This window comes from Protopterus annectens, chromosome 2.part1 (genome assembly GCF_019279795.1).
Source record: "Protopterus annectens isolate FY-2018-M chromosome 2.part1, PAN1.0, whole genome shotgun sequence".
Lineage (NCBI taxonomy): Eukaryota > Metazoa > Chordata > Ceratodontiformes > Protopteridae > Protopterus > Protopterus annectens.
The window spans coordinates 413,469,443-413,613,621 of record NC_056729.1 but is presented as its reverse complement, the minus strand read 5'-3'; positions in this window follow the sequence as shown (position 1 = coordinate 413,613,621).

Below are 144,179 nucleotides of genomic sequence, written 5' to 3'. Positions count from 1 at the left end.
ATCTATAGTCATTACTACTTTGCAGTTCTGGTTTATGTTTTATTAGAGGTGCCTGTGCATTAGAAATAAGCTTTAATGAATGTACTGCCTCTGCCTCTCACTTCATGTTTCTGTAACTGCTCTGTTAAGTTTTTGCATTATGGGCTTTTATTTGAGGTCCTGTTCAGTTACTCAAGTTTAGGTGTTCTGCCCAGCTGGACCAACCTGGTTATCAAAGTACAATTGAGTTTAAAATGCTAAGCACCATTTTTATCAAAAGTCCATGCTGGGATTCTGATATGAGAAGCTTATTTGGTGTAAAGTTTAATCGCAAAAAATAGTAATTTTGTCATTTACTCCTGGAGGCATATATAAATATATATATGTTGTTGTCTTTCAGCTTTTCCCAGTTAGGGGTCGCCACAGTGGAACTCCGGTCCGCTAATGATTGGCAGTAGATTTTCATGGTGCCGAGTTGGCAGCTCGACACCCAGCCTTCAACAAAGGCACGCCCATTCACGCATGTCTTTCGGAACGCCACTCAATCCGCTGGGAGGACATGCAGACTCCACACAGAAGGCACTCCCTGCACACTAGCTGAGAATCGAACAGGAGAACCTCTTGCTGTGAGGCAACAATGCTACCGCTGCACCACCGCGGAATTGCATATATATATATATATATATATATATATATATATATATATATATATATATATATAAAACACACACACACATATATAATATAATATATATATATATATATATATATATGAATGAAATACTCAGTAAAAATAACTTTTGCACAATCAGAAAACAGATTTATAGCATGAGTACATGAAGAATATAGTAAAATAGGATACATACAGTAAGACTGTTTTTTTCAAAATGTCAGAGGGACAGTGTGGTCCCAAAATGTCTGAAATGATCATAGTATGTGTGAAGGCTCAAAGATAGATAATCTTTTTAGTTTAAAAATCTGATATCTGTATGGATATCCAACAGATGAAGTAAAAAAAAGTCAGAGAATATATCACAGTCCATTCATTCAGTTAACTTGGCAGCAGTCCATGTAAATTGCTTGAATGATGAGGGGAATGAAAGTGCGAGGGGTATTTTGTCAGGTTCAAGTGAAAGGTGGGTACCATACACTAAGAACATGGCAGATATTAGAGAAGATAAGGACTAAAGGTAGAGGGATTAAGTTCATGATGCTGAGATGAGATGCAAATAATCCAGACTAAAACATCAAATAGTACTTATATATACCAACTCTGAGGTCACACTAGTGGCAAAAAAATCTTCCCTACTATATTAGCAATCTTGAACCAGTACAGCAATCATCTGTCAAAGTTTTGAGTTTTCCATGTTTTTGTAAGTATTTTGTGAGCCAACCTTGTAAGAGTTAGATCAATTTTAGTGGTGATACATGCATATATATATATATATATATATGTGTGTGTGTGTGTGTGTGTGTGTGTGTGTGTGTGTGTGTGTGTGTGTGTGTGTGTGTGTGTGTGTGTGTGTGTGTGAGTATGTGTGTATGTGTGCATGATGTATGCATAAGTGTGTGTATATATCTATCTATATAGATAGATAGATAACAAATCTGTGGTGGCATAAAGTCAATAGAAAAAGGGAAAAGGCCTAGCTAGCCTAGTTTTTCCAGAGCAGTGTCTAGTTAAGTGACATGCTCAGAGTCATATAGTAGATAAACTGAGGCTTTAAGCTTTAAATCTTGGACTATATGAAACAGCTCCCTAATGAAATCTCAAGACTGATGCTACCAAGTCCCAAGAGAGACCAAAAATGATTGAAAATACAAAAGAGTGACTTTCATTTAAACTTCTTTTTCTTATAGGGAGGCAAGCCCTCCTGCACCCACTGATGTGGAGGACAATGCCCCCAGAAATTATATATATACCAATTCTAAGATCACCATACATAGGAGAAAGGGAAATATTCTGAGAAATGTCAGTCTTGTGTAAATCCAGATTTTTGATCATTCTGTCTCTACATTTTGAGACTCAGCAATGCGAGTCCAAAGATTTTAAATGACTACCCAGGAAACAGCTTGTAAGCAATTCATGGCCTTACGTCTCTTTGTTAACTACCTTACAAGCTTCTTATGTAACTCATATGATCCAAACACAAAACACTGCATCAGCAAGACAGCAAGGTCTGACATCCTAAAAAATCAACAGGAGAAAGAAGCAATATTTCATTATGATATACATGTGTTATAACATGCCACATGAGCGACTGTTGTGTTACTAAGTATGAGATGTTGATGGTCTTGTGTTTTTTGTAATTATTTAAGGAAATGAGCCTTAAAGTCCAAGTCCAGTAGATTTTGTGTTCTGTGTGAACATCTGCTACTTCTAGGGTCTTCTCCTCAGTAACTGGGTCTACTGAATCTGACAAGTCTCTTCCATATTTCTCTGACACATGTTTGGGGCCAATGAGGTGACTGAGACACCCTTGGCCAGGGTCACATTGTTGACGAAGAGGATTTTTTATTACACCTTAAGTTTCCTGCCATTATGCACAGTCATAGTGTCTCGGGATGAATGTGCAGTGGGAGTTTTGGTGTACTGCCCTGCCTCCACAGTTACCTATCTAATGCCTGTCTCTTTGAAGATGAAATCTCCCCTGAGTATCCCTGACTTTGGCCTGAGATCAACCCCAAGGTGCATCTGTGTGCATGCCTGCCCCAAGAATAGACACACCTATGCTGCATTTGCTAGTGTATTTGATGCCTGAACTGCTAATCGAACCCTGGTTCCCTATGCTGTAGTTAGGGCTTTATCCCTGTATGCCACAAAGATGGCATATCTCTTGTGTTTAGTACTGTATCAACAGTATCAAAATGCTGTAAATTTATTTTATACTGTACATTTCATGGGCATTTGAAATAGCATATTGGAATTTTAAGATAAGAACTGTCAGGCATATTTTGGAAAAGAGTGTTAGTTGTAGCTTGGTGGACAATAATGTTTAGTGCTATGAAATGAACCAACCCTCAATAAGACCTAAAGTGAGATCATTTCTACACATGCAAAAGTGGAAACATTGTTTTTTATACTAGATGTCAGACAGGACATAGACTCAAACATTGGCAACTATTGAGCAAAAATGAACCACTTCTTAATGAAAACATGAAATTAGAGTCTCATTTCTCTTGCAGTGTAATTTATAGGAAAACATGTAGCATAAGAAGTCTACATTCCTCTAGGGACTTATACAAAATATGGCAATGAAGAGTTTTAGAGTTCTGTGCGTGCTCGTTGCTGCAAGATATTTAGTATCATTCATTATGATGAATATTAGTAATTTTCATTTATAAAACATTAAATAATTTGCACTCCTGTATAGCATATGTGAAGACATTTCACCTACAGAATAAATACATAAACTGTATGCTATCAGTCATATGACAGAAATTGTAAAAACTCTAGTATTAAGATAATGTTATAACAGGGTTGGCTGAATGTGAATCACTGGGAGTGAAAAGCACGCAAGCACAGAAATCATGACCTGGACTTTCTGTGTTAGGTAAAATTATATACTATTTTCCAAATTACGTGAATAATTCAAAAAGCAATTAATTTTCACTGTCTGTGAATGTGGAAACCATGTGACCTACAGTAGGCTACAAACCTTTTAACATTCCCCAGCCATTTAAATGGACAGGATTCATAGGCAAGACAATACCACCATCACAGGTATAGCCTGTGTAAAAACATACAGCCAATGAAATAAACACATAATTAAAATGCAAATGTAAGTTAAGTACTAGGAAGCATCCGGAACATCCTGAGAATAACAAAAATGTTTAGTCCCATGAGCCACAGGATGAGAGACTCGGCACATTCTCTGCTGTCTAACTTAGGTCATGCTTGGCCACAAATTAAGAGCTGTCTGACTAAGCAACTGCTTAGTCTGAATACAAGAACACTGCTCGTATAATGTTTTCATGTGGCCAGCGCTGCCAGGAAACATTTCAGAAATAATAATAAAGCACAGATTATGATACCACAGATGGGTCAGCGAATACAGCAGGAGATTCTGAAAGATGCATAATGCTAACAGCCATGTTATTTCTTTCTCATCAGATCTGAATATTGATGCCAGATAATTTGCTGTGAAGAGTTACTTCAAACAATGGGCACCAGTAAAAGCATCTGTGATATCCCTTTTATCTGTGAGAGCTTGTGACAACATGTGGTGTCATTGCAACTTCTATTACAGTACATATTTTATCACTTATGTTACTCGTATCAAGCTTCCTGCACTCTGTGGACTGGAATGTTTCACTGTTGGATCTCTACTTAGTTCCCTATAGTTACCAGTTATGGAGAGTATTGTTAAAATGTTTATTTTCATTTGCAACATATTTACCCACAATAGAACAATAATAATGTTTCTTTGGTATGGTTCTTCTTTGTACTTGCATAGATGATCACAGGGATTATTGGTATGTTACCTTTTCCTAGTTACATATGAAAAATCCACACATGGCATTAGCAGGAATTAAACCTGTAGATTGTCAGCTCCCAAGCTGGAGCATAAACCCCCATATTTCACAGCTATACAATGTACTGCTAAAACATAATTTGCCATTACAAAACAACAGCTTGTACCAAGCTCATAATATTGGTAGATAGGGTCCAGGTAAGACTAGTGCATGAAGACAATAAAGGGTGATGGCCAGGGGATTAGCCAAGATGTCTGGAATTAAACAACAGCTTCCAGACTGTAGCCTCCTACCAATAAGTTTAGACTCCCTTAGCTAACACCAGAAATTGAAGGATAAAGGAAAAATCCCATTTCAGTATCCAGGCATTCAGAAAAAAACACTAGTTTAACAAAATACATAACTATAACTCATGATAATATTCCATTGATTCAAATTATGTGACATGGCACAGAATTGCACAAAAAAAATATTTTTAAAAAGTGCACTCCATGGTATGCATGGTATGAGCCAGGCTACACCCATAGTGATGGCGCATTAATGAGAAACATATCTTTGATAATCCGATTAGCTGTAAGTTGGTACTTGATGACATACAGATGTGTATTAAAAAAGAAAAGCACTGTACAAAACGCTTTTTAACATGATTGTTTTTTAAACTCTTCTATATCCACAGAATATTTTATGCTTATATACCCATGAATTAAATTGTTTTGCACTTTAAGTGGAACATTATGTAGTGGGGTGATTTACCAAAACATCTAAGGAGGTCTATCAAATAATCGAATGGACAAATTGAAAAATGTCATATGATCGAACCCATATCATCAACAATTCAGTCCATTGAACCATTCTGACTAAGATCACATTACAGTAGGGACCAGGAAATTTGCCTTTTCCCCACGGTAGTGTGATCTTGGAGTTAGTATATATAATTAGCAGGGGTGTGGGGGTGCAGGGGGCTTGTCCCCCCTGCAAAAGCAGTTTTTGTATTGTCTGCAGGTGTTGGCTTTGTCTTGAGTTTGTTTCAACGGAGTGAATTGTCAATTATATGGTTTCGACCATATGACGTTCGGCAATTTGTCCATTAGATTATATGATAGGTATCTTACATCCAAATACTGTACACAGCATCTTACACAGAGTTATTCACTTTTGAGTACCCCCAAGTGATACTCCATTTTCCTGCATATATAACTGAGTTGACCAACAAAGCTAGAAAGCAGAAATGAATGGCTCATTTGGCAGATTATACTATAAAGAGATTTAGTTTAGTAGTCAATCTCATGGGAAGAAGGGATACTTGTTTGGCAGTACAGGAGTACATTTTATAAAACATGACTTTTAACAGTTAAAAAATGAGTTTTCACATCCAAAATGACAAACTACATTCAGGCTATAAAATGTAATAAAGTAAAATACAATATATCACGCAAAATATTCATTTTTTAAAATTGTCTATCAGGTTCTGTCCCTGCAGTTCCACTGCATTATACTGGATACCAGAATGGCCTCCAAGTACAAATCCATCTGCAGCAACTCTTTTACTGCCAGACCCAGAATAAATTATTTCACTGTTCAACACTGAAGTGGACAGAACAGGTGTGGATTAACATTTAGAGATTGTGAAAGCATAAAACCATAAAGACTAAAACATTTGTCAGTGCTAATTGTTAACTCTGTTTGCATTAGAGTGCAGCAATATAAAAAGAGGGACAGAAAAACAGAGAAAGAAAGACTAAAACAACATCCTGCTACAACAGGGACCTGTACCTTTGCTGCATGTTGGTTCACTACCTCATGAAGAACCTAAACTGACCATTACAATACTGAACTTCATACCCTCTTTAACTTACCTTCTTCCTCTCTTCTCTCCTCTTCTTCTCTCACAACTCTTGAATTTCTCTCCCACATCCTCGTTTTCATAACTTCTCTCTATTTACTAATCAGACAACTTTAAATATAACTGATAAATATAAATGATACATATCATTGTATATCTTTATACCTTTTTAGACTGTATGTTGAACCAGCTAAAGTCTGAGTAAGGCTTCCCAATATATCCAAGCACTGCATACTTTCAAGCTATTTCATTCTTCCTGTTTTTGTATATTACATCTTTATCTTTTATATAACAATGTTTATGTAACTTGTCCATTATATTATTTACACTTCCAATTGTTTCTTTATGAGCCAGCTTTTCTCTCTGGGACTTCACTAAAACATGATTAATAGACCAATTGGATTATCCCAGTTAAAGAGAAAAAAATAGATAGACAGATAAATAAATAAATACATTTGAGGTAGCACATAGCATACATGCTGTGATGTAAAAATTAATTTTATGGGGGTAATAGTGCTTTCAAGTCATGCTGCTATGCTGTATACATACGCGTGAAACCGTCTTCGACCAGATTTAAATATCTGTCTGTCTATCTATATGTCTATCTATCTATCTATATACATTTATTTATGAGTGTCTCATCAAACTGTGAATGCTCATAAGAGTGAACACAGAAAAAAAACAATCATTTTACATCAAATGCAAAAATGATCAAATGGGGGGGAACAAATGGGAGCAAGCCCCCTGCACCACCTATACCCTTTGATAATTATAATTACCAACTCTAAGATCACACAACAGCAGGGCACAGGCAAATTTCCTTACCCCACTGCACTGCAATCTTATTAAAAAGGCTGCCGACAAAAGCTCCATAGAGAAGAACATTTGCTGACATGAATATTTGATCTTCTTTACAGTTCAGAAAAGTGTTAGCTCACATGAATGTTTGCTATTCTGACCTGTATCCAGATATATATCCTTTGACATCACTTTCTACTCCTAAAAGTATTTAAGAAGTAGATGGAAATACTAAATTAAATCAGCTTGTGTGCACCAATAAGATATATTGCTCTTTTGGTTGCTCTTTTTATTATTTGTTTGTTTGTTTGTTTGTTTGTAGGCAGCTGAAAAAGAACAATTAGTCCCTTTTCCAGCCATGACCTTTATACAACAGAAACACAAGACACATTGATTTTACAAAAACAGTGTTAGCCTTGATTGACAGGTAACATATACAGACATAATACTGCCAAAAATCAAGTACACAGCCACAGTACTATTGATAAGGACACAGACACAGTACTGTCGATAAGTACACAGAAACAGTACTATCAAAAAAAAGTATACAGATCCAGTGCTGTCAGTAAGCAGGTACACAGACACAGTGCTGTTTATAAGCAAGAACACAGACACAGTACTGTAGATAAGCAAATACACAGATACAGTACTGTCAATAAAAAGTACACAGACACAGTATTGTCAATAAGCAAGCACACAGACACAGTACTATCAATAAACAAGTACACGGACAGTACTATCGATAAGTAAGTACACAGACATGGTACTGTTGATAAGTATAAAGATACATACTGTCGATAATCAAGTACACAGACACAGTACTATCAATAAACAAGTACACAGACAGTACTATCGATAAGTAAGTACACAGACACGGTACTGTTGATAAGTATACAGATACATACTGTCGATAATCAAGTACACAGACACAGTACTGTTGATAACGAGGTACACAAACACAGTACTGTTGTGATAACCAGGTACTCAGACACAGTACTGAAAATAAACAAGTACACAGACACAGTACTATCAGTAAACGAGAACAAAGACACAGTACTGTTGATAAATAAGTACACAGACACAGTGCTGTCGATAAGTACACAGACAGTGCTGTCGATAAGTACATGGACAAGTACTATCAATAAAAACGTATACAGACACAGTGCTGTCAATAAGCAAGCTTAAGCTGAAGGGAGAAGGCAGTAAGAGTTAGATGTAGTCTGACACTGGTATGAAGTTAGTCCCGCAGTGATGGACCTTTGTCCAAGAATATATTGGTACTAAGTGAGATAGAACCATGTAGAACTGTGGGAGAGAGCCAGGAAATCTCTTATACTCAATGTACATGTACACTTTTTCACTAAAGGCAGATGGTCAGTGTGCTGTTGTATCTTAAATGGATTCATTTATAGATTAAGATTCAGAACAGTAGGCTAGCATTGTAGAAAATGGGTAGCCAATCAGTCTGATTTATAGCTTCACAGTGATGTGGTCTCCAGTCTGCCCTATTAATAAATCTGCAGATTTTGTTCTGCAAGGTCTGTAGTTGTCATTGGTGATACTTGGTAATAGTCCTGATGACTGGCAGGGCATATTTGAGTGTGTGAAGCAATCAGCCCATCCTAGCAGAATGTTTATCTTGCTTTGCCAGCATACCGCTTACACTGTAGCAGGAGTACAACATGTCAGTGACTTTTTGTATGTGTGACGTGAAGGTGAAAGACAAATTAAGCCACATACCCAGGCACTTCAGGTACTTATATTTCTGAATGTTTCCCAGGTACTTACACAACATAGCCTCAAATGTATCATTCCTCATCATGCAAACTGAGACATGTTTGAGCTGCAAACAGCATAGTTTTTGTTTTTATGAGGTTTACTGTAAGATGTAGCTGATCCCTGGAGTGAAACCTACAGTGTTCAATCAACTTATTACTGAAAGACAGCAGGGAATAAAAATTAGCCTCCTGAATGGTAAAACTGTGCCAAAAATCAAGAAAATCAAGCAATAGGGAAAAAGTCAGGCAGTGTACCACGGCTATTCACAAACTCAAATGGCAAGTGTAAAAGAAAACACTATAAATTATTACTGAGATATTTGGCAATTAGAGTTGGAGAAACTTCTGAAGTCCAAATGACTGTTATTGGCATAGAGAAGCACATTCATAATCCCAAGAGAGACACTGCATGCATTAATGCAGAGCAAAAATAGCAGCAGTGCGAGCACTGAGTCATGAGGACCTCCGTATATTAATGAAATGGAGTTCACTTTTGTTCAGCAACTTCTCAAACGTGTCTGTTATGGAGATAGTCCTTAAATCACTGCAGTACAGAGTAACTGAGACAACAGTTCACTAAAGACCTTTGATAGACCAACAAACACTGCCCCTTTTAGCTGTCCTGTATCCATGCCAAGGTATAAACTATTACTATTAACAATCGCTAGGAGGGCATTGATGGTGCCGTGCTCTTTCATGTTGTTGGCTGAAATTATGCCGTATGATTCAACTTGACTCCTTGTCTGTAAAGTTACAGTTTTAGCTTTCCGCAAAATCTTGGCCAAAGATGTGAAGAGGATGACTGGTTTGTAGGATGCTAGTTGGTCAGAGGGACCAAAGTTGTATTTTGAGATAATAGTTCAATGACTTAAAGGCTACATTAGTAGATATCAGTAAAATGAGAGCAAATGATAATGTCTTTGAGAAGATAGATGATAAATCATGGTGTTGCATGCCATTAAGAATTTAGGGTACAGTCCATCTGATCCTGAGCTGCCATAGCTGTATATTTCACATAGCTATCTGTCTATTTTGAACAATACTATGTCTGAAAAATTTAAGCTGATGGGAAAGTCAAAGATGTTCTCTGAATTTCATTAAATGTGTCCAGAAGGTTTGCTGATGAAGTGGGTTATGATGTATTATGAAAATATTTCATCTGTTTGGAATCAGTAACTGAGCCATCAACTTTGAGAAAGTAATTATGGGAACATATTCCTTTTCCATTCCATCTGTTTTTCTCTGTAACCATTTGAAATGTCCAGACCCACTACAGCGAGTCCTGGAATATGGAGACTGAATGACCAAAAGATTGGACTTAGATATATTACATCCAAGATGCCATTTCTTGGAATATTCCATTTTTTCTGAGGTGTGGCAATCTCAGAGTTGGTATATATAAGTTCAGGGGATGCAGGGGAGGCTTGGTCCCCTATAAAAGAAGTTTAAAGGAGAAGAGTGATTTTCAAAATCCGCACTTCTCCTGTGTTTTCAGTACTATAGTTTCACCTTGTTGGCACTTAGCATTTCGAGTGTCAGTGTTTATAGATTCATAGATTCATAAATTGTTACTAGGCTAATATCCTGGGGGTCCTTACTAAGCCTAGCCAAGTTTTCCAGAAAGAATAATAATGACCTGTATCAAAATAGGACATTGACGGCCAGGCATTTGTAAGCTACCTCTGTTGATAAGAAACATGGGCACCATGCCCAGAGTAAATTTCCTATTCCACATCCACTGGTATAGGTTGCAGTTACATTGGGCAATAGACAAACTCAGCTTTACTTGGATGTGAAGTCTGTTCCATAGGAGGGCCAGTCTCTGGGACCCATACTGTCTCTTCAGCATGTTCTGCTTAAGTCACAGACAAAATTCCGGTCCTTAGAACTTGTATTTCTGGCACTGTTTGAAGAATATGCAGGAAATTCATAAGTGTGGAGTTTGTGGGTGCCTTGTAAGTCAGGCATAGATCTCCCCTTAGCAATCTATAGGAGAGTGAGTAGAGGCAAAGAGCTTTAAGGTACTCTGTGTAAGGCAAGGTTTGTTACTCCTTTTATTCTTTTTGTAAGAGACCTCTGAGGTCATTCTAGTTGTTGCATATGCCTGGAACAGTACATACTGAAGGGACAAAGTCTTCGACACTGTTCCTCACTTGGGCATAATAGATAAACTCTCTCAACTAGGCATCAATCCGTATGTTACCATATGGGTAGCTAACTGGCTCACTGACAGAACTCACCTAGTAAAATAGGGGAAGCCACCTCAAGCAGTAGATCTGTATCGAGTAGCATACCCATGGTTCGGTCTTGGGGCCTCTGTTATTTGGGATGTACTTTTCTGAGGTGCAGGCCAAAACCGTTGGGCTATGGCTGACCAAGTTTGCAGATGACTGCAAGCTGGGAGCTGTTATCAATTCCCCTAGTGACATGGACATCCTCTAAGAGGCTCTCACCCAAAAAAATGACTGGTGCCAGAAACATGGCCTCAAGCTGAATGCAAAAAAAATGCATCATCATCCCCTTTGGGGAGAGTGATGTCCCTACAAATTATCACATTAATAGCAATGGCCTAAGCATGCAGTCAGTCATGAAGGATTTGGGCACCCAAATTGATAGCAACCTGACTTTTGACCACCATGTTGCTTCCATTGTACGAAATGCTTTCTACATGGCCCACCTCATAATTAAGGGTATCACATCCAGGGACAAGGAGGTCATAACATCCCTGTATTCTTCCTTTATAAGCCCCATTATTGAGTACAATGCCCCATTCAGCATGTACCTCATAAAGCACATGCAGCAGCTGGAGAGACCACAGAGGTTCCTCACCAGGAGAATCCAGGGCCTCAAAAATCTACCATACACAAATAGGCTAAAAGCCCTATCCCTCTACTCTGTTTCATACAGATTCCTCAGAGGTGACCTCTGTGTGGCATACAAGGCGATCTCAGACCCTGCCTTGATGGAACTGCTTCATATCTGCAAGTCAAGCTCCATTCGAGTAATCCGCACACATGGCCTCAACCTGGTCTGTGACATCAATAGGACTTGGCGAGACAGATTTGTGTCTCAGAGACTCCCCCCATCTATGTAACAGACTCCCTCTCCACATCAAGTAAGTATCTTTTTACCCCTTTTTAAGCACAACCTGGATAACTGGATGGGAAATAGAAAATACATCAGTGGGATTCCATCCATGTCCCTGCTGGACAGGAGCATCGGGTGCTGATTTGTCTATGCATCGACTAAATTCTTGGCTAGGCATATAAGGGCCTCAGGACCAATAGCCTAATAACTTCCTGTGATCCTGTGATCCTACGATCATACTCTATGCTAATCTGATAAGGGCAGTGCACAGTTGAATAATGACCTATTTAGACCTAGATGCCTTGCCCTTGCTTATAAGTTGTGCAACATAAAAGGATTTCCTCACCACTGTGGCTACATGGTGTTCGAAGGTAAGGCTACTGGCTACAAGCATACCCAAATCCTTAACCACTGTGTCAACTCTTAGAGGCATATTATCAACATGATAATTAGTTGAGATGGTTGACTTCCCAAAGGGTACAATTATGCATTTTTTAGCTTTGAGTTTAAGACCATGGCTTTAGCAACATTTATTAGTCAGAAATAGGCCTTCTTGAAGAATGCTAGTGTGTGGAGGGGAGTTGAAGATAAAACCCAGCTTGCAATCATTTGCAAACTTATTCAGCCATAAACCTTCAGTGCTTGGTTCTCCGGTACTGAGCTTTGGGGACACTGCTAGTGGCTGGCCTCTTGTTGGAGGTGGCCTCACCTATTTTGACTTCTTGGGTCTTATCAGTGAGCCAGTTGGCTATCCAGTGGGTGATGAAAGGGTTTATACCTACTTTAGTGAGCTTGTTTATAATGCCTGAGTGGGCTATTGTAGCAAAAGCCTTGGCCAGGTTGAAGTAAGTTGTGTGCACAGTCTGTCCTCATCCATTGCTTTGGTGACCCTCTCAAAGAAGTCCACCAGAAGTAATAGGCATGACCTTCCTTTAACAAAGCTGAACTGTGATGTGTCCAGCATTAGCAGCTTACCCATGTCCTCATTTAAAATGTCCATGATGATTCTTTCCATGGCCTTACATATAAGGCTGGTCAGACCTATGGGCCTGCAGTTACCCGGATTGGTGGTTGGATCTCCTTTGTGCCAGAGGAATAACTGTAGCCATTTTCCACTCCTTGGACACAAAACCTGATTATAGGCTCCAGGCGAAAAATGGTTCAAGTGGACCAGAGAGGTCATGTTTCATGCTATTCAGTAAGCATCCCAGGATATTATCGGGGCCCATCCATGCAGTGATTTTGGCCTTGGAAAGTGCATTTAAGACCTGTACCCTATTAATGGTTGGGGGGTTGTGGTATGCAGTATTTCCTTTGGACTTTCATGGGGGAGTGGGGGAAGAAATTTTAGCTAAGCCTGTCAACCAAAATGTGGCAATGGCCTCCTGTTCAGTGTGGGTGATGCCATTTACAATAAGTTCTGCTCATTGCTGCATATTTCTGTTGAGGTTACAGACTCTGAAGACTCCTTTTCAATTATAAAGGAATTCCCAATACTATTCTAGCATGTCCAAAGGTCAATTGTCAATCACCTCTCCGGCCCAGCAGGTGAATCTGGGAATCTTGAGGCAATGTTACAACTGCCTCATGTACACAGACAACCCTCTCCTCCTCCCAACAAATTCCAACACATGTGAGAGATGCAACCATATAGCCAAACTGGAGGCTAAGCTCTCTCAACTCAGTACTGGCGTAACCAGTCAGGAGGAGAAGGAAACCACACTCACTACAATTCCAGTCTCACATAGACCTACCACGACAACAAACCAAACACATAAACACACAAAAACATACTCGGAGGCTCTAAATAAAAATCTGCCTAAGCAGCAGAGACCTCCAAAGCAGACACCCAAGCAACCGCTACCCCAAAACAAAACACGTGCAACACATAACTCACAAAGCCAGTGTGCGAATAGTCACAGCCCTTAAGGCTAAACAACACACCTGATACACTTGTAATAGGTGACTCTATCGTCAGGCACACTGACGTCCCGCTCACCAGGCTGAACAAGGAGAGGGTCACGGTGAGCTGCCTGTCGGGCGCTAGGATCCGCCACATAACACAAGCACTCAGGTCACTCCAAGGCAAGTACAAATATGACTCAGTCATTGTCCATGCTGGTGTGAATGACCTGAGACGTACCTCCCTGGACTACATGAAAAGAGACATAGAGGAGCTCTCTGAGCATGTAGCCCAGGCCGGTATGACCCTGACCTTGAGTAGCATCTTACCCTCACCAAGAATGATGCCACAATATGAAGACAAGATGATCAATTTCAACAATTGGCTTAAGTGTTGGTGTCATTCAAAGGGGATCCAATGCCTGTCAGCCTGGGATGACATGCTCAACAAGCCACGATGCTTCGCTAGGGACGGCTTGCACCTGTCACCCCTGGGCTTTCGGATATTGGCAAAGGCTCTTGCTACCCCCATAGTGCCTTTTGTTAGGCAAGGCTCAAAAGACAAACCCACCTCCATAGGTATCACAAGGGATAAGAAACTAAGAGTAATGCTACTCAACGCCAGAAGTCTAAACCTCAAGATGCATGCACTCGAAACTCTCCTTAGCATGGAGAACATCGATATCTGTGCAGTAACAGAAACCTGGTTCAAGGTTCCCGAGAGCACCCCAGCACTACCAGGTTATACCTCATACCATACTTTTCGGCCCCAAAACTTGGACCGAACCACAAAAGGAGGGGGAGTATCAATATTCGTCAAAGATACCCACACCTCCAGGTTGGTGGCACAGCACGAAGCACCAGAGACTATCTATGTGCAACTAACTGTGGGTAAAACTGCCTTCCAGTTTATAGCCTGCTACAGACCACCCTCACAAACACAGGAACCCCACTTGGCCTTCCTGAGAATACTGGAAAATATGAAGGTCTCTCCAAACACCATTATATTGGGCGACTTCAACTACCCAAACATAGACTGGGAGCATTACTCTAGCTCCAACACCCTAGCCCAAAGGTTCCTAGAATTTATAAACTCAAATGCTATGGAACAACTTGTTACCACTCCCACAAGAGGGGAAAACATACTGGACCTGATCATCACCAACATGGGGACACTATGCTCCAGACCAGAAGTGTATCCCTCACTGGTAAGATCAGACCATAAACTAATCTCACTGGATATTCACATCCCGACCCCACCCCTGCCCAGAAAACCACAGTGAAAAACTTCTCTAAAGCAAATTTCACACGCCTCAAAACCGAGGCGAAATCCTTCAAAGCCCCCGGGCCTGTGGAAAATACGGCCCAGACCGCAGAATCCTTTATAAAAGCATTCTATGAACACCTTCAGGAATGCATGGATCATGCAATCCCAAATAAAACCAAGACCCAATCCTCCAAAGGCAGACGTCCTGTCTGGTGGACCCCAGCCATAAACAAACTATACAATAGAAGGAGGAAGCTACTACATGATAGAGGAAAATCCCAAAAAGGGAAGGCATCTCTGATCAGTATTAGCAAAAAACTATGGGCACTCATAAAATCGTCTAAGGCCAGCTTCGAGAGAAAAATTGCACAGGACACTAAGGATAATCACAAGGCTTTCTTTAGTTATGTTAGGAACCTGGGTGGGAATTCCCAGATATGCTCAGAATTAGTCCAAAATGACAAAAAATACACCGAGCCCACAGACATTGCCAACATCCTAGCTGACAGGTTCAGTGCAAACTTCTCCCCCCTCTCCCCACCAAAAGGGCAAATATCTATCCCAACAGAGTGCTGCGCCCCTGACATCTCAGATGCTCAGGTAAGAGCCGCCCTCTCCAAAGCAAAAAACACAGCATCAATGGGACCAGATGGTGTCCCAGGCTGCGTCCTACATGAACTCCAAGAAGAGCTAAACCTAAACATAAAACTACTGTTCAATCTTAGCCTTACTACAGGATATGTACCCAAAGAGTGGCGTACAGCAACAGTGGTCCCTCTCCACAAAGGTGGTGCCTCAACAGATCCTGGAAACTATCGCCCCATAAGCCTGACTAGCTTGGTCTGCAAAGCTATGGAAAGGATCATCATGGACCTCATAAATAAAGATATTGGGGACCTACAGGCACTGGATCCTACCCAGTTTGGCTTTGTTAAGGGCAGATCCTGCCTCTTAAACCTGGTTGATTTCTTTGAAACAGTCACCAAGGCCATTGACGAGGGAAGGTGGTCCACACAGCCTACCTGGACCTCGCAAAGCCTTCGATACAATACCCCACTCGGGCATTATAGATAAGCTCACCAGCTTAAATATAAACCCCTATGTCACTAGATGGGTTGCAAACTGGCTCAAGGACAGAACCCACATGGTTAGAATTGCTGGAGCCATGTCAGACTCCAAACCAGTTACAAGTGGCGTCCCACAAGGCTCAGTCCTGGGACCTCTCTTGTTCGGTATATATTTCTCGGCGGTACAGGCCAACACAGAAGAACTGTGGCTGACCAAGTTCGCAGATGACTGCAAACTGGGTGCCATAATCAACTCTCCAGCCGACACAAGCATCCTCCAAAAGGGCCTCATAGAAACAGACAACTGGTGCCAGAGCCATGGCCTCAAGCTAAACGCCAAAAAGTGTATAGTCATCCCCTTTGGCAAAAACAAAGTGCCCACAAATTACCACATAGGTGGAAATCCTTTAAGTACAGAAGAAGTCATTAGGGACCTGGGGACCCAAGTTGATAGCAATCTCTCATTTGACAACCACGTGGCCAAAGTGGTTAGAAAAACATTTTATATAGCCCACCTAATCATGAAGGGATTCACATCTAGATCAGGGGAGGTCATCGTACCTCTTTACTCATCCCTCATCAGGCCCATAATTGAGTACAATGCCCCTTTTGGGATGTACCTTACCAGACACCTGCAGCAACTGGAAAGACCCCAAAAGTACCTCAACAAGAGGATCAAAGGGCTCAAACAGATGCCATATGCTGCCCGGTTAAAGAAACTCCAGCTCTACTCAGTGGCATACCGCCTGCTCAGAGGCGATCTGTGCCTGACGTATAAAGCCATGTCCAACCCAAAATTAATGGACATGCTGCACCTCAGAAAATCCAAATCCCATCGAGCTACGCGCTCAAGAGACTTGAACCTCAGCACTGAAATAAATAGGACATGCTGGAGGGACAGATTCATAACCCAGAGGCTCCCTTCACTCTGGAATAAAATCCCAGTCCAGGTTAGGCAGAGTCCCACAATGACTCTCTTCAAGAGGAATCTTGATGAGTGGATGGGAGATCGTAGGTTTACCCCGGCTATCACTTCTGTGTCACTGTTAGACAGAGGCACAGTATACTAACCTCAAAAAACGCATAGCAAAATTAATTTAAAATGGGTGGCGAAAGCCAAACACACTCTGGCTAGGCTTATAAATGCCCTAGGGCAGATAGCCTAGTATGAACCTATGAACCTATGAACCTATGAACATAGCTGTAGAAAGCTGTTTGGTTGTCTTTTGTCTGAGAAGCTATTTTTTCTTCAGATTTAGCCTTTGAAGTATTAATTAACCTTCTTAGCTGCCTATTTAGGTTGGAAAGAGATTTTATAGTATGTTGGGCTTTGTTCCTCCTACGACTGGCCAAGATTGTTTTCTTTTGTCGTATAACCAATTGATATTGTAATTCCGCCAGGGTGGCTTGTCTTTTGAGCTTGTCTTATTCTTAGTATGAGTGGGCACAGCTCACTCTATACAGGTATCAATATACTGTAGCTGTTCAGAGATTTGTAAAAAGCTCAGCATATGCTATGGTGTTTATTGGGTTTGGGGGTGCTTGGAAATTTCCCAAGGTGTCATTTAGTGGAGAGAGGTTAGCTTTGAACAGTTCCAAAATGTTTTTGGTTTTGCTGAGTGCTCAGATTTAATTTTTATTTCAAGCAATACTGCTTTATGTCAGATCTGACAAGCAAGGGCATTACATTGGGTGGGGAACATTTTCCCCCCATGTTTGTGAGTACAAGGTCAAGGATGTTTGCACCCCTGGTAGGAGAATGGACCAACTGTTCCAGGATGTTGGTATTAACAAAGTTTAGGAATCACTAGGCTTGTGCATTAGAAGTGGTGTAGGATTCTCAGTTTATAGAAGGGTATTCGAGATCCTGTATGAAGATCGTATTGAGTTAAATGGTGAGGGATTCTAGTACATTGAGATAAGGAATATGGGTTTCCTGGGACATGGAGGGGGGGTATAGAGGTTACAAGGATATGGTACAAGACCCTCTTTATGGTGAGTTGCACATGTATTAGTTCCAGTGGGTCGTACACATTAACTAGTCTGGATGTGAGATTGTTTTTACTATAGACTGAGACTCCTCCACCTTTAGTTCCGTCCTATGCAATAGCTGGTCTAAAGGTATGAAAGGCATTATAACCTTGCACTGATGGGGTACTCTGCATGACTTTAAACCATGTCTCTGTTGCTACACAGATGTCTACATTCCCCAGGGAGAAGAAGGCTTGCAGGGAGTGGAATTTCTTGTTAAGACTTTTAGCATTGAGTAGTACCACCTTCAGATATTCCTTCATAGGTTCAGTTAAGTCAGTAGGTTCATCAGTTTGACATTGCCTAAAAAACGCACTATGGGGGTGGAAAATGTCTTTGCCAATATCCAAAAGTCTAGAGGGGTTAAGTGCAAACCATTCCTGGCAAAGCAGAGTGGTCCATCAACCATGTCTTCCCAGGCCAACAAATACTGTACCCCCTTGCTCCCTTGAACTGGCATCAGAAGCTAAGCCAGTTGTTAAACTGACATTTCAATAGGGAGTCATTTTTCTGTCGCTAGAACCCTTTTGGTTTCTGAAGCAGTAATAGATGGCGTTTCCTTATTATTTATTTACTTATTTAAATTTGTTTGCCAGGGTACTGGACAAGTTTCAGGCATAGTCCAGGTGACTGCAATCACATATTTTTTTTACGTAATAGTAAAAGCAACAAACAATTTAGCAGAAAGCAATGTTGACATACCTTCTCCTAAAAAGAAGAACACTAAATTATATAGTCTTCACCTAGCAAAAACACCAGTGAATTATATAGTATTCACATAATAGCTATAAACAAGAGTTGAAGCTAGTAGGTCTTACACTCAGCTCATAAAGCGAAAGGAATTAGACTACATATAAACAGTACTTGCAAGCAACAATATAAGCCAATGGATTTGACAATCCTCAGAGGAGGAGGAGGTGGATAAACTGTTAAAGTAAAATATTAGAATGGTAAGACTGGTTAGGTTATGTGGTCAGCCCATTCATAGAACTGTGCTTTTGCTGTCTTTGTGAGTTTTGTTATGCCATTTATATGTTAAACAAAACTGTTTTTTATTGGATTAATTCTAACTTGTGTGTGAAAAACCTCACTGCTAATACAAGTTTGTTTGTCATCAACTGTCTTCCTTTTGAAAGGGAAATGCCTGAACTGTAAGAGATGTAGGATATTAAGGAAATATTCTAGTGCTGTGTTATAATCCCAGTAAGATGTAACATATAACCAGTGTTTGCTGGTTCTTACCAGAGCTGATACTTTAGTCTGACACAAGGCTCTGTAGCCCACAGCTTTACCTTACAAGCGTTCCTCTTTGACTGAATAAGTGGATGTAGCATTGCAGTAGCCACTAAATAAAGATGGTTGACATCTGGAATGATACTTAATATAGACCCAGAAAAGGATAGAGTGTTTCCCAGATGTTTGGTTTGGCCTGGCAAGTTCTGTGAGTTATTGCTAGAAGCTATGCCCAGACAGTGTGAAATATGGGAGGAATGTATGTTTCTCTTTGCAATATAGGGTGAATTACCAATAATAGTGGATGCTTCTATCTTGTAGCTCATTTAGAATAACACTGGTAACTTTATTCAATGAAGTCTGAAAATTTAGAGGTAACATGAACATTAGTGCTTCAAAGACTGGGCTAGATGACATTCATATACTGGCAAATGTTTTCTTGGTCAAACAAGTTAGCAATAGTTTAAATAAGTGTGATATTGGTCTTCTGTTTTTTTTTTACTAGTGGCAGCACCCTCCTACCTGCTCTTTTTCCTAACATTTGACTTTGAAACAGGTTACACTGTCTTCGAATAGTCTGCAGAATGATATCAGAGGGCGTAGGTCAGGATTCTGTGATGTCAAGTATGTCTGGGCAATGTTGTTAAAGCTATGCTTCAAAGAGGATGTATTTGCTTCTAATACTGCACAGATTAGCACTTGCTATTTTATGCCCTCCCTTCTTACTGTGTACATCACCAAGATGTGAAGCAAACAGTACAAATGTATACAATATGATATCAAAATATAGGTGTAAATAATGATTGAGGCTTACCCCTTTGGAATAGGTTACTTTTAAGCATCATTAAGGCAGTGCAGATTTTGTAGCTCTGACTTTGTTATAAGGGTGCCTGTTGTTGTTATTGGTGGGAGGAATCTAAAAGCATCCCACAGGAGCTGACAATACAATAATGCCTATAAAGGTGAAGAAGTCCTAGGGGTGAGTGTGAGGGAAGTGGGCAGATCTGATGACCCCCCCACCCAACTCATAAAGAATCAAGAGTGGCGTAGCACAGACCGGGAAATGTTACTCAGTGACTATACTAATGCAATAGTCCTAGCCTCACTCACTGCCTTCAAAAGTCTTACCTTGCTACTGCATAGGCAGGGTCTGTAACCAATACTGCTGTGTCAATCCACTGAGTCCTGATGGCCTTGAAAAGAAGAATGCCTGTAGCGAAACAATGCTGTCAAATTACTAAGTCCTAAACCCTGGCATGATGTTGCAAATGTCAAAGTAGCTCCTTATCATACAGTGTGATTAATAGATTGATCCTGACTCGTATTTTTAAACTGGGACACAATGCAGCAGATAGTCCCTTTTAATCAAAGTTCACCTGTAAAGTTTCTTATCAAAATGTCACCAATAGTAAACAGCAAGTTTAACTGCTGAAGATGAACAGTTTGCAGATTAAAGCAGTTAGTTTAGCGAATCAAAAGAGTTAAGAAGTACTTAAAAGGTCCACGGATAAAATATCAGCAGTGAGTTTAATAAATCACACAGCAAAGTCAGGCACATACAATGTCCCTTTATAAAATCTCAGTAATAGGTTCATAGATTCATAGGTGATTACTGATTAAAACCAAAAAAAGTGTAGCGAACTGGTGAAAATAAGAAACTAAAAACCAATAAGTTCACCAGCAGGACTAGTAGACACAAAATTTATTTCTAGTTTAAGCATTTTCATCAAAGTAAAATTGACTTCATCAGAACAATATACAAACAGTCATGTGGATTTAAATATGTTATAGTAACACAGGATAGGTTAAAATCCCACAAACTAAACCAAAATCCCTTGAATAAATTAATACCCTAAAAGGCATACATAAAAACTAAACAATCCAATAAAAACATTTCTATGAGAAAGTCACATTTTAAAATTAAACCCTTTCTGCTCTTTCCTTTAAAGCAGGCAAGATAGATATAAAATCATTTAATCCTGGACACAGATTAGCTGCCAAACGAAGCTGCCACATCAATTCCCTTTTGTTTGAAGTGTTTTTCCAATTACCACCCCTGGGGTTTATTTCTATTATGTCCAATATCCCAAACTTGATTCCAGAAAAATTTACACATATTTTACTATGCCTGAATAAGGCATTAGTTTCTTTTGAATTCTTAATATCATATAAATGTTCATATAACCTGGACCTGAGAGCCCTCTCAGTTTTCCCAACATAAAACTCCAGGCAGGAATTACACTTGGCCAAATATACTATTTTACTAGTGTGACAATTAACCTTTTTAAAAAACACTGTGTCCTGGTCTATATTGTCAAGTTTCAAACTAACTACTGACAATATAAATCTACACTGTGTACAACAACCACAGGCTTTAGTAAATTCATTTGGTTTTGCACTGCTGTTGCTCGTATTACCCTCCAAGGTAAGTTTCAAGTTGCGACCCACTTTAGTACAGAAAATAGGTTTTTCACCCACTGCTTGTAAAATATTGAGGTCACCCTTAAAAATATTCCAGTTCTTGCAGAGGATGTTCCTTATGTCATTATAATGTGAACTGTATTGCACCACACATGCTTGGGAGAAATCGCAGGAAGAACTCTTTTTTTTCGTAATTTTTTGTTTTAGGAAGACCTCTACCTAACAAAGGTTGATATTTTGAACCCCACTCTCTCAAAATCTCTTGTAAAATACCCTCCACAAATTCCAGTGGATAATCTCTCTCCAAAAACATATTCTTAAGGTCACTGAATTCTTTAATGATGACCTCAAAATGAGAAGTCATTCTAGAAATTCTAATCGCCTGTCCCTTAACAATACTTTTTTTCTGGTGTAGTGGGTGGTGACTTTGAAAATGGAGATGAGAATTACAAAAAGTTTTCTTTCTATACACTTTAGATCTGAAACAACATGCATCCTTAATGATAGTGGTATCCAAATAATGGATTTCTTTCTCATTACGTTCATAAGTAAATTTCAAATATTGAGTGGTGCTGTTTAAGTATTCAATAAAACCAGCAATACTTTCTTTGGTACCCTTCCATAAAATAAAAATATCAACCAGGTACCTGCTGTAAAACAAAATATCCAAGTAAAATCTGCTTTCAAAAATAAATTCCTTCTCCCACCCTAATAAAACAATATTTGCATATACGGGGGCACAGGCTGCCCCCATAGCAACTCCCTTTATTTGTTGGAGATATTGCCCTTCGAAAAACTATAATTATTATCTAAAATCAAGGCCATAATTTCACAAACAAGCTGCACATGCTCTGAAGATAATCTAGAATGATCAAACAACATTTTTTCAAAATAATCTAAACCTTCCTCCCTAGGAATACAGGAGAATAAATCTTGCACATCTATTGTCAAAAAAAATCAGATCAGGATTTCATAAATCCTGCTTAATCTGTCCCAAAAAATGCCAAGAATCTTTTACAAGATGTGGCATACCCTCAACTACATGCTTGACCATCTGGTCCATAAACACTGCCAAATTGTGTGTTTTAGACCCGACGGCTGCCACAATAGGCCTGAATGGGGGTGACAAAACATCTTTGTGGATTTTAGAGATGCCAAACATGCTAGGTACCTTGGGAAAATTGTTTAATAAAAAGGAATGGACTTCCTGACTAATCCTTTGTTCTAATAAGTATTCTTCCAAAAACCCATCAATACGCTGATAGGAAATATTGATCTGATTCTAACACTTTAAACAAAAGGGAACTGATGTGGCAGCTTCGTTTGGCAGCTAATCTGTGTCCAGGATTAAATGATTTTATATCTATCTTGCCTGCTTTAAAAGAAAGAGCAGAAAGGATTTAATTTTAAAATGTGACTTTCTCATAGAAATGTTTTTATTGGATTGTTTAGTTTTTACAGTATATGCCTTTTAGGGTATTAATTTATTCAAGGGATTTTGGTTTGGTTGGTGGGATTTTAACCTATCCTGTGTTACTGTAACATATTAAAATCCATATGACTGTTTGTATATTGTTCTGATGAAGTCAATTTTACTTTGATGAAAGCGCTTAACCTAGAAATAAATTTTGTGTCTACTAGTCCTGCTGGTGAACTTATTGGTTTTTTGATTACTGATTAAAGACCCCCATGGGGCTTTTTAACCCTAGTCATGCTTCTCAAATGTATCTGACAAGTTTTGATACCCTAGGGTTATTTTAAGGGGTATGTAATCATAGGTATGCGTGATCAAGTATTAACAAGCTGCCTCTGTCTGCTGGAGACACAGGTGCCAAATCAGGTGTACATTTCCTATTCCCTATCCACTGGTCCAAATTACACTCAAATTGGGTTAAAGAAGAACTCTGCTTCACATGGATAGGAAGCCTATTCCAGAAAAAGAGTAGTTTCTGCAACATGTATCCATCTGTCCAGCATGTCCTGTTTATTTTGCAGATGAGGTTTAATATGTGAAGAATACATGTTTTCAATTGAATGTTGTCCTGGGTGCTGCATGCTTAATATAGCTAAGGCATATTTGTTCAGGTGACTGTAGCAGGTTTAGTTGCAATTAATGGTTCAGCACCAAGAATCCAAATGCTCAAGGTTATAGCAGAATGCCAACAAAGTTCATAAGTTGTAATTACTCCCACAGAGCATGGGTTATAACCTTATTAGTGTATTAAAGTACTTAAATACTTAAACTCTAGACATTTTACAGATAAAGTAACAAAAACCTAACTACTAATACAAATAGCAAAATAATAAGCATTGCTCTAGACTGAAATACATAAATAAGTAATTTTAAAAATGTAAAACATTTTCTCAGGGTATAGAGCACCAGTATCTTCATAACATAAACAGGACTCAGGCTGTAAAGACTATGGTAGGTAAGTGTCAGAATTTTAACGTCATAAGTTGTAGTAACTGGTAGCCAGTTCAGACTGGACATAACAATCACTATGTGAGTGTAACACCTATAAGATATCTCAGAGAATAACCTGCTTGTCATGATCTGCACCCCTTGCAGTTGAGTTTGACCCCCGTCAGTAAGCCTGAGGTAGAAGGCATTGCATTAGTCCAAGCAAGTTGATAGTGAATAAACCATTGTAGCCAAGTCTGAAGAAGGAATGAAGTGCCTCTTCTGAGCTGTGCTCTGAAGACAAACTTATGATGTCTTGGCAATAACTGAAACCTGGTCTTTCAGCATCAGACTATCATTAAGCAACACCCTCTGATCATAAACATAGGACCCAAATTCCAGTCAAAGCCCCTGTGAAATCTAGTGAGAAAAGGTGTGGAAGAAGAGGTAGATAGCTGATGGAGATGGTGGCATATACTAGCATCTCCTCAATCTTGGCTAAGCTGAGCTTCAGCTGCCTACGAGCCATCCACTGAAAAATACAATTCAAGCAGTCTTCCAGAGCTGTAAAATTTGGCACACGCTGCTCAGTGAAGGAGGGGTAAACATGAATAACAAATACCTCTTTCCTTGCTGATCTCTGTAAGCAATAACATATACACCAAGGACTAAAGTGGGGTTAAGACTGAGCCCTGCAGCTCCCTACTGTCCAAAGGAAAACACTCCAGAGACCACCTGCTGGAAGTGCCTCATGAGACAAGAGACAAACCCAGTCCTATAATTAGGGTGGACTCAAGGAAGCAACTGCTCCAAGCACAGATTGTCAGGGGGCATGATCAGCAGTGCTGAATATGTAATGGGTCATAAGGAAAGTGCCAATATTTATTTCAGCAGCTGTAGCTGATACTGCAACTGCTGAAATGAAAGCACATAGTAACTGAACTGTGACACAGAGTTTATACCTTTAATTGTATTTGTTGAGTCAATCCCGATTAATTTCAGCTTGAGCATAGATCAGACAAATGATTGCTGCCACAACCATGGCCTAAGACTAAATGCACAAAAAATGCATTATCATACCCTCTGGGAAGTCAAATACCCCTGCAAATTACAACATCAATAGCACACCCCTTAGAGTAGACTTAGAGGTGAGAAATTTAGGTACACAGATACATAGTAGCCTGAACTTTGACAGCCATGTGTCCACAGTGGTGAGGAAATCCTTTTATGTGGCACAACGTATAAGTAAAGATATCGCATCCAGATCCAAATAAATTATAGACCTGCTGTACTCAGCCCTTATTACACCATTAAGCAAGTACAGTGCACCATTTGGCATGTATTTGACTAGGCACTTACAGCAGCTGAAGTGACCTCAAAATTTCCTCACAAAGAAAATGCAGGGTGTAAACAACATAACCTATGCGGATGGACTAAAAGCCCTATCCCTTTACTCTGTCACCTCCCGACTATTAAGGGGTGACCTATGCCTGACCTTCAAGGCACTCACACATCCAGCCCTCATGGAGCTGCTACACATCTGCAAGTAAAATAGCACAAGGGTCACCCGATCTAGGGATCTAAACTTAGTCAACAACTCAAACAAAACATGTTGTAGACACAGATATGTGTCTGAGAGATTGTCCCTTGTTTGAAACAGGCTTCCTATTCACATTAAGCAGAGCCTTTTCCTGGCTTTCTTCAAATGCAGTTTGGATCAATGGATGGGGAATTGCAAAGTCACACCTGGAGTAGTGCCTATGTCCCTTATGGATAGAGGCAATCTGTTAGATACTCAACGCACAGGCTCAAGTCTATGCCATCCTCTTGCCCCCAGGGACCATATACTGGGCAAAATGTGGTTATATTGGCTAGGTTTTTAAGGGCCCTTAAGCTGTTAGCCTAGTAATCTCCTATGAGCCTATGAACCTATGAGCAATATGTATGTTGTATCATATCAAGTGTTGATATGGCATATTGCAGTATTGCAGTGCTTGATAAATATAAGGTCAGTTGATTAAATGGAACACTTTTATTGTGTCAGATTTAAGTATACTGTGATATTTCTGAGATTGCTTCATAGTATTACCTGAAACATAAATTGAAAACTGTAGATATTTATTACAATAGCCAACTGAAACTCACCAAAGTTACTATCAAGAGTATAAGAAAGTTTTTTTTTTCTGTTTCCCCTGGAAACATTTCTGCTATATACCAATATTCTACTATGAAGAGAGCATTCAGTCGTGCTATATAAAAGGCACCATACAACAGCATGCTAGGTATACTAATTGACAAGTTTGACAAATGAAAATTTTAAAATGGAAAAAAACTGCCCTTTTTCTGGATGTCTAAAATTAACACCCTGTTAATATATTGCTAATTCATACATTGTCCCCACTTGAAAGTTCCACATTTGTCACTTTTATATATCAATTTGTTTATTTGCCTGTCCTTTTCTACATATAAACTTGGGCCTAAAACCAAAAGAATCTCTAATTTGTGATTTCTGAGGTAAGTACAGACAAATTATACTTATATCAGAGCAGCATCCAGCAATGAAAGCTGTACCCCATCTTTTTGTATATTATTCCCCACCCAGTTGGAAGTGACAGACCTCACGTTTGGTGGAATACCTCCCACACAGTACTGTCAGAACATCCTATATCCAAGAATCTTTTCAGTATCTCTCATGCACAGGCACAAAATATCATTTGAAGTATTTCTACTGATTTTTAAAATTGTCCTGTTGGGATCCCTTTTTATATTATAAAGAATAGCATTCGTAAAATGCTGGGTAAGACACCAGAGTTGTTAATCCCTTCATTGCTTCATTAATTACATCAAATATTAATGTAGAATCATTCTAAAGAACCTACAGTATTGCTGGAAATTCAAAATAAGACCAAACATTCTTCTCCCATGGGTGCTTCTTCAATGGAAAAAGGATCCAAATGGAGAGATGAAAAGTCAGCAAGCAAAGGAAAGTAGTAGTTCTGAAACTGAATTCATCCTCAAGGTTTGGTAAGTACCTTCACAAGGTGGACCCTGTTTTTCACAAAATCTCACCAAGGCAGCACTGATATATAGACTGTATTTGTATAGCACATATCATGGACAGAAGTAGGTCAAAAACTAAAAAAAGATAGCTGGGTTCACAAGACCCAGGATAAAAAAGTGCCCAATCCTGGTAGGCGCACTGGCCCCAGGAAATGAAAAAATGACAGCGTAGAATCCTCAACATATGGAAACATTCCTACAATGGGGCCAGGCCCAGGGGGAGGATGGCCGCCCCCTTTTGTAGAAGGTAGTAGCAGTCCACAGAAATCACAAAAACTGATAGGCCAAAGAAGAGCCATAAAGATGATATAGTGGATTATTGAGGATAAGAAAGAAATTATGTATTGTTACTATTATGCAAAAGCCCAGAATTTCCAGACACAATATAAACAAAAAAATTAAGAGATGAATTAGAGGAAAGAAAAATACTTCCACAAGAAAAACTGTCAGAAGCTTCAAATAAAAATTTGCATTCATTAATATAGCAAATTTTTGAAAAACAGTATATAGACCAAGAAACTTTGATCTGTCTGGAAAAAGAAGCATCTGAGGAAGTGTGAAAATGTAAACATCAAAACCTAGATATTTTTGAAAAGCATAAAAAAGAAATATGGACACGTAAAAGAAAGAGATTTGATATGGTGCAATATTTATGCAAAGGCGAAAGCAAAATTAATCAACATAAAGAAGGCAGCCCAAAAGATATTCTAACATAAATTCAGGGAAAGGCATCCAGATATGGAAAATTTCACAATAAATAAAAATAATATCACACAGAGGGAATGTAGAAAAGAAGATTAGTAAAGTAGAAGTTAAAATAATAGAAGTTGAAGTTATGGAGTGCCTGCAAAGTGAAGGATTTGGTGTAGAAGGTCTAACACAGGTTACGTCACAGCATGATGGAATGAGTCACCAGAGTAAGGAGAAACAGGGTGATCAGGAGACATCTGAAGAATAAATATGGACATGGGAAAGAAAAAGAGATTTAATATGGTGTAATATCTATGCAAAGGAGAAAGCAAAACTAATTAATGCAAAAAGAGCAGCACCAAATATATCTGAAGAGAACTGCAGGCAAAGGAATCCAGACATGGAAAACTTTACAATACAAGAAATAAGAAGACAAAGTGGAAAAGTAGAAAAGGAGATCAGTAATGGAAACGTTAAAGAAATAGAAACTGAGGTCATGAAGTACTTCCAAAGTGAAGGATTCAGTGTATAAAATCGAATTCAGAAAGCACCGCAACAGGACAGAGCAATGAAACTACAAATTATGGGGAAATCAGTAGAATGGGAAGCAATTGGTCAGGTGCCATATGAAGATATGCTGGAGCCTTCCACAGAAAACCAGTATAAACATTCACTTGAAGCTGGACAGCAAGGGAAGGAACAAGAAACTGTGGAAACTCTAAAGCAGTTAATGTTGAGGAGTGATAGGCCAGTGAGTTTTCATATGACAGAGCAATGGATGGCACAGGATGAAATTGAAGAGAATGTGCCACAGGAAGATGTAATATAACTTTTATAGAATGCCCGCCGGAAATGGAAAACAAAAAATGCGCCCTCACTTTAGAAGAAACTGAGCTAAGAGAAGAGTTGCTTGACTTAATAGAGATAGATAGATATATTAAGATGAATGAAAGAAATATTTATTTTTTATTTATTTATATTTGTTAACCAGGTAGTGTCCGACTGGGCAAGAAGCCCATTTTCAGCAGAGACCCGGGGAGAAACTCTCCAGAACAGTGCAATCAGTTAACATTTACAAAAAAATTAACTAAAACAGATGATAAAAAAAATTACATATGGGAGAAATAGTCATTAAGACACATATTAACACCAAAATAGAAATGTACAAGCTCCAGCAGAGAAAGAGCTGTGTCCATCAGGAAAAAGGAAAACAGCAGGGGTTTAAAGCATTAGTTGCTTAAAAGAAAAAAATGGTATAAGAGAAAGAAGGATGTGAAATAATAGGAAAGAGCCAACTAGCCAGGAGCATAACAGGGGCAGAGCCATTTGCTATTGAGATAAACTCTTAGGCTTTTTTTAAATGAGGATAAGTTGAGGTTGTTTTGGATGTGCTGAGGAAGAGCATTCCAGACCTTAGCTATTTTATGGGAGGAGAGGGAGTCACCATGATAGTTATGAGATTGGGTAACTTTAAGCATTAATTTGCCAGAAGATCTAAGAGATCTACAGTTAAAGTCTGGTTGAACCAGGGATGAGAGTGCAGGGCAATTGCTGAGGTAATGTATTATTTTGTGGGCAAAAGTAAGTTGGTTTAGTTTTAATAGGTTTGGTAATTCCAACCAGTTAAGTAGTTGAAGAATGGAACAATGATGAGTTTTATGGAGTTGATTGGTGGCAAACTTAGCAATTTTATTATAGCAGGACTCTAGATGATTAATGTCAGTCTTATGTAGATTGGTGAAGATTTGTGAGCAGTAGAGTAGTGTAGAAAGTAAATGAGATCTAGCTGTGGCTAGTCTGGCTTGATTTGTGAGGTATGGTTTGGCCTATATAGAGCTCCAAGTTTTGTGTGAACTTTCTTGATTGACAGAGATGTGTTTGTCAAATTTTAGTTTATTATCTATAATAACTCCTTGGAACTTGATCTCATTTGTAGGTTCAGTCTTGGTGCCATTAGAGGAGAGAATATAGAGAGGTAGAGAGCTGTGTTTTTATGATTTGTGAAAATCATTAATTTTGTTCTGTTTGGATTTAAAATGAGTTGATGGTTGTAGAGATAATTTTCAATGTCAAGGAAAGCTTTTTGCATTTTTTGTTGCAGATCTTGCATGGAAAAGGCTGAGCTGTTAAGATAGGAGTCATCAGCATATTAAATAAATAGACTGCAGAAGGTCAATAAAACCCAAAAAGTCAGAAGTTTGATAAAGCAAATGAACATCGTACTTAAGACTGTCCATAGAGATTCATGCGATATAATAGAAGTAAACAGGATATATTACTGTGCATCTAAATTAATAACTGAGAAAGTTCTACCACAAGAACACAGAGTAGTGAAACAGAGAAAGGGGAGAAATCGAATACCATCATGGAAGTATCAAATAGAGAAAACCATAAAGCAACTAAGACAAGAAGTGTCACTATTAGATGAGTATAGAAGAGGGAACAGATAAACAAAAATACTTAGAAAGATAGATGTGATAAAAGCAATGCACAATATTAGAACAGATTAGGATCTATCATGCACTATCGCAAATAATAAACTAAAAATCTCAGCACAGGTGAAAAAACTTAGAAGATACATAGACAAATATAAAGGAAAAGTACAACATAAGCAATTTATTGCTGACCCAAAAAAGTTCTATAGAGAATTGGGAAATAAGGTAAAAGGAATTGAAAGACCACCAACAAAAGATGAAAGAGATACATTTTGGAGAAGTATCTATGAAGATCCTGTGAAACATAACAAAGATGCTAATTGGATAGAAGACGTAAAAGAAAGAATAAGAAGTTTAAAGGTACAGGATATGAAATGGGATGAAGTAACAACCAGAGAGATTGAAACAAAGTTAAGGAAAGTCTGTAATTGGACAACCCTAGGCCCAGATGCAGTACCTAACTTCTGAGTAAAAGTATTAACATCTTTGCATGAAGATTTAGCCATGAGTAAGGATTATTTATATGCACACCCCGACCAGACACCAACCTGGCTAACAACAGGAAAAACAATGCTCCTGCTTAAGAATGAACCTGCAAGCAGCCATAAAAATTATAGACCAATAACTTGCCTTCTGACGACATATAAATTATACACTGGATTTGATGCTGACAGAGTTTATAGTCATTTAGAAAAAAACTCAATTATGGCAACAGAACAAAAGGGCAATAAAAGAAAGTCATACGGAACAAAGGATCATTTGTTGTTAAATAAAGTCATAGTGAACAACTGTAAAAAGGGGAAGAATTTAAGTATGGCCTGGCTTGACTACAAAAAAGCATTTGATAGTATCCCACATTCAGGGATAAAAGAGTGCTTAAAAATGTATAAGATACACTCACAAGATCCAAACATAGTAAAAGTTTTGAAACATGAGGAGAATAAATCTAAGATGACTTCCCTGCTTAGGTTAGCAGACGCATACAGTATCAGCGTCAAGCAGGAACGGATATCAAACCACAAGTAGATAAAAAACAGGCAGCAACTGAATGTGCCAAAAAACAAAACAAGGAATATAAGGTGGAGGATCAGATAAGAAGGCAATAAATGTGGAAAAAAGCATAAATAGAGTTGCAAGTATAGAGAACTTCTGGAAGAACCTCATGTTGATCAGGGCCAAACACAGGAATGGTTAAGGAGAGGTGAATTTAAACCAAGAGATGAAAGGTTAATATTGGTGGCCCAAGACAGTGGGCTACATACACGTCAGTTTACAAAGTCCATTGAACACGTAGGAGAAACAGACAAATGTAGATTTTGAAAAACAGAATTGGAAACAGTTGCATACCTCATTGCTGGTTGCGACATACTAATGGCAGAAGGACTGTATACTGAAAGGCATAATAATGTGCCGAGACTGTTGCACTGGGGATTGTGCAAACATTATGGTATTGAAGTGGCTGAAAAACACTGGAAATATGAGCCACAAAGCATCATAGAAAATGATGAAGTCCACATCACATGGGATCACCCATTGCTAACAGTTCAAAAGACAGATGCTAGAAAACCAGATATAGTGGCCCAGGAAAAGAAGGCAAAAGTAACACTGATCATTGAAATCGCCACACCCAGTGACTACCATATTCTGAACACAGAGAGACACAAATTCATAAAATATCGGGATTTTCAGGCAGAAATGAGAGCAATGTGGAAGAAAGATACCCAGATAGTTCCAATAATAGTAGGAGCAACAGGCCTTATAAAACGAGTCTACAGTCCTATTTAAATACACTACCAATACATGTAATTCTGTACGAATTACAGAAGGAGTCATTACTGGGCACATTGCAGGTACAACGAAGAGCACTTTTGGTTGACATCAAAGAGAGAAGCAATACTAATTTCATGAACTTTAATCGTAGTTTGACTTAGGAATGGGGTCCATTCCTGCCATGGTGTTAGAAACAGAAAAGATTTGGAGAAATTAAAAAAAAAAAGAAAAAGAAGTGGTATATTTTCCTTAGAACAGCAGAAAAAAATTCAACTCTATTCATTTTTGAAGTTCTCATTTTGACAAAATCTGGTTTTGTTTAACAGATTTAAAAAAAAAACACTGTTATTGAACATACTGCTGAACTGGGCCCACCATGTGGACCTGTCATGTGAAATCTGCCTAATTGTATAATTTGCCTCACCACTTTCAACTGTTACTTTCTTAAAATGGGCTAGTACTTTATAGGCAGCATCCTTAAGACCGTGCACTGAATCCCATATCTCTGAAACCACCGATATACAAATATTTTTTTATGCTTGATCTAAGCTCAAAATTTTGGAGTTTAGCAGTTTAGCAGTAGATAACTTCTGAGGATTATGTACTTTAGCTGTTTGTTGGAGCTTGAACTGTTGAATTTCTGGCTGATTATTTCATAAATTTTGTTCCTGTTTTTTTCCTAACTCATAAATATTTTCACTTAAATTGGAATATTTTGTACATACATTTCTAGGGATTTGACTTTCTTACAAATAAAATGGATTTTTTTTAAGCTCCAATGCCGCCTGGTCATTTATAGTACACCAGCATAATTTTCTCAATACTGATTACTGCTTCAGAAAGGGATACTTCATTAGTGTCTGATATAGCTGCCATTTTGCTTATGTTGCTCTTGATAACCTCATTCTTCCGGAGACTATTGGGACATCATTTCGTTCTGGTTGTAAAATATGTATTTTACATCCTTTTTGGTTAACTACTGTACATGGCTCTCAGCCAATATGCCTTTGCTTCCACTGGTGTGGAGACTGCTTAGAAAATGGTTTCAGCATTCCAAATGGCTCTTCCACTACAGTACTCACAGTGCTTGCCAGAGCATGGGCTGAACTAAATATGAAGTAGAGCCATAACAAGAGAAACTGCCAAATCATGTACTGAAATAAATATGAACTAGAACTATCATAACAAGTTAAGCACACAAAGCAGTTATTACTACTAAGGGTATTTTTGCACTTGTTTGTACATTCAGATTTAAAATGCAAGCTTTTTAAAAGAATCACTGAAGTATCACATGCCAGGTAACCATAACCCCTATCCCCTAGTTGCCCAAACATGCCATGTCATATGCTCATTCTAGTTGCAATTGCCCATTGCTAAGTTTTTCTTAATACTTCATACAGACAACAGCTTCTGGCAAGTAGACTAGATGAACAAAGCTTCAAATTACATACATGTAATGTGCCATTCAGAGGGTACAGATTTTTTAGACTGCTATTTAGTTTTTCATCATCACCAGAGATATTTTAATACTTGTTGCCAAGATAGCTAAAGGCTTGGAAGATGTTACTTCATCTAATCTTCTGCAGAAGAAAATAGAGTTGCAGCGTTTCAGTATCTCACCCAGCAACTCCCACGAATTTCAGCAGATGAAGTGCATGGAGTGAATATCAAGATGGAAGCATATGTGGAAGCAGCATCTCCTTTGTGCACCAACAATGTGCCATTATAAGAGGAGGGGAAAGCATCAACACCGGGAAAAGCTTCTCACATGAAGACTGCATAGTGGAAAGCCAGCCACAGTACCTTACTTGTAGTTATCCAGGCTTATTCATGCAACCTTCTGTCCTTGACACTAGCAGGATATGTGACGTAGCTTATTACTGGTGACACAGACAGGCACTGGACTTTGTAAGAACTTGTTAGAAACTCTCAAAGGTTCATAGGTTCATTGGTAAGTACTAGGTTATTTGGCCTTGCAGGCCATTTCAGGCCTAGCCAATTTCTCTTTTTGTGCTTGGGATAACCTATCCAATTTGGTTATAGATTGGTCTTACCTATCCCATGATTGATAATTACATATTACCCTTAATAAGAATAACTGGGATCAACAGTAACTGCTTATGCTTTACCATATAACAAGAATTGACAGGGCTATATGTGTATAAGTACAAAGACTTGTTAGAATTGTATTATCATCTTTCCTTTTGTAGCATCTTCTTCTTCTTTTGGCTTTTCCCAGTTAGGGGTCGCCACAGCGGATCGCCTGTCTGCTCATGATTGGCAGTGGAGTTTTACGGTGTCGAGTTGCCAGCCCAGCACCCAACCTTCCACAGAAGGCACACACATGCACACACTCACACCTAGGGCCAATTTAGAGTGTCCAATCCACCTACTGCATGTATTTGGGATGTGGGAGGAAACTGGAGCACCCGGAGGAAACCCACGTGACCACAGGGAGGACATGCAGACTCTGCACAGAAGGCACCCCAGCCAAGAATCGAACTGGAGAACCTCTTGCTGTGAGGCGGCAATGCTAGCCGCTGCACCACCATGGCTGCCCTTTCCTTTTGTAGCATGTCAGTCACAATATATGTTACTCCGTGTAATTCATTTTCTTTCACAGTAGTTAAGAAATTAAATTGTCACCTCCATAGATAGCCATTATATTCATAGCACAACACCTGCATAGGATTATCACAGAAGTCCCCTTAATGGTATTCTTGCAGTGAATCAAGCTGATAATTGTTAACTCTGGCATTGCACTATCTTTCTTTGAATCACTGTTAATATAAGATACATTAACACTTCTCAGAAAAGGTATTCAATGTGTAAATGCCCCCCAAAACTGGAAGCAGATCTAGTCATTAGACAAGAGATCAAGGTAGCCTAGGGGTCATTCACAATGTCTATACTGGGAATGGGTAGGACACACATTCTGCACTTTGACTCTCATCCAAAAGGGAATAGATGTTTTGACAGTTCACATAGGCTTGGGGTGCTATCTCATAGAAAAGAGAAGTGATACAGACAGCAGATGTTTGCTGTATCAGATGTTTCCCATGATAGAGTAGATTTTAAGTAGCCTATTTTTTCTAAGAGGAATCTCAATGAGTACCACAGTTTATAAAGTTTTTTGCATTTCCAGAAGATATGTAGAATATCAGCTTCTTTATTAAGACAAAAAAACAATAAGATGACTTAGATGGATTAAATTTGTTAAGATGGACAGGTGTATGGTATGCATTAGGACAATAAGATGACTTAGATGGATTAAATTTGTTAAGATGGACAGGTGTATGGTATGCATTAGGACAATAGGGTGACTTAGATGGATTAAATGTGTTAAGATGGACAGGTGTATGGTATGCATTAGGACAATAAGATGACTTGGATGGATTAAATTTGTTAATATGGACAGGTGTATGGTATGCATTAGGACAATAGGGTGACTTAGATGGATTAAATTTGTTAAGATGGGCAGGTGTATGGTATGCATTAGGACAATTGGGTGACCTAGATGGATTAAATTTGTTAAGATGGACATGTGTATGGTATGCATTATTGAAGAGTGTATATGTTTCTTAAATGGCGTCAGTTTTATGGTGTTTTCAATGGCTAATTCCTTCTGATTTTCTGTCAAGTTACTGGATTTTTCTTCCCAATACTTTGAAAATAGGATTGTATTTTGATATTTAATTTTAGTTATTAATTTATATGTGTTTGAGAGCATTTTCTTTTTGTATAAAAACAACTTTTGAATTTGTTGTGCTACCTTGATATCTTGCCCATTTACAATAACATCATTAGTTATTTTGTTAACTAAGTATAAGATTTGTTTTATTATCACATTATATTTATTACTTGCTTTAAGAATGTTCTTGATGTTTTCCATTGATATGTTTTGTAACTGGTAAAAGTCCCATACTGTATGACTTTTTATTAATGGATATTTATCCAAGTTTAACATAGACTTTGCTAGTTTTATATCAGGATTGTTGTGTATTGGTTGTAGAAGAGTAATCTTATCTTTTAGTTTTAATGATATTAGTAGTTTCTTGAAAATTTCACACATTGATTAAAACTGGGTGAAGTTTTGATGTCTTAAGGGTTTCTTGATTTAGAAAGGGAATCGCTTTCGGGTTAATTTTAGATGGAATAATATTTTGGTGAAATAATTTAATCCGTAATGTGTACCACTCATTACCCAATGGATCGTAGTTAGCTATTTGAATAATACCGCTAGCATTAATTATTTCATGGTAGAGTTGGAAGTCTGAAAGGCTTAGACCTCCTTTTTCTTTTGGGAGTATTAGTTTGTTGTAACTAATTCTTATACTCTTCGGGTACCATATGAATTTTGCTAATCAAACTTTTATTTTATTAAAGAAGGTAGCTGGAATTTTCGTGAAAGTGGCATTCATTTGGTATAAAATTTTGGGGAGTATGTTCATTTTGACAACTGAGGCCTTTGCTAAAGTAGAGAATTTAAGCTTTTCCCATTTGCTAATGTTGCAGACTATATTAGTCCAAGTTTTAAATATGTTGTTATTAAGCATATCTGATTGTGTATGACTAAAGATTATACCTAAATATTTCAAAGTATATTCCACTTTTATATTAGTCTCTGGAAAATAAAATTCCTTATGGCCCAGGGGGTTTAGTGGATACATAATTGACTTATTAGGATTAATAGCATAGTTTGATACTTGGGAAAAATTGTCTATGGAAACTAAGATTTTACCAAGATCAGTATTAGGGTATTGAAAGCAAATATTTAGGTAATCTGCAAAGGCTGTGTATTTTATTTGGGTTTTTGATACTGAAACAGCCTCACATCAAGAGGTTCTCCGGTTCGATCCTCGGCTGGGGTGCCTTCTGTGTGGAGTCAGCATGCCCTCCCTGCAGTCGCGTGGGTTTTTTCCGGGTGCTCCGGTTTCCTCCCATATCCCAAAGACATGCTGTAGGTGGATTGGATACTCTAAATTGGCCCTAGGTGTGAGTGCGTGTGTGTGTGTGCCTTCTGTGGAAGGTTGGGTGCAGGGCTGACAACTTGACACCGTAAAACTCCACTGCCAATCATGAGCAGACAGGTGATCCACTGTGGCGACCCCTAACCGGGAAAAGCTGAAAGAAGAAGAAGAAGAAGATACTGAAACAAGGTGACGGTATGTTCTTTGACTAATTAATAGAAGTAGTACTTCTATATAGAAATTGAACAGGTTTGGAGAGAGTGGGCATCCCTGTCTGGTTAGATGTTTTCTTATTAATATAAAGTGTTGTAGTTGCCTTACTATATAGTGTTTTGATCATTGTTCTGTATTCTTGTGGGAATCCAAATTGACAGAGTATAAAAAGGAGGAATTTTTGATCGACTCTGTCAATGGCTTTTATTGCATCCACTGATAAAGCATATTCAGGGGATTTGTCCTTAGCGCATAGGTGGGTTAGTGCATCAGTGGTTAGCGTATTATCCCATACTTGTCTCTGACTCATAAAGCCTAGTTTCTCAGGTGAAACTATAAATGGAGTGACTTTCTATGTTCTGTATGCTAGAATTGTTGAAAGTTCCTTCAAATCTATATTTATCAGAGCAATGGGTCTGTAGTTGTTCTGATTTTTGGAGTCAGTGTTTGGTTTTGGGATAAATATGGTCTTGGAATTATTACTATATAGGTCTGATATCCCAAATTGTATTATATGGTTGTATAATTTTAAAAGTACTGGTGCTAATTGTTGTTGGAAGTGTTTATAGAACTCTGCCACATACCCATCAGGACCAGGAGTTTCCCTAATTTTAGCTTTTCAATAGCCTTTTTTACTTTCTCTACTGTTAATAGACCTTTTAGGTTGGTAGATTAAGCATCATTAATCTGAGGGAATTCTAGGTTGTCTGCAAAATTTTGGAAAAGGCCGTCATGAATATGATCTTGTGGATCATAGATGTTCTGAAATATTTCTTCAAAAGCCTGTATTATTTCACTGTCTGAGTTAAGGGTTTTATCTTTATATTTTATTTCTTGTATTTTACAAGTGGGGTTTTTGACATTAATAAGTCTTGCTAGCATTTTGGAGGGGGTCTGTGCCCATTCTGCATATTTGTATAGCATTCTTAGTTCTATGAATGTATATTGTTGCATTAGAATCTCATTTAGTTGTTTTTGTAGGCTTGCCATTTGTTTCTCAAGGGTAAGTGAGTAATTTTTTTGTAGTTCTAGTTCGATTAGTTTTGGTTTACCCTTTATGTTACTTATTTTTTCTCTATTTAGTTTTTTTATAGAGTGATACTTTTTGAATTAGGATACCCCTTGCCATGGCTTTAAAGGCTGCCCACTGAATATCTAAAGGAGTATTATTGTTTGTAAGGTTTTCATTTAATTGAGTAAGAGAGTCAATAATTTCTTGCTCCATTTCTTTGATTTTCAACAGGTTTGAGTTTAGGGTCCAGTTTGAAGTATTATAGCTACTAAACCTAGATTTATTTTGTGTTATTATTATATTAATTTTTTGAGTGGTCAGATATTGATCTAGGTTCTGAGTTATAATGAACTTCGTTAACAGCTGTGCTTTGAAAGATTAAGAATATGTCAGTTCTTGACCATGTCTTATGGGAGGGTGAGAAATGTGTGTATTTGGTTCTTAAACTATCTGTGTTGTTTAGTTCGAAGGGATCTACTAGGTTAAAGTCTTCAAATAATTCTGATAGAAAGGTTGTGGCTTGTGGTGATTGATTATTATTTTTATTCGATCTATCTTTAGATGGATTTATTGTTATGTTCCAGTCTCCACCAATTATAATCAAATGGTCTGGGTACTTTAGTAACAAGTTATAGATTTCAATTAGAAAGTCAAGCTGATAGCTGCAAGGACCATAGACATTACAAAATAGTGAGGGGTTTTTGTAAGCTGGATGCCCTTTGTGTCACTGTCATGTTTGATAATGCTCCCTTTAAATGACTTTTTAATTATTATAACTGTCCCTCTTGATGCAGTACTGTCCCCGGGTGCTATTATTTGTTGAATCCACTTAATATTTTTATCTATATCATTGTCTCATTGTTCCTTAGTCATGTGAGTTTCTTGTAAAAAGGTTACTTCTGAGTTTGATTGATACATGAGGTGCAAAATTAGCTTTTTCTTTTTAATGTCTTGCAAGCCGTTTATATTCCACGAGGCTACACTAATCATCTTAGATAATAATTAGATTTAATAACCATGTTACTGAAGTAACTGTGAATGCTATGAGGGGGGTGTTTGGCAACACATGCTGAGTAGTATGCGATATGCGTTGAAAGAAAAAATAAAGAAAAGGTGACATTTTGCTCTTTCAGAAACTCCCTAGTGCCTGACCACTTAACACTATCCTCTGAAAGACAAAGGTTGAACTAGTAAACAAATATTATTCATAATACTAGAATTTAAGCTTCTAAAAACACCAACAATTCTAATTATCTTACACTGATTGTTTCGTATTCCAAGGAACATCACAATTCTGCCAGGATATTCGCCACTCAGACAGCAGCTTTAAGTTGTGGTTAACATAAGCATTGCTAACCCAATCAGGAGTTAAGGGTAACTGCTATCCTGTAACTTCCATATTTTAGCTTAATACAAGACCTTGAGACTAATCATAAGTGCCGATAGGTGCTATGTTCATAGGTTCATACTAGGCTATCTGCCCTAGGGCATTTATAAGCCTAGCCAGAGTGTGTTTGGCTTTCGCCACCCATTTTAAATTAATTTTGCTATGCCCTTTTTCGAGGTTAGTATACTGTGCCTCTGTCTAACAGTGACACAGAAGTGATACCCAGGGTAAACCTATGATCTCCCATCCACTCATCAAGATTCCTCTTGAAGAGAGTCAATGAGGGACTCTGCCTAACCTGGACTGGGATTTTATTCCAGAGTGAAGGGAGCCTCTGGGTTATGAATCTGTCCCTCCAGCATGTCCTATTTATTTCAGTGCTGAGGTTCAAGTCTCTCGAGTGCGTAGCTCGATGGGATTTGGATTTTCTGAGGTGCAGCATGTCCCTTAATTCTGGGTTGGACATGGCTTTATACGTCAGGCACAGATCGCCACTAAGCAGGCGGTATGCCATTGAGTAGAGCTGGGGTTTCTTTAACCGGGCAGCATATGGCATCTGTTTGAGCCCTTTGATCCTCTTGGTGAGGTACTTTTGGGGTCTTTTCAGTTGCTGCAGGTGTCTGGTAAGGTACATCCCAAAAGGGGCATTGTACTCAATTATGGGCCTGATAAGGGATGAGTAAAGAGGCACGATGACCTCCCCTGATCTAGATGTGAATCCCTTCATGATTAGGTGGGCTATATAAAATATTTTTCTAACCACTTTGGCCACGTGATTGTCAAATGAGAGATTGCTATCAACTTGGGTCCCCAGGTCCCTAATTACTTCTTCTGTACTTAATGGATTACCACCTATGTGGTAATTTGTGGGCACTTTGTTTTTGCCATAGGGGATGACTATACACTTTTTGGCGTTTAGCTTGAGGCCATGGCTCTGGCACCAATTGTCTGTTTCTATGAGGCCCTTTTGCAGGATGCTTGTGTCGGCTGGAGAGTTGATTATGGTGCCCAGTTTGCAGTCATCTGCGAACTTGGTCAGCCGCAGTCCTTCTGTGTTGGCCTGTACCTCCGGGAAATATATACCGAACAAGTGAGGTCCCATGACTGAGCCTTGTGGGATGCCACTTGTAACTGGTTTGGAGTCTGACATGGCTCCAGCAATTCTAACCATGTGGGTTCTGTCCTTGAGCCAGTTTGCAACCCATCTAGTGATATAGGGGTTTATATTTAAGCTGGTGAGCTTATCTATAATGCCCGAGTGGGGTATTGTATCAAAGGTTTTTGCGAGGTCCAGGTAGGCTGTGTGGACCACCTTCCCCTCGTCAATGGCCTTGGTGACTGTTTCAAAGAAATCGACCAGGTTTAAGAGGCAGGATCTGCCCTTAACAAAGCCGAACTGGGTAGGATCCAGTGTCTGTAGGTCCCCAATATCTTTATTTATGAGGTCCATGATGATCCTTTCCATAGCTTTGCAGACCAAGCTAGTCAGGCTTATGGGGCGATAGTTTCCAGGATCCGTTGAGGCACCACCTTTGTGGAGAGGGACCACTGTTGCTGTAAGGCTGAGATTGAACAGTAGTTTTATGTTTGGGTTTAGCTCTTCTTGGAGTTCATGTAGGACACAGCCCGGGACACTGTCTGGTCCCATTGATGCTGTGTTTTTTGCTTTGGAGAGGGCGACTCTTACCAGAGCATCTGAGATGTCAGGGGGGCAGCACTCTGCTGGGATAGATATTTGCCCTTTTGGTGGGGGGGGGGGAGTTTGCGCTGAACCTGTCAGCTAGGATGTTGGCAATGTCTGTGGGTTCGGTGTATTTTTTGTCATTTTGGACTAATTCTGAGCATATCTGGGAATTCCCACCCATGCTCCTAACATAACTAAAGAAAGCCTTGTGATTATCCTTAGTGTCCTGTGCAATTTTTCTCTCGAAGCTGGCCTTAGACGATTTTATGAGTGCCCGTAGTTTTTTGCTAATACTGATCAGAGATGCCTTCCCTTTTTGGGATTTTGCTCTATCATGTAGTAGCTTCCTCCTTCTATTGTATAGTTTGTTTATGGCTGGGGTCCACCAGACAGGATGTCTGCCTTTGGAGGATTGGGTCTTGGTTTTATTTGGGATTGCATGATCCATGCATTCCTGAAGGTGTTCATAGAATGCATTTATAAAGGATTCTGCAGTCTGGGCCGTATTTTCCACAGGCCCGGGGGCTTTGAAGGAGTCCACCTCAGTTTTGAGGAGTGTGAAATTTGCTTTAGAGAAGTTTTTCACTGTGGTTTTCTGGGAAGGGGGTGGGGTCGGGATGTGAATATCCAGTGAGATTAGTTTATGGTCTGATCTTACCAGTGAGGGATACACTTCTGGTCTGGAGCATAGAGTCCCCATGTTGGTGATGATCAGGTCCAGTATGTTTTCCCCTCTTGTGGGAGTGGAAACAAGTTGTTCCATAGCATTTGAGTTTATAAATTCTAGGAACCTTTGGGCTAGGGTGTTGGAGCTAGAGTAATGCTCCCAGTCTATGTTTGGGTAGTTGAAGTCGCCCAATATAGTGGTGTTTGGAGAGACCTTCATATTTTCCAGTGTTCTCAGGAAGGCCGAGTGGGGTTCCTGGGTTTGGGAGGGTGGTCTGTAGCAGGCTATAAACTGGAAGGCAGTTTTACCCACTGTTAGTTGCACATGGATAGTTTCTGATGCTTCGTGCTGTGCCACCAACCTGGAGGTGTGGGTATCTTTGACGAATATTGATACTCCCCCCTTTTGTGGTTCGGTCCAAGTTTTGGGGCCGAAAAGCATGGTATGAGGTATAACCTGGTAGTGCTGGGGTGCTCTCGGGAGCCTTGAACCAGGTTTCTGTTACTGCACAGATATCGATGTTCTCCATGCTAAGGAGAGTTTTGAGTGTGTGCATCTTGAGGTTTAGACTTCTGGCATTGAGTAGCATTACTCTTAGTTTCTTAACCCTTGTGATACCTATGGAGGTGGGTTTGTCTTTTGAGCCTTGCCTAAAAAAGGCACTATGGGGGTAGCAAGAGCCTTTGCCAATATCCGAAAGCCCAGGGGTGACAGATGCAAGCCGTCCCTAGCGAAGCATTGTGGCTTGTCGAGCATGTCATCCCAGGCTGACAGGCATTGGATCCCCTTTGAATGACACCAATACTTAAGCCAATTGTTGAAATTGATCATTTTGTCTTCATATTGTGGCATCATTCTTGGTGAAGGTAAGATGCTACTCAAGGTCAGGGTCATACCAGCCTGGGCTACATGCTCAGAGAGCTCCTCTATGTCTCTTTTCATGTAGTCTAGGGAGGAACGTCTCAGGTCATTCACACCAGCATGGACAATGACTGAGTCATATTTGTACTTGCCTTGGAGTGACCTGAGTGCTTCTGTTATGTGGCGAATCCTAGCTCCCGACAGGCAGCTCACCATGACCTTCTCCTTGTTCAGCCTAGTGAGCGGGACGTCAATGTGCCTAACGATAGAGTCACCTATTACAAGTGTATCAAGTGTGTTGTTTAGCCTTAAGGGCTGTGACTGTTTGGCACACTGGCTTTGTGAGCTATGTGTTGCATGTGTTTTGTTTTGGGGTAGCGGTTGCTTGGGTGTCTGCTTTGGAGGTCTCTGCTGCTTAGGCAGATTTTTATTTAGAGCCTCCGAGTATGTTTTTGTGTGTTTATGTGTTTGGTTTGCTATCGTGGTAGGTCTATGTGAGACTGGAATTGTAGTGAGTGTGGTTTCCTTCTCTTCCTGATTTGTTAAGCCAGTACTGAGTTGAGAGAGCTTAGCTTCCAGTTTGGCTATATGGTTGCAACTCTCACATGTGTTGGAATTTGTTGGGAGGAGGAGAAGGTTGTCTGTGTACATGAGGCAGTTGTAACATTGCCTCAAGATTCCCAGATTCACCAGCTGGACCGGAGAGGAGATTGACAACTGACCTTTAGACATGCTAGAATAGTATTGGGAATTCCTTTATAATTGAAAAAAAGGGCCAATGGGGAACAAGGTACTCAAGGGGAGTTTGTGAGGGTGTAGTGCTTTTAATTTTTAGTGCTGACTTATATAATTGCTTTAGTGAGCAAGTGCCAGGTAACTTAAATGCAATGTGTTACAGGTAACTTAAATGCAAAAATGACAAACAGTAACTTTCTTTCAAATGAAACAAGGAAATAAGTACAGTAAGCAATGCAGATATCACTAGGGATCCACAGAAGCGCTGAAAAGCTGTGTTTTAGGTGGAATTAGCGTTTCAGGGAAATAACAAGCAAACAAACAACAAGCATACAAACAATGATAGATTCAACAGGCCTGGATCTAGTCTATGCTACAGCAAACAAGGTGTACCAATTTCAGTAAGAAACAGTTCAAATATACAGGCACTATAAGCCTTTAACCAGAAATTCCCAGCTCAGAAGGACAGAGTCCAGCCTCTCCTCCCACAAGAGTGCAGACCACAAACCTTCTTAATGTAAAATAACTGGCCTGAAGCCCAAGTGCTTAAACCAGAACTAATACACTTTTAGAATAACAGACACTGAGCCCTCAATCAGCAGTTCCCAACTTAGAAGGATGTAAGCTACCTGTCCTGCCACCACAGTGCAGGCCACAAACCTTCCTAATGTAAAACAACTGGTCTGAAGCTGAATGTTGACACCAAATATCTCTAGGGCAGCTAGATAAGTCAGGATTTATCTGTTGTTGCTATAAAGTGTAGCGTATAGTGTTTTCCTCAATTAGTAATCTTCAATTTAATAATCTTGATATAGCAGTAGACTCTGCTACTGTAGAATATGTGAAGATCCTATGCTATATACTACAATTCTATATAACCTGCCTATATCAAATAGAGATATTTCCACTATAGGTATCATATTAAAAAATGCATTGCAACAAGTAAATTATACCATTTAGTGACCTTCTAAAGTTCTCTGGCTGCTATCACCGTAAGTGCTTCTTATTATATTTTAATATGTTTACCTCAAACTGTCAGTCAAGCAGCCTGCCATAGTCATGTGATCATATTGTACTGCTTTGTCCGTTTGAACTCCCCATTATAGGAGTCATACTACACGTAAGGAAACTAGGTGTTTTTCTTTTAACTCCCATGCAAATAGAACAGCAATAGTGTGTCAGCGGCATCTTACTAAACTAATGGAGCATGACTATTTTTCACTTTTTGCCTGGATTATCTTGATTTGCATTGTCCTCAGAGTCCTATTACCTATTAGCAATTGAAATGCATTTTTGCCAAGGTTGTCAAACTGTAGTTCTTGAAGTATTTGAATTTATGGAAGCTGCAGAACAGCAAAAAGCATTCTTAAAAGGAGTGATGATAGCGATTGTGCCCAGCCGGTAGCTAAGATGCAGAGAATCAACACTATATGAGCTGCTAATGAGCTTCATCCTGTCAGCTTTATTTTGATTCTCTCAGTCTCTGTTTGCATCCTCCATAACAATGAGCATGCCACTTAACATGATAATAAACCCATGTTATCCTGAAATGATGTACTTCTGTCTAACTAGTGGCCTTACCCAGTCAACAAATGTGCATGACAGCTACAGTAGAATAAAATTTGTGATAAAGGTAATACAAGCCTATGGGACCCTAAAATTCTAAATGGGTTATGCAAATAACCTACATTCTAATTTCTACAGAATGTGGCAGCCTAGGTATGGTCACAGGAAGACACACTGGGTAAAATACTGGCTTAAAGGATTATGAAATGAAGAGAAAAGGCATGCATTTATCTGACTGGACAGCATAGACAAAAGGGTATTAACAGTGCTTTCTGGATTTCTACGAAATGCTGTGTCACTAGCAATTCACAAAAGACAAGGACAAAAAGTTACAGTAATGGAGAAATTTCTAAAGAAAGTGGGAGTACCTACTTTTTCAAAGTAGAAAATGGAACAACTACCTGCTCCCACTGATGAGGAACAGAAAGTGGTTCAGAGATTAATTGGAGATCCTACTAGTAAAGTTGTAGGACTGGTGAGTATTCCAACATAAATAAATAAATTGCTTTCTAATCGGATCATCCTTCCGTTAATGAAAGCCTTTAAGAATATGCAGAGAAGTGGAGAAATGTTTCAGTCGGTGAAATCTTCCCTTACAATGGTCCTTCCTAACCCATACCAAGACCCAACCAGTACAGTTAACTATAGGCCATCTCCTTCACAGTGGTGGAAAGCATGCTTTAGGCCAATGTCCTTGATTACTGACTTCAGCATTTATTAAATAAATCAACTTTGTTGACAAAACTGATAGTCAGAAACTATGTGAGATCGTTGTACTTGTCCCCCTGCAAAAAACGTTGTTTAATTACTGCATGCTTCAAGGTTATGTCCCAAAGCATGAGGAAAGAAAAGTCAACATTTTCTTTTTTATGTCAACATTAGCAATGATGACATATGGGTGTCTGGGTGTTTAACCTATTTTTAATACACACACTTACATCACACACATGCGCGCGTGCACACACACACACACACACACACACACACACACACACACACACACACACACACACACACTCACACACACACACACACATATATATATATATATATATATATATATATATATATATATATATATATATATATAAAATGTGCATTGGCTTACTGCTTCCATTTCACACAGCATTTCACAGTATTTAAATATTTTTGCTTTCTTTTTTTTCTTTATAATTTTAATTTAATATGAATATGCTTCTTTAACTTTGGTGGTTTTAATCTGTCTGGGGTAAAATGATGGCAAAGGCTTAAAATAATTGCAAGACGTTACAAGGAGTTCTAAATTTATTCTCATGTTTACACATTTCATACTGCTCTTTATCACTTTTTCCATATACTTTTCTTATGCCGGGACATATGCATGTGTTATTGCACTATAGGTAAGGAACAGAATAGGAGCATTCTGGGAGGTGCTTAATTTGACTAAATAAAAAAAGCATACAAAAATAAAACTGTTATTAAAAGGTTATATTTTTGGCATTCAGTTATTTTGATCACTTAAATGTGTCATCGACTTTGGTTAGTGAAGAGTTGCTTTTACCCCTACCTCTACTTTATGAAATAACTGCATGTCTGCCTAACCCTACCCTCAGTCCTAAGTGGAACCATACAGGGCTTCTCTTAGACTCCTGATTAAGAATGTCCCTGAAATAAGCTTCCATCATAGTGTCTCATGAAGACTACCCAGGGGCTTTATTGTCCAGATAACCTTGATGTCAGCATTGGCCCTAACCTTAGAAACATCCCTAATTCTACCTAATACCACATTTCCAACTTAAGAAGCTGGAGTTCAGCTGTTGATTGCTTCCACTTCATGAGGCTAGAGTTAGGATTAGGCTTAGTATTGGAATTCATGCTGTTATAGACTCTAAGGGGTTGAGTGGAGGCAGTGTGAGTCAGTATGCATATTTCAGGCACATCCCTGGTAAAAATTATAGAAACTTGGTTGCAGAGGAAAGGATGGCACTTCTAGGAATGTTGTCATTCCTTGTATAATGAGCCACTGCTATCTCTAATGGAGACCTGGGATAGGCTGGTAGCTGATTCCTCCATGTTGGGAAGTGGACAACCTGAAATGTTTGTCTCAACCCACCACAACATGCCCTAATTGTAGAGCATCAGTTGTAAAAATGGTAATCAAAGCTAGAATGACAAGGTGATTTCCATTCCTCTCCTTAGGTGTAATGAGACTGAGCAGGTCAGGGAAATAAGCTCCACTCCAAAAAGTACTGGGGTGGGGAGGAAGCTGGACATCGAAATGATGGCTAATTCCCAAGGAAACAAGCCATGGGATGCTATAAAGATGAGTTCAAGAGTGTGTCAGGCAAGGATAAGTGTCACGCTTGGACACTGCTATTAGTGTCTAATGTCCACTGCAAACCATCCTGTTCACATACTTCTGATTATTGGACATCATCAGAGAGGTAGCAACAATATTAAAAAGATGTTAGGGAGGAATAGCTTATTTCTTTCTCCAAAACTACTCTGTCAGATAAGCTAACCTGGGGGAACATGTAGCCTGACACTTTGCATCACAGCTTCCTCCGCCACTTTTCAAAATTATGGTTAAAACCAAAAAGACAGAAATGAAGCCACATAATGTGTTACTAAGATTCATTTGACTTTTATCATCAAACTTGCATCACTTGAACTATGGAAAACATGTTCAAACATGATTATTTTAATTTAACTTAATAATACAAGAATCAGCACTTCTTGTTCATCCTAAACAAAGTTATTTCTGGATTGTTAAGAAAGGCACAGCACAGTAATGGTTACCATCCATTTCCCTTTTCACAGGAGAGTCCTAATGTTAACAATTGTATTTCAGAAACAAAATAAGAAGATAGCAAATATTCTCAATATTTCTTGTGGAAAATATTCCTAGCGTTCTTCTAAATACTGCAGAAAACTGGAAGAAACCATGGCATTATATCTCAGACACCTTAATACAATGTAAAACAACAGAAACTGTTACAATTCTGTATCAGATATTCTACTTTGTTAAAAAAGAGTAAACAACGTGCTGTACTGGTTGAAGGTGTGGCTTGTTCTTATTTCAATAGAAGTATTCCATTTTAGATAGCTGTAAAGGAAATTACTCTATGCACAATACTGCAGCAGTTAGCATTGCTGCTTTTCAGTGCTTGGCTCTTAGGTTCATTTTCAGAAGGGATACCCATATCCATGTGAGTTTTCTGACAGGTGCTTCATTTTCCTCCCACATCCCACGGGCATCCAACAGGTGTACTGATGGTGCTGTTAAATAATTCCAAGGTATGAGTGTGAGTGTGCAAGTGTCCTGTAATGGACAACATCCTGTCCTGAATTGGTTTTCACTAATGTCCATTGCTTTCCAGAATAGGTTCTGTTCCCCATGACCCTGAAATAGATAAGTGGATAGATAAGCCACTATCACAGATTAGAAAGTGAAAACAGTGTCACAGTAATAATTCATTATTCCGTTATTCTTTTCTTGGGACTATAACAAGATGCAACGTATACACTTACAAACTGAGTGGCCCACTGAAACTAAACTCCTTTTATCAAGTCCCAAGTGTACAAACAGTTTCATGAGTACTGCCCTTACCAGTAAGTGCAGCACTGCAGCAAACTTAAATGGTCCCCATAAATCTTCAGCAGATATAATTCACAAAAGCCACTGTACCCATTCACACCCCCACTTACGTAATCATACCAGTGCTGAGATCACAGAATATTTGTATTCCCTCTTCCCTAAAGTTGGGAGTTGGTATAATTAAGAAGGTTATCTATCGTCCTCTTACTAAAATATTGCTACATGCATAAATATTTGGAACATTTTTTCCATATGCTTTTCCCACTGCTGCTGCTGATCATCAAGCCTCCTGTTATCAACAATTCCCATTTGTACCCCTGTCTTGGCTATTCCCCAGTGAGGGTGGGTGAGCACTGTCAAGGACAAGGCTGTTATAGGCAACTTCAGTAGTGGTTTGTGCCCTTTATAGTGTCATGGCGATGAGGGTAGATTTGTTATGGGTTAACCCCTATCCTAGGTAGGAGATGAGAGAATTCCATCATCATCATCATCATCATCAACATGGGAGCCACCACGCTTTCCTAGTGTGAGTTCACATTCCTGTGCACCTGTGATGACAACCAACATGTTTGCAGTTTAGTAGCTGAATGTCCACCCCTGGGACATGTTTTCCATCAGTGCCCATTCTCAAAGGGTCGGTGCATTGAATGGTCCCATCTACTTCCAGCCTGAGCATGTTAATCAAACCCAAGTCACCGGAGTCATAGTTTGGGCTTTATCCCTGTACACTAACACAGCTGGCTATTTAGGCCATGTTTTTTTTTTTTATTTAGCCCATATTTTTAGTCCAGTTTCCTGTCATTTGATGAAAGATGTGCCTTAGTGCTACTTTCATTGCATCATGCAGTTTGCAGCTTTAAATAACTGAGCTCACTGATTCAACACATTGGGTTTTAATAATGCAAATAAATCTCAGTTTTTGGTCTTGAAGGGGAGAATATAACTCTCAACCTCTTAGCACAAGAAATCTGGACAAATCCTGACATAATGGGAGGACAAAGGCCCAAAAATAGGGAGATATCTTAAATACTGGTGTTATAAACTTAGGAAGTAGCTAGAATAACAGGATTTGTCTTAGCGTGCATTTTTCTGAAAGATTTGATGTCTGAACCTCAAATGTAAGTCATTATTTAGTGACTTCAGTATTCAGATAATCCCAGTGATTTGCCAGAAAACCACAGATCTTATGAGGAATAGACCAAAAATATGAGGCAGAAATCTGGACATTCTGTGAAAATCTGGACAGTTGAGTGGTATGGAATGATGTGTCATTTTATAGTGCTGCTGAATAATACTGAGTTGAATTTATGCAGTGCTTATAGTGCTGCTGAAATTAAAATTCAGTTTTAGGATGCAGTACTTAAAGAGGCAGTAAGCCATGGTATAGCAACTAAAAACTGATGCAAACCAACCATGACTAACATGCTTCTATGTGGCTAGAAATGCCCCACCCCCATACCTAACTTTCACAGTTTGATTCATTTAGTCCCTTTATGGTGAATTGTTATGAATTAGAGTCTATTAAATACTAGAAACCAATTTTCAGTTCAAGACAAAGAATAATTTCAATGATTTGTTGCTAAGGTTTATAGGTACAAATCAGTAATGATAGGTTTGTCTCATGTTTTTCTGCCTTGTTATGATAATTTTATCAAGTTAATACATCACTAAGATAATCATAACAAATAATTCTTTGTGTGTGTTGCAAAAATGAACTTAATGTACGTAGCAATTGCCATTATTCATGAATTCTGAATAGGTGTATGTCAGGTCTGTTGTTAAAGAAAGCTTTGCAACATAAGCTTTGAATTATTTTTAGGCTGAGTTAGATGTCCTTGCAGTCTGTTTTAAGTAGCCAATAAATTCATTAGGAAAGTAAACATGTATAGTGGGGATAGTCTCTGATGCCTTACGGTATGTGTATCTAGCTAAACCAGTTCTCCTTTTCAATTAACAAATGAATACATTAAATTAAATTGAAAAGCAGTGTATGTGTGAATTCATAACTGCAACAAACCAACAATAAATAGATCAAAAAGCACCCATATGTTGATGTTAGCAATGTAGCAGCAGTTATTCGAAATATAAACAAATGGATTTTCTTTACTTTTTAGCTACCAGTTTTATACACTAATAATAAAACTCCACAGTATTTAAAATGTCTTGGCCTATTCTGTAAACTAAAACAGATAGCAGAAAATGCCACCAGTTACTTAGAAGAAAAATAATATGAACATCAAAATGCAATTCTTTTCTACTCAAGGATTAATGACAATCTTAATTGTGTGGTCATATGATGTCTTTAACAAGAAATAAGCAAATAATAAAAATAACGCTCAACAGAGTACGTATTACAGGGAAATATCAGACTATCAAGAGGTGTTCAGAGGCCCCACACTGTAAATAGTAGGCCTCATTTTCTCTGGAACGTCCATTATTTCCCAAGAACACCTAACCTGGAGGGTATTAAAGTGCTTAGAAAAATTGTTCGTTTGTAAAGTTATGTTTCATTTTATAATATATATTTCTAATACATATTTTCCTATTTATTTGGTATAAAATAGCTCTTACATTGGAAGTGTAAAGCTATCCTGGTAGCCTGGCCTAAGTATGAATTATTGCTTAATTACGTAAAAAATTAAAATATTGTAAGATAAAGTTGTACTTCCACAACCGCCAGCTGTCTAAACTATAAATGGACTATGAGGAAATTGTTTTCAGAGTGCATGAAATAAAAAATAAAAAATAAAAAAATGATACAAGTTGCCTACAGCCTGTCTCTAAATGTTGCTCAGCTGTGCAGTCCAAATATGCTGCAATGTATTTAACTGGTGTTCCTATAAGCAAAGTTTCAACTATCTGAGTACGAAACATCTTTTTTTACTTTTGAAAACTACATGCATTTAAAACTGATGATCATAAATCATGGTTGTCAGTAGAAAGAAGCACTGCATGCTTCATTAGAAATGTTTCCTCATTGCATAATATGATTTAGGAACAGGATACATAGCATGTGGCAAAACACTTTCAGCACATTTCTTAGAGGATTTGTTCATCTTAGTAAAAGTGCTAGCGATAATATTGCATATGGTTCTCACATTCAACGTTAGAAAGTGCAATGACATTAGATGTGCCTTTGCCTAATACTGAAGGCTGCATCATGGAGAATCAGTGTATTTTTAAAAAACATCAGTGGCTTGCATCAAGAGTGCTTTTTACTCCTAGTTGTTTAAACATTCATACAGGTAAGACTTTGGATTTACTGCCTGATCTCTACCTCAATACAGCTAAAGACAGTCAACTACTGTCAGTGGTAATTAGGTAGCGCACTCACCTTTGATGCCAGGAACATCAGAAGGCTGTGAGTTCTATTCCCACACCAGCTGCTTGAATTCATTATTCCATTGGGGTGGGTATGCTGGACTCCTGAGGTGCAGTTCCTTGACTGTAGCTGGACTAGATCTGTATGTGGAAAGAAACACAAATACATACTCAAACAAGCACACACACACATTGTGCACAGTTGGAGAGTTAGTAGCCTGCATTTGATTGTAGAAATGTATCTGATGTTGCCATTGTGAAGGCTGCCAGCCTAGCTAGATAGAATTTTGTAAATAATTCTGTCATTGTAAATATTAATATGATCCACAGGCTTGTGTAACAAATGTAAGAAAACTGTGTTATGTTCTGAGCTTCAAAAATGTAACCACAGTGCACCCTGCTGGAAGAAAGCTGATAAAGGACCTTATGACTGTGTATGATCTCAAGCTAGGAGACAGGATGTCTGCAGCTGCAAATTCTTTCTATTGTCCTAAGACAGAAATAATTACTAGGTTTCACTTGTAAAGTGTCTTTTATTGCTCTGGCTTCTTGGCAGGTGCAGATCAAAACAAATGTTAAATGTTGAGTTTTGTTAGCCTGGGAACTAAATCAGAAAAGTGACAAGAATGATGTAATCTGAAATGACTCAGCAGTAATTTGTATTATCAATTTAAGGGCTATCTCAGAAAGAAAGTATGGCATTTTGTATTTAGTTCTGAAGCTGAAAACAACTCACCAACACTTTGCTTTGACTTGTAAGTAAAGTTATTTAGAACGTAGTTTGTCTTAGAGATAGGAATATAGCCAGATTAGTCTAGCTGTTTTCTATATTTATGTCAGGCTATCCTACAATGTTGTTTTAAAGTATTTCCTGTGATTTCTGAACTCTCTAATGTCACTGTGTTTAATTGATGATTATTGTCTTGTGTTTTCATTATTTACTATTAAATATTTTAAACCTTTTAACTGTGACTGTTTTGTGTAGACATAATTTAAGCTCTTAGGGTACTTGCATGTATTTGGTGATACTGTTTAGCCACTCCAATAGCCTTAGCCCTGGGTTACACTTACTATTTGGATAACAGTAACATTACGTAGTAGAACTGGACAGCCTTTGGTAAGGTCCTTTATAGTAGCTGATAAGAGTAGTTGGTGGCAGTGGATTACCACCTTATAATCTGGGCAGAAGGGGCATAATTAGTGAACCTATGCCAGCCTTCCCCAGGAGTGTCTGCGTGTTTGTACATAAATCAAATCTCAAAGTGTGTATGTGTGTCTGCTACTTGGGCAGGGACATGAAGTGCTAGCTGGATATAGAGGGTACTAGAGGTTTTGGTTTGACTACTCAGCTGAGACCTAAACCCTATAGCTGTGCCAGAGGAGAGTCTTACTGGGGATTTGGAGAGAAAGGAAGAAACCAGCTGTGTGCTCTTAAGGGAAATTGTACTTTACTGTGTTTCTACTAGTTATCCTCCCAATGTGGACACCCCATCACTGTGCTAGTGGTGAGAATTGAGGCTCCTTAATTACTGGCCCAGTGCAGAGGCATCACAGTCATTTTCATTCACTCCTCAACTGATGGGTCTCAGATCTGACCTCAAATCAGACTTGGCCATTTTTATTAGACTCACAGATCCAATTCTCAAGCTCCTCCTTTTGCCCATAATGCTCCACTATCCTGGCATACCTCAGATCTCATTTGCCACCACATCATTTGGACGTGGATTTTCTGCTTTAGAGCTAGGAGGTTAACCAGATAGTATTTTATCCTCTTTTGTGAGCTTTGTATCTGCAGTATCTATTGCCTATTCCTTCCTTTACACGTTTACAGAATCTGCTTAGCATTTCATACCCATTTCTAATTATTTTGTCTTCCATTTTACCTCTACTACAAAAGGATGATTGGATGTGCTCTATAGATCTTCAAGATATGTACTATCATATCAAAATGAACAGGTGCTCCAGAAGAAACCTGCACTTTTGGCTGAGAGACAGCCATTACCAGTTTACAGCCCTGCCTTTGGTCTCACACAGCCCAAAAGGTGTTCACTAAATGCATGGAGGAGGTAGTGACTAACCTAAAACTGTTGGGATTCCATAGATGACCGGCTCCTGACCACTGCATCCAGGCATCTATTGATTCAAGCAAGGGATTACTTGCTTCAGTTATGTCACCAAATGGGCATCATGGACAATAAACCGAAGCACAGCTTATTCCTACTCAAACTCTGGAGGTCATATGTGCTCATTTGGACATGATCAACCAGATATATCTGCCTCCTCTAACAACAGCTCATGCTCTCAGGTCATGAAAGTGATTTTGCTTTCTTTCAGCAAGGCTTGTTCTCCAAGCATTAAGATTGATAGCAGCAGCTAGTTCCATCAGCCAGATTTCCTATGCAGGTGCTACAATGGACCATTCCAGTACAATGGTCTATTCTTCAGCATCCTTTAAGCACTCTGGTCAAGATTTCTAAAGTTTGCAAAGAATACCTTCTTTGGTGGCTTCATTCAGAAAAAGTTTGTCAAGGATTGCCCCTCTGTTCTTTCACAGCAAATAGCCACATTCACCATGGATGTCTCCCAAATAGTGTGGAGGGGCATTATTTTGGAGAAGGATAGTCCAAGGTGCATGGTCCCCAATAAGGCCAATTTGCACATCAATGTCCTGGAAATGAGAGCAGTCCTACTAGCACTCGGGCTTTTTTAGATGTTCTGCCTTCAAAGTTGATTACATTACAAACAGACAACCAGATCTTAGCTTTGTGTCAAGAGGCAATGACATTGTGGCAATGGGTGATCTCTTCTGGTTGCTTTCTTATGGCAACAAACATATCAGGGAAAATCAACATGCTTGCAGACAGACTAAACAGGTCCATTTTGATGCCTCACAAGTGGTCTCTCAATCAAAGACTGGCAGACAAGATTTTTTGTCGATGGGGCCAGCCATTCTGCAAACTTTTTGTTTTGCTTCTTCCTGGTCCCACCATAGGGGGAGTCACTGAGAGATGCTCTAGTCCATGACTGGCCCTCTGGTCTCTTTTACACTTACCCTCATTACCCCTTATCCCCAAATTTCTACAGAAAGCATCACAGTTGAAGAGCACAGTCATCCTCATTGTGCCCTTTTGACCTCATCAGGTTTGGATCTCCTTCCTCTGGCCATATCTTCTGTATCCACCTTGGATACTGGATCCATGTCCAGACCTTCTATTTCATCCAACAGGCATGAAACACCTGGACTTCAATGGCCTCAAGTTGACCACATGGTTTATCCAGTTCCAGTGATGGCTAGACAATCCAGGCTTTCCTCGTCAATCTGACAGATTCTTTTATCTTCTCAGAAGCTTTCCACCAAGAAAATTTCTAAGAGTAAATGTAAAAGTTCTTCAGTCTAGGCCCTTCAGAAACATCTGAACCCTTTCTCCACTCCAGTCTCAGCAATTCTTGATTTTTCAGCCTCTGTTTTTAACAATGTAGTGAGTTACTCTACTATTAAAGTTCAGTTAGAAGCCATTTCAGATTTTCACCCAGGTGAGAATAATTCTACCTGGGCTTCTTTGAAACTGTGCAAAGTCTTCCTTATGGATACTTTTTTATTCAGGCCCCACATAAAGATCATACCCACCTTTGGGATTTGATTATTCTGTTAAAAGCTCTTACCCAATTTCCATTTCAGCCTTCAGCTAAGATTGACCTTAAGTTCTTGTCTTGGAAAACCATTTTTTGGTTACTATCACCTCTGCTAGATAAGTATCTGAACTTCAAACCCTCTCTGCAAGACCTCCGTTCTTGAGCTTCCATAAGGATAGGGTTTCATTACACAGAAAACCTTCATTTTTACCTAAGCTGGCTTCCAAATCCAACATAAATAGGGTCATCAATTTACCTGTTTTCTTTCTACAATTCTCAAACAAAGGATAATACATTCTGCATCTTTTGGATGTACATCAGCAGCTTAGATTTTATCTGCATAGACCCCAAGATTTCAGGAAAACTAACCGATTATTTGTATCCTTCTCCAGGAACAAATTGGGTAAAGCAGTTTCTAAAGTGACCCTGGCTAAATGGTTAACTGATTGTATATCCTTTGCTTATAAAGAAATAAGTTTATCTTTACAAAAGCCCCCCAAAGCATATGCAATGAGGTCCATAGCCACTTAATCTGCTTTTTGGTCCAAGAGCATCCATAGATGATATTTGTGCAGCTGCCACTTGGTCCAGTGCTCATACCTTTATTGCTCATTATAAATTAGACATACTATCCAGAAATAGGACAGTGTTTGGCTCTGCTGTACTCCAGAATATCCTTCCATGAGGACCACCCAAGGCTCATTTAGCTGGAGACTCTGTCCCATCATTTGAGGAATGAATGAAAATGATAACATCAGATACAGGTTATGTATTCACCATAATGATGCATCTGTGTTTTCCATTTTCATTCTTTCTCAGCTCCCCACCCACCAACCCCTTCCCCCTCTTCCTAGTGAGGCCTAAAGTATGTCCCTTTGGGAACACACCTGTTCCCTGTTTTGAGCTTCAGCCTTTTTGTATGTCTCTACCTTGTTTCTTCATCATAATATGATGTCATGCATATGTTAATGTTGGGGCAGCAAACTCATTCTGATGTATGCCAGGATAGTGGGGCATATGGGTAAAGAGAGAAACAAGACCTGGATCTGTGAGTCTAGTAAAAGCAGCAGAGTCAGATCTGAGGCCGGATCTGAGACCCATCAGTTGAAGGAAAAATGAAAATGGACAACACAGGTGCATCATTTATGGAGATCACATAATTTTTGGGTACTTTTCCATTAAACCCCTACCACTTGGCTTGGCGTGACAGGTTGTAACCCTACAATGTTTGTCCCTTTGGTAAAAAAAGTAGATCCACACGCCAAGTGTAGTTGCACTTGTGAATGTCGGATAGCACGATCCTTTTCAGTCCTTCAGGAGGTGATGACCCAGCCATAACCAGCCCATGTTACTTTCAGTTTTGCGCTATGCAGCTTCCGGGAATGGAGATAAGAAGTTATAACCCATTCTCGCCCAGAGCCCCCTACTGCTGCAACCGGCTGACAAATGGAGCTGTCGCAGTGACAGCAGACAGTTAAATTGTAGGACTGAGTCAGCAGGTGTGGGAGCTTAAACCCCACTTTCCAGGTTGGAAATTTAGGCCAGGTGACGTATGCACTGTTAAAATGAAGCTGTGGCCAGCCTTCTGGATACGTGCATAGATTGTGTTGCACAAAATGAAAAGCAGTCTGTGAAAGGATGGGATAAGATGGTTATTAACAGGATTAAATGTGTTGACTGTCCCACATTTTACAGTTCTGAATACACAGCTTGTGTTCCTTTTTTTCTACAAACACTGACATGCTGGAGCTATACCACTCAACTTTGTACAGCAGAATGTGTGACACAATGGGCAGTGGCCAAAATGTGTGAGTGACATGATGAAAGGCGAGATGCTGTGTAATGACATGCAACAATAACTTTAATGTGCGCAGAATATCACAACTAATCAATCAACGCTTCTGAAGTTCTTACAGTGCCAAAAGCAGACCAGCGGCAAGTGGTAGGGTTTAACGGAAAAGTACCAATTTTTGTATTATCTTGTCTTTCTAGCCTTTTCAATATTTTGCTACTAGTCTTGCAATACAGTAATTCTTCAGAGCCATATCTCACAACTGTCCAGATTTTTGTCTCAAAATTTTGATCTGTTCCTCATAAAATTTTACTTTTTTTGGCAAATCACTGGGATGACTTGAGAAATGAAATTAGTAAATAATGTCATACATTTGAGTTTCAGACTTCATATCCTTTGGAAAAATGCATTTTAATACATACCTTGTTATTCTAGCAACTTTCTAAGTTTATAAGAGCAGTGTATTTAAAATCTGTCCCTGTTTTGAGGCTTTTGCCCCCCCCCCCCCCCCCATTATTTTAGGCTTTGTCCAGATTTCATTTTCAAGAAGATGAGAGGTATGTTCAGAGCAGGCCAGAAATGTAACAACTTTTTTTTCCAGATATAGGACACATCCACCCTAAAAGTATGAGATGATTTTATGAAGCAAATAAGAGTTTTAATAATTTTATTCATAAGGTAGGCTCATAACAGAGTGGTGTAAACACACTGTCAGTTATTCATAAAGCAAAATAATTGCCCTTCTTTGTAGCATAGCAAAAGATTGCCATTTCTTTTGCTTCCCAAGATGTCCTCATTCATTTTCCAGTATATCATGGGGGGGTAGCAGCTGCACTCTTAGGTATGCGCTCCTTTAGATGAAACATTAAAATATTAGGCCCAATCTGCCTAAGAAAGAGATCAAAGTAAAAGGTATCTCAGGTAGACATAAAAGATCCTATGGCACTTATCAGAACGAGTCGGAGAATTTCTCTGGTGCCATGGTCAAATTTCCACTAGTCAGTATGAATGCACTTAGCAAAGCTAACTACTATGCATAGATGTTAATGAGCTGCTTCCTGAGTCAAGATTATAGGATTTGACTCGTTCCACTTTCATTTGCTTACAGTGTGATTCTGAGCAAGTCACTTAACCAAGCAGTGTTCCCAGATTATCTGTGAAAAGGGGCAAATACGTCCAGTGGGCTTATCTGGTCAACAAAATAAATAAACAAATGCCACCTTGAGTATCCCCTGAAAAGAGACCATAGGTCTAATGAGACTAACCTGCACAAGAAAGTATACATAAATAGAAAGTAAATAAAAAGACTCAAAAGAAAAATGTGCTGAAAAGTTTAAACCAAACAAATAAGATTATATCACCAATTAAGTGTTGATATTGAGGATAGCACTGAGGCACAATGGATAGTGTAGTCACCTCAAAGCAAGAGGTTCCCCAGTTCAATTCTCAGATGAGGTGCCTTCTGTGCAGAGTCTGCATGTTCTCCCTCTGTTTGTGTGGGTTTCCTGTGGATGCTCTGATTTACTCCCATCTTCCAAAGACATGCAATAGGTGAATTGGACAATCTAAAATTGGCCATAGGTGACAGTGTGTGGTGTGGATGAACTACTGCAGAAGGACTAGCCACCTGCTGGTGTAAACCTTGGCTCTAGATGATTGCACTGTTGAAGTAACACCCCAACCCCATGGGAAAAAGGGGGTTGTGGGTGGATGGATTGAATACCACAAATGTAGTCATGCATCTTTTGCAGTTTTCAATACTTTCTTTTTATAAAAAACATGCAAAATAAACATAGCATGTATAGGGTTACATACATGTGTGTTTTGTTTGCTTTTGTTTATTTGTTTATTTTACTGTATAACATGGCGGGTTAAGGCTAAGAGATGTTAAAACGTTTAATTTCATTCAGTCTTGGAACTGATTCTCTCACTGTCTTCTTGGACGTTGTCTGGCTCTAATCAAAGCAAGTCATTTGTTCAGACCAGTGCTCCTGGGTCAACTGTCTATACGTAGACGGTCTTATATGTATACACACATACACACACACACACACACACACACACACACACACACACACACACACACACACAGACAGACAGACAGACAGACAGATAGATAGATAGATAGATAGATAGATAGATAGACAGATAGATAGACAGATGGAAATAAGCAGCACCCTTGCTTGGAGGATATTGAGTTAGAGATCTTTAAAGTCCCACATTAAACTTTTTTTTTTACCGGTTAAACATTTACTTTTGTGCTTATCTGCGCTGACTAATTTACTGCACATTCAGCTCTTGAAACTGAATGATTATTCAGTGACAAGGGCTAAAATGCAAGTTCAGAGCAAACATAAGAGATGATCTCAACTGATAACAGGCAATGTGTGTTTTTGATAAGAGTAGCATTACAAATACTAAAGCTGTTAGTGTGGCTGGCCCACTCTCCCCCTCCCGTTTCCCCATTGCTCATAGCACATATGATGCACACATTTTCCTTGGCTGAAGCAAATTTTATAAATTTAAAACTCAAGTTTGCAAGTGAGGTTTCACATAACTTGCACATGAAAATCCTGTCTCTATACCTGCTATGTAAACCAATTCAGCCATCACTCCCTCCAAACATACTTTATTAATGACCCTTGAGAATACCTAAGAACCAGGGTCAAGTTCCCCCTGTTTGGCACAACAGGATAACCCAGTACATGAATTTTGAATCTTTATCCTATGTAAATCACAAGTATGCTTTTTTATAAAAAAAAAAAACACTATTCCCCTGTTTTCTTTTACAATGAAACTGGAAGTAGTCTACACCCAACTATAATCAATCATGCATGTGATGCTGGAGGCTCAGTCCCTAAGAGTAAAATCTAATTTAAATATGTAAATAGAGTTTATTTAATAATTAAATCACCCATGCAATCTACCCTTTACAATGACTCAATCTCACCCACACCACACTCCTTTGTGGCATTAACAGTACACTGGGTCTCCCAAGGTCAAAAATGCTACCAGTCACACATGGGATGTGCTGAGATTTTATTAAAATACATATATCTTGTTTATACAACCATTAAGAAAATCTTCACATCTGTCCAATAGAGTATCCCAGTCCTACTAGATAAAAAGCAGACTCTTTTATCATGATACAATCCCAAATTGGTAACAAAGCTTCTAGTCACCCAGATGCAGAGCCCCTATGTGAAGATGCCCCTCTGACATTTTTCAGTGCACTTTGAAATAAGGAGCACTGTTTGCATCATCTCCTGCATTCTCTCCTAGCCCAACGCTTTGGAAGACCCAGCTCCAACACATAATTACCAGTGGGAACTGTACATAGCTGAAGCCAGACATAACAACAATAAAAAAACATTAATTATTTTTATACCCACACACCTTACTATATATATATAAACAGTCTGAGTGATTAAACATTTCCTTTGAAGTGCAAATCTATTTTTTAACTGAGTCACATTTTTGTTGAATATGTGTGAGACAAAATATGTGATTGAAATTCCCAGCGTTGCTACCAATATGTGATGGCCACCAATATGTCTCATCAATCAAGTGTAATCAAGGAGCCTGAATCCTCACCACTGACACTGCAGAGGGACGTGCATTTGGAATACAAATGGATACACTCAGTATTTCCAGATGCAGACCTCTCTGCATCAAGTACAATTTCCTTTAAGAGTACACAGGGAACACACTCAGCCCGGGGTCTGTATGTCTCTATAGCTGTCTCCCTCCAGGTTCCCCACTGGTACAGCTATAGGGTTAGGTCCTCAGCTGAGTGTCCAAGCCACGTCCTCCAGCACCCTCTCTGTAAAGCCAGTGCTTCATGTCTCTGCCAAAAGTAGCTGACACACACACAGTCTTTAAGACTTAATTTTCACAAACACACACACACACACACACACACACACACACACACACACACACACACACACACACACACACACATGCACCTGGGAAAGGTTGGCACAGATTACTTGCTGTGTCCCCTTCTGCCCAGACTATAAGGTAGATTCACTGCCACCAGTCAGTTACTGCAATGCTCTTTAAAGTGTGTCCAATTATACTGTGTAATATTAGTACTAATACAAATGGTAGCAATTCACCAAGATGGCTAGGACTTCTGGAGTAGCCCACACAGTGTCACCAAATAAATATAAGTACTCTCAAAGGTTAGATACTTTCTACAAGGATTGGCTACAATAAAAGTTTTAAATATATTTAATAATAAATAATAAAAGTACATGAAAATACTGAATATATATTCACAGCAAACTACAGAGTTCAGATCACAGGAAATAGTAAAAGAACACTGATGGACAGAATCAGACAAATAAAGAAAAACAATATCTAAACTAACCTTCACTATATTCCTGACTAAATTTAAAGGAATCACTGTTCCCTAGTTAAGTTACTTACTACCGTGAGGGTCTTTCTAGTCAGGTTTCCCAAACAGAATCCACAATACTCTGAGATTTCTCTTTGTAATATTTAAAATATAATTTCCAAGAGGGATGGCAGAATGACCATATCTGGTCACCTGACTCTAGGTTCTCACAGTATTCCCCTTTGAAGCTGAGACAGAGAATTAACACAGATGGTCACAATACATGTCCAAATGTTTATGGTAGTGCCTAGGGACCCCCTTTTTTCACTGAGCTAATGGACAATGGATCTTTCCTAGACCCAGTGTCTCTGCTCCTATTCAGTACTGTGGGGTCTCTTTTAAGGTTTTAACAGCTCATTTGCATTTCCCTTATTTTTCTTAAAAAAATAACCTCTGCTGTGCCGGTATCCTCTATTAAAACATATACATTTAATTCAGCTATAATAATGCATGTGCATTTCACTTCACTTCAGAAGGTTGCACTGTTGATACATTTCAACACAAGCAAAGCTCACAAATACATTTTTGGCACAAACATCTGTATAAAATCAATTTGATATGCAAATGGCATACAGTTCTAATACATCTGTAACACTAACATCTTGTATAAATCATTTTGATATTCAAAGGACTTATCATTCTTCACAAACCTCCAGCTGGCTATGCTGGCACTTGCCCATATCATCACACCTCCCCCCCGAAGATTCAAGCTAGTTTTTCAAGTGACCCTTGAGAAATGTGGTTTGAGAAAAATAAGCCTATCTGGGAATATGTTACCCCATTCCCTGTCTTGAGACCCCATCTGTGTTGGCATTGCTGACCCCACTACAGTATTGTGCTGTCATGTCATATGCCTGCAATCATACGCTCCACTATAATAACTTGGCATTTTGCTGGCTGGCTCTATGTAGCCAAGTTAAGGGATTGTGGTCCATAACTACAGTGAATTTCCCTCCATACCGATAAGACTGAAGCTTCTGCAGTGCCCATACTATTGCTAGACATTCATTTTCAATAGCTGCATAGCATTACTCCCTGGGTTGGAGTCTACAGCTGAGATATACCACTGGGTGCTCTTCTCCCTCTGAGGAAACCTGGCTAAGTACAGCCCCTACCCCATGGTTTGAAGCATCCACCTGTACAACAAATTCTTTGCTGTAATCTGGACTGGCTAACACTGGGGAACCTCCCAAAGCTCCTTTAAGCTTCTGGAATGCCTGCTTACATACTAGGGTCCACACTACCTTATCTGGCCTGGCTAACACTGGGGAACCTCCCAAAGCTCCTTTAAGCTTCTGGAATGCCTGCTTACATACTAGGGTCCACACTACCTTATCTGGCCTGTTTTTCCTTGTCAGGTCTGTGAGGGGAGCAGCTATGGTACTATAATTGGGAAAAAACTTTCTATAGTACACTTCTATCCCTAAGAATGCCCTTACCTGCTTCTTGGTAATGTGGCAATCCATGCTTGAATTGCTTCCACTTTGGCAGGCTCTGGCCTGATCTTACCCACTCTGTGTCCCAGGTAGGATACCTCTGCCATACCCACCTGACACTTACTGGGTTTAATGGTCAACCCTCCCCTCTGCAGTCTGCCCAGCACCTCCCTGACATGTTGAAGGTTGTCTTGCCAGGAATGTCTGTAGATGGCAATATCATCCAGGTAAGCAAGGGCATAATCTCCTGCTCCTGCTAGAATATGATCTATCAGCCTCTGAAAAGTTGTTGGGGCATTTATCATACCAAAGGGCATCTTTGTGAACTTATACAAGCCGAAAGGAGTCACAAAGGCTGACCTCTCTCTAGTATTGAGAGTCAAGGGCACCTGCCAGTAGCCCTTGGTAAGATCAATAGTGGTCAGATATTTAGCACAACCCAGCTGCTCTAGGGCTTCATCTGTCCTAGGCATCGGGTTAGCATCTGACTCTGTGTGACTATTTAGTTTCCTATAGTCCACACAGAATCTGGTGCTGCCATCTTTCTTTGGTACCAGCACCACTGGGGAGGCCCAGGGACTGCTGGACACCTGGATTATTCCCAGTTCCAACATCTCCTGTATCTCCTCACTCAGAGTCTGTCTGACTTGTTCAAGCACCCTGTAAGGGGCCTGCTTTATAGGTCTTTGGAGCCCTGTATCAACATGATGTTGCACCAGATGTGTGCACCCTGGTTTCCCAATGAACATGTCCCCAAAATCCTGTAACACTGTCCCCAAACTCCTGTAACAATGCATGTGTATAAATGTAAATAGAAATGTAACTAATCTGTATTCAACTGGAACTAAGTATAATGCAATGTAAACAAATGGAGCTTTTCTCCCTGAGCCTCTGTTGAAAATGGGTACTGCCCAGTCAGACTTTCACAGTAAACAAAGAGGAGAAAAAAAAAAAAAAAAAAAAATATATATATATATATATATATATATATATATATATATATATATATATATATACATACACACACACACATACATATGTGTGTGTGTGTGTGTGTGTGTGTGTGTGTGTGTGTGTGTGTGTGTGTGTGTGTGTGTGTGTGTGTGTGTGTGTGTGTGTGTCATTCATTATATCTGTGTTTGACAGCTTATTATGAGACCAAAATTTTATAAGTTCAAAAAAGTGCCAGCATCCATTGGTGGGAGATCACTTCATGTTGGGGGGTTGCCTTTTCTGCATTGTTGTGCATTCTCAGAGGTGGCAAATTTAAGTAGCAAGGGGTACATGTATGTAGACAGATAAATACATATAAAGCTCTAAGGCCATACTGCCATGAAGGAAAAGAAACAGTTGCTAATATGCAGTGCTACCTGTTTTTCTCTTCATTTGCTTGCAAGATCTAACAACTGTAAAGCAAATGGTTAGACAGTGTTGATAACTGATTAATACTTGTGATCACCTGCAGCATTCTACAAGACGGGTATTTGGTGAACTGGACCTGATGAATTGTCTTGCACTCAGCAGATCCAAAAGTGGGTGCCTGGCTCCTCAGTACTGTGTATCAGCAGGGAGAAGTAAATCCTTTATGGCCTAGTGGTGAAACTCACACCTCCTTCAATATATCTAAGGTAATGTTTGTAACACATTTTGGAAGTGTTGATACCATAAATAATTATAGTTTTGCAACAATGAAATATGTGCTTTAAAGCACTTTTCTTATATATGAATAATAGCTCTCATCTTGAATGCAACTGCTTCAAAAGAAAGTTACAGCAAAAATAAGTTTATTATTCTAATATTTTAAAATCTGTGAGTTCCAGTGCAACAACAAAAATAGCCTTTTAATTTGAGATGTAGACACCTACATTGTCCCAAATCAGGAACACAATGTGACATTATCAGGATCAGACTTGATAGTTTGTGTGCCCTCTCCATGTCAAGTGTGGCATCTTCATGTGGACGTAGAATGTCTCTTAACAGATGATGCATAAAAGTATAAGTTAATGCATGCTTTTCTTAATAATCTCACCAGAACTTCACACACCTCTCCTCAGATATAAATGCATGTCCGTTGTGCAGTACTTTAGTACCTTGTCTTATGCTACCAGTTTCTGACTGCTAAGATGTACTGTACAGAATAAATGTTCAGTGTGTCACATATTTTGCAATATTGCCTAAATCTTTACAGGTCTGTTCTTTCCTGTAGAGCTTCTCCTCAAACAATTAAGGGAGCTTATGGTTATCATAAATTACATGTGGCATTTAGTAAGGATGTCCATTAGTTTTACAATCTATATGTCTATAATCTGCAAGACTTTTATAAAATATTCCACTTCGTAGGGGGTCATAGCCATGCTCTGTTTTGACTGTCTATGTTAAAAGTATCAGCCCTTAAAGTTCTGCTGAACTTCTGCCATGCCAGTGCATAACATCACTAGAAGTTATGACCAGCCCATCAGTTTTAAATATGTATATTGTTAGTTGGGTGTCACAAGCGATAAAAACATCTTTTCTGGAAGGATGGGGTATCAGGCAGGCATTTAACTAAATGAAGGCATTTTAGAGATATAGAAACTACTTTTAGGAGGCTGTCGGGATTTGTTTTTACTTTATGGAGTGATGTCTGCATTTTCAGTGCCAGTCCCTACTTCTGAGTGTTTGCCTAATGAACATTTGGAACTATTTCTGTGTTTTATTTTAGCAAAAAAAAAAGAAGAAGAAAACAGAAAAAAATGAAGGAAGGAAGGAAGGAAAGAAAGAAAGAAAGAAAAAAAAAAGAAAAAACAGGAACCTTTTTCCCTTTTCCCCTCTTGTCCTTTGAAGAGTCCCATTTATCTTCATGGCAGGTGTGATTTTACTATTGGGAAGCGCTCAGCTCGCTGGAGTGACACTGCAGCACTACATCACCAGCTCCTTCTAAATGAGTAGACTCTTGTAGCTTCTGTTCATTAACCAGCTGAGGTGAGTAACTATTTGCTCTGCAGTGTGACTCATGTTTTAAAATGGTCATGCAGACTCATACAGTACTCATGACCTCATCCACAGCTCCATAATGGGATCAGTTACAGTTAAAGGTTGTCAATAAAACAGTGAAAGGCCAATAAAGTGAGTAATGCATAACATTTATATTATAATGACAGTAATGACATGCATAATTTTCTTGTGTTGCACAGCTGCATAAACCGATGAGTGTTATAAATGTATAATATTCCCTTTATTTCTAAGTAGTATTTTTGCAGAATTGAAACTCAAACCAAAAGCTGTAGATGGAATGAAGGAGCGAACAAAATTCTTTTAGTACTTTCGTTCATATTTATTCTTCATGAACTTCTTCAGAAAATGTTTGCAGAATTGTGTTTCCTGTTTGCCAAATTGCCATCCAAGTTAACCCTTTCCCTTTGAACACCATCAATTCCTTTTTTCACATTACATATTTTCAAAGCTATCTTAACACAAAACTTTCTCAGCATGTCTTCTGCTCTGTAGATCACAATGCATCGCTGTTCCCATTCAGTTCCCTTCTGAATGTTAACATGTAAGCCCACAATCTCATGTACATTGTGTTAACATTTGCATCCCCTACTATTTCTCTTACAGAATTTCCCAGTTTACAGTATATATAATTAAATTTGAATTCTTCAGCATCCAGTCAGTTGTTTTATACTGCTCACTGTAAGCATACATAATGGACATAGTATCATTCATTTTCAACATTCATATGTTCTGTTCAATCTGTCCCATTTATACTTGTACTCATTGTCATTCTATTCTGCCTCTTTTGTTTCGTTTTAACTAGGCCATAGCTGAAAAGAATTACCGAGTTCAGACTACCTACCATAGATAAAATAAAAATAAACAAAAATTATCCCCAGCACTGGACTCTGCTCTTTGCCTATTATTAATTCTCATTTGGACTTCATCCTTTTCGTGTTTGAATTTGTTGCTGCTCCTCATTCTTGCTTTATGTCACCCCCACTGCAGATCAACAGGCACACTGCGGTTCCTCCCTCATACATTTGTGTGCTTCTGTGCATATAAATTTGTATGTGCCTGCTGCATTACTCTGGGTTTAATTTCGCCAAGTCTTTTGGGTTTTTAGTACCATGGCAGGAATGGATCATATTCCTAAGTGAAGCGATGATTAAAGTTAATGAAATTAGTATTGGTGCAATCTTTGATGTTAGCCAAAAGTGCTCTTCGTAGCACCCGCAGTGTGTTTAGAACTGACCCTTTCTGCAATTCATATGGAGTTACATGTATTGATAACATATCTAAATATAACTGTAAATTTTTTTTTGCGGGACCCATTGCTCCTACTACTACTGGAACTATCTGGGTATCCTTCTTCCACATTGCCCTCAATTCTGCCTGCAAATCCTAGTATTTTATGACTTTGTATCTCTCTGTACGTAAGACACTGTAATCAATGGGTGTAGCAGTTTCAATGATCAGTGCTACTTTTATCTTCTTTTCATGAACTACTATATCTGGTTTTCTCACATCTATTTTTTGAACTGTTGGTAATGGGTGATCCCATGTGATATAAACTTCATCATTCTCTATAATGCTTTGTGGCTCATGTTTCCAATGCTTCTCAGCTACATTCATTTTGTAATGTTTGTACAATCCCCAATAAAACAGTCTTGCCACATTATTATGCCTTTCAGTATATGGGTCCTCTGCCACTAGTGTATCATACCCAGCAACAAGATGTGCAAATGTATCCCATGTGACATAAACTTCATCATTCTCTCTATAATGTTTTGTGGCTCATGTTTTGAATGTTTATCAACTACATCAGTATTGTAATGTTTCCATAAACCCCAGTACAACAGTCTTGCCACATTATTATGCCTTTCAGTATATAAGTTCTCTGCCATTAGCCTATCACACCCAGCAACAAGATGCGTGACTGTTTCCAGTTCTGTTTTACAGAACCTGTATTTGTCTGTTTCTCCCATATTTTCAATGGACTTTGTAAATCAACGTGTATTTAGTCCGCTGTCCTGGGCTCCAATATTAATATTTCACTTTTTGGTTTAAATTCACCTCTACTTAACCATTTCTGTATCAGATCCTGAACGACATGAGGATATTCTAGGAGTTTTCTGTACTTACACCTACATTTATTCCTTTTCTACATTTCTTGCCGTCTCATATTCTTTCTTTTGTTATTTGGCACATTCAGTTGCTGCCTAATTTTTGTCAACTTCTGGTTTGATTTCCATTCCCACTTGACACCGATACGCTTCTGCTAAACTAAGCAGGAAAGTCATCTCAAACGTGTTCTGCCTATTTATTTATTAGTTTTTTAAAATTATTTATTTATTTAACATTTGTTAACCGGGAAAGTCCAACTTGGAACAAAGCCAATTTTCAGCGGAGGCCCGGGGAGAAAGGCTCAAGATGCATGTCTTTGTAACGTAGGAGGAAACCGGAGCACCCAGAGGAAACCCACATGAATGCAGGGAGGACATGCAGACTCCACACAGAAGGCACCCCAGCCGAGAATCGAACCAGAGAACATCTTGTTGTGAGGTGACAAAGCTACCGCTGCACCACTGCACCTCATGTTTTAAAAATTTCACTCCATTTGGATCTGGTGAAGACAGCAGATATGCATGCAGTCCTAGGATTGCAGATGTCTACATGTAATCAATTTCGAGGAGTCCCATACCTCCTTTAGAATGAAGAATATATAATCTTAGTATACACTGATTTTTATATATCATTTGATAAGTGTGAAGCATTTTTCTTGTTTTCCTGTCCAACTTATCCAATACATTTTTGGGGCCAATCAATCACCTCAGAACTGTAAGTTAAAACAGGAAGAGCAAATTGGTTTATAGCTTGGACTTTGTTCCTAGATGTCAGGGCTGTTTTCAGTATTAATTGTAGTTTTCTAAAGTATTCCTTACTGAGTTTTGTTCACATTTGTTCATGTTTTATTGTCGATCCTTCATCAGTTTGCAAATATTTATACGCTGACTCCTGCTCATGTTCGTTTATATCACATTCCTCTCCCAGACTGGTATTTTCTTAGTGCTGCAGCTTTCCTGCTTTAAATGTTGCTTTTGCACACTTATCAAGCCCAAATGACATTCTTATATCATCTGAGAAAGCTTTCACCATTTCCAGTTGTGCTTTCAGCTCCTCATCTGATGAGATATACAGTTTTAAATCATCCACAAAAAAGAAAATGAAAAGTCTTTACACTTTATTATTTTCTGGGAGAGAAATTGTAACCATAACCTAATCTGTTTAGTAGACAGCGTATTGGGTTAAGGGCAAGACAAAAGAGCAGAAGTAACAAAAAGTCACCCTAGAATATCCCCCTTTGAATTTTTATCCCTGAGATAATAAATTGCCCTTTGTCATGGATTAGCTGCAAAGTAGTTTGCCATTGTTTCATGGTGACTGTAATGCAATTCACCAATGTAAGGTGTATTTTATACATCTGTAATCTCATCTTTTTCCATGAATGCAGAATGCTGTCAAATGTTTTTTTGTAATCTATCTGCCCTACTTAGATTCTCCCCTTTTTACCATTCTCCATTATGACTTTATTTAACAACAAATGATCCTTGGTTCCATGTGACTTTCTTTTATTACCCTTTGGTTCTATTGCCATGATTGAGTTTTCTTCTAAATGATTGTAAACTCTGTCAGCATCAGTTCCAGTGTATAGTTTATATATCGTTGGAAGGCAAATTATTGGTCTGTAGTTTTTAAGACAGCTTGCATGTTCATTCTTAAGGAGAAATATAATTTTTATGCTGTAAACTAGGTTGGTGTCTGTTTGGGATGTGCATATAAGTAGTTCTTACTCAGGGCTAAATCTTTGCGTAAAGATGTTAATACTTTTAGCCAGAAGTTAGGTATTGTATCTGGGCCTGGCGTTTTCCAGTTATGAGCTTTTCTTAATTTTATTTCAATTTCTCTTGCTGTTACTTCATCCCATTTCATATCCTGTACATTTGAACGTCTTACTGTTTCTTTTATTTCTTCTGTTCATGCAGCATCTTTGTTATGTTCCACAGGGTCTTCATCACTATTTCTTCAAAATGTGTCTATTTCTTCTTTTTTTTTTTTTGTGGTGGTTATATTCCTTTTGCTTATTAGGCATGACCTTTACTTGAAAAAGCTAAAGTGAGTTGGGTACAGTGTCTAAAGGTTCCTATGTCTTTGTTGATCATTTTGATGATAATTCATTCCATAGCTTTGCATATTAGAATAGTCAGACTAATAGGTCTGTAGTTACTGGGGTCAGTTGATGGTCTACCCTTGTGAAGTGGGATAACCATTGCAGTCCTCCATTCTCATGGTACAAAGCCTGTTTTGAGGCTATAGTTGAAAAGTGACTCAAGTGGACCTGATAGGTCATGCTTCCATCTATTTAGGACACATCCCAGGATATTGTCAGGGCCCACTGAGGCTGTGTTTTTGGCCTTAGCGAGTGCCAACAGGACCTGTCCCCTGTTAATAGTTGGGGAGTAGTAGATGTTTCATGGAGATAGGTACAGGGAAGTGGGGCATGAAGTCTGAGCTGAATTTGTCAGCCAGCAAATTCACTACTTCGCTGTACTCAGTGAAGGTGGTACCATTGATCACCATTTCGACACACTGATATGTGTTGCCTTTGAGGTTTCAGATAAAGCTGTAGAAGGCCCTGTGGTTGTCTTTAGACTGAGAGGCTATCGTGACCTCATAATTGGCCTTGCTGGACTTAATTAGTCCTCTTAGTATTCTGTTTAGTTTAATTAGAGAGCTCCTACCATTATGGGAGTTGCTCTTCCTGATTTTAGCCATGACATTTTTCCTTTTGTTATATACCCTATTAAGGTTAGGATTCCACCAGTGTGGTTTATTTTTAAAGTTTGTTTTGGGCTTACTTCTAGTAAGTGCAGCTGCCTCTCTACAGCCATTAACATGTTTGTTTAGGGTCTCTGTGAAGACTTCCGCATAGGTTGTTGTAAACTCAAGGTTGGGAGGGGCATTGAATTTTGATAAACTATCAATAATAGGATGTAGTTTGCTTTGGAATAGTTCCTAACTGTTACAGAGTTTGCTGGACTACTGAGTTGATTTTTATTTCAAAGGAGACAGCTTTGTAGTTTGACTTCACCAGTGAGGACATGACATGGGGGGGGGGGGGGTTGAGCACTCTCCCATATTTCTGAGTACCAGGTCCGTTTGAACATCTGGTGGGCATGTGCACTATGTGGTCAAGAGTATGTGTGTTGATAAAGTCCAGGAATCACTACTCCTGCAAGTATGAGGCAGTGTATGTTTCCCAGTCAACACAGGAGTAGTTAAAGTCTGCCATGAAAAGGGTATTTGGTTTAATGGGGAGTGTCTCCAGAAGGTCTAGGTATGAGCTATGGGATTTTAGGGACATAGAGTGTGACCTATAGCTTGCTAGGATATCGTATGGGACTTTGTCTATGGTGACTTGCACATGGATAAATTCCAGGGCACTATCCTGTTCAACCAACTTAGAGTTATGCTTGTTGCTAATATAGATTGACACTCCTCCACCTTTTGTCCCTGTTTCTTCAGCCGATAGTCTAAATGTGTGGAAGGCACTGAAGCCTTGCACTGGCAGAGTACTTTCTGAGGATTTAAACCATGTCTTGGTAATGGTACAGATGTCCATATACTCCAGAGTGGGGAGTGCTTGTAGGGTGTGGAGTTTCTTGTTTAGGCTCCTAGCATTGAGCTGTAATACCTTTAGTTCTCTTTGGGTTTTATTTGGTAGGTTTGTCAATTTGGTATTGCCTAAAAAGGGCTCTTAGGAGTGGATAAAATGTTAGCCAATATTTGGAAGCCTAAGGGAGACAGGTGCAGACCATCCTTTACAAAGCAGCATGGTCCGTTAACCATGACCTCCCATGCTGAGAAACATTGAATCCTCCTGGAAAGACACCAGAAACTAAGACAATTATTTGTCAATCATCTTTTGACTTCAATAACTGAAGTCAATCATCTTTTGTTCATACTGTGGCGCTATCCTTGGTGAAGAATTCTGCTCAGTGCAAGGCACATACCTGCCTGAGACATATATTCAGAGAGGTCAACAATGTCTATGTTCCTATAGTCCAGGGAAGTATGCCTCAGGCCATTAACTCTCACATGAACTATAACAGAATCATATTGGTACCTGTGGTGTAGTGACATGAGTGCATACATGTGTAACTTGGTGGATTCTGGCTCCATATAAGCAACTAACTATTATCTTCTTCTTCTTCAGCCTAGTAAGTGGGGCATCTGTGTGTCATACAATGGAGTCCCCATGACAAGAGTACTGGCTAATGTGTTGGCTTGCCTTATGGGCTTTCTCTTGGGGCTCTACTGGGTGAAGGAGTATGTGTGGTGTTTGGTGTTGTTTTTGGTGAGTGCTTCAGAGATTGTTGAGAATAGGCTTTACAGTTTATAGGCTTAGGAGATCTTTGAAGTTTGGGAAGATTGCTTTTTAGTGTGTCAGCATAGGTTGGTCTATGTATGTGTGGTGGGCACTCTGTGTGGTGAATGTAGTGTGTGTGTTCTTAACAACCTTGTTTGTATGCAAGATGTTTGCCTCCACTGAAATTGTGTATGTGCATCTCTCGCAAAATGTGTTTATTTTTTAAGAATTAAATACTTGTCTGTGAACATGAGACAATTGCTGTATTGTCTTAGGATGCCTATATCTACCATACTGACCACAGAGGCATTTGGAAATTTCATATCCATTTTGTCTGGACCTGTTTTTTGATGAGGCACTGCTGATCATGGAATGGGTTATGCAGAGGTCTCCTTGGGTCATCTCTGGGGTTTGGCACTACACAAGGTGAGATTGTGCTAATAGTGCTGTTTAATTTACAAACTAGCTACTCTAAACTTGTCTCTGCATAATAGCACTGTTATAGCTTCACTAAGGTACAGGCTTCATTTTTAAGAGCAGTCTTATACATAAAATTTACTTTATGATCATTTGCGTCTGTACAGGGCACGCCTAACTTCTTGATGTAATAACACCATGAAAGATTGCTTGAGAATGTAATGTTACAACAAAACTTAAAGTACTTTGACAAGGCAATTTCAAGTATTAGGAACCTTTAGAATAATTTAAAGGCAAAATCAATTAATTACGCAATAATAAACCAGTAGCATTCTATACAGTTAACTGAAGCACAAAACAATAAAATGAGTCATGATCTCAGAATGATGACTTTGTAGGTTCAACCAGAATATTATTCTTATCTTTTCCCCTTAATGACTAACAGGAAGTGTTGATATCATCAATTCTCTTCAAGTCTTACCAAAGTCATGGTCATGGACCACTATTCCCCAACCCACTGCAGTGCCATCGACCTAAGTTATGGGGCCTTTCTCTATGAATGTCAGAAAACTTAATCACCACAGAAGCTTCATTGGAGAAAGTGTTTTATTTTTTTAACTGGCCTAAGATCACTGAGTCACTAAGATCCCTGCAATGCTTTCTCAGGACAGGGACCATATATATCAGCTCATTAGGATCTGTTTACTTCCATTATGAATTATATTTGGGGAAGTGAACCTATACAATGTCATTTCAGACGATCTCTTCCAATAATGCCAGACATTGCAGTATCTTAACTGTACCATCTTCCAAGGCATGGCTTGTGTTTTCTCCTTCTGCCTCCTTTAGGTGTTGGATCATGTGTGGCAAAAAATCTTCCTTTTACGGGTTTCGTCACACTCTCTGCACTCTGAAGTCCCTTTACTAATTTCCTATACCCACTTGCTAGCAGCATAGCCAGATGCTATTCCAAGTATATCAGAGCAGCATCAGCATTTGCTGCCCTTTGGCCAGGGTAAAAAGTGATGTGTGTTAACCAATACAATAAAGCAGCACAAAAAAATAACTGTGTGAGTGTCTATGTGTATGTGTGCATGTGTATGTATTTAAATGCACTCGCGCGCGCGCACACACACACACACACACACACACACACACACACACACACACACACACACACACACATTTATATAGAGTAAAACCCAAGAAACACTGAATGGCATTAAAAAATAAAATAAAAAAAGTAAATTAAAAACGTTTATTTTTTATTTTAAATATCCAACAAAATAGGAAAAAAAACAGCTCTTTTTTCACTTTTCAGTTTCAGATTCAGCAAAACAATCCTAGCCCTTTGGTTTACAAATCCATAGAAATATTTCCTTTGTTTTACCTTTCCTTAGTCCACACAGCCTCTCATATTTGTGGACTATCTCCAGAATGTACTGGCTGTGAGATTCACACAGGCCTTGACTCCATCTCTCTTTTGTATGTAGTTCCACCAGGCAAAAAGCTATGTATTAGCCTCAAGTGGACTGATGTACTCCACACTTCCAGGATCTTCTTTCTTTTTTTAACACCTTTATTAAGTTATCACTTAAGACATAGGCAAACATACATTAACAGAAAAGAAAACAAACCATTTTAACATGTTTCCATTTAAATCTAATATACATCACATATATGTTCTTTACAACTATCATCAGTCAATCATTACAAAAAATTGCTGAATTCCTGCCTTCCCTTAAACCTCACCCCTCCTCTTCCTCTTGAACATTATTATGTATGTATTGCTCCCACAATTTACATTTACTTCTATGTACTTTGCTCCTTTCTTTTTCTAATGATCTGTCTTCCAGTTCTTTTACCTCTTTTATAATATTCATTACTTCAAATACAGCTGGTGTTCATAGGTGTTTACTAGGCTAAACCACAAGGGCCTTTTTAAGCCTAGCCATACATCCCAAATCTCTGAAAAGTTCTGATACCCTTGATAAGTGTAAGAATGGGCCTAGGAGATGAACCATTTACAGGTTACCTGTGTCCATTAGAGACATAGATGCCAAACCAGGGATGAATTTCAAGTTTTCCATCCAGTTGTCCAAGTTGCATTTGAATTGGGTTAGGGAAGAACTCTGCTTGACATGGATGGGGAGACTGTTCCATAGACTGGGTAGTCTCTGGGATACATACCTACCTCTCCAGCAGGACCTATTTATATCACAGGCAAGGTTTAAGTCTTTAGAATGGGCAATTCTGGTGCAGTTTGTTTTGTGGATATGCAGGAGGTCCATCAGAGTTGGGTCTGACAGTGCCCTGTATGCCAGGCATAGATCTCCACTCAAAAGCCTGTAGGAGACAGAATACAGGGATAGGGACTTGAGGTGGTCTGCATATGACACTTTACTTACACCCTGTATTCTTTTAGTGAGGAACCTCTGTGGATGTTCCAGTTGTGGGATATGCCTGGTTAGGTACATACCAAAGAGAGCAATGTACTCAATCATTGGTCTGATGAATGCAGAATACAGTGGAACAATGACTTCCTTGTGCTTAGATGCTATACCTTTGTTTATAAGTTGCACAACATAGAATGATTTCCTCACCACTGTAGACACATGATGGTCAAAGTCTGTAGCCTGCAATCCAAATGTCTTCTTGGTCTCATCCTACTCTATTACCTTTCCTGCTATTTGCTCTCAATATCTTGGTTCCTTTGCCAGGTTTCTTGAGTAATTTCCAGCCCCCTCTTGCCTAGTTTCTGTACCCCTCCTTGCAGTCATCACTATCGGTAAACTCTCATCTCTCCATTCTTGTGTTGGCTTAGTTTTTAGAATACTTTCTGGTACTTTATGACTATAATATTCTGTATGGATGTTATTATTCTCCTTAAGGATTTGCATCCAGTCCTACTCTCTTTCTCTGTTTCTTGAACGTGCCCTTGTTTCATCATCATCCCTTTCAACTTTGAATTATAACCTTCTGCTTGTGTTATGTATATGAGCCTTAACTGTGTAGTTCTAAAATATTCATTCATATCAGGTAAACCTAAACCACATTGTCCTATTTGAAAGATCAACTTATCTCACTTAACTATTGTCCTGTTTTCCTCTCAGATAAATTCCTTCAATTCTTTATGAATTATTGTTCACAACTTCTCCTTGGGTTGATAAAGGCATGCTTGATGCATATACAAGACTAAAGGGATTAAAAAAAATTTCCTGCATCTGTCTTCCTAACATTATCCATAAATAAGAGTTTCCAGATTCCCAGGTTTTTATTATTATTGTTTAGTCTCTTCCCACATATCCTTAGCTGCCAAAGTAGAAGCTTTTTTTAATCCATAGTTCTAAATACTCATGTCGCCATAAATATAACCAATTTGTTTGTCTTTACATAATTTCCAGCTATAGGCTTTGCTTTATATTCATTAATTCTATATCCTGAAAAGACTTAAAACTGTCAAAATATTCCACAACATTGAACTATCCTTTTATGGATTTATCAGGTACAGAATGATATCATCTGAAATTTTGCTTTTATTAGAAGTAATGTTTTTTATGTAATGTACTTAGTATTTAGTGGAGCTTTTCTCCTCGGGCCTCTGCTGAAAATGGACATGTATCCAGCCAGACTAGCCCGGTCAACAAATGTAAAATAAATAAATAAAAAAAATAAATCTGCAGATAAAACCAACTTTTCTTGATTACCATGCCAATTATATCCTTGTATTTATGAGTCCCTTATTTTCTTTGCCAATGGCTTTAAATATAAGGCAAATAATAAAGGGGAAAAGGGACACCTCTGCCTGGTTTCTGTGTTCAAACACAGCTTATCTGCGAGATACCCTCCCACTTTAATTCTTGCCTCTGAGCCATCATATATCCTTCTAATTAACTTTATTATTGTATCAAGGAATGCAAATGCTTCCAATGCCCTACTCATAAAATCCCAGTTTATTATGTCAAGTGCTTTCTCTGTATCAAGACCACAAACAACAGTGGCATTTTTTTATTTTACTTCCCTCTGGATCATTGTTGTTCAATTAATTTTTTGTCAAATGTTTCCCTCTCCTCTACAAAACTACATTGGTCCACATCTATCAATTTTCACATTCCCTTTGATATTCTTTTAGTCATTATAGACATAAACACTTTATAATCATGGATTAATATTGAAATGGGTGTATATGAAGCTGGGTCTGAAGGGTCTTTGATATCTTCGAGTAACACAGCCACCACAGATTTCTTCCAAGATGTTGGTGCTTCCCCTCCTTTTAAAATAGTGTTAAACAAAATTTTCCAGATTTTTATAATTTTCTTCCCTCCTAATTTCTAAACCTCCACAGGAATACCATCTGTTCCTGGAGACTTTCCTTATGATTGATTATACATCACTGTTTTTATCTCACTTCCTATCATATCTGTTAGTTGTTGAGCCTCATTTACCTCTGACCTTGACATAATTAAGTCTTCCATAAATATTTCCATTTGTACTCTTTCTTGATTTCCACATTTCTCTGCTTTATAGAAATTTTCATAAAATTTTTGGAATATCTCTAAAACCCCTACAGGTTTCCTAAGTATGGCAACAACCCTTTCAACGTTTTGTTACCTAAGTCATTAAGCTAAAAGTTTTTGTGCTCTGGAGTTATCAAAAATAGCTGCTTAACTGCAATCTTTCTAAACTCATGCATATTATCCAGATACTCCCTTATTTTCTCTTTAGCACATTGCATTTGCTCCTCATGATGTTTTGTGAGATTCTCCTTATTCTGCAATGCTTTAACTTTTGTCAACACCGCTAAAGTAATTTGTTACTTCTTAACCATATCTCTTTCTCTTTTATTTCAACCCAGTTTTTAAACGCCATTTTCATTTTATCCCAGTTACTAGCTAGAACTTCTGAAGTTATTTCGATTTTCCCTAATACCTCTCAAATAATTTCTACTACCCATTCCTTAAATTCCTCTTTTTTCAACAGATAGGTGGGAAAGTGCCAACATCTTGTCTTTGCTTCATTACCCTGCATTTTTGTCTTAGTTTTTATTGGTGCACGATCAGAGATAGTTAGTGGATATATGTGCTGATGCATTCAATTGAATGCACGTGTTCCAGTGAAATATATTTTTTATCTACTCTAGCCCAGATATTGTACCTTCGGGAATAATATGTAAATTCTGTCCAAGTCCTACTACTGATTTCATATCTTCCACATCAAATATTTTCATAAAGTTCTTCAGAAATCTATCCTCTTTTGTTATATTATCCTCACTATTGCAAATAAAATACCAGTCCCACATATAAATAATATTCCCTGCTGAAAGCTGATTATTTCTCCCAAAATTTTCCTAAGCTTCATAATAGCAGTTTTCAGTGGAATATAAATACATGCCATTGGAATCCTCCTCCCTTGTCAGTAGCCCCTTGCTACCACAAATCTACTATTTTGTAATTTTTTCCTCATCTATCACTATTGGAGCCTCTCTAGCAATTAGTATACTTACTCCCCTTCCCCCTGTCCCTGATATTCTGCTGAATATCCATTCTGAAATGGTCTCTTTGTTAAGTTCACATCGTCATTTCTTTCCTAATGTCTCCTGTAGCATTGCTATTTGCACTCTGCATTTCTTAATATAATTCAATACTATTTCCTTTTTATCTATATCTGTAAGGCCATTCATATTCCAGGATAACATGGACAGCACAGCCATCATGATAAAAAGCAAATGCTCCCATCTGTTATACACAACAGTTTTTAATGTGTGTTTACAACTTTTGTGTTACGTGCAGATACCAATGTTTGGCAGACTGATCTTTTATACAGTTGTTTCATCTCATCTCTATTTGAACTTATGTCACATTTTTCAAGACTTTTTGTTTTAATGAAAATCCTCAAACAAAAAACTAAATACAAAACACCCCATCCCCTATTAACTTGGAACAAATACCCTCCGGATGGTAACAATTGACCCAAATTAATGGCTGCACCTGCAGGAATTATCTAATCTAAAATTAAGGTTGCCCATGGTAAGATTCATGCTGCAGCCTGTGCTTCCACTTACAGTGATTGCTCTCTGTTCTCTTCTTATCTCTCTTTCACTCCCAGACATGGAGAACAGCTTATATGCTTTCAGAAAACATTAACTTTTGGCCCTAAGAAAATGTGCACTGGCATTCTTTAAATACAACTAAATTGTTCACTGTTATATTAACTACATTAAAGTATTAAGGTTTCTAGGGAGGTTGTTACCTCTTATTTACTGCCTATAATATCAAACTTAATTTTTTCTCTGAACTGTTTGCCAAACCATATTTCACAAATGTGCTAAGATAATTTAGAGGTTGCCATTACTTCACTAATTCCAGAGTTGCAGGTCTTCTTCCTGTTCATCTCCATCTCTCAATGCCAGGCTCTGGTTCAAGTCCAAGGTACTGCTGATTCTTCTAGTCAAGTCCTGCACTTTTTTTCTGTCTCTCAAGCATTTTCCTTTGGAACATTGGAAAAAGTTTCACTGGCAAAGTCCCTCTACCATCAGAAGAATGAGAAACAGAGTCCTTGACTGCTTGCTGACTCGCTTTTTGTTAGATAAACTTTTTTTTCTCCTTAGCCTGTTCTGCATCAAAACATGACTTTGATCCTCCAGGAAAAAAAAAACACTTTGAAGAAAGCTGGATACAACAGCTTGAATCTCATACCTCCCTCTCAATGTTCTGTGAATGCTGATATAAATGTATTTCTCTTATGCTTGGTGTACAGTGAATAAACATTTTCTACAAACACTCTGCTGTCTCCAATTATTAACACTTCTGCCGCAATTTTGTCAAACAACACACAGGCCAGCAATACAATTCCAAGTGCTTTATTGAACACAAAGTGGACATAAAAATGTCCAATACATAAATCCAACTTGATGTTCCAAACCGGTTTCGGTAATATCCTTCTTCAGTGAAACACAAATAAAAATAGGTGCCAACAGATATGACTACGCTATTTATAGCATAAATCTACCATGAAATAACCAATCAAATTGTTTTTTCTAATAGTGGTCTAAATAAGACCTTAGCTTAGATCCACACACTTTTTTATAACAGGAAATAATAATATCAATAACACAAACATATAGTTGTTGATTAAAGTCCTACATGAGACAATGGTATAAAAAATATATACCAATATATGTATATATATATATATATATATATATATATATATATATATATATATATATTGGGGTGTACAACACAAAATAGTGAAAGGTAACTAAGATAAAATGGGAATAGAAGTATGTAATATCAATATAATATCATAGTATATCTAGATATTATATGTACTCACAATGAAGGGAAAACATAATATTCCCTTTTTTATACATATAGTTAATGTATACATTGATATATACAAAAATAGTATATCAAAAATAGTATATATAAAGCAACCATCAGTCTATATATGGAATCAACATCTCTAAGTTATATCTGAAACTATATATAAGGAGCAACAATCCCCAACCAGATTATATATTATTATAAGTGATCATTGAGGCCTGGAGAAAACAAAGCTCCGAGATGTATAATCCAGTATTTTTCTTTATGTGTGAGTATATTTTCCCACCCCTGTTGATGACTTCTGTCACCCACTATTCGATCTATGATTGTAAACATAAAATGTGCTGTAGGGTGTTTGAGTGTGTGTTGATAAAGGGCATTGGTAATTTTCTTATTCTTTATGTTACTTCTATGTTCGCCAATCCTAATCCTAAGTGAGCGTGAAGTTTTGCCCACATAGAAAGATGAACACTGACATGTCGCAAGGTAAATCACCCAGCTACTTCAGCAATTACCAAATATTCTTAAATCATATACCTTGCTGGTATTTGCACTACTGAACTGTTTAGTTTTATTAACTTGACTACAGGACATACAGTGTCCACATGGAACAGTACCCACTACTTCCTTTCCGGTCATGGTCAGTTGTTTATATTTTGCTCCACCACTTTCATAATTTTTGTAATGTGAAAAAATGGAGCCTAATGTTTTGCCCCTTCTATAGGAGAATTGACAACGTTCACCCAAATGTTGTCTAAGAACATCATTAGCCAGCAGAATATTCCAATTTCTTTCCATAATATTTCTAATAATCTGGTTATTTCAGCCATACGTAGTTACAAATCTCAAAACACTATCACCTTTCTTTCTTTTGTGATTCTTGTATTCTAGTAATTGTGTTCTGGATTGATTGTCCGAGCAGTTTTTGGCTGATATAATGTCAAATGCACAATAACCCCTGTCCAAAAATCTTTTAGTTAGATCCAAACTGGCATCTTCATAATCTTCCACGGAAGAACTGATACGTTTGACATGAAGAAACTGTGATTTAGGGATGTTGCGGACAGTGTGGCGGGGGTGCATACTGGAAGCATGTAAAAATGTATTGTATTCTGGATATTTTCTGTATATCTTAGTACCTAGTGTATTATCAGGCTTTCTGTAAACATTCACATCCAGAAATTCTATAGATGTTAGGTTGCTATTAGCAATGAATTCAATGCCCCAGATATTGCTATTGAGATAGTTCACAAATTCCTTAAGATATTCAATATCCGCCCGCCACAACATCCAACAATCATTCAGGTACCTTCGCCAAATGTCCATTTCAACTAAATAGATGTTGTGAGATGTATCATATATCAAATATTCTTCCAGGTAGGCCATAAAAAGATCCGCATAAATCGGAGCAAAAGATGCTCCCATGGCCGTGCCTTGTAGTTGCCAGTAACATTCTCCTTGGAAGTAAAATATATTTTTATTTAGGACATGCTTGCACATACAAATAAGAAGAGTATTGAAATCCGGTGGATAAAGATTGGTCCTCTCAAGCCAAAACTGGAGTGCTTGTAGTCCTGCCCAATGAGGAATACTTGTATATAATGATTTGACATCCAGTGTACAAAGTAACCAATCCGGTTCAATTTGTGTCTCTTCTATAATTTGTAAAAATTGGGTTGTGTCTTTGATTCTTGCTCTGACATTAACCAGAAGTGGTTGTGAGTATTCAGTAAGAAAGACTTATAATGGTTCAGTGAGTGAACCATGACCGGACACAATGGTTCTCCCAGGTGGAGAAGTAAGGGACTTATGTATTTTAGGTAGTAAGTATAAATATCTGTTTATTGGGGTCTTTGACCGTCAAATGTTTTGCTGTATTCACTGATAAAATTCCTTCTTCAACTGCACTTTGTAAAAATGTGTCGATTTCTCGCTTAAATGTAAAGGTTGGATCGATACCCATCTTCATATAACATTTTGAATCCGACAATTGTCGGAGTCCCTCTTGTATATAATAATCCATATCCAGAATTACTACAGCTCCACCCTTATCGGCCTTAAGAATTGCTATGTTATTATTATATTTTAATTCCATAAGAGCCTTCCTTTCAGTTTCCTGAATATTGTCTTTTAATATATCAAAACCATATGGTGGAAAATGTAATTCTCTAAGTACAGCCTATTGGAAGGCTGTAACATGGATATTTGCAGGAGGTTGGAATGTTGATTTAAGGAATCTAAACTCAGTAGATCTTTGAGAGTAGCTGTTATTGTTGTTGGAAAAAAATATTTTAAGATTAAGACAGCGGCAAAATTCCAAAACATCAGTAACTATTTGATATTGATCACAGAAGAAACCTGGTACAAATCCCAAGCCTTTATTTAAAATTTGTTCTTGTTCAAAAGTGAGTACAGTTTTGGAGAGATTGAGAACATTCTTGAATCCAGTATCATCTATTTCAATAGTACTTGGATTAATCCATCCATTGATTCTATGTCTAGGCCTTTTTGGATGTTTCCACCCACCTCTGCGTTTATTAACCCTTCTAAAGGGATGGGTGCATTGCTTTTCTTTTTAACTGGTGAGTTATCAGATGTTACGCCCTCACTGTCAGTGGGAGAAGACTCGTCACCCGAGGTACTGGTATATGTATGTTTCTTATTTTTGAGAATAGGTCTGAGTCTCTTCCTTGTCCTAGCCCCATCTCTACCCAATGTCGTGTCTTTAAACCTGACAGACTTTTGGATTTCAAAGGGGCGTTCCCTGCCATAATCATTGACGTCCCTATTGAATTTTTTAATTTTCCTTTCTTTAGTCACTTTGTCGTACTAAGTCAATTCCTTAGATAAATTGGTAACCATGGTAGTATACTTACTATTGGACTCAAATTGTTTACAAATAATACTAAGGTCCTTGACCTCTGCTATATTCGTATCTATTATCCTTTCATAATAATCAGCCAATATTTTAACTAATCTCATAGAGCCTTCTTGTACGGCCTCATTCCATTCCTCAGTCAACCTCTGTTCAGATCTGCTGACCATAGGCTTTAACCTTTTCCGAAGCCCCCTAGGGACTAGTTTTTTGAATAAATAGGCTTTAAACAACCATAAGTGCCATATATTGGCACGTAGTCCTTTCAATGCTTTTTCTAAGTTAAAAAAGGCTGATTGACATCCATCTTGGGAAAAAGCCGCTTTTAAACCATTATCGTTGTTGCTTGGGATGGAATCCAGTCCAAATACCTGGATATCCTCCTTATCAGCACACAACCCATGTAAAATGTTGTCTAGATCCATGGTTAGTAATGATGAATTGACTCAGTACTGGAAATATAATAAAGCAATAAGGGTGACACGAGGCCAGTGACAAGGAAAAGACCCATAAAAATAATATAAAATATATTAACCCACTAATGTAAAGTGGGATATATGTCAAATTATTTTGATAGATAGAATACCAGTATCTCAAAGGGCTTATATATATGTGTATATAATATGTTCATAAAAGATGGGTATGCAAAAAATAAAGAAAAGAGCACCCAATTTGCTGTTTATATCTCAAGCATATAACGTAATAGGGAAATACAGTGACTCAGATGAATATTACATCTCCAATTAGTAGCATAAAAGAAAAAAAGGATGTATCAATGATATATCCAAATAATTTGCCACTTATATAGTGATATGTTTAACTGCCACAATTGTCCACAGTGATATATATCCCACAAATATTATATAAGTGCAAAGAGTTTATAATAATATTAGTCGTATGATAGTCAAAATTCCCCAAGCACTCATCTAGTAGTTGCATGTATCAATGCTCTATCCTGTGTTATCTTAAAGATGAACACTGTGTGCTATATCAAAATCTGTATGATGTAGAACCCTAAGTGGTCCTATGAGGAAAGACTGTGTTTGTAGATTTAAAGTTTATGCAAGTAGCCATAAATATATCATATGTTTGTACAAATCTTGATTTCACATGCCCCCAAGGTGAACATCTGTATATAGGTGGATACCCACATATATTGAATAATTATATCCCTTAAGAAAGTGTATATAACCTATCTGTTCACTTAACTCGCATCAAATGACGCTTGAAAAAAGAAGTCAAGGGCAAAAAAAGAGTAAATGACCAACTGTAAGATGATTCCTTCAATACAGTATATTGTCCTATCTACTGTTTGCATAAAACAAACCTAACACACTGAAATTTGAAATTTACACCCCTATAATTGTATACAGAAAATCCAAGATGACTAGGAACATTGTATAATATAGTTTCTAATTAATATGTATAAGGGTTATATACTCATAATTACCTCCAATACGCTATCATTTTTTGGTCCCAAACCTTCAGACTCATCAAATTCAAGTACATATACACATTACTATGTTATAATTAGAGTATGACAGTATTCAAAATTGAACAGTCATATGTAAATTTTCATGCACATTTGAAAAAGTGTCCTTATTTTCCATCCGCTTGTATCGAAAAAATATCAGCGATATCGATAACAGTATCCCCATAAGTCCAGGTGTTTCTTTTTTTTTTTAAAACAAGTTTATTGTTTTTAACATACAAAATAAATATCATAACAATTTTATACAAGCAATTAAAATAGAAATAGTTATAACAGTCAATAAAATAACCAAAGTATTTACAAATACATCCACTACAAATCAAATCAATTGATTAAACTATAATGTCATGCTATTGAAACTAAGATTTTTTAACAGGTTTTGTAAAGTATCCCATATAATATAATAAGATGTTTTTCTAGTAGTTCTTGATTTTATTGTCATCAATTCCATATGACACACTTCAGTCATAACATTTTTAAATTCATTAAATGAAGGAGGGGTATCTGAAATCCAATTTCTGGTTATTATTTTTCTAGCCACTGCTAGAATAGACCATAATAAGGGAAGTTTAACTTTTTTAACACTTTTAGGAACAGGTGTGTTAAATAATATAAGTGATTTAGAAACAATGAAATTATCTGTGAGAAGGGCCTGCAAAAATCATTGATTAACTTCCAATATTCCTTCAATTTTATACAGTCATAAAACATATGTGCCCAATCAGCATTTATTTCTACATTACATCTTTTACATAAGTTGTCTTTATTATTTATTTTATTCATCATTAAAGGTGTATAGAAGGATCTATGTAAAAATTTCCAAGTAAAAGTCTCCAATTAATGGAAGAAGTAGTTTTATAAGCAGATTCCAATATATATTGTTTATCTTGTTGTTTTGGTGATTCACCATTAATGGAAATGAAATAATTCCAATAGGTATCTGAACTGTAATGAGTTTCTTCTCTGATAATTTTATGTATGTATGAGAGCTTACCTTTATCAAAAACTCTATGTTGTAAATTTAATATCAAGTAATCAATCAGTATTGGAACAGATTCTTTAACTGTTAAAGACATTAAATCAATTTTATTAATAAGATGTTGTCTAAAAGTCTGAATTTCTAACCAACATGTTTCTCTCAAATCAAATTCTTGCTTTAAGAAGTCTAAGTTTTTTTTACTTTATTATCAGACAGTAACTGATACCAATACTTTAGATCATTCTCTGTGACTAAAAGAGTTCTTTCAGAGGTGGTTGACAAAAGCATACCTTGTGTATACATTATAGGGAATAGAATAAAATTCCATTCCTTATACTTAGGATGCATGAATATAAAATTACGATAACTGATAATAATGTTTAATGGGTAACTAACTATATATTTTGGTGTAATGGATGAAGTACAAAATTCTTTTAGTAACCATAACATGGGGTTATTTACAATAATATTTTTATGTATTAAAGAGATTTTCATGAAGTGAATGCTAATTAGTTCCCAGTAATCTTTCCATCTTGCAACATATGACTGATCTATTAACAAAGTAATAACTTTTATAATAGAAGAGATAGTATATAAATTAAAGTCTGGAAATGAAATGCCCCTTGAGACCAGCTATTAGTATGTTTCTTTAATGCAATCCTAGGTCTATTAGGTGCCCATAAGAAATTTAACATTAGTGAATTCAATTTCTTAATAATTATTTTTGTAGGTAGGAGTATTATTGATTGTATTAAGTATAATATCTTAGGGAATACTATCATTTTAATAATTGTGAGTCTCTCTTCCATGGTAAAAACATATTGTTCCAGCTATTGAAAAGATTTTGTATATTAAGAAGACAGGTACTATAATTATTATGTATAATAGATTTGATATCTTTAGTTAATATTATACCTAAGTAAGTTATCTGACCTGAGTTGGGTATATATTTGTTAAAATCATTAATGAGGACATTTTTTCGTGTGTATATTGGTAATATTTTAGTTTTTTCTTCATTGAATATTAAACCAGAGATATTTTTAAAATCCATCATTTTATCAAATAAGGACTGCATAGAAGAGTTAGATCCTGCTGATGTAATTAGAACATCATCTGCAAAAAGTTGAATTTTAGATATTGTATTTTCATCTATATCAAATCCTTCTATATCAGTACTGTTTCTGATCAAATTAGCCCAAGGCTCCATTATTAAAGTAAATAATAGTGGAGAGTGGACACCCTTGTTTTGTACCTTTTAAAATGGGTATTTTTGTGAGACATATGTTCCTATCTTAATGTAAGCCAATGCTCCTTTATATAGATGTTCAATTAGATTTACAAATGCATCTGAGAAGTTTGTGCACTTCAGTAAGATAAACAAGTAGTCCCAACTTACTGAATCAAATGCTGAACTTATATCGAGACTAATAAGTGTTAAATCTTTCTTTTTCCTATTTGCAAAATCAATTAACGTTAAAGTTCTCCTTATATTATCAAAAGTATTTCTATTTACAATAAAGCCTGTCTGGTCTATATCTATAATGCCTGGGATGATTGTCTTTAATCTATCAGCAAAAATACCCATAAACATTTTATAGTCAACATTAAGTAATGAAATAGGTCTATATGAAGTGCATCTGGTTGGGTCTTTATTGGGTTTTAAAATTGGTGAAATAAATGTGTATTGCCAAGATGGGGGAGTTGTTAACTCATTTTGGGCCAAAATAAAAACCTTATGTATTAATGAGTAAATACTTTTGGGAAGAATTTTATAGATCTCTGGTATAATACCATCATTACCTGGTGCTTTGTTTGATTTAAGCTTGTTTATTTGTGTAATAACCTCTGTATATGAAATATTTTTATCCATTAGTTTAGTCTGTTGTTTATTAAGTATTTGTTCATGTTTGTAGTTATAAATTTCTTTATTTTATCTTTAGGCTCCATGTTAATGTTATTATGATTAATTTTGTGAAAGTGATTTCTAAATTCATCTAATATTTCTGGTAAACTAGAAACATTCTTCTTTTTCCTTGGAGAGAAAATTTCTTTGATATGATTTTGTTTATTCAACCTTTTTGTTTTATTTTTAAGTCTATGTAAGTATTTGGGACTTATAGAGTAAGACAAAAACTTATATTTCTCTAATGTTATTTTAACTTTATGAGTTAAAATTTCTTTGTATTTCTCATTTAATTTATTTATTTCTTCAATGACTTTTTTGTCCATAATATTTTCTTTATTATTATGTTTGTATGAGTCTAATTTGCTTTGAATATCTAGTAATTCCTTGTCCCAAGATTTCCTTTTATTATTATACCATCTGATACTTTGTCCATATAAATATGATTTTAAAGCATCCCAAACATAAACAATGGAGACTTTAGGTGTATTGTTTAAGTCTAAAAAATGTTGCACTTCTGAAAGTATATAATCTTTATAGTCTTTTAGTTGAGTTAAGTATGCTGGTATCCTTTTGATCTGAACATTGTAAGTACTTTTTATCATAAACTCAAAGACAATTGAATTATGATCTGATATAGGACACAAAATGATTTTAGAATTAATTAAGTCTGTTACCATCTGGCTAGAAATAAAGACTCTATCTATTTTTGAATAAGTTTTATATCTGTTAGAAAAAAAAGTGTATGGTAATGATTTTGAATCTATCTGATTATTAATATCATTCATATGATATAAATTAACAAAATCCTTTAAATGTTTTGCATTAGATGTAATTTTCCTTTTTCCTATAGTAGTAGTATCTTTTTCATGTAGGATACAATTAAAGTCACCTGCTAAAATAATATCTCCTATAGAAAATGATATGATCTTATTGAGATGGTGTTTCACTGTATTAATGCCAATTCCTGGTATCCAATATACATTGATTAATGTATATGTCTTTCCATTAATCTGTATTGTAACCATACAAAAAATTCCTTTATCATCTTTATAAGACTTAATAGTTTTAGGTATGGGCATACTTTTTTTTCCATAAAATAGCCACTCCTCTTTTTTTCTGAGTGTGCTCTGAACTAACCAAGACTGTATATTTATTAGTGGCTAATTTATCAATATCCTTTTTCAGGAGATGTGTTTCTTGAAGGAATACTAAGTTGGCCCTATGCAAATTAATGTATCTCATTAAACTTGCCCTTTTACATGGGTTATTCAGTCCATTAATGTTTAAAGAAATTCCTTTTAGAGAAATCATTTAGCTTTTATAAACATATAAAACATATAATCAGAATAACAATTAACAAAATAAATGATATTATACCTCCTCCTTTAGGTGTACCATTAATTATAGCTGTATTTATTGAAAATCTTATGGGATTTTGTATAAGCTTCACTTTTATTTGTAGTGACAATGAGTTTATAAAATGTGTTGTGGATGTCAGAACTATATACAAACAACAATAAACAGGTGAAAATAATATTAGGATTAAACATTGCACCCAGCCTGGAGTTAAGAACTCCAACTTTGAGTAGCACATACCACTCAAGTTATCCCCTATCCTAAGCAGCAGTACCTCAGCTGCCACCATATCAATTCAATACTAACTATTATTAACTAAAGTTAACCTCATTTAATTAGATTATCTAGTAAGACAAAGCTAAACAATTTATAAATCAGCTTCATATAAACAAATAAGAACATTTAGAAACAGCTCATATTACTATGTACATCTATTTTGTATAATACACTCATAATCAAAATAGCATTCTAATAAACTTGATAATGGGAACCGAGAAGAGAGAGAAAGGAAGAGAGAGAGAGAAAAAAAAGGGGCATATCTATATATTAGTTTATTAAAAGTTTGTAAAAATAAGTTCTTATGTTCATTTGGATTCAATAACTTAGGCTATTATGGTTCAGACATTATATATATATTAGGGTATTCCTACTTTCTGCCATAGAAATGTAGTTAACAGTTTTAAAAACTTTAAATTACTTGCACCAAAGCTTTCTTCTCATACTTATTATTGCCAGTAAATAAAATATTTATACTCATACATATGTTTACAAATCATACTGCACAGCAATGTAAATTCCTAGTTATACATAAATCATTGTGAAGAAAGCCATCTGTATTTTATATATCTGAACTGCTGCTTTAAAATATGTCACATGACAGTTTCTTCTAAGATATAATCATAATGATACTTGTCCTTGTCAATTAGATAAGTCAAATGATTTATAACATTATATATGTTTAAATCATAAGTATTTATATACAATAATATGTTGCAGTCATGTAAGCTTTCAAAAACATGTGTATATATGTTTTACCTTCTATGCCTTCTAAAATATCTCACTTGCTTACTATGGCATACTGAATCATTTAAAATCATTATAACTTTCATATTTTATAAATTACATCTTAAATAAGTAAGTTGTTATAAAGAATAACTCACATTTAGATGTCATAAAGTTCGTTTTTCATCACAAAGTTGCATTTACAGCAGTTCTACTTCCTGGAACAGTGTTCTTCTTGAATCTGCGATGTGTCAGTGTGAAATCAGGGGTCAAAGTTCAAAATGACTGCATTCAGCTTCTCTGCGTGTATTCTGAGTGTTGAAGCTTTTAAAACAACTCAAGGACACTATTCACGAGGTAACCCACATCCCAAATTGTCTCCCTTAACATTCTGGCTGGAATTTTAGTAAATGCAATTGACTGACATTCATTTAGTAATACAAATGAAACTAAACAGTGCAAAACATTCGCAAAGTATTTTACAAGTCATTACAGTCTCTATGACAGTGAAACCAAGCTTACAGTTATTTAACATATTATACAACTTATTTTTATATGCCCCATTTCATTTTCTCATACAAATCTTATTATATACATATATCAGTATTATCAGAAGCATATAACTGTACTTATAAGAGAGAAAGAGAGAAAAAAAAGAAAAGGAAGAGAGTAGAGAAAAGAGAGAGAGAAGAAAGAAAAAAGGAAGCTACAAAGAGTATCTACAAAGAAATATTACTTGCTGTTTGTATTAATAAAGTTAAACATGAAACATATTACTTACAACTATTTTAGTTCTAATTATTTGCAATTATATCATGACATATTATTTGTAATCATGTATAAGCAATAAAGTCATGGTATAATATTTAGCAACAGTGTTTAAACAGCATATATAGTTTTAAAGAACTAATAAGTTATTATTTCACTTTTTCCATATTTTTCATCATACTTCTCTCCTTGCCCTCCCCACCCCTCACTAAATGCATAGTTTAAAAAGAATGCCATTATTTAAAACAAGAAGAGAAAGAAAATGTATCAAATTACTAACCTTAGGTCTCTTTATCACAAAGAGAAACAAGTTGATTGATAGCATGTTATTTGTTCCTCAGAGAGTTTGACTATTTATGAAACAAAAACAGTTCTTTGCACACAGAAAAATAACTTTGAATAAATCTTTAAAATATTTGTGGCTTTCTGGAGATGCAGTAACTGTATTTGAGGAGATTAAGAGAGAAGGAAAAAAAAAATATAGAACATGTCATTTGTTTTTTAGTCTTTTTTGCTTCTCTGAAGTCTTCCAAGAAGTTCCTGTTGCCATCCTCTTTAACGAAGGACTTACCCATTCCATATCTTCTATTTTATCTATTATCTTATTTTTTTAATATACAGCAAAGCAGAGTCCAAGTCTTCAAAAATTCTAGGGCCATCAGGTAAAAAGATTTTTAGTTTGGCAGGAAATAAAAGGTAAGTTTTGAACTGTGCTTTCTTAAGCTCTCTTATTAATGGCAAAAAACTTTTCTTTTAGTTATTACCAAGGAAGAATAGTCATTGTCAAAACGCACAGTTGCCTCATTAATTTTAATAGGTGCTTTAGCCCATGCAGATTTTAATACCATCTCCTTGTCATAAGATGATAAAAATCTTACTATAACTGATCTAGGATACTTTTTGTTAGAGTTAAAATTAGATAAGGACCTATGGGCTCTTTCAATACCAAAAGAAAATGCTTCTGACAAGTCTAAAGTTTTGGGAAGCCAAGTATTTAAAAAGGAAGTAATGTTGTTACCTTCTATATTTTCTGGCAGTCCAAAATCCTAATATTATTGCGTCTAGATCTGTTTTCCAGGTCATCAAGTTTGGATTGTAGGTGTGTGTTCTGCTTCAGCAAAACTCAATGTTAATTTCTTCTTCCTGGATTCTGTTCTCCATATCATTAACAGTCTCTTCTATGCCTGTAATCTGAGCCTTCTGTTGTTGCAAGTCTTGATGTAACAAATCCATTTGTTTTGTAGTTTTTTCTATGAAGTTATCAATTTTAGTATCCAGTTTGTCCATTTTGGTTGTTAGTTGCTGAATAGTAGATATCAGAGACTGAAGCTCTTTCTTGATGCTGGAATCCTGACTGTTTGCCTTACTGGAACTCATTTTGAACAGAGGTGATGAAAGAGAAATTTCCAAGATGATTTCTGACAGGAAAATTATTGAAATTTTCTTTCTTTTTTAGATATTATTCAAGAAACTGATATTCCAAACGTATTTAGAAAGAAAATTATTTCATTAGTTGATTTTTAAAGTAATTATTTCCTGTCAGTGCAGTTAAGTTGGTGGAGCTGAAGAAATCTGCTGCTATCCTGTGTTCATCCTTGGCCACGCCCCCATGTCCAGGTGTTTCTGATGGAACAAAAGGTTACGAATCCCTCATACACTCTTCAAACACCAGAAAAAACTATTCAAACAAAAAACATAGTCCCGTGTCAATGGATGATTCGACGTCAGTTTAGTTAGAGTCACCACAATGGTTGCTATTCAGCCCCGTATTCAAGTTGGCCCTTAAAAATCCAAAAAATGACAGTCGTATTTCCCAAAGTCTAAATTCCGCAGTTTCTCACAAAAGACCACTGTTCAGTTCAATATATAGATGATAGATATAGCCACAGTCAATAGAAGTAACAGTACCTTGAAACTTGAAAACAGCACGTGTTAGCAAACCAAAAAAAAAAACGCTAACATCTCATACGCAGTTGCACACATGGACCCATTTGCTCACACTGTCCCAGTATGTAAATATCTCCAAAATGTACCGCAATTATGTACAAAGTAATCGTGAATCCCCAGTATTGATTGTAGACTCCTTCTTGGCACCAAATATAACCAATTTAAACACAAGAGGTGAAGAGTCTTCCCCCACCGACAGCATGGAACTATGACTCCCAGAGAGGTAAACGCTACGTAAAGAGAACACCAAACCTCTCACGCGAAGCTTGCACGGCCAATCAAACTTCCAAACAACACAACGGCCAGCAATACAATTCCAAGTGCTTTATTGAACACAAAGTGGACATAAAAATGTCCAATACATAAATCCAACTTGATGTTCCAAACCGGTTTCGGTAATATCCTTCTTCAGTGAAACACAAATAAAAATAGGTGCCAACAGATATGACTACGCTATTTATAGCGTAAATCTACCATGAAATAACCAATCAAATTGTTTTTTCTAATAGTGGTCTAAATAAGACCTTAGCTTAGATCCACACACTTTTTTATAACAGGAAATAATAATATCAATAACACAAACATATAGTTGTTGATTAAAGTCCTACATGAGACAATGGTATAAAAAATATATACCAATATATATATATATATATATATGGATCTATCTTACAACGTCGACAAGTCAAAACGCCGAAAACGAAATCACCGACACCACATAACCGACATTTCACAAACACGAAACCTCACATGCCCGACACACCATAATCCCGACAAGCAACAAACAAAACAAATCCCCGGTCCAAAAAGCACACACACAACACAAGCACACCAAAATCCTTACAAACCAACACTAAACCTCACATACACAACTACCTACAACCTTAACCCAAACCCTAACCCTAAGGTCCGCCACTATCGCACACTCACCTAACCCGCGCCCTAACCCTAACTCACTTAACCGCCGCCCTAACCCACAAACTATCACAGTCGCACACTTACCTAGCCGCCTAACCCTAACTCACTTAACCCGCCCTAACCCACAAACTATCACAGTCGCACACTTACCTAGCCCGCGCCCTAACCCTAACTCACTTAACCCACCCCCAACCCACAAACTATCACAGTCGCACACTTACCTTACTCGCACCCTACCGTCCGTCACTACCGCATACATCCACAGCCTTTTCCCATGTCGATGTTCTCAGCGTCGGGGTTTTGATCCGTCGGTCTTCTCCGTTTTCGATCTTCTGGCGTCGGTGTTCTCGCTGTCGGCGTTCTGACTTGTCGACGTAGTCAGATAGAACCATATATATATATATATATATTTTTTTTTTTTTTTTTTTTTTTTTTTTTTTTTGGGGTGTGCAACACAAAATAGTGAAAGGTAACTAAGACAAAATGGGAATAGAAGTATATAATATCATAGTATATCTTGATATTATATGTACTCACAATGAAGGGAAAACATAATATTCCCTTTTTTATACATATAGTTAATGTATACATTGATATATACAAAAATAGTATATATAAAGCAACCATCAGTCTATATATGGAATCAACATCTCTAAGTTATATCTGAAACTATATATAAGGAGCAACAATCCCCAACCAGATTATATATTATTATAAGTGATCTTTGAGGCCTGGAGAAAACAAAGCTCCGAGATGTATAATCCAGTATTTTTCTTTATGTGTGAGTATATTTTCCCACCCCTGTTGATGACTTCTGTCACCCACTATTCGATCTATGATTGTAAGCATAAAATGTGCTGTAGGGTGTTTGAGTGTGTGTTGATAAAGGGCATTGGTAATTTTCTTATTCTTTATGTTACTTCTATGTTCGCCAATCCTAATCCTAAGTGAGCGTGAAGTTTTGCCCACATAGAAAGATGAACACTGACATGTCGCAAGGTAAATCACCCAGCTACTTCAGCAATTACCAAATATTCTTAAATCATATACCTTGCTGGTATTTGCACTACTGAACTGTTTAGTTTTATTAACTTGACTACAGGACATACAGTGTCCACATGGAACAGTACCCACTACTTCCTTTCCGGTCATGGTCAGTTGTTTATATTTTGCTCCACCACTTTCATAATTTTTGTAATGTGAAAAAATGGAGCCTAATGTTTTGCCCCTTCTATAGGAGAATTGACAACGTTCACCCAAATGTTGTCTAAGAACATCATTAGCCAGCAGAATATTCCAATTTCTTTCCATAATATTTCTAATAATCTGGTTATTTCTGCCATACGTAGTTACAAATCTCAAAACACTATCACCTTTCTTTCTCTTGTGATTCTTGTATTCTAGTAATTGTGTTCTGGATTGATTGTCCGAGCAGTTTTTGGCTGATATAATGTCAAATGCACAATAACCCATGTCCAAAAATCTTTTAGTTAGATCCAAACTGGCATCTTCATAATCTTCCACGGAAGAACTGATACGTTTGACACGAAGAAACTGTGATTTAGGGATGTTGCGGACAGTGTGGCGGGGGTGCATACTGGAAGCATGTAACAATGTATTGTATTCTGGATATTTTCTGTATATCTTAGTACCTAGTGTATTATCAGGCTTTCTGTAAACATTCACATCCAGAAATTCTATAGATGTTAGGTTGCTATTTGCAAGATCAACTCTTTCTGCTGGTATGATTGCATCTTTACTAATATAGGTCTTGGCTGATTTCTTATGGCCAGGTTTAGAGCATACACTCAATTTGCCCTTTCAATTAACAAATTCTGATGTGGAATGCCAGTCCACTTGCTTACTTGTGCATTCATAAAATTAATACAGTCTTTTCCTTCTAGTTTCTTTTGTACAGCAGAAAATCTCAGGTTTTCATGCTTTGTTTTCTAATGCTACTATTTTTAACAGTTCTTCTTGAGAAACCTCATTTTGAGCCTGTTCTTTTCATGTCAACCTATGATTTTTGCAGTTTTATCAGTTCATCTACATGGCTAGTTAAAGCTTCTTCTATTTTTTCAACCTTTTGTTATTTGAATTGATATATTCCTTCAGTGGTTTATTTATTGTAATAACTTTTGAGTACATTTGATTTATTTTTGCTTCTAAATTACTGGTAGCCATTTCAAAGCTGAATCTTGAACTGCTTTTTGCTGAACAACTGCAAAATTCTTCCCAGACAGTGTTTTCTCTTCACCTTTTCTGGTTGACTTTCTTTCGTGCTTTCAAAATTGTCTTTGGAGGTAAAGCTTTCACATAGAGACAGATTGCCAGTAACACACATACTACACCTACTATTCATCAGACACATAAACTAAAAAATGTTAAGTGTCTTAAATGCCCTCTACCCAAACCTTAAAGGCCTGCCATATGCTGCCCTCAGTACCCTCCCAAACACTCTACAAAAACAACACTCAAAGGATACATAAAGCCACATCTCATAATATATCAGTTACTAACCTCTTAAAGTAAACTGCCACACAACCCAATATATTTGTTATTAGAGACTCTGTTGTGAAACACACTGATTCCCCCCTCACCAGAATGAGCAAGGAAACAGTCACAGTCAGTTGCCTATCAGGGGCAAGGATCCGCCAGATCACACATGCACTCAGGACAGTGGACCTCTGCACTCAGGACAGTGGACCTCAAGTACCAGTATGATTCTGTCATAATCCATGTGGGTGTTAATAACCTGAGATATACCTCTTTGGACTATATGAAGAGAGACATTATAGAACTTTCAGACTGTGTCCCAAGCAGGTACGAACCTAGCACTAAGCAACAGTATACCTTTTCCAGGGATGATACCATAATATAAACAGAAGTTGATTGACTTTAATAATTGGCTTAGTTATTGGTGTCATTCTAAGTGGGGCCAATATTTGTCAGCTTGGGAGGACATGATTAACAGACCACCACAGATGGTTCACACCTGTCCCCGCTAGGCTTTTGGATACTGGGCAAAACATTATCCACCTGTATAGTGCCTTTTTTAAGCAATGCCAGTCTTCCAACATAGTAAATTTTATGCAAGAAAAACTAAACATGTTACTGCACAATGCTATGAGTCTCAACAAGAAGGTCCACTCCCTGGAAGCACTTCTCTCTCTGAAAGCACTTCTCACCCTGGAGAGTGTTGACATCTGTGCAGCTACTGAGATGTGGTTTAAAGCCAATGAAGGCACCCCTGCAGTACAAGGCTATAATGCCTTCCACACATTCAGACCAGCTATTGCACAAGAAGGGACAAGAGGTGCAGATGCATCAATCTACATAAATAGTAAGCATACCTCAAGATTGGTCAAACAATATGACATAGTTGCGCTACTCCATGTCCAACTAACCTTAGATAAAGTCCAGTATCGTATCCTTGCTAGCTATTGGTCCCTGTCTATGACCCAGGATAACTATACCACATACTTGAATGTACTGGAATTGTTCACAATTCAGCTTAACACCATATTCATAGGTGATTTCAACTATCTCACCATACTCTGGGATACATGCACAACCACTAACAGGCAGGCTCAAAGATTCCTGGATTTTGTCAATGCAAACACCTTGGAACAGCTAGTCTGCACACCTACTAGTGGTGCAAATATTCTGGAGCTGGAACTCACAAATAATGTCCTCACTGGTCAGGGCAGATCACAAAGAAGTAACCTTTGGAATAAATATAAAGGCTGAACAACCAGCAAATCCCAGAGCCTTTAAAAACTTTTCCAAGGCTAACTACTTCCTATTACATGAAGGCATAGCTAAATTCCAAGCCCCCACCCAAAAAAAAATCAGAAAACATGGGGCCTATGTGAAAGTGTTCACAGAAACCCTATACAAGCATGTAAATAACTGCATAGAAGCAGCAGTTCCAAACCAAAATAAACTTAGGATAAACTCCAGAAACAAGCTCCTTTGGTGTACCTTCAGTATAAATAAGTTGTACTGCAAAAGAATGAAAATCCTGTCCAAAATTAGGAAGGGCTATGCTCAAAAGACAAAAAAAAAAACTCTCTCATTGGTCTCAACAAGCAAATCAGGGGACTAAGCAAGTCCAACAAAGCCAACTTTAAGGCAAAAATAGCCTCCCAGGCTAAGGATAAACATAAGACATTTTTCAGTTATATACGTAACCTGAAAGGGAACACTCAACAGTGTGCTGAACTAATAGTAAATGGAACTTCCTACACTGAACCAAGGGGTATAGCAAATTTGCTGGCTGATAAATTTAGCTCCAGTTTCACCCCCATCCCCCCCCCCCAGGAAATAACCTCTACCATTTCTCCCCCAGCTATTACTAAATAACAGCTCTTTACTACACACTCCAGAGATAAAAACACTGCATCAATTTGTCCTGATAATATCCCAAGATGCCTCCTAAACAGCTTGAAAGATGACTTGTCAGGCCCAGTAGAATCTCTATTCAACTACATTCTCCAGACATGCTTTCCTAGGGAATGGAGGACTGCAACCCTCATCCCTCTACACAAAGGGGGACCATCAATAGTCTCAGGGAAATACAAAGGTGAACCATCAACAGACCCAGGGAACTAGAGACTCATAAGTTTGACTAATCTTATATGCAAGGCCATGGAAAGAATTATTAAGGACCTGATAAAGACTTAGGAAATCTTCAGGCACTGGACCTTTCCCAGTTTGGTTTCATCAAAGGGGGGGTCTATATCACAACATCAAAAGGAACAAATCTCGAACGGCTGAAATATCGAAATTGCCGTTCATCAGTTTGTTTTTTGTAAGACTGCAGTACAGTGAAGATCAGGAATTTTGCCCTTTCCTCACTGTAGTGTGATCTCAGTGTTGGTATATATAATTAGCGCGGGGTGTGGGGGGCACAACCCCCCACAAAAGTGATTTCAATGAAAGGCAATTTCAATATTTCAGCTGTTCCAGATTTGTTCCTTTTGATGTTGTGATATAGACTCTATCATAGGTTGGTCATGCCTACTAAACTTGGACTTCTTTGAGAAGGCCACTAGAGCCATGGATGAAGGCAAAAGAGTACACACTGCCTACCTTGACACGACAAAGGCATTTGACACAACATTGTATTTGAGAATTACAGACAAACTCAGAGATTTAGTCATAAATCCCTATGTCACCTGATGGATATTCAAATGGCTCACAGATAGGACATATGAACTTAGGGTGGAGGAATCCACTTCCACCTAGAGGCCTGCTACTACTGGTGCTCACAGGGCCTCTGCACTGGGACCTCTCCTGTTTGGAATACACTTCTCTGAAGTCAAGGGAAATTTAGAAGGCCTTTGGCTGAACAAATTTGCTGACAATTGAGTGCAATCATGGAATTCCCCAAAGATGTAGATATCCTCCAGGAAGCTCTGACACAGACAAATAATTGGTGTCAGAGCCATGGCCTAAAAATCAATGCAAAAAAATGCATAATTATACCCTTTGGGAAGACAACTACCCCTGTACATTACAACACTGATAACACTTCCCTAAGAGTAGACCCAGTGGTACAGGACTTGGGAACTCAGCTTGACAATAATCTGAACTTTGATTATCATGTGTCCATAGTGGTGAGAAAAATCCTTTTACATGGTGCAACTTATAAGTAAGGGAATGGCATCCAGATCTAAGGAGATCATCATTCCACTATACTCAGCCCTCATTAGGCCAATAATCGAGTGCTAATTCACCCTTCGGCATGCAGCTGACCAAGCATTTGCAACAACTGGGGCAGCCACAGTGGTTCCTCACTAAAAGATTACAGAGTGTAAATAATATCTCCTATGTGGACCTCCTCAAAGCTCTGTCCCTGTACTTGGACTTCTACAGACTACTGAGAGGTGATCTACGCCTAACCTACAAGGCATTCTCCAATCCAGCCCCGATGGATCTTCTACACATTCGCAAAACAAACAGCACTAGAATTACCCAATCTAAGGATCTAAACCTCATCTGTGACGTAAGCAAAATGTTTATTTTATTTTTATTTTATTTTATTTTACATTTGTTGACCGGGCTAGTCTAGCTGGATATATTTCCATTTTCAGTAGAGGCCCGGGGAGAAAAGCTCCGCACAAGATACAACAAATTAACAAGTTAGTGAAAACTAATTAATTGATAAAATCTAACAGAAAAACGAAAAATAGACAAGCCATACAATTGTATAATGACAAAAATACAAAGTCAGTTAGAGAGGATATTAATTTTGAAAAAAAAAAATAAAAAGCATATTAAAATATAGAGAGAGATTTGGGTACAAAGGACAAAAAGGAAGAGGGGGTGTCACACAAGTTAGAAGAGAGGAAGAGGAGGTAAGGCAGTAGATAGGGGAAAGAAAGAGACAGAGAAGGCAAAGAGAAGAGGGGGAAGAGAAAGAAAGGAGAAGGTTAGAGAAAGGAAAACATTTCAAGGGTCTAAGGATAAAAGGTATTAGCTAGACTGACTAAGATAAACATAGTAGTAGGTGAAAAGAGGGAGATAAGGAGAGGAGAAAATGTTCTGGAGGAACAGGTATGTGTCTCAGAGATTACCCCTTCTCTGGAACAGACACCAGTTCAAGTGAAACAGAGCTCTTCCCAAAGCCTGTTCAAATGCAGTTTGGACCAACAGAGGGGACATCGCAAATTTATCCCTGGTTTGTCACCTGTGGCCCTTATAGACAGGGACAGTTTGTAGATGCCCTAAGTCACAGACATATACCAAAGTCATTCTAGCACATGGGCATTGAAAATTGGGAAATGTGGGGCATGAATGGCTAGGGTGAAAAAAGTTCTGGAGCCATTAGCCTACTAACCTACTATGATCCTGTGACCCTATGACTGAGGCTCCAGATAGGCCAAATGGCTACACTGTGTACTGAACTACAAACAGTTTTAAATGGAATGGTTTAATAGATATCTGGAAAACAACATTTTCTAGATATACAAAAACAATACACTGTCTGATATAATACAGTCAATATTGGACTACCCCTGGGAACAGTTTTTGGCCCCTTACTGTTCTCATTATTTATAAATGATTTATCTTATGATCTAGCTCATAGCCACATGATTATGTATGCAGTTAATCTACCAGCTTTATTAGCAAATAAGACCATTTTCTGTGATTCAACACACATTACTAGGTGATCTAACTAATGTTTGTAATGAACTAGTATAAGTACCATATTTACTCCAGTATATATGCCTCTACCAGGTTTTTTACCATATTACACCACTATGTTAATGTCTGTCTTGTCTATCTATATGTTTAGCTGTATCCATATTTATATCAATATATGGTTCCCATTCAGAAGCCTGAAACATCATAAGCCTGAAAATCAAAATCCTGAAACCAAAAGCCTGAAAATTCAGAATCCTGAAAACTCAAAATCCTGAAAGCCCAAAATCCTGAAAGACCAAAATCCTGAAACTCAAAATCCTGAAAACACAAAATAGACATACTGATGTCATTGTGGCTTTGCTATTGTTAGCCCTGTGGTGTTAGGTCATGCGTTGGGGTCAGGTAAGTGTGCAGTTGGTTTTATTTTAGGGTTAGGGGCGGTTTAAGTGAGTTAGGGTTAGGCAGGTTAGGCATGTATGCAATAGTGACAAATATTGGGGTTAGGGGCGGTTTAAGTGAGTTAGGTTTAGGGCGCGGGTCAGGTGAGTGTGCGATAGTGACGGACCTTAGGGTTAGGGTTATGGTCAGGGTCAGTTGGTAGATATTAGTGTCTTTATAGTAACATATTAGCATTATTTGTGTTTTCAGGATTTTGAGTTTCAGGATTTTGGTCTTTCAGGATTTTGGGCTTTCAGGATTTTGAGTTTTCAGGATTCTGAATTTTCAGGCTTTTGGTTTCAGGATTTTGATTTTCAGGCTTATGATGTTTCAGGCTTCTGAATGGGAACCCAATATCTATATCTATATCCATATCTATATCTATATCTATAGCTATACATATAGATATTTACTATGAAGTTAGTCAAGTAAATTTTTTTTCACTGTCTTTACCTCCACTGTCTGTCAGTCATCATACTTCTTCTGCTGTCTGGCCTATTTGTTCCACATCACTAGGGAGAGGACTTATGTGGAGGGGACAGCCAGAGCCCTAGCTGGCTCATCTAGCACCAAGTGCTGGTCCCCAATCTGGTGCCCCACTTTATCAACTCTTTAAATGAAGAGCAACAAATGTCTGCTCTCCTAATATGACACTGTACACCAGGATTCATTCCCCTCCTATGGCAACAAATGTCTGCTCTCCTAATATGACACTGTACACCAGGATTCATTCCCCTCCTATGGCAACAAATGTCTGCTCTCCTAATATGACACTGTACACCAGGATTCATTCCCCTTCTATGGCAACAAATGTCTGCTCTCCTAATATGACACTGTACACCAGGATTCATTCCCCTCCTATGGCAACAAATGTCTGCTCTCCTAATATGACACTGTACACCAGGATTCATTCCCCTCCTATGGCAACAAATGTTGCTCTCCTAATATGACACTGTACACCAGGATTCATTCCCCTCCTATGGCAACAAATGTCTGCTCTCCTAATATGACACTGTACACCAGGATTCATTCCCCTCCTATGGCAACAAATGTTGCTCTCCTAATATGACACTGTACACCAGGATTCATTCCCCTCCTATGGCAACAAATGTTGCTCTCCTAATATGACACTGTACACCAGGATTCATTCCCCTCCTATGGCAACAAATGTTGTTCTCCTAATATGACACTGTACACCAGGATTCATTTCCCTCCTATGGCAACAAATGTTGCTCTCCTAATATGACACTGTACACCAGGATTCATTCCCCTCCTATGGCAACAAATGTCTGCTCTCCTAATATGACACTGTACACCAGGATTCATTCCCTTCCTATGGCAACAAATGTCTGCTCTCCTAATATGACACTGTACACCAGGATTCATTCCCCTCCTATGGCAACAAATGTCTGCTCTCCTAATATGACACTGTACACCAGGATTCATTCCCCTCCTATGGCAGCAAATGTCTGCTCTCCTAATATGACACTGTACACCAGGATTCATTCCCTTCCTATGGCAACAAATGTCTGCTCTCCTAATATGACACTGTACACCAGGATTCATTCCCCTCCTATGGCAACAAATGTCTGCTCTCCTAATATGACACTGTACACCAGGATTCATTCCCCTCCTATGGCAACAAATGTCTGCTCTCCTAATATGATACTGTACACCAGGATTCATTCCCTTCCTATGGCAACAAATGTCTGTTCTCCTAATATGACACTGTACACCAGGATTCATTCCCCTCCTATGGCAACAAATGTCTGCTCTCCTAATATGACACTGTACACCAGGATTCATTCCCCTCCTATGGCAACAAATGTCTGCTCTCCTAATATGATACTGTACACCAGGATTCATTCCTCTCCTATGGCAACAAATGTCTGCTCTCCTAATATGACACTGTACACCAGGATTCATTCCCCTCCTATGGCAACAAATGTCTGCTCTCCTAATATGACACTGTACACCAGGATTCATTCCCCTCCTATGGCAACAAATGTCTGCTCTCCTAATATGACACTGTACACCAGGATTCATTCCCTTCCTATGGCAACAAATGTCTGCTCTCCTAATATGACACTGTACACCAGGATTCATTCCCTCCTATGGCAACAAATGTCTGCTCTCCTAATATGACACTGTACACCAGGATTCATTCCCCTCCTATGGCAACAAATGTCTGCTCTCCTAATATGACACTGTACACCAGGATTCATTCCCCTCCTATGGCAACAAATGTCTGTTCTCCTAATATGACACTGTACACCAGGATTCATTCCCCTCCTATGGCAACAAATGTCTGCTCTCCTAATATGACACTGTACACCAGGATTCATTCCCCTCCTATGGCAACAAATGTCTGCTCTCCTAATATGATACTGTACACCAGGATTCATTCCTCTCCTATGGCAACAAATGTCTGCTCTCCTAATATGACACTGTACACCAGGATTCATTCCCCTCCTATGGCAACAAATGTCTGCTCTCCTAATATGACACTGTACACCAGGATTCATTCCCCTCCTATGGCAACAAATGTCTGCTCTCCTAATATGACACTGTACACCAGGATTCATTCCCTTCCTATGGCAACAAATGTCTGCTCTCCTAATATGACACTGTACACCAGGATTCATTCCCCTCCTATGGCAACAAATGTCTGCTCTCCTAATATGACACTGTACACCAGGATTCATTCCCCTCCTATGCACTACTTTCCTCACCCTCAAGGACAGCTGAGCAGGTCATACTCCTTTACTCCTTCCCCTCCCTGGATCGAGTAGTGGTGGGGCCACTAATCAAACCACAGTCATTTGGATCACAGTCAGGGCTCTGTCCCTCTGTGGTACAGAGTCAGGCTTGTCAACTACATAGTTTGCAGAGAAGTGACATCAATACAAAGAATTGTTGAACAGACTGTTGCTCAGATACTGATATTACGCTCGGCTTGAGTTTTGTCAATGATAGTAATTTAGTGAAGGATTCATTGTGGTCATGGGAGTGTGGGGGCAGACCCCCCCCCCCCTACATAAAGAGATTATTTCTTTGATATTTTAGTTTTTGAGATTACATTTCATGGGCTTTATGTTTTTTACAGGTGTAGCATTGCAGAAATATCTATTATTTATATATATATATATATATATATATATATATATGTGTGTGTGTGTGTGTGTGTGTGCGTGTGTCTAAATAACAGAAACACACACACACACACACACACACACACACACACATATATATATATATATATATATATATATATATATATTAACTTCATCAAAATAAATCTCTTGTCACAGCAAAATGCTTGACTAGCACTGTAATATGGCAATAATAATTAGCTTTAATAACTGTCTATGTAGTTGGTGTCATTCTAAGGGGATGAAGTACGTGTCATCCTGGGATGATATGGTAGATAAGACTTCAGTTTTACTAGGAATATCTTAAACATTTCATATCAGGGCTTCTACATGCTGCCTAAAGCTTTTGCTGCTCCCAAAGCACTTGTTTTACGAAGAGTCCCCTTACTTGACATCCCAGTAGCAAACTCAAACTCAAGTTTGGACAACACCATGGTGGCACTACTAAGTTCTAGAGTGTAAGTGGAAAGATGCCAGGGCACGAGGCTCTCCTGGAACTCAAATGCATTCCTACTTGTGTAGTTACTAAGACATGGTTTCAATACAATGACAGCATTCCTTCTATACCAGGGTTTGACACCTATCAAGCCTTCAGGCCCCTGGGTAGCTGTAAGGGAGTATATGGATTTGTCAAAAACACCATTACTTCCCACTAAAATATCCATAACTATAACTTGGAGCTCCTGGAGATCCAAATCACCCTTAATAATTCCAGCTGCTGTTTCATTGCTGGCAACAGATCCTCATTAATACCCCCCAAAGATCATATAAATTGCCTTAGCATTGTAAGTATTGAAAGGACTGTATGATACTGTCACATCATTGGCACATTAAATCAAATGCCTTCTTGCTATGGGACTTCCATTTTCCAACCACTGGCACATTTACACCTTTAGAAATGGATATCTTCAGCATTTCCTACATTTTTTTAAATAAATGCCAATGCACTAAAGCAAATTGTAAAACTACCCACTACAGGCTCTGATATCCTTGACCTGGTCCATACAAACTGAGATCCTGCCTGTACCCCAGCCTGCATTCCCTCATCCCCGGTTAAATTTGATTACAAATCAGTGTTCTTCTCTACCAGGCTTAGTAGCATCACTGATCATCTTTAAGGACATCCTAAGGGTAAGCCTACTTCAGCTTGTAGAAAACCTGCACAAAATTCCTAACAATCTCACACAAATGGACTCAAATGAGAGGGCTGTCATATTCACCTCTGACTTTTATCAGCACCTAAACCACTGCATAAGAGAATTAGTACATATCCACCCAAAATATAATGGTAAATGTGAGAAATAGACTCTCTAATGGAACACACATATTAATGACTTGTATAATAAATGAAGACAATAATGAAATGTTACAAGCAATACCCATCCCATGCCAGCATGGAACTTAAGAGCTCTGTGTAAAGAATACTACAAACGTAAGGTCACTACAGATACTGGAGGAAGCTGCAAATCTTCCTTCACTTATGTCAAGCAATTAAGGGAAAATGTCAATATTACACATTCTGATCCAAAAGCTTCAGCCAATATATTAGAAGAATTTACTACTAACTTTAAGCCACCTATCCACATTGTTGTCCCTGCCATCCTTGAAAATTAAGTTTGCCCTGAAATCACCTTGCAACGAGTCTTAGAATCCATTCCAAGGGGGAAAAATAGTACTTCTTTGGGACCAGACAACATACCAGAATGCATTAAAATTAATGCCAAAGATGCACTATTTGAGCCTATACTTAAATTGTCAGCTACTGAATATCCATGGAGTTTGCCACTGATGTATAAAGAACAGGCATTGTTACTCCCCTACACAAGGGCAGCACCACAACAAGCCCAGGTTAGTATGGAACCATCAGGCCCAACTGCCTTTTGTGCAAAGTCATGGAATGAACCATTTGTTTTTTTAAAGGGCAGGTCCTGCCTCCTGAACCTAGTAAGCTTCTTTGAAAAGGTTACAAAGGTTATGTGTATTGCTCACGCCATGCACACTTCTTGTCTTGGCCTGGGCAAGACTTTTGACACTATTCCCTATTCTGGTATTATTGCAGTATTAGTAAAATTAATTCAAACCCCTACATTGTCCACTGGGTTGCAAACTGACTATCCAAGAGATCGCAAGTTGTGAAACTTGGTGATACCTTCTTTGAAGACAAAACTGTAACTAGCTGGGTACAATAGAGATCAGTGCTGGGACATCTCCTGTTTGGCATTTATTTTGCAGCCATCAAAACCAATATCTCAGAAGAGTGGTTGACCAAATTTGTTAATGTCTGAAAGAATGACAATATTATCCACTCATCCATTAATACTAAACCGCTGCAATAAAGCCTGGAATATGGATATACCTCCAGCCATCCTCAACCTCTTTTCCCATTTTTGCACATGGAGTCAGGGTGTCACTTCTACAGTGACAATCATCTCAAGCCAAGGTTTACACACTGGGTGGCTAGCCCTGCCACAGTAGTTCATTCATACCACTAACTCATGCATACGCTTCTCATCTATGGCCAATTTAGAGTCTCCAGTCCCCCTACTGCATGTCTTTGGCACATGGGAGGAAACCAGAGCGCCCGGAGAAAACCCATGTGACTACAGGGAAGACAGGCAGACTCCACACAGAAGGCACCCCAGCTAAGAATCGAACCAGAGAACCTCTTGAGGTGAGGCGGCAATGTGAACCGCTGCACCACAGTGGCATACCTGATGTACTGAAATGTCTCAAGCTAAATGCAAGATGTTCTACATAGTAGCTTTTCAGTAAAAAATCTGCTCCCACATCATACGTTATAAATGGCATTTCTCATCAGACAGGCACAGTTTCCATCTGGTCCTATTAATTTCCAAGGTAATATCTTAAAGATTCATAAAAGTCCTTCTGCCACTGTTCTCTTCCCTTACCAGATCTATCATTGAATTCAATACCTCCTTTCAGATATATAAATTCAAGCATATCTATCAAATGTAAATGCCCCAATGATTTTTAATCAAGAAATTTAAAGGCTTTAAATCCTTTAACTGCCCCAGTATATTAGCTCAACTCTCCATAAACACAGAAGCCAGCCAGCTGCTCCAAGGTGACCTGTGTCTCACTTTTCTAACAAAACTGCTCAATGACAGTTGTATTATTCATGATGCTGTGATTCACGGACAGTAAGTTGAAACTCTGGTGTAAAATGTTAAGAAAAAATAATGTTAATGGTGTTAGTTTAGTTTGGCGATATACTCTAAAAATGCCAAACATCTGATCATGTTGTTCACTAGTAAGTTAAAAACACATATAACGTCAGCATTTCTTATTATTTTCACATTTATTAATATTTACACACCAAGGCTAGGATTCAGAAAAAATTAACTTACTGCATTATGTGAAACAGAGTGACAAGCAGTGAGCTGTGGGGTGAGGTCAAAGAGCCGTACATAGTACAATCATACTGCTTGGAAAAAATAGCATGGTCAGCATCATATGAAAATGACTGAATAACGATATGCAAATGAGTGACATTATGGAAATGAGAGTAACTGCAAGTAAGAATGAAGGTGAACAACATAGATATGTGACTCAGAAATGTATAAAAATAGCATGACGAGCCCATTGGACAGTGAGCTTGTACACCATCATTTCCCTAGTAAGACATGAGCAGACCATGCTAAGATGCTGGAACTAGCATCCACATTAGCATGATGGCATTTATCAGGAGCTGTCCTCACAGCCAGTGTATGATATGGTGTGCATCATCACCCTCTGTACAGCAGATCAAGCTGACACTCGTAACCTACCATCCAGTCCTTGACAGGGACATAGTTGAATATTATTATGTAGACAAAGGCACCATAATGGAGCTTGTAGACATGTATTGTCCTCAACAGGAATCAAATGAGATGCATAGAATACCAGTCTCTCTGAACACTAAGTTATGTGTAGCATTGACCATTTCTGCTACAGGGATCTTCCAGCAGTCATCAGGGGACATGGTGGGTGTTTCACAAACATCTGCTTCATGAATACACAGGGTATTATTTACCAGATGTCTGTGCATCATCAAGGCATTTCCCATGATTATTGGGTCTGGCACACATCTGACCTATACCAGCGATTTGTGCATGGTGATGTCCCACAGGGACATGTGATTGGTAAACACTCTCAACCTCACAACAATGGTACACAAACAAGCCAGCAGGTGTGCTAGCATTCATTTATGAAGGTGCCTGCCCTTATGGTTCAAAAGTGATAGCAGATATGCCCCAGAGCCATGATTCATGGCACATATGCGCAACCTGTAGAGCATGGTTTAGATGTGAATTGGGTTCTGTAACAGGAACTTTGGCATTACAAGTTTTATTTTTTCCCGTTTTTCCATCAAGTGTGGTTAATGGCTCCATATTATCACAAACCCACAACATCATCAAGGATGTGTTTGGAGTGTCGAAGGATCACTTCTGTTGATCAGATAACTCTGGTGGTATGGTGCAGTATGGTGGTGAGACTAGCAGTAAGATATTAGTTATCTGTGCAGTTATGCACACCATGATATTACACAAACTGCTACAGCATGGGTTTTCCATTGGTAGGCCAGACAGACCAGAGCAACCACTGGAGGAGTTGCTGCTGGAGGAGTCATTAGAGGAACAATTTGCAGGGGAACTCCATGAAAGGTTGAAGTGGGTGTAATACACCATGAAACTGGAAAAGAGGCCATGTTTGGTCCACAACTATGGGCCAGAATAGAAATAACAAAAATTAAAACTGATGCATGTAACAGTATATCCAGGCTATGTAGTACAGTACTTAGTACAGTGCATTGACTGACGATGTTTGGGCAGGGCAAAGCTGTCTCTGTTTGCATGGGTTTGTGGGGCACAGTGACAGGGATCAGCAGTGGCTACATAGGAGATGTGGAAAAGGCTGGATGACTAGGGGAGCCAGATGGACTGTGTAGGGAGGGGGTGGAGCTTCTTGTTGGAGACTACTGGCCATAAGCACTGGGTTTTTACACAGCACTAGTGTCAGAGACACAACAGTGTGGCAGATGGCAGAGTGCTGCAACAGAGTGGATGTGGCAGAGGTTGTGGGTTCTAAAACTGTGCATTGCTTTGGACATGGGGGCATCTTCTTCATGAAATGCCACTGCTAGCAATGGCAGCTGGCAAGGATGATGTGGAACCATGTGGTCATGACTGCCTGGCCTTTTGATGTGGAAGGTAATCATGAAGGCCACGTCTGTGAGGATGACCCTTTTGTGCCACTACAGGATCATTACCAGTTATAGCTCTCAACTGTCCAAATTGTTGCAAAATGTCCAGATTTTGCCTTATATTTTTGGTCTGTTCCTTATAAAATTTGTGGTTTTCTGGCAAAACACTGAGGAATTAAGTCATTAAATAATGACATACATTTGAGTTTCTAACTTCATATCCTTCAGAAAATGCATTTGAACACAAACCCTATTATTCTAGCTACTTTCTAAGCTTGTATGAGCAATATTTAAAATCTGTCCCAATTTTTGGGCCTTTGCCCCCACCCCACCCCCATTATTTTAGATTCTGTCCAGATTTCGTGCCCTAAGAGGTTGAGAGGTGTGTCACCAGTAGATGGCAGGAGGAAGTGCCACTATGCCACAATGTGATCTTGATGTACCTGCTTTTGAAGTGTACTCACAGTGGAGACAGAAGAGCTACAGCCATGGGCATGGCAATGACTATAGTGGGCAGAGCCATGAGACACCAAAGAGGCTGCAATAGATGCTAAATGGTCTTCCACTGATCTAGCCATGTGGGTGTACTCCCTGACTCTATGATCCAGAACTGTATGCAGATGTTGCAGATCCTCGCTTATGTCATCATGCATATCTTGTAGTATACTAATCATTTCTGCCCTGACACTGGTGGCATCTCTCTGTATCTGGATCACCAATTGTACATCCATTGATTTAATCCTGGTGAAACAATTACTTTGGGGCTGTGTACAGGCCATGGCACCAATGGCCATTGGCATTCTGTTTGTTATCTTCACACTCTGCAATGGCACTACTGCCCACTGCTGCTGAGTGAACTGGTGATTGCCATGCACATGTGTTGGACTGTCATGGATGTCCTGTCCTACCATACCAAGTGGAGAGGCAGGAACAGGTTCCAGAGGCAACACAGTAGCATCAGATGTGTGGTAGGGAGCGCTCCACAGTAAGCGAGTTGCACCTCACAACACTCCTGAGCAGGCCATTATTTCCCTGATAATGCCCACCCTGTCGGGAATTATTGCTTGCTTAAAAAAAGCATGGGTGAGCATTACTGTATATGTGTCTTTCAGTTCTTAGAGTTGCCACCAAAATTATTACTCTTATGAATATTTTTGAGGCCATGTTGCCATGTTAGCTGGAAAGCAGTATACATGTGTAAAAAGCACTGCACTACTGACAAGTAAATTTCCTCATATGAACTGATCCACCTGCCAGAATGTAGCTGAAGTACAGTGTAGTGTTAACACTTATTATAAACAAGATCATGCGATAGCAGACAACTATTTGACAGAAATTACTATACTGAAAGTGTTAGAACAAAATTTCACACAGTTAAACATCTATAACCCTTTTAAGTTAGTTAAAATAGGCAGAGAAACTCTTACATTGATATATATTACTAAAATATAGTTATCATACTAGCTGCAAAATGTAAAATTAAAACTAAAAATACACATGCCCATGTTTTAGTGAAATAAGGCACTTGGGTGTGCAATGTACAGATATTACTGCATGCTCAAGGATTGTGAGACACTCGCCCTTTTGGCTTATGCCTCACAGCACCCCTGAATATGCAGTAATTGCTGTACCATATGCATCTCCAAGTGCCTTGTTGATATATATATATATATATATATATATATATATATATATATATATATATATATATATATATATATATACACAGTGGATATAAAAAGTGTACACACCCCTGTTAAAATGCCATGTTTTTGTGATATAAAAAAATGAGACCACAATAAATCATTTCAAAACTTTTTCCACCTTTAATGTGACCTATACCCTGTACAATTCAATTGAAAAACAAACAAATCTGTTAGGGGAAAAACATGTAAAAAATAAAAGACGTACAATAAGCTGGTTCAATAAGTGTGCACACCCTTATACTAATACCTTTTGATTTAATTACAACATTCAGTCTTCTTGGGTAGGAGTCTATCAGCATGGCACATCCTGACTTGGCAATATTTGCCCACTCCTCCTTGCAAAAGCATTCCAAATCAGTCAGATTGCAAGGGCATCTCTTGTGCACAGCCCTCTTCAGGTCATCCCACAGATTTTCTACTGGATTTAGGTCTGGGCTCTGGTTGGGCCATTCCAAAACTTTAATTTTCTTCTGGTGAAGCCATTCTTTTGTTGATTTGGATGTATACCTGGGGTCATTGTCATGTTGAAAGGTGAAATTCCTCTTCATCTTCAGCTTTGTAGCAAATGCCTGAAGATATTGGGCCAAAAGTGACTGGTATTTGGAACTGTTCATAATTTCCTCCACCTTGACTAAAGCCCCAGTTCCAGCTGAAGAAAAGCAACCCCAAAACATGATATTGCCACCACCATGCTTCACCGTGGGGATGGTGTTCTTTTGGTGATGCGAAGTGTTGTTCTTGTGCCAAATGTACCTTTTGGAATTGTGGCCAGAAAGTTCAACCTTGGTCTCATCAGACCATAACACATTTTCCCACATGCTTTTGGGAGACTTGATGTATTGTTTTGCAAATTTTAGCTGGGCCTGGATGTTTTTCTGTGTAAAAAAAAGGCTTCCGTCTTGCAACCCTACCCCATAGCCCAGACATATGGAGAATACGAGAGATTGTTGTCACATGTAGTACACAACCAGTACTTGTCAGAAATTCCTGCAGCTCCTTCAGTGTTGCTGTAGGTCTCTTGGCAGCCTCTCTGACCAGTTTTCATCTTGTCTTTTCATCAATTTTGGAGGGAAGTCCAGTTCTTTGCAATGTCACTGCTGTCCCATATTTTCTCCACTTTTTGATGACTGTCTTCACTGTGTTCCTTGGTATATCCAATGCTGTGGAAATTTTTTTGTACCCTTCTCCTGACTGATACCTTTCAACAATGAGATCCTTTTGATGGTTTGTAAGCTTTCTGCGAACCATGGCTTTTGCTGTAGCAGGCAACTGAGTAAATGTCAGGAAAATCCTACTAGGACAGCTGAACTTTATTTGGGGTTAATTAGCGTCTCTTTAATTGATGGCAAGTGTGTACTCAAGAAGACTGAATGTTATAATTAAATCAGAATGTGCTTCAACAAAGTATTAGTTTAAGGGTGTGCACACTTACACAACCAGCTTATTGTACGTTTTTTTTTTTTTATATTTTTTCTCCTAACAGATTTGTTTGTTTTTCAATTGAATTATACAGGTTATAGGTTACATTAAAGGTGGGAAAAGTTTTGAAATGATTTATTGTGGTCTCATTTTTTTATATCACATTACCCCCACTAGAAAATGTAGATAATACAAAGAACTCTAATAAGATTATGACTGAACATAATGGATTCTATGTTTACAACTATACTGATATTCTAATTGAGAAAGACTTTGTAGGCTTGATTAGCAAAGGAATGAAATTTATACCTACTTCTGATTTTAATCTTGTGGATACTATTAAAGAAGTGAAATTGTATTGTAGAAGACTCAATTTGGCACTTCATTTTGATAAGAGTACGGTTGATAATGCTAGTGATTATCCAATTCTTAAAAAACGAAGTACTTTTATACCCCCCAATAATCAGTCTGTTCTTAGTTATGAACGGACAGTGAGTAAGGATATATATTGGTTTTTTTCTCAGTATAAGAAGAATAGTATTAACAAGAGTTTAGGTTTCGACAATCTCACATTGGAGGAAAGAACATGCTTGAATAACTTAATATGTAATAAGGAGTTACGTATTATGAAGCCGGACAAAGGGGGTGGTATTGTGGTTTGTTATACGACTGACTACAATTCTAAAATGCATAATTGGTTGTATGATTCTGGGAATTATGAAGTTATATCTTACAATCAAATCAATATAGGGTACAAAAGGATTGATTTGAGTATTGAAGAGTATATGATTGACAACAGGATAAGTGATGACATTTACAAGTTCATTAGAAATGACTATCCAGTAGTGGCTAAAATTATTGGCATACCTAAAATCCACAAATCCATCAATGACCCGCCATATAGACCTATAGTGTCAGGACCCAAATCCAAAACTTACAATATAGGAGTCCTGATTGATACTTGGTTGAAACATATATACAAAGTAGTGCCCCACATCATGAAAGATTCTTGGCATTTTTTACAGAATCTTACACCAGACAAATGGAACAAGCAATACATATTTATTACCATTGATGTGGTAGATCTATTTACCAGCATACCCAAGGAGGTGGGGTTAGAATTCTTTTCCAACAGCCTTAGAAAATATTCTGGGTTTTCCTGGGACAAGATATGTTTGCTTACTGAATTAATGTCCCTGGTGTTGGAACATAATTACATCATGTTTCAGGGTGAGCTGTTCAGACAGAGGATCGGGGTGGCTATGGGGGCTTCTTGTGCCCCCATATTTGCAAACATGGTCATGTTAGAATGGGAAACCGAATTTTTATTTAAGAGCAGATACTATGAGAAGGTGGAATATTATGCCAGATTTCTGGATGACCTATTTATATTATGGAAGGGGTCTGAGGATGAGATACATGAGTTTGTTGAATTTTTGAATGGTACCACTGAATTTCTCAAATTCACTTACAAGTATAGTACTCAAGAGATTGCATATTTAGACACGTTCATATGGCATACAAATGAAGGATTTGGCTCTAGAATCTTTAGAAAGCCTACCTATTCTAATGATTTTATAGCCTACAACAGTAACCATCCCCCTTATATGTTTAGAAACATTATTAAGGGACAATGTATCAGAACAGCTCGTATGTCCTCCACAGAGGTTGTTATGAAGGAAGACTTGGATGTATTATGTAACATGTTTTACAAGAGGGGATATCCGATAAGAATGATTAAGAAAATTTCTCAATTTGTTACTACTGAATGGTGCAACAAGTATAAACCATTACTAGGTGACATCAATGGCTTGGATAACATTAGGGCTAATGAAATGACTGAAAATTTTCAGAGAGTTTGTGTGCTTATTTATAACCCATATGTAAACTTTATTAAGGAAATTTTGTTTAGACACTGGGATGTCATTAAATCCAATGGCTTAGATGTCAAGTTAGGTAATAAACCCAAGATTGTATATAAGGTGGCACCTAATATTAAAAGACTCCTGGAACGTTCAGATGGGTTGAAGTCTGAGAAAGTTAAATACACGAGAGGGAGTACCAAATGTGGCAACTGCCGCCAGTGTCGATACATTAATGAAGTGGATAAAGTTGTCTTAGGTGATATGAACAAAACTGTGATCAAATGTAGAAGAGGAAATTGCAATAGTAAAAGAGTGGTTTATCTAGCTTGTTGTACAGCATGTACGGCTTACTACATCGGAAAAACTGAGAGAAGTTTTAAAAAACGAATATATGAACATTATTATAAGATTAGCAAACAAGATACCACTAATGCGCTATACAGACATATGTCAAAAAAGGGGGATAAACATGTGTTTACATTTGTGGTTATTGACCAAATCTATTGCCTTGAAGGCAATTGGAAAAATGAACTAGCTCTCAAGGAAAGTATATGGCAAATAAAAACTGATGCTACCAGATATCCTGGTCTCAATGACCACATTAGCATTAAACCTTTCCTTGTTGATTAAAATATTATTAGGATATTAGGTGAGATTTCATGAATAAGTCCTTACCATAGTTTTTTTACTATAGTTTTTAATCATAAAATATATGTACATAGTATTCTCTATTAGGTTGTATAAATCATCCAGAAAAATTAGTGATTAGATGTGGATGAATTTATTGTGTTATGTTTCATCTTTATCATTATTAATTATAACACACTAGTGAAATGTTGTGCAATTTTTGGAGTATTTTTCATTATACCTAAGTATATACTAGATAGATTGTTGTATTTTATAGAATAGAGTTCTTACAGAATAGACTTTTTCTGTATAATTAATGATATATGAGATCTACTATATGCTTAGTTTTTTATATGTCGGATTAATAATGTTTTCTATCACTATGTGGAAGTATTTTCCTTATTTGTGTAGGATTTTGTATTAGTGTAGTCACTAGATTTTTAAATAGTGTAGTTTTTTAATAGTGTAGTATTTTAGATTTCTGTCTTAATTACATTTATGGGATGCTGTGGCTTTTAGAGATTTGGCGCCTTTTTTAACAAGTGTAATTACTGTTGAGTATAAAAGATGAAAGAGTTTTTATTTGTATTGTTCTGAGGAAGATTGGTTGTACCAATCGAAAGCGCTTAACCTTTTTCACTGTGTGGCTATCCTTGGTGTTCGTATTAAAGAAATTTGTGGATCTTAACTACTGTCTACGGTGTTTCTACTACAGTATTGTTCCTGTGAGTTACAGCTGTTCCTGCACTTCTCCTTCCGTATCCGCACGAGCTACGTCCTGTTCCGCACCCAGTATATATATATATATATATATATCATTCAGAGACAGAGAGATAGAGATAACAAAGAGATATATACACAGTATATATGCCTTTCAGCTCTAAAGCTGGTGTCATACACATTTCAACAAATCAAAATAGTAAAATGAGAGTATAAAATAAAAACACAGTATAATATTCCATCTACTGCAACTGACAAGGAGAGTATTTAAAGCTATCCCATAGTCACAATTAAAAAAAAATGTCTAAGTCAGAATTTTGGGCAAATAGGCCCTATTAAGTGATATGCTAATCTGATGCTTTAAAAGAGTCATGAGAGTTTTTCAAGAGAGGTTTTCAAGAAAGATTAAATATATTTAAATATTGTAAGGTACTGAAGAAGTGTGACAGAGGGTGGTGATAAGAATAAGAGCAAGGTAGTATATGATGATAAAGTAAGGTGAGACATTAAATCAGTATGAAGAAAAAAAATAAAATAGAAAAAAATAATTAACAGTCATAGCATGAGGCTATGATGGAGAAGCAAGGTCAGCAAAGATAAGAAGGTAAGACATGATTTTTTTCTGTAACACAGTCAAAGATTTATTTTATGAGCCTGTCCTTGCCTTTTCCACACAGGCACACTAAGAAGGGGTGAGCAATTGCTGCTGGCTTGCCCATCCTGAGGAGAGAGGGAGGTGACTTAGCTTGACACATAGGGTGACACCTAGCGGGAGCATTATGTGTTACCCATTAGTCAAGCTAGCACAGTCACAGTACTTACCACTTGTAAATCTGGTGTATGGAGGTATGCTTCTCCTTTGAGGACTACAACAGTAGGATCAGCATAGCCACCAAGGGGGGCTTCCACTAGGGAAAAGGTAGGGCATTCCCTGGGACCAGCAAGCTGGCCCATTACCTACCACCCGACTCTCACTGGGGAATAGAAACCTGGCTGGATCTCCCAAGTGGGATCAAATGTGCTTTAGGGCTCTTGTCCAAAGCAAGAGTACCTGGTCCCTGTGGCTCTGAAATGAATACGATGATTAGATCTGAGTAATGGATCCATTGGAAAGGTCTTGAGGAGCAAAAAAATGTGTTCCCAAATTATTGATAACTGCCAGGGTTATAGGACAGTGGCAAACAATTGTCCATAGATCTTTCATTTTTCAGTATTATTTGTCCTAATTTTCAGAATGTTGTCTATGGTAGTCCACATCATGATGAAGTCGTTCTATATGAAAAAGTATTTCAGAAGACACTCTCAAAAATTACACATCTGACTACTTTTTTTTTTTTTACATTTTTATTATTTGAGTTTCAAAGTAGACTCATAAGAAAGTTGTGCTGAAAATCTGGGTCAAATATGTTGAAAACCAGAAATGTCATATAGTTACAATTAACAGAAGCTATCTCTTTTGACATGTTTAATTATTTTAGTGTCCCATGTAGTCAAGTAAACAATATTTTAAGTGTTGCATGTGGCATGATGTCTAAATATGTATTTTCTCTTAGTTATTAGTTGTGTAAATTCATTATTTTTTCCATATCCTTGCAACACACACAATTATAGCAAGGAAATGTACCTAACTTTAAATTCTGTTTAGGTGTAACAATCATCATGTCTTTATAACAAAGATGCTTCTTAAATTGGAGCTTGTCTTATAAGTGATATATTCCTGCTGCAGAAAGGACTAAAATGTATTCCAGCGACCAGCGACACTGTTGTAGAAGCTCTAACAGACTTGAAACGGTTCACTAGGAATCTCAGTTTAAAGCTTACATTTAAAGACTCAATACATCTTGCTACACAGGTATGTAAGAAATCAAGCTTGTTTATACCTGTTAACAGTCCGATTGTGAATGCTTTTTATAACATATACGAATGTGAGATACGTGTCCATAATAAAGATAAAAAGAAAAATTACAACATAACTTTAAGTGAACATGAAGCCCTCCTGAAACTACAGAATAATGGTGATATTGTGATAAAACAAGCTGATAAGGGGGGAGCTATTGTGGTGTTTAAAGAAAAGAATATAATGGATGCATGTTTGAGTTTCTGAATGATAAGACTACATTTACTGAAATTAATATGATGGATGTATTGAAATTTGTCAAAAAAGTTTATATGAGTATTTATGAGTTACAATTAACAGAAGATATCTCTAGTGACATGTTTAATTATTTTAATGTCTCATGCCCAGAAACACCAGTTATATATGGGTTACCAAAAGAACATAGTCTCAGGGGATGGTTGGGTAACTGAACCCATTTCCTTATATTTGCAATCTGTTCTTAGTAAATATTTATCGAATGTGAAAAGCTATATTAAGGATTCTGGTGATTTTTTTTACCACAATTATATGAATGGCGCATGAATAACAAAGAAACTGAATATTTGTTTGCAACATTGGATGTTAAATCATTATTCACAGTGATTCACAGTGAATATGGAATAAAAGCCATTCGTGGGTTCCTTTGTAAATTGACTGACATGCATGCTAGGGAAGTTGAAACAATCTGCAAATTGTTAGATGTCATGTTAACTAATAATATATTTATGTTCAAGGATCAGTTATTCCATCAAAAGGCAGGAGTGGCTATGGGTATGTCCATAGCCAAGACGTATGCTAATATAGTTGTAGGTTGTTGGGAAGAACAATATATATATATATATATATATATATATATATATAGAGAGAGAGAGAGAGAGAGATCCATTAGAATTTAAACATAGTATACTATTCTACAAACATTTTGTGGATGATGACTTTATTATACGGAAAGGTGAATGTTGACATTTACTACAATTTGTTGATTATGTGAATAATACAACTAGTTTTTTTAGAGTTTACATCAGAATATTCACCTAATGGGATTAACTATTTGGACATCAGACTGGACATAAATGATAATGATATCACACCCTCAATTTATAAAAAAGAGACATATGCTAACAGATATACACATAGTAATAGCAAGCATGCTGCTCATACGTTTAAAGGAATAACCAAAAGCTAACTGATGAGAGCCACTTGACTTAATACAGAGGAGATGAGGTGTATTGAATAGATCGACAATATGATAGTTAAATTTAAGAAACAGGGATATGAGGATAATCTACAAGATCAGCTGAACTCTGATGTTATTAATGAAAGGAAGGATAGAGCTAGACCATATTATACAGAGAAGAATACAAACGTACAAAATCCTGTTTGAGATAGTGGACAGGGACAGTTACGATATGTAACTAAGTACAACAGGAAGACTAATGGAGTAAAGGAAATTATAACAAAGAACTGGGGTATATTAGAAATGATACCAGAGATTAAAGGACTTATAGGGGCTAGACCTAGTTTTGCTTATAGGACATGTTGCAATTTAAAGAAGCATCTTTGTTATAATGACAGGATAATTGTTACACCTAAACAGAGTTTAAAGTTAGGTACTTTTCCTTCTATGACTGTGTATTGCAAGGATATAAAAATAATGAATTTATACACTTAAAAACTAAGAGAAAATACATATTAGATATCATGCCACGTGCAACACTTCAAATATTGTTTAATTGACTACATGTAAAAAATGTAATGCATTTTATACTGGGAAATGTACCCGGAGGCTGAAGGATCGCATTGTGGAACATAAATCTGAGATACATAGAAAGGTTAACATTAATGCACTTGCCAAACACATGGGTGAGAATGGGATAGACCATGAATTCTGCTTTAGGGTGGATGATGTGTATAGGAACAAAAGGGGGGTGATTTAAACAATACATTAGAGTTTTGTCAATATGAGTGGATTTTAAGATTGCAAGCAGATGAAAAACCTGGTATAAATGCAGCTATTGGTCTTAAACCAATATTAAGAAGCAGACAAATGTATTTGCACAAATAATAGATTTTAATTAATTATATATTTTATGTGTATTCTTTTATATAAATGCTGTGTATATTATGCTTTTAGAGCTTTATGGTTTTATTACTGCATTTGAATAATTAATTGATTTTGTATTTGGATTGGGGCTGTGTCACATCGGTTTTAATTTGAATGGTATTAATTGAGTTATGCTTGAACTGTTAGTTACTTACACAGTGAAGAAGGGCTCTTGCCTGAAAACCTTGTGTTCTTTTACTGTGTTCTACGAATAAATCATTGAACTCTGCCAACATTTCCGGCTCTGGAGTTTTTTGTTCTTTGTTAAAAATAATATCCAGAGGTTATTCCATTCTATTTTTTCAGTCCCCTATCTACAAAACAAACAAGAGTGTGGCAATGGACAATCTCCAGCAACCGCTTTCTAGTGGCAATGCACATTCTGGGGAAAACCAACATTTTCGATGACTTATTTATTTTGTGTTCTGGGCCTGAAGCTCTGATACATGATTTTGTGACATACATAAATAATACTACAACATTTTTATCATTTTCTTGTACTATAAGTCATGAGACTATTTCTTATCTGGATGTTCAATTGAGTAAAGACCATCAGAATAATACATTATTTGTTAAAATCTTCAGAAAACCCACATTTTCAAATGGGTTTTTACACTTTGATAGTAATTATCCATACCATCAAAAGTGTGCCATCATGAAGGGACAGATGGTACATGCTGCTAGAATGATTACTACAGAAGTAAATTTTATGGAAGAGTGTGCATATTTCAGTGAATTGTTCAAGAACCAAGGTTATGCAGCTAGGCTTATTACCAGCATTAAGAAAGAAGTGACACATAAGAGGAGGAAAGGCATTTTCCAGCCCATATTATCACATCAAGTAGTGAACTGTGGTGAAGTTCAACAAGAAATAGATGGGCATGATATGCAGTTAATGAGATCTAATAATATTATAACAGATTTGGATGAAAATACACAAAATGGTCATCACTTTGTTACAACATATAACAATGATAGTTTGGCAATAAACCATATAATAAATAAGAATTGGTCAATATTTAGACAAGACCAAAACATTTGCAATATTTCGGGTGCCCGTCCCAAAGCTGTATATAAAAAAAAATTGGAATCTTAAACAAATATTAGAGATTATATCAAAAATATTTCACAAAATGAATGATGCATGCATAAATGCAGAACCTGCCCACAATGCCCTTATATAATGTTGACATCAAGATGTAAAATAAATAAGAATATAATTGTAAAAGGGCACTATAACTGTCAGACAAAAAGTGCAGTATATGCTGCTATTTGTAGATTAAGTCAAGAATATAACATTGGGAAGACTGAACGTCATCTGAAATCAAGAATATATGAACATCTTTATGACATAAAAACAGCAAAAATATGTAATACTTTATATAAGCATATCTCCCAGTATGCAGATCGCACTTTTCAGTTTATAATATTGGAGAAGGTGCTTGCTGATTTAAAGGGTGGGATGTGGCAAACTGTTTTAGAACAAGAAGAATTATGTTGGCAAATTTACCTGAATGCTACTATGTACCCAGGTTTAAATGATGTAATGTCTATAGCAAGCATTTTAAAGTTGCGTGCCAGCTATAGCAAAGGATGATTTTCAAGGTGTTTTGCATGGTTAAACTGCTTATAGTTTTAAAGGCAAGTTCTCTTTAGGAGTTTAGTCATGTGACAGTCAGAGCTTATAAAAGCACCTTCACCTGCTGATTTTAAAATGGATCTGAAGAAATTTGAATGTTATATACTGCAAACGGAAGTGCTTATGCTTTGTATTTTTAACAGTTTTTTAACAGAGCATTATTTAATTGCAGGCAATCATTGCATTTATAAGGTTGTATCATTAAAACGCTAAATTCTGCTGCAGTATAAAACCAACATTTTAGCAGACAAATTAAGCAGGTACATTCTGATGCCTCACAGGTGGTCTCTCAAGCAATCAGTGGCAGAAGAGATTTTCTATCTTTGGGGCCAACCTTGCTGCAACCGCTTTGTGCCACCCATAACAACAAACGCAGCAGGTATTTTACTCTGATCCCCCCTCAGGGTAAGTCACCGAGAGATCCTGTAGCCCATCTTTGGCCTCCCAGTCTCCTTTGTGCTTGTCTTCCACTTTCTTTGATTGTGAAATTCCTATAGAAAGCAACCAGGTTAAAGAGCTCAGTCATCCTCATTGCTCCCTACTGGCTTGACAGGTGTGGTTCCCCTTCCTTTGGTCTCATCTTCGTAATCCTTCATGGATATTGGACCCAACTCCAGATCTCCCCTCACACCCCTCAGGGATGAGTCATCCCAATATCCCAGCCCTCAAACTGATGGCATGGTTTCTCCACCTCCAATAATTATCAGACAGCCCAGGCTTTTTTCTCCATTATGTACCATTATATTATCCTTACAAAAAGACTCCACCGAGAAGGTTTACAAGAGCAAATGGAAAAGATTTTCCCTTTGGGCTTTGAGAAATAATATTGACCCTTTTTCTCCCCAATTTTCATAAATTTCTGGCTGTTATTTTTAAAGAAGGAGCTAACCTTTCTATGATTAAACTGCAATTGGCAGCCATTTCAGACTTTCATACAGGAAACAGAAATGATTCCTTGGCTTCTTCCAAATTATGTAAAGCCTTTCTAAAAGGAATTTTTCTCCTTAGACCACCAGTTAAGGACCCTTCACCCCCCTGAGATATGATTGTAGTACTGTAAGGTCTGACTCAAAAACACTTTGAAACTTAAACAAAAAACATGATTAAAATTCCTGTCATGGAAAACAGTCTTCTTAGTAGGTATCTCTTCTGAAAAAAAATGTTTAAACTCCAGGCTTTCTCATCAAAGGCTCCCTACATTATTTTCTATGAAGACAGGGTTACTTTATGAACAAAACTCCTCCTTTTACCTAAAGTGGCTTCTGAGTCTAACATTAACCATTCTATCCATTTACCAGTTATATTTCCAAATTTTTCAAACAAAGGAGAATGCATGCTACATCTCCTAGATGTGCAAAGGCAATTACGTTTTTCCCTACACAGAACAAAACAAATCAGAAAATCAGATCAGCTATTTGTTTCCAGTTTCTAAAGTTACATTAGCTAAATGGATTACAGACTGCATTTCTTGTATCTGTTCTCAAGAAGGAATCTCCCTAACAAGACTACCTAAAGCCCACTCAGCTAGATCCAGAGCCATTTCATCTGCTTTTTGGTCAAGAAACTCTATTGATGATATTTGTGCTACAGCCACTTAGTCCAATCCTCATACCATTGTTACTTGTTACAAATTGGATCTAATATCCAGAAGCAGAGCTGACTTCAGTCAGCATTTATTTGAAATATCCTTCCATGAGGGTCACCCAAGATCAGCATATCTGGCAACTCTGTCCCATTCGTTGAGGAAAAATGAAAAGGACAACATCAGATTTAAACACTATGTACCCACCTTAACTAGGCATCTGTGTTGTCCATTTTCATTCTTCTTCAACTTCCCCTCATCCAACCCCCTTCCTAAAATCTTCTGGAGGAACCTGTTGGATTATTTATCTCCAGGTTTGAGCCCTGTTCTTTCAGCTATCCCTTTCCTTATCTAATTTATGCAGATTTTATGGCAACATACTAGATCTGAGGTGTTGAGGATGGATTAGGGCATTATAGGTAGAAGAAGGAGCTCAAGAATTGGATCCAAAGTCTATAAACTCTTTCATTCGGGAAGAATGAAAATGGACAACACAGATGCCTAGTTATGGTGAGTACCTAACTTTTAAATTAATTTCCTTGGTTTAATCTAATGACAAGTTTTTTATGAATGCAAATGAGTTTTAAAAGATGAAAGACCACAATGAAATAAATAATTTTATTTAAGTAAATAAATGCTCAGTGCCTGTTGAGAAACCAGGAGCTGAGGACAGCTCTACATTTTCTTCTTTTGTTTCCATGGAAGCAAACTGACTAAAGTTGAAGGCAATAAATCGAGAGATCTCCACATTGTTTGCTAAGAGAAAGTCAAAATTAAAAGATACGAGTGCAAGACGTTCAGTAAAAAATAAAGTTTGAAATTATTGGATGTGAATAAGAGATAGCAGCTTTTCTGGTAGCAACATACTTTAATCCATGTACTAGAATAGTGTATAATTTAGTTTTATTTAAAGACACCCAGTACACTTCTTCTTAAGGCTAAAAGTTAATGCTTTCTGAAAACATACAAGTTGTTTTTCACATATGGGAGAGGAATTAATATAAGACAAGAACAGACATCAATTAGGGTAAGTAAGAAACAGGCTGTAACATAAATCTTAGCATGGATAACCTTAAGTTTGGGTTAGGTTTTGCCTGTGTGTAGCTGCCGACATGGGACAACTGTTCCTATCAGGAGGGTTTTTTTTTTTTTTTTTTTTTTGCATGACGGTTTTCATTAAAACATAAAGACTTGTAAAATATGACATAAGTTCAAATGGAGATGGCAAAAAAAGCTGTATAAAAGATCAACCTGCCAAACATTACTGTGTGTTTGTAACACAAAAGCTGTAAATAGATATTTAAAAAAGATGTTATGTGCATTAGGTGGGATTAGTAACTGCTTATCATAATGGCTACACTAAACATATCATTTTAGAATATGAATGGCCTCACAGGTATTGACAAAAAGGAAACAGTACTGAATTATATTAAGAAATGCAGAGTACAAATAGTAGTGCTATAGAAGGTGCACTTGGAAATAAATGAGCATGTGAATTTGATAAAGAAAGGATTTCAGGAGGGATATTCAGCAGAGTATCAGGGACAAAGGAAAATTGGAGTACTTATAGTAATTGCTAGAGGACCTCCAATAGTGATAGAAGAGGGGATAAAAATAGCAATTGTATATTTGCAGTAGTAAAAGGCTACAGGCAATGGAGACGGATTACACTGGCATGTGCTTTTATCCCACTTAAATCTGCTATTATGCAGCTTAAAAATGGAGAGAAATAATCACCTTTCAGCAGGAAACATTACTTATAGGTGGAAACTGGAACTTAATTTGCAACAGTGAGGATATAGCTGGTGAACCTAGAAGAAAAAATATAATAAAAGAGAGTAGATTTCTAAAGAAATTTATGAAAACTTTTGGTATGGAAGAGGTGAATTCAGTAGTAGGAACTCAGACAGAATTTATATATTATTCCCCAAAGTACAATAACTGGGCTAGGCTAAACAGAAGTTATATTTCACAGGAACACATGCATTTAATTAAATGCTTGACACACATACAATAACTATTTCAGATCATGTGCCAATAATAACTGAGATAAAAAAGCAGGGTAATGAAATACAAACCAAACAAATGAAACATTGACACTTCCCTTCCTACCAACTGAAAAGAGGAATTTAAGGAATGGGTAGTAGAACTTATTCGAGAGCTATTAGGTAAGACAGAAATTTCTTCTGACGTTCTAGCTAGTGAGTAAGATAAAATGAAAATGGAGTAGAAATAAAAGAAAAGGAGATATGGTTAAGAAGAAACTAGAATTATTTAAAGGAGCCAACAAAGATTAAAGTATTGCAGAATCAGGGGGATCTCACAAAACAAGAAGAGACAGAAATGCAGAGTGCTAAAGAGAAAATAAGGGAGTATCCGGGTAATATACATGCGTTTAGTGAATAGCAATTAATAAAGAGCTGAAGTATTTTATCTGGGAGGAGAAGACAGCAAAAGTCAAGTAGGATAAGCTGAACAAGGAGGTTTGGGATTACCAGATTTGAATTGATATTTCAGAGATACACAGTTAAGGCTCCTGTACATAGCACAAGCAGAAACCTATAATTCAAAGTGGAAAGTGATGATGATGATGAAGCAGAGGGAAAGCTAAAGAAACAAGGAGAGACTGGGATTTTGGATGCAGATCTTTATAGGAAAATAACAACAACAACTATGCAGAATATTAGATTCATAAAGTAGCAGAAAGTATTCTAAGAACTAAGCCAACACAGGAATTGAAAAAGGAGATTCTGATGATGGGGATGACTGCAATAAGGGGTACTGACAATAGGCAAGAGGGGGTGGAATTTCTTGGAGAAAATTGGTAAAAGAACCAAAGTATTGGGATCAAATAATTACAGAGAGAAAGATAATAGAATGAGAAGAGGCCAAGAATGTATTTTGACTGTAGGATAGAGGTTGCCTTCCCTATCAAGGATTGATATCAAAGTATAGGCAAAGAAAAAGAAATAGGGAGATCCTAAGTGAAAGACCAGCACTGGTAGAGTTTTTAGTAGAATCTAGAAAAGAAGCTGCTGTTAAAAAAGGAATAATTAGTACAGCATTCAAAACATTGCATAATAACTATAAGAATCAATCAGAGGAAGTTAGAAAGGACTGGGAAATGAGATTGGATAAGCAATAAACAAAGAAACAATGGGGGATATATGTATGTCTCCCATATATGCAGCAAAGTCTAGAAGATTTAGGACCTTTGTTTGAAAGTGTTTACATAGGTATTTTTATACCCCAAGTAGACTCCAAATAATTTTTCCTCAGGTAGACAGCAAATGTTAGAGGCATGATGGGGAAGAAAGAGATAACTGGGAACATATTTTCTGAGAGTGTAATGAGTTGGCAAACCTTAAAAATTCCCTGAAAACTGCTCTGTCAGAGTTACTGGGTGAACAAATTGGTTTAACTAAGGAAATGATTTTTGAGTTATAATAAAGAATCAAAATTGCCTAGATATAGTTAGGCCTTGCTGAGTCTAATTATGGTTTCTGCCAAAAAAGCAATAACTAGAAAATGGAAATCAAAGTCTAAACCAACTTTCTAGAAGTAGTGAATATAGTAACAGCAATAAAACAACTGGAATTGGGATCTTTAGAAAATGGAAGGAGCAAATTGCATAGGAAAAAATGGGAACAATGGGAACAATATATGCAGAGAAGGAACAAGGTTTAAAAGAAGGCAGGATTCGAATGAGCTATGTAATATTTGACTGACAAGTATAAGTAATGTATAATGTTTGCAACTACATTTATGTCAATATGGTTAGTGATGTATAATATTTACAACTAAAATTATGTCAATATGATTTGTTTTCATTTATATCAACGTATGATTGCCTATGTCATACATGATAATTTAATAAAGATGTTTCTTGCTTCAAAAATATAAATGAGTTTAGAAAGATTGCTGTTAAGCAACTATTTTTTAATAATAACTTCAGAGCACAAAAATACTTTTGGCATAAAAACTTAGGCAACAGAAAATAGAAAGGGATGCTGCTAAACTTATGGAGCCTATATCAAGAAAAATTACCCAAGATCCTGTATAGGTATTTAGATATTTGAGGAATTTTATGAAAATTTATATAAAAAATGGAATGTGGAAATCAAGAAAAGGCACAAATGGAAATATATATGGAAGACTTAGGTATGCCAAGGTTAGAGGGAAATGAGGTTCAACAATTAACAGCTAAGATATGAGGATGTCAGATAAAAATAGTTATGTATAACCAATCTGCAGAAAACTCTCCAAAAATAAATGGTATTTCTGTGGAAGTTTGGAAGCTGGGAGGGAAGAAAGGGATAAAAATATTGAAGGTTTTGTTTAACGGTATTTTATAAAGAAGGGGAAACACCAACAACTTCTTAGAAAGCTGCAATGTCTGTGATACCTAAAGTGGTAAAAACCCATTAGACCCAGCTTCACATAGGCCCATTTCAATTTTAAATCATGAATGTAAAGTGTTTATGTCTTTAATAGCTGAAAGAATGGTAAAGGTGTTGCCAAAATTGACAGCTATGGATCAATGTGGTTTTGTGGTGGGGAGGCAAACATTTTACAACATTAAGAAAACAATGATGTTCCAGAGGGAAGCAGAATGTAAAAAAATAACTCCATTGTTGGTGGGTTTTTATGCAGAGGAGTCATTCAACAGAGTAAGTTAAGATTTTATGAGCAAAGCAATGGAAACATTTGCATTACCTAATACAATAATAAGGTTAATTAGGAGGATATATGAGGGATCAGAGATAAAAATTAAAGTGGGAGGGCTCCTTTCTGATAAGTTGTGTCTGAATAGAGGAATCAGGCAGCGGTATCCTTTTTCCGCTTTGTTATCTGCATTATGTTTAGAACCATTGGCAAAGAAAACAAGGAACGTAAATCAGGTAATCTTAAACCACCTATGGTAATTAAGAAAAGTTGGTTTTATTTATAGATGATATCATCTCGGTATTCTGGAACATTCTGAGACAGTTTCAAGTCTTTTTGGGATAGAAAATGAATTGAGACAAAACAAAGGCTATAGCTTTGTGTAGTCACACGTGAACTGCTGCAGCAATATCTATATTTATGGGGATGTGATAAACTGAAGTGAAAGCCGTGTGGCTGTAATTCCAATAACCATGCATGCCTTGGGTACTACTCACCAACATTTGCAGTCTCAATGGCCGCTATACAGCATATGTGTAAGTGAAAAATACATGGACAGGCTAACAACATTAGTCCTTGCTGAGCTGGTAGGTGTTGTCCAAGGCCTGTGTGATGATCTTCAGGAGTGCATATGCCACATGTGCAACATCAGGACATGCAGCACAGGGCATATGCAGGAAGCAAGTGTCCCAGTGCACTGAGGAATCATGGTAGATATACTTCCCATAGCTGGTCTACATCTGTTTCCAGTGGTGAGGGCAATCATGGAAAGGAGAGGCTACAGACAAGTGCCTGTTGTTCCACCACTTCAACTTCCCATCCATTGTTGAGGGAAGTACCCTACCAATGTGGATTTCCATCCACACTATATGCCCATGCCAAGTTGTTCCAGCAGGGGCCACCACCCATTTTTCACTGAACACATGGTCTGAATAATGGCTTTGAATCTCACAGCAGTGGGCGCTCCCAATGGCAAAGCATGCAGGGTGTGCACACACATTTCCTGTGGGTGCCCTGTACCTATCAGTTGAATCCCACAGCAGTGCTGCAGTATCTGCTGAGGCTGTGTCCCAGCATGTGCACACACATACACACACACACACACACACACACACACACACACACACACACACACACACACACACACACACACACACACACACACACAAACACACAAAATCACACTTCCACAGGGCCCACTTCCGTATAAATGTACAGCAATGGAGATAGTGTTTGTTCCCTGGCCAATGTATCCCAATCTCCCCACCCTGCCCTCTGTTTTCTGTTACTTGGGTAGCCTATGTCTGATGCACAGTGTGGCAGGTCTGTGCATGCTATAGGACAACCTGTGTGTAGATTTGCATATATATATATATATATATATATATATATATATATATATATATATATATATTTTTTTTTTTTTTTTGTGTATATAATATTTTTTTCTGGCATATAATTATGAACCAGAAGCTGGCTCTTAGCCATTGCCATGGCATATTGTGTTCACCTTCTTCTGGCCTAGTCATCTCATGCAGTCAGTTCTGCCACAGGCTTTTCATCATGCACCTCCTCCAGTGCTGAGTCTGGGACTTCAGTCTCCTGAATGGGTCTATCTCATTGTAACTGTTTGTGTATAATGATGTTAAGTAGCACAGCATAAACTGAACATATTTTACTGCATGTGGTAGGGTCATATTGCAGGGCACCTTAGATGCATCCAGACAGCAGAAGTAGGCTTTCTGTAGGCCAATAGATGTTCAATAATGACTCAGGTTTGTGAGAAGATGCACTTGTGGCCACTCTGTGCCACAGTCTGGGGATTTCTGATAGGAGTCATGAATCACTGATCAAGTGATATTCAGTATCACCAATAAGATGTCTCTGATTAAAATCACCCCATACAAACCACTGATATAAGTCTCACTTCTGCCATATGTGGGCATCATGGACACTGCCTAGGTGGCCTACATACACACTGTATATTATACCCTGTGCATTTCAGACCACCTGGCAGTTGCTAGAGTGAAAACCCTTGCAGTTAATATACCTTTGTCCCTGTTTTCCTGGTGGGGTCTTTATTGTGATGTAGGTATAATCTATAGCCTCCTGTACCTCAAGGAAATTGGGTAGGTCATAAAAAAAATGTGCATGGTATCAGCTCTCTTCTCTGTGATATGTGGAAACCATGTATGTTCTCCCACATGTTGTAGCATGGTATTGAGGAACTGATGGAGTATCCTTGAGGCAAATGCCTGAGATACACTCTCCATGTCCTTCATTACTCACAAAAAGATGCCCATAGCTAGTATTCTGAAAGCCACACATACCACATCCACAGAGACAGGTATTCTATGCATCTTATGAACCTTCTTATGAATATGACACTCTCAACCAACTCCTGCATGGTGCCTCTCTCCACAAGAAGAGGTCCATTATTTCAGTGCCTTGAAAGACATGAAATGTTTAAGAGTGGATGTATGACACAGCACAGCAAAGGGTGATGAGGTGCAATACCATGACTACCGACAGCGAGTGCAGCCATCCTGTATATACAGCTTGACTTGTGCTGGGTCAACTCATACATGTTTTTATGACTTGACTCCTGTAACTGTAGAATTTTACTGTGGCCAACTCTGGAGCTACTAGCTGTTGCCACATTACAGCTATACATCTGTTTGAATTACTCCAGCTTGCTTTTTACCTCATTTGTATTCATGATGGACCTTTTTTAATAATATTGCTCGTTACCATGTCACTATACTGCCATGTGCTTGTTATGTAGGCCATGACATTTCTCGGATTTCCCCACTCAGTTTTAGTGTGTCTCTGAATCACTCCCACTTTGTGTGTGGCTACTTGCCAAGCAAAATCAGTTGTAATGATGCAAAGAATGTTTCAGAATGCCAGGAAGTGTCTCAACATTCTTTAGAGAAAATACTGAAAACTGACAAAGTTATGATGCTATGCTGATTGTGAGAAACATGTCTTTTTAACTTTCGTGCTTTTCAATAATGAAATAAAAAACAATGAAGTGAAAAACAAGAGAAAAAAAGTAAACTATTTATTCAGATAAAACACAGAAAATGTTTTAAGCTCAGTGCCCATCTTCAGATTCATCAGAAACATTCAGAAAGAACTGCATTATGTAAACAATCAGTAAATAACACATAAATTAGACCAAAGCAATCAATCAACTTTTCACTTTCAGATACAGAACCAGGGTGAACTGATTTAGGGGTGGATCACAATAAAATTCCAGCTTAATTTTCCAATCTAAGTCTATCTTTGGAAAAAAATGTATAGCTTATAAATAGTTTTCATTATTATTGCTATAATATCACTTACATATTAGGAAATTTACTTTCATAGCATATAGTTAGTTTTGTCAGTGCAGTAAGTACCACACCTACATAAGCTTATGTAAAATTTACACACATGCATGTGTAACAATTTTGCACTGTAATTATCATGTACAAAGTTGTGCATGATTCATAAATGCATACAAATGAACATTGAAAAGAAAGTGCTTTGCTGCTACAAACAGCAGCACAACTGTACTATGCAAATGAGACTGTTGACGGATTTATGTAAAGAGATATGAGTATATGAAGCATGTGCTATGACATGTGTGATAAAATTCATGGCCATACAGTTAATGACATTCAGCTGCAGTCAGTAGTGCAATGAATATTCAAAAAGTAAATACCTTATCATTTCTTTTCATTCATGTGCTAGATGCAGACACGATCAAAAGCTGATGAAGCACTTGGGCACACATTTGTGCGATGTCACCATGTTAAGCAGCACACTTTGAGCTCCAGCTCCTGCTCATTTGTCTTACTATGCAAAAACAGTGCAACAAGTTCTGCATGGCTACCAGACACTGGATGAACTCTGCTAACTGTGTCAGCCTAAGGAAGTGGGTAGAGTACATTAAGAGGGCAGTACATCTTCAAATCTTAGCTTATAGCTGTTGTAACCATCCTGGTAATAGACACTTTACAATGGCCTAGGGGTGCCACAACTGTCATATCCCTGACATTGGCTGGATGCATCTCCCAGTACCTCCTGGATTGCCTGCTGGCTCATGCAGATCAACATGTAAGTATCTCTAAGATGCAAGCTGAAGTGACACCCCCACCCAAATATGTGGTTAACACAAAGTATTCATCCATTCATATGTCCATACATCCATACATCCACAGCCCCTTGTATGAACATCTGATGAAGCAATGTCTCAACTGTGAAAGTGCTTTTGTGGCAATTTTAATAAAAGTTTTTTATACCACCTCATTGCTTGATTAACTTTTATGTTTTTGTTTGACATATTTCTTGGTTTTAAGTGAATCATTTATCCTTAGTGCCACAATTATTGTTGGTTAATATGTACACTTCTTACAGATCATAGTTACATCCTCAATAAGCATTCTTACTACCCAGTTGAGCCTATAAATGTTCATTCTTTGATCAGTGTTCTACAACAGTAAACAAATTTAAATAAATACATACATCTGTGTCAGTTGCTGGGTAGTATGCAGTCATACAGGCCTCATCAGCTATGTATCTGTTCACATCTCAAGAGTAACCACAATATCATTGCCTTGTATTCTAGTGACATGCACTATATCAAGCTAAGACTGCACACATTGCCCCAAAGATGTAAACTAGAATATGCTGGATATCCACTATATCCATTGTTGATAACACCATTAAGATCCCCACAGATACCAGTACAGGAGGCTACAGTTAAGCCCAGTGTAGATGATGGAACATAATTGAGCACATCTTTAACAATCTGAATATGAGTTTTCTTTGTCTGGACGAATGTGGTGCTACACCACACTATGCACCTCAGAAAGCCTGGCAGATTTTCACATCCTGTTATGTACTGCATACTGCACAGCATGATGCATGGAAACCAAACCACTTAGAGTATGAAAGTGATAATGGAATGGAAGATGAACCACTACCACAGATTCCTTGTCAAAAAGGTCAGTAAGCCAGACACATGCAGGCACTGAATATATGGGATGCTATCATTGCACAGGTCTTCAGATGAAGGTAATGATATACATCCAAAATGAAAGGTAAACTATATTATGAACAATGTAGTACAATTTATGTAGTAATGATGCTACAGTTGTACATATAAATGTAAGAAAGGGTTCAGATGATAGATGTCATTATTTCCCAAGCTAAAGGCACAAGAACTAATCATCCATATTACACACAAATCAGGAATTCACATCATACTACAGCCACAGGCAACAGTGTCTGAGCCTCCAGCAAAGGTACTAGGCTGTGGCTGTGTCACACCTGCCTCATATCCATGTTCCCTTCAGTTTCCACTTTGTGCAAGTGATGTAAGCACACTCTTCTGCTTCCTGTCAGATGATCAGTAATGTACACAGCAGTACTCCTAGTCAGCACATTAGAGGATGTACCCATGAATGGTGCCTTCCCCCATGCACATGTTGAAAGTGCTTCTATATGTATGAGTGACACTGCCTACACACCTGACACCTGGGATGACAATGTTGCAGTTAGCCTCAGGAATGTGCAAAATAGAGGTTGCTGTTGCTGCTAAGTATCTGACTGAAACACCATTATCACAGACTAACTGGTTTAATGTGTTAATGCCATTGATGCATATTCTCTGCTGCTGCAGAATGGAGGTGTGATATCATGCAATATCACCATGTATCCACTCAAACTCCAAACAGCCATCATGAAACTGGCATACCGATGTGCAATTTACAGGCTTAAGGGCTATGTATAACTGTGCTTGCAGGTTCATATTCATATTAACAGATCAGCATGTTCGCCCTGTGTTCCTTCAGTGGGAATAACCCCAGCATCAGCACAAGCAACCCTGTGATAATGACTGGCCCTGCAATATGGGGAGCTACAACAAGTTCAGGTCTAGATTTCAATGGTGACCTGTGTTATCTGTGTTATCTGTCTAGCCCTCAGCAATACCAGACACAGAAGCAGCACTACTGTGTGGTTGTGTATGAAGCTCTCTCACCCTGACCTGTCTCTGAAATGCCTCTCACAGGCACGTCTCCCTCATCCCAAGATAATGATAAAATGAGATCAGGATGGTCAGATTGCAGAGCACCTTCTGCATGTTCTGCTTCTGTTTCTGTCAACTCCATGTGCCCACAGTCAGAGACATCATCATCATCATCACCATCACTGGTACTAGGCCCGGTGCTGTCACCTGCTGCTTCTTACATGAACATCTTGTACTTGGGCCAGCATGGCATCATCTGCCCTAAAAAGTTAAATATGCTACCTCCTCCCCTGCTAGTGCCTGGGCCATCAAGGACACAGGAGCAATAGGGGTAGCAGCTACAGTCTTTCAGTTAAATTACATGTCAGATTTGGGTATCCCGCAGGTTCATATTCATATTAACAGATCAGCAGGTTCGCCCTGTGTTCCTTCAGTAGGAATAACCCCAGCATCAGCAAAAGCAACCCTCCCGCCCCTAAAATGTACATTCTTCATGTAAAGGTGTACAGACCTTGTACTGTTGTAGTACTATCAGAGAAGGTTACCAGAACTAACCCACATCTAAAGATGGCTGCTGATGTGCTTGCAGTTGTGTTCCTTGCAAAACTAGTATATGTGTGAGTGATATCTTTCAACCAATGATCAAAGGTGAGCCAGTTATTAAGACTTACTTTTATCATGAGGGGCTCTGACGTCCACTCTACTTATTTTACCATTGAGTGGTACTTAATGTACCAGGACCAGCAATATGTTCTCATCTGGTGGAAGCACCATGTTTTGGGGTAGAGATTTTTTCCCTTTCTACAATAGCTTTTACATCTATGGCCCTCTTTTTGGGCCAGTCCTTCATAACATTCAGCTTTCTTTTGCAGAATGACTGATTTTTTCATGGCTTCCAATGGCATTGTCATCTACTATGCCCTCTTACTACTGCCCCCACCTTTCCTCATTAATCATGCCATGGGCAATTAGGAAGGCCTATTCCCTCTTATTGTGCTGAAAAGAAGCTTAACTTTCTGAAGAGTGAAATTCATCTTCCCTTTGCTACTCATCACTAAAACAAAAAAATCAGGGTAAAAATTCATTAGACATGCCTGCAACATAACATGCAGTATGATAGCAATGCTACCCTGGGCATGATCACCAGTATACAGTGCAGTACAAATTATGTTGAACAACCATATATTTATGTATACAACATGGCCCATTTACTGCTAGGCACACAAATATGCAGTGACAGGCACAGAGTGCACAGTATTATGCACTGCACTACAGAGCAAATATAATATACACATAAAATTCTACTTAGTGTTAAGAAGGTTGTCGTGCAAACAAATGTATGAATGACTTACTCAGTAACACACTTATCTTCCAAGGCTGTGTACAATTCCATGTGTTCATACTCCATAATGAAAATTAGTTTAAATACTCTGTGGGGTGCATGCATACTCAGTGAGCTTCAGTCTGCCAAATGTTTTATGAATCGTATCATTAGTACACCAGAGATCAATATATATGCTGCATTCCACCTGCAGAACAGGTAATATCTACAGAAGAATGACAGTGAACACATGTATACAGTGCCACATCAAGCAGATGTCTACCTATAACCTTGCATAATGCACATATATAGGTACCATGCAACATACAGTTGTGATATGAAGTGTAGCTTTCTGCAGTACCTACTACTATGCTGATTGACCAATATGTTGGCCAATAGATATTCCTGCATCCGTGTGTTCCCACATATGTGCCTGACATCATTTACTGAAGATAAAATGGGCTAAAGTAAGATGTGCATGCCACAACAGAGGGAACCTGTGAATTGCAGTTGTCTGTAGACCATATTTTGCCGACCTGCCATATGCTTTTCAGTTGATTGCTGCTGAATGGATGGCTCATGGGTACTGTACTGACAAAGGTCTCCAAATAGGGAGGTGCCAGACCCATATCACAGTTATTTCAGAAGTACTGCAGGACCTGTTGCAGTGGGAGTGCAGACACCCTGTAGCACTACTGGGTAGATACAAATACTAATATGCACACACAAGCACACACACATAGATATGCAGAAGAGGTAATACAGTGTCTGTATTGTACCTCACAGACACAGCGCATCATCAAAGGAAGGAGGACGTCTTATGGGAGCAGAAGCAGGAGCAACACTTAGCATGTACACACAGTAAGTAGTAGATATGTGTACAAAACGCATTGTATAGTATACACTGCTCTATTATAAGTATATGTGCATAATGACATGCATATGCAGCACTGTGGGCCCTGACATGTCAGTTACATGTGAAGTATAGGATGTGTAATGTTCCTCATGTGGTGCTTTCATGAGCTCCATGTCTCTGCTGTTGTCTATCATGTACTGCTGCACAACAGGATCCACTGTTTATATGAGATAAATGTGTTGCAGTAATTGCTTGATATTGTTTTATTGTGTACAGCATTCTGAAGGAACTATACCAATTGATATCACACCATTGCATATGTGCATATTTATTTATTTATCTGTTTTTGTTTGTTTATTGGTTTATTAGTATTTGTTAACCAATGTAAAAAGCTGATCTTTGCAGACCTTTTTCTATTTCAGCCCAGGGTTTCAAGTTATGTAACAGTCATAGTACTAGTTCACAGAGAGAGAGAACTTTATTTGTAGAATAACAAGTCGTATACATATAAATGTGATCCTATAATACATACATAGGTGGAGATGAGTATATCACAGTGCATCCAACAGGTATTGGGAACATATATCTGAAATGAAATATGACATCCATACAGTTAAATCTCCCATCAAATCAGTAGCAAATATATATATATAAAATGTGGCATTTATATGTCTGTGCCACAGATGCCAACTTAGAGGGTGGAGACAATCACTAAGGCTGTTTGTGTGAGTGTACACCAGGCTTTCCAGTATTTAGGTATTATTTAAGGGACATAATTATCTCTTCTGCAGATATAACTGCACTCAATCTTAAGCCAAAGATCATTCTCCTTGGTTTGAGGGATAGATGTTTCAACTGCTCTAAAAATCATCCTTTAAAATTGCTCTCATCACAAGGAAGGCATAACGTATCCCTTAATAGAATGCTGTACAAATTGATATGTTGTAGTATACCACTGTAAGATACATTTTTAACACTATATATCCTTTTGGTATATCTCATCTGAACTGACTCTAGTACTCCTATCTCTGCAGGCATTAGCTGAAAAAGATGTAGACTGCATTCCATAACTGGTCTAAGTAGACACAAATAAGGCCCTTAAATGTCCGATTCTCTTCCATCTATAGTTGTAAATATATTTAAATAGTAGTTTATTACTGTGGTGGAAAGTTTGATTCTGTTGTAAGTTACAGATTATTTTCATATATTTCTTTACTCTTTTAACCAGATATGCCAAATGGACACAACTGTCCTCTTTCAGTAGTTTGGATAAATGATTTACTCTGAGTCAAACAGTAGGCAAATGCAAGTTGGGGCAAACAAAGCCTAGAGTATGAAACACTGCTCATTAGCAGCTCATAGCCATACTCCTCTTCAGTATGCCAGACAAAGTCTAAAACTACTAGATTTCACTGAGATTTGAACTCGTATCACAAGTTTCCTAGTCCATACTATTTATATTATATATACCATTATACCATGGAACCACATAATATGAAGTTACAATATACTCATTTATGTTCATTTGTCATCATTTTCCATTATTCCTATGTTGCTGTACCATGCACTGGCAGTGTGCAGATACATTTGTGTATGGACAGGGTTGATGTACATTATATACAGAATACAGGACAATCCTACTGGGTGTGATGCATCTCACCTGCCCTGGGGCTGTGTCCCATGTTCCTCCTCCCCATCTCTAGGTGGGCTACCATACTTCATGATGTGCAGTTTTATCATATGTAAATTGATGGTTCTTTAAACATGCTCACACAACCATTGTTGTCCACCATTCACATTATGGAAGATATTCATCCAAGCTCAGCTGTACCACAATGTTATATTCATACATCACATACAATTCGGCTCATGCACTGCAGTTCCCATAAATATGCTTCTCCCATAATGATGCATTATGTTTACAAATATGGTTGTATATTTAGAAAGCCACTTTGGTAACTGGGTGTACAACTGTGTCAGCCTTATTAATAAATGTGCTTTGGTAGTAATAACCACAGCTGAAAGCACCTTAAGCAGACAGATCATTAGATTAGATGTCACCCTTGTTATCATTTTCAAATTCACTAGTTTGTCTCCAAGTGTACTACCACCAGTAAATATAAAACTACCTGTTGCATATTTTTAATAAAACAAATACGCTGTTCCACTTCTTGCTGCTCTGTTAGCGGCTAGCAAACTTTCGCTTGGACACTGTGAGACCAGCTCGCTAGCACCACTCACAACTAATGTTTCATGCCTCCTATTTTAAAATTGTCAAGATAATAGTTCATCTAGTCTCTGAAATTTATCAAATTAGAAATTACATATCTAAGACTTTTCAACCTGCCACCAAGAATATCATTTTAACATAGTCAGAATGGCGACTATTAGCATGTAATGATGCTTTTCAAAGTTATTAACCTTGAATCCTTCCCCTTCTTCATTAACTGATGTTCCTTGAAATTCATGCTACAACCTTAGGTCCCTCCCTCCCAGCATAACATTTCTTCGGGCAACAAGAACGATGCTGCACTGCACTGACCAGAGTTTCTCCATTACTGCATCACAAACCTTGTAATCACTGCCTTTCCTGAAATAAAATGTCTAGAAGTCATTTACATGGGATCTTAAGCAATTCCTATTCAAGAATGCAGCTTGTTCCAGCCATAAAACAGGTATCATCACCCGAAACTTTATAATCAGCTCCTCAATAGCGCCAACATCTATTTAAGACAAATCGTGGCCATCTATTCCTCAGCTGAACTACAGACTTTATAACCCTCAGTGAAATAATTGTCTCTGTATGTAATATACACAGCAGTATATTCCTTTTCAAACTCTTAACACTTTCTTTGGAGATGAAAGTACTTATTTTATCTTTTAGGATCCTGTGTATTTCCTTGTTTCACTTCCATATATTTGACTATATTGTATTTACTTCTTTGTATTTAACTATATAATTCTAATTTTTATATTACAATGTGAATAGCCCACTATTTTCTGTTAACTTGAAAACTCTGAGACATTGTCTGCTAGATTATATTTTTCTGTACACCTGGGCTGAACCTGTAAAAAGTTCATTGAAATCAGTGTTCCACCCAGTTACTAAATTAAAAAGAAAACAGCCTTAATGTACACAGTTGTGACTGTATTCTTGTGCAATAACAGTAACATGCATAAAATATACATATTATTAATCATTTGCAGATAAACATATACAAGTGTTATTATTCCATGCCAAACAAAAATACACAACCAGCAAATATATATAAAGGAATGGAAGACTTAACTAGAACATTGTCATATGAATATTGATGCTCAAGTCAGAACATATATAAACAAGTTTATGTGGGAACTTCTTTTGCCCCCATTGTTGTACCTTTAGTCTGTTTAAAAACTATGTGATCAAACCAAAATGTGTTCATATTTAAAATATATCCCATGAGGCTTGATTTCCCAGAAGAAGATTTTGCTTCATTTTGTATGACAATTCCAATCTGCTGACACGTCCAGAGCATCCATCTATGCTGCTGCTAAACTAAGTCTGAAAATCAGCATGTGGCACTAAAAGGGTCAGTCTAAGATTGCAGAGGAAGAAGCAGCCACTGGCCAACTGCTCTTTCCTTGCAGAAATTTATGTACCAAAATAACACATAGTAAAGTTAGGACTGGAAACTCATGGGTTATGACAATGCAAGCATGTGGCGGGGCAAGAAAAAAGGGACAGTGCCTATACTAGGGCACATACAGCTGCCGCCACCTCTTATATAGATTGAAATAGTTATACAGCATTTAGTTGAAAGAAAAATCAAAATCTGCTGCAATGAATGGAACACACCAATGTGATCAATGACAAAAGGGTGCATTAATGAGTTTTGCTTTGACAAACTGACCAGCACTCTAATTAGTACCATGCAGAGATAATTATCACTAGCAGTCCTGACTGACCTTATCAGTGAATAATTGCCTGGGCAGTTGCAAAGCCATCTCATGAAAAAAGCATTGCACTACAGATGTTCAGACAAAGAGCTTTGGTCTGAGCATTGGTATAACAGCCAGTGGATCTGATGACTTTATGGAGTGGAGGGAGCAGGAGTAATAAAATAAATCAAATGTTTCCATTTATAATACATATGAACTTGTGCCGCCTTTGTTTATAAAACAACATCATGATAGTTGCCTGTATTTAAAAAACAGCATGACAATAATATTAAGTTGAAGTGCAAGGTATTCAACATTCTCAGAGTTATGATACAACATTTAATTATGTAAGTCTGGATCTGAGTCTTTGGTAACAAAATGTTTTCACCCAGAATTGATGTAACTGTTTAGTCACAGTACACTGACTGTTAATACCTGTTAATTCTCCAGTTCAGAACAAACTAGATATTATCTGTATACCAAAAGGAATTTTTATACTACCTGTACAAATCTTGTCTTTTATTCCGTACATTAACAAAAGATTTGGAAAGGGGAAAGAATTTCAGTCTTCCTTTTTACTTTATCTACTTCAGACTCTGTCATTCTGTTAACCACACTTCTTGAAATGCTGTTGTGTCAGTTCATCTACATGGCAAACCAATATCTGTCACTAATAAATGCTTTATCATGTTGACATGTTGACATTATTATAAGACTGATCACATTCAGCTGTCATCAGCATTAGCTACTGAATTCTCAGAATGATTATAAACAAGGTTTAAACCAGTTGTACAATTCCTTTCTCCTCATTTTTGCCTAATCATATATGCCTGCCCGACTGCATACCTGAATGCAGTCTGAATACAGGGAACATTCTGTCAAGATCATATATCAAGTGATCTCCCCCTCTAGCCAGTTTCTGTTTCCAGTAAAAGTAAGATTCCTATTCGTATTAGACTATTGTTCATTCTCCTTTAACTTGGTTCCCTGCCCCCCCCCAATATCTTAGCTCAAGAATCAGGAACAAAGCCAACAATTTATGGGGGAAAAGGAGCCCAAATCAGGGACAGATTTTGAATAGTGCTCATATATTTAGAAAGCTGCTACAATAACTGATTTTCCATGATCATGCATTTTCTAAAGGATTAAAAATATGAAACTCAAATATCTGCTATTATCTAGTGAGTACAAATATCATCAATTTGCAAGACACCATACATTTTATGAGGAAAAGACCAAAAATATGAGGCAAAATCAGGGACATTCTGTGAGATTAGAGATAGTTGAGATATATCCTTGGTTCTAGTTTCCCTTGTCTGTCCTCGATTAAGATCTTTAGATTTCCTGATGCCTTGGTCCCCCACCCACTGATCACTAGTTAAAGGTAAAATTGCTTTGATTCAACACTGGTATTTAGTAGGGTAACCAACCATTTGCTGACCAAAAACAAAATAAGTTACACTGAAGTCTAGCAGTCCTCACTCTAATATGGTCTAAATCATGTAGAAAAAATGCCAAATGATGACTGACAATACATGCAAACTACAGTAATACATGTTAAAAATGTGTGGTCAACAAAACAAGGATGTATAAAGCAGCGAAGAAGCAAAAAATAGCACAGAACCACCTGACTGCTTTTTTCACAGTATACTAAATAGATCCTTCAGTCACAGTTTACTTACTGTGTGACCCTGATTAAGTCAGTTAGTAGACAGTAGTCAAGGCTTGCCATTAAATAGAAGAATTGCCATCTAGTGGATTAGCCCAGTAAATAAAAAAAAAACTTTTTCTGATACATACAGTAAAAAGTAAAGTACAGATATTAGTAACAAAGTAACTCAGACCATTATACAAGAGTTCTTCTGAGTTGACTATCAAGTTATATCAAATCAACAAAACCATAACTTCTAATTCCATTGTTGTTGAAAAAATATTAGTGCAGCTTGTATTAATTTTTGATAAAAGGGACTTCAACTGCTGCAAAAAGCCTACAGCTTTGTAGCCCTTATTGTATGAGCCACAAAAACATAAACAATATAAGTAGGCAGATAAACAGACATAAAGAGAGAGAGAGAAAGGGATCATAGTTCAACATATTTATTATATTTTTAGTGTTTCTTTTCAAAATAACACCAGTAACCAAAATACATTTCATTCAGTAGTACCTTAGACTGAACAGAGGTATGCTATATGGACAAGAGGCCATGAGTTTCTTATTTTGAAACTATTGTACTGTAAATATTTAGTTTAGGTTAGTTGGGGTTTCTGTAGACAAACATTGCACAAGTAAAAAGAAGCATATTATATGTATACCCTTAAAATGCAGAAGTTTCATTGCACACACTACAATAAGAACCTGTAAAGACCAAGTTTGAAAATGTGTTGTAGCATTTAAAATACACAGGGCAGACTAAATTCTTCAGACTATTGGGAGTTTTGACAATTTAAACACGTTTCAGCCTCATGTATATTCAGACAAACATGGTGAGATAATGGAACACACAAACAACTTAAAGAAGTCAGTAGATAACACTTGACTAAGAAGGGAAGGCAAAAGTTGGATATTTTTTCTGTTGTGGTAGCAAATACTTTGAAGTGGCTGTGGCTGTATTTCCCAACATGACAGCTTTACTGCTATCATTTAACTCAGTGGATAATCTTCTTTTTTATATGAACGAAACATCTTTAGTAATTTATCAGTTATGACATAAGCAATCGTACATTTATATAAATGAAAACAAACCATATTGACATATTTTCACTTGTAAACATTATTAAACTTATAATCTATCCAGTCATTGTCAGTCAAACATTACAAAGTTCATTCAATTCCTGGCTTCCCTTAAACCTCATTCTTCCTCCAAAACTCTATTCTGCATGTATTGTTCCCACAATTTACATTTTTTATGTAATTTGCTCCAACCATTTTCTAAAGATCACCCTTCCAGTTGTTTTATCTCTGCTACTATATTTACTATTTCTAGTACAGGTATCTTAGACTTTGAATTCAATTTTCTAGTAATTGCTTTTTTGGCAGCTACCAGAATTAAACTCAGCAAGGCCTTATTATGCCCAGGCAATTTTGACTCTGTATCATAGCTCAAAAAAATAATTTCCTCATTTACACCTATTTGCTCACCCAGTATTCCCATTAGAGTAGTCTGCAGGGAAATTTTAAAGTCTGCTAACTCATTACACTCCCAAACAATATATTCCCAATTGCCTGATTCTTCCCCATCAGACCTCCAACATTTGCAATCTACCTGAGGAAAAATTATTTAGAGTCTGCTTAGGGTATAAAAATACCTATGCAAACATTTCCAATCAAAGAACCTAAATCTCCTAGACTATGTTGCATATCTGGGAGCCATACACATATCCCTTGATTGTTTCCTTGTGAATTGCTTATCCAGTCTCTCTTTCCAATCCTCTCTAACCTCATCTAATTGATTCCTATAGTTATCATGCAATATTTTTTATGCCCTACTAAGTATCCCTTTTTAAAAGCAACTTTTGTTCTAGAGTCTACTAAAAACTCTATCAGTGCTGGTCTTTCATTTAAGATCCCTCTATTTCTTTCTCTTTGCCTATGCTCTGATATCAATCCTTGATAGAAAAGGCAATTTCTAGACTGCAGTCTAAATTAATTATTATCCTCTTCCCATTCTATTACCTTTCCCTCTCTAATTATTTGCTCACAATACCTTTGTTCCTTTGCCAGATTTCTCTAATAAATTCCAGCCCCCTCTTGCTTATTCTCTGTCCTCCTAATTACAGTCACCCCTATCAGCAAAGTCTCCTTTCTGCATACCCCTGTTGGCTTAGTTCTTAGAATACTTTTTGCTACTTTATGAATATAATATTCTGTATGGTTATTGCTATTCTCCTTAAGGATCTGCATCCAAAACCCCAGTCTCTCATTGTTTCCTGAGCCCCCCCCCCCCATTTCATCATCATCCTCTTCCACTTTGAATTATAGATTTCTGCTTGCACTATGTATAGGACACTTAACAGTGTAGCTCTGATATATCC